Here is a 144,179-nt window from a genome sequence, read left to right on the forward strand (position 1 = left end):
GGGTTCAGTTAAGTAGACATCCTATCACATGTATGTCAATTAGATATCCTATATCACATGTTTGTGTGTAAGATAAAACGTGAGGGTTCAGTTAAGTAGACATCCTATCACATGTATGTCAATTAGATATCCTATATCACATGTTTGTGTGTAAGATAAAACGCTCTGGTTTAGTTAAGTAGACATCCTATCACATGTATGTCAATTAGATATCCTATATCACATGTTTGTGTGTAAGATAAAACGTGAGGGTTCAGTTAAGTAGACATCCTATCACATGTATATCAATTAGATATCCTATATCACATGTTTGTGTGTAAGATAAAACGTGAGGGTTCAGTTAAGTAGACATCCTATCACATGTATGTCAATTAGATATCCTATATTACATGCTTGTGTGTAAGATAAAACGTGAGGGTTCAATTAAGTAGACATCCTATCACATGTATATCAATTAGATATCCTATATCACATGTTTGTGTGTAAGATAAAACGCGAGGGTTCAGTTAAGTAGACATCCTATCACATGTATGTCAATTAGATATCCTATATCACATGTTTGTGTGTAAGATAAAACGTGAGGGTTCAATTAAGTAGACATCCTATCACATGTATGTCAATTAGATATCCTATATTACATGCTTGTGTGTAAGATAAAACGTGCTGGTTCAGTTAAGTAGATATCCTATCACATGTATGTCAATTAGATATCCCATATCACATGTTTGTGTGTAAGATAAAACGCAAGGGTTCAATTAAGTAGACATCCTATCACATGTATGTCAATTAGATATCCTATATTACATGCTTGTGTGTAAGATAAAACGCGAGGGTTCAATTAAGTAGACATCCTATCACATGTATATCAACTAGATATCCTATATCACATGTTTGTGTGTAAGATAAAACGTGAGGGTTCAGTTAAGTAGGTATCCTATCACATGTATATCAATTAGATATCCTATATCACATGTTTGTGTGTAAGATAAAACGTGAGGATTCAGTTAAGTAGACATCCTATCACATGTATGTCAATTAGATATCCTATGTTACATGTTTGTGTGTAAGATAAAACGTGAGGGTTCAGTTAAGTAGACATCCTATCACATGTATGTCAATTAGATATCCTATATCACATGTTTGTGTGTAAGATAAAACGTGAGGGTTGAGTTAAGTAGACATCCTATCACATGTATGTCAATTAGATATCCTATATCACATGTTTGTGTGTAAGATAAAACGTGAGGGTTGAGTTAAGTAGACATCCTATCACATGTATGTCAATTAGATATCCTATACTACATGTTTGTGTGTAAGATAAAACGTGAGGGTTCAGTTAAGTAGATATCCTATCACATGTATGTCAATTAGATATCCTATATCACATGTTTGTGTGTAAGATAAAACGTGAGGGTTCAGTTAAGTAGATATCCTATCACATGTATGTCTATTAGATATCCTATATCACATGTTTGTGTGTAAGATAAAACGTGAGGGTTCAGTTAAGTAGATATCCTATCACATGTATGTCAATTAGATATCCTATATCACATGTTTGTGTGTAAGATAAAACGTGAGGGTTCAGTTAAGTAGACATCCTATCACATGTATGTCAACTAGATATCCTATATCAAATGTTTGTGTGTAAGATAAAACGTGAGGGTTCAGTTAAGTAGGTATCCTATCACATGTATATCAATTAGATATCCTATATCACATGTTTGTGTGTAAGATAAAACGTGAGGGTTCAGTTAAGTAGACATCCTATCACATGTATGTCAATTAGATATCCTATGTTACATGTTTGTGTGTAAGATAAAACGTGAGGGTTCAGTTAAGTAGACATCCTATCACATGTATGTCAATTAGATATCCTATATCACATGTTTGTGTGTAAGATAAAACGTGAGGGTTGAGTTAAGTAGACATCCTATCACATGTATGTCAATTAGATATCCTATATCACATGTTTGTGTGTAAGATAAAACGTGAGGGTTGAGTTAAGTAGACATCCTATCACATGTATGTCAATTAGATATCCTATACTACATGTTTGTGTGTAAGATAAAACGTGAGGGTTCAGTTAAGTAGATATCCTATCACATGTATGTCAATTAGATATCCTATATCACATGTTTGTGTGTAAGATAAAACGTGAGGGTTCAGTTAAGTAGATATCCTATCACATGTATGTCAATTAGATATCCTATATCACATGTTTGTGTGTAAGATAAAACGTGAGGGTTCAGTTAAGTAGATATCCTATCACATGTATGTCAATTAGATATCCTATATCACATGTTTGTGTGTAAGATAAAACGTGAGGGTTCAATTAAGTAGACATCCTATCACATGTATGTCAATTAGATATCCTATACTACATGTTTGTGTGTAAGATAAAACGTGAGGGTTCAGTTAAGTAGATATCCTATCACATGTATGTCAATTAGATATCCTATATCACATGTTTGTGTGTAAGATAAAACGTGAGGGTTCAATTAAGTAGACATCCTATCACATGTATGTCAATTAGATATCCTATACTACATGTTTGTGTGTAAGATAAAACGTGAGGGTTCAATTAAGTAGACATCCTATCACATGTATGTCAATTAGATATCCTATACTACATGTTTGTGTGTAAGATAAAACGTGAGGGTTCAGTTAAGTAGACATCCTATCATATGTATGTCAATTAGATATCCTATACTACATGTTTGTGTGTAAGATAAAACGTGAGGGTTCAGTTAAGTAGACATCCTATCACATGTATGTCAGTTAGATATCCCATATCACATGTTTGTGTGTAAGATAAAACGTGAGGGTTCAGTTAAGTAGACATCCTATCACATGTATGTCAATTAGATATCCCATATCACATGTTTGTGTGTAAGATAAAACGTGAGGGTTCAGTTAAGTAGACATCCTATCACATGTATGTCAATTAGATATCCTATACTACATGTTTGTGTGTAAGATAAAACGTGAGGGTTCAGTTAAGTAGACATCCTATCACATGTATGTCAGTTAGATATCCCATATCACATGTTTGTGTGTAAGATAAAACGTGAGGGTTCAGTTAAGTAGACATCCTATCACATGTATGTCAATTAGATATCCTATACTACATGTTTGTGTGTAAGATAAAACGTGAGGGTTCAATTAAGTAGACATCCTATCACATGTATGTCAATTAGATATCCTATATCACATGTTTGTGTGTAAGATAAAACGTGAGGGTTCAATTAAGTAGACATCCTATCACATGTATGTCAATTAGATATCCTATATCACATGCTTGTGTGTAAGATAAAACGTGAGGGTTCAGTTAAGTAGACATCCTATCACATGTATGTCAATTAGATATCCTATATCACATGTTTGTGTGTAAGATAAAACGTGAGGGTTCAATTAAGTAGACATCCTATCACATGTATGTCAATTAGATATCCTATATTACATGCTTGTGTGTAAGATAAAACGTGAGGGTTCAGTTAAGTAGATATCCTATCACATGTATGTCAATTAGATATCCTATATCACATGTTTGTGTGTAAGATAAAACGTGAGGGTTCAGTTAAGTAGATATCCTATCACATGTATGTCAATTAGATATCCCATATCACATGTTTGTGTGTAAGATAAAACGTGAGGGTTCAATTAAGTAGACATCCTATCACATGTATGTCAATTAGATATCCTATATCACATGTTTGTGTGTAAGATAAAACGTGAGGGTTCAGTTAAGTAGACATCCTATCACATGTATGTCAATTAGATATCCTATATCACATGTTTGTGTGTAAGATAAAACGTGAGGGTTCAGTTAAGTAGACATCCTATCACATGTATGTCAATTAGATATCCTATGTTACATGTTTGTGTGTAAGATAAAACGTGAGGGTTCAGTTAAGTAGACATCCTACCACATGTATGTCAATTAGATATCCTATATCACATGTTTGTGTGTAAGATAAAACGTGAGGGTTCAGTTAAGTAGACATCCTATCACATGTATGTCAATTAGATATCCCATATCACATGTTTGTGTGTAAGATAAAACGTGAGGGTTCAGTTAAGTAGATATCCTTTCACATGTATGTCAATTAGATATCCTATATTACATGTTTGTGTGTAAGATAAAACGTGAGGGTTCAGTTAAGTAGACATCCTATCACATGTATGTCAATTAGACATCCTATATCACATGTTTGTGTGTAAGATAAAACGTGAGGGTTCAGTTAAGTAGACATCCTATCACATGTATGTCAATTAGATATCCTATATCACATGTTTGTGTGTAAGATAAAACGTGAGGGTTCAGTTAAGTAGACATCCTATCACATGTATGTCAATTAGATATCCTATATCACATGTTTGTGTGTAAGATAAAACGTGAGGGTTCAGTTAAGTAGACATCCTATCACATGTATGTCAATTAGATATCCTATATCACATGTTTGTGTGTAAGATAAAACGCTCTGGTTTAGTTAAGTAGACATCCTATCACATGTATGTCAATTAGATATCCTATATCACATGTTTGTGTGTAAGATAAAACGTGAGGGTTCAGTTAAGTAGACATCCTATCACATGTATATCAATTAGATATCCTATATCACATGTTTGTGTGTAAGATAAAACGTGAGGGTTCAGTTAAGTAGACATCCTATCACATGTATGTCAATTAGATATCCTATATTACATGCTTGTGTGTAAGATAAAACGTGAGGGTTCAATTAAGTAGACATCCTATCACATGTATATCAATTAGATATCCTATATCACATGTTTGTGTGTAAGATAAAACGCGAGGGTTCAGTTAAGTAGACATCCTATCACATGTATGTCAATTAGATATCCTATATCACATGTTTGTGTGTAAGATAAAACGTGAGGGTTCAATTAAGTAGACATCCTATCACATGTATGTCAATTAGATATCCTATATTACATGCTTGTGTGTAAGATAAAACGTGCTGGTTCAGTTAAGTAGATATCCTATCACATGTATGTCAATTAGATATCCCATATCACATGTTTGTGTGTAAGATAAAACGCAAGGGTTCAATTAAGTAGACATCCTATCACATGTATGTCAATTAGATATCCTATATTACATGCTTGTGTGTAAGATAAAACGCGAGGGTTCAATTAAGTAGACATCCTATCACATGTATATCAACTAGATATCCTATATCACATGTTTGTGTGTAAGATAAAACGTGAGGGTTCAGTTAAGTAGGTATCCTATCACATGTATATCAATTAGATATCCTATATCACATGTTTGTGTGTAAGATAAAACGTGAGGGTTCAGTTAAGTAGACATCCTATCACATGTATGTCAATTAGATATCCTATGTTACATGTTTGTGTGTAAGATAAAACGTGAGGGTTCAGTTAAGTAGACATCCTATCACATGTATGTCAATTAGATATCCTATATCACATGTTTGTGTGTAAGATAAAACGTGAGGGTTGAGTTAAGTAGACATCCTATCACATGTATGTCAATTAGATATCCTATATCACATGTTTGTGTGTAAGATAAAACGTGAGGGTTGAGTTAAGTAGACATCCTATCACATGTATGTCAATTAGATATCCTATACTACATGTTTGTGTGTAAGATAAAACGTGAGGGTTCAGTTAAGTAGATATCCTATCACATGTATGTCAATTAGATATCCTATATCACATGTTTGTGTGTAAGATAAAACGTGAGGGTTCAGTTAAGTAGATATCCTATCACATGTATGTCAATTAGATATCCTATATCACATGTTTGTGTGTAAGATAAAACGTGAGGGTTCAGTTAAGTAGATATCCTATCACATGTATGTCAATTAGATATCCTATATCACATGTTTGTGTGTAAGATAAAACGTGAGGGTTCAGTTAAGTAGACATCCTATCACATGTATGTCAACTAGATATCCTATATCACATGTTTGTGTGTAAGATAAAACGTGAGGGTTCAGTTAAGTAGGTATCCTATCACATGTATATCAATTAGATATCCTATATCACATGTTTGTGTGTAAGATAAAACGTGAGGGTTCAGTTAAGTAGACATCCTATCACATGTATGTCAATTAGATATCCTATGTTACATGTTTGTGTGTAAGATAAAACGTGAGGGTTCAGTTAAGTAGACATCCTATCACATGTATGTCAATTAGATATCCTATATCACATGTTTGTGTGTAAGATAAAACGTGAGGGTTGAGTTAAGTAGACATCCTATCACATGTATGTCAATTAGATATCCTATATCACATGTTTGTGTGTAAGATAAAACGTGAGGGTTGAGTTAAGTAGACATCCTATCACATGTATGTCAATTAGATATCCTTTACTACATGTTTGTGTGTAAGATAAAACGTGAGGGTTCAGTTAAGTAGATATCCTATCACATGTATGTCAATTAGATATCCTATATCACATGTTTGTGTGTAAGATAAAACGTGAGGGTTCAGTTAAGTAGATATCCTATCACATGTATGTCAATTAGATATCCTATATCACATGTTTGTGTGTAAGATAAAACGTGAGGGTTCAGTTAAGTAGATATCCTATCACATGTATGTCAATTAGATATCCTATATCACATGTTTGTGTGTAAGATAAAACGTGAGGGTTCAATTAAGTAGACATCCTATCACATGTATGTCAATTAGATATCCTATACTACATGTTTGTGTGTAAGATAAAACGTGAGGGTTCAGTTAAGTAGACATCCTATCACATGTATGTCAATTAGATATCCTATACTACATGTTTGTGTGTAAGATAAAACGTGAGGGTTCAGTTAAGTAGACATTCTATGACATGTATGTCAATTAGATATCCCATATCACATGTTTGTGTGTAAGATAAAACGTGAGGGTTCAGTTAAGTAGATATCCTATCACATGTATGTCAATTAGATATCCTATATCACATGTTTGTGTGTAAGATAAAACGTGAGGGTTCAGTTAAGTAGACATCCTATCACATGTATGTCAATTAGATATCCTATACTACATGTTTGTGTGTAAGATAAAACGTGAGGGTTCAGTTAAGTAGACATCCTATCACATGTATGTCAATTAGATATCCTATACTACATGTTTGTGTGTAAGATAAAACGTGAGGGTTCAGTTAAGTAGACATCCTATCATATGTATGTCAATTAGACATCCTATACTACATGTTTGTGTGTAAGATAAAACGTGAGGGTTCAGTTAAGTAGACATCCTATCACATGTATGTCAATTAGATATCCTATACTACATGTTTGTGTGTAAGATAAAACGTGAGGGTTCAGTTAAGTAGATATCCTATCACATGTATGTCAGTTAGATATCCCATATCACATGTTTGTGTGTAAGATAAAACGTGAGGGTTCAGTTAAGTAGACATCCTATCACATGTATGTCAATTAGATATCCTATACTACATGTTTGTGTGTAAGATAAAACGTGAGGGTTCAATTAAGTAGACATCCTATCACATGTATGTCAATTAGATATCCTATATCACATGTTTGTGTGTAAGATAAAACGTGAGGGTTCAATTAAGTAGACATCCTATCACATGTATGTCAATTAGATATCCTATATTACATGCTTGTGTGTAAGATAAAACGTGAGGGTTCAGTTAAGTAGACATCCTATCACATGTATGTCAATTAGATATCCTATATCACATGTTTGTGTGTAAGATAAAACGTGAGGGTTCAATTAAGTAGACATCCTATCACATGTATGTCAATTAGATATCCTATATTACATGCTTGTGTGTAAGATAAAACGTGAGGGTTCAGTTAAGTAGATATCCTATCACATGTATGTCAATTAGATATCCTATATCACATGTTTGTGTGTAAGATAAAACGTGAGGGTTCAGTTAAGTAGGTATCCTATCACATGTATGTCAATTAGATATCCCATATCACATGTTTGTGTGTAAGATAAAACGTGAGGGTTCAATTAAGTAGACATCCTATCACATGTATGTCAATTAGATATCCTATATCACATGTTTGTGTGTAAGATAAAACGTGAGGGTTCAGTTAAGTAGACATCCTATCACATGTATGTCAATTAGATATCCTATATCACTTGTTTGTGTGTAAGATAAAACGTGAGGGTTCAGTTAAGTAGACATCCTATCACATGTATGTCAATTAGATATCCTATGTTACATGTTTGTGTGTAAGATAAAACGTGAGGGTTCAGTTAAGTAGATATCCTACCACATGTATGTCAATTAGATATCCTATATCACATGTTTGTGTGTAAGATAAAACGTGAGGGTTCAGTTAAGTAGACATCCTATCACATGTATGTCAATTAGATATCCCATATCACATGTTTGTGTGTAAGATAAAACGTGAGGGTTCAGTTAAGTAGATATCCTTTCACATGTATGTCAATTAGATATCCTATATTACATGCTTGTGTGTAAGATAAAACGCGAGGGTTCAGTTAAGTAGATATCCTATCACATGTATGTCAATTAGATATCCTATATCACATGTTTGTGTGTAAGATAAAACGTGAGGGTTCAGTTAAGTAGATATCCTATCACATGTATGTCAATTAGATATCCTATATCACATGTTTGTGTGTAAGATAAAACGTGAGGGTTCAGTTAAGTAGACATCCTATCACATGTATGTCAATTAGATATCCCATATCACATGTTTGTGTGTAAGATAAAACGTGAGGGTTCAGTTAAGTAGACATCCTATCACATGTATGTCAATTAGATATCCTATGTTGCATGCTTGTGTGTAAGATAAAACGTGAGGGTTCAATTAAGTAGACATCCTATCACATGTATGTCAATTAGATATCCTATACTACATGTTTGTGTGTAAGATAAAACGCGTAAATGAAGTAGAATGTTTGTGTTCAGTGCTTAACCAATGGATGAAAACAAAATGCAAATATCATAAAATACACATCACAAACGTTTTATGAGAATGTTGTTTTTTCGAGGAATGTAGTTATCAGTATCCGTATGAAAAAACTCAAGAATGTCACACACATATCTGAAGCTAGTGCATGTCATTTAAAATATATTAGTTATCAATACCCATCAAGTGAGTTGCTTTATTTGTAAGTGATTTCCCAAAACAAAATTTCATATTCGAACTCATTATAAAAGACTGTTGAGCATCGTCACAGAGTTCGTCGTCATGCTGTTTTTCAAGAAAAAAGGGGACGAGAGCATGCGCCGAGTTTTCAAGGGAGATAATCAGGACGATACAGACATATTAATGCAGCGTTACATGTTATTAGCTCTGGTTCATATGTTATGCAAGGTACATACATTTGTTTCGAGTTTTGATAGACACCTCTGGCATTGGCATAACATAAATATATTGGTATTTAAATGCAAACAGGGTTTAAACTAACAGAGATAATAACACATCAGAGCTATATCTCAAAGAAGAAGGATAGATTTTACGGCAGCCTTATTGACATTTCGAAGGTTTTCGGTAGAGGTACGAGGGGATGTCAATAAGTTTTGAGCCTTGAGCATTTTTGATACCCAGGTGTCATAGCCTATGGTACGACATTGAACCTTGGGGTGTAGCTGATGTGATATATAAGTTTTATTATCCTACTCTCAGACGTTATTGAACAGCTCACACTGACAGAAAGAGACCCCCCTCACGGCAGTGAAAATGAATAAAATTGAGTATAGACCAGCAATTAAGTTTTTAGTTCTTGAAGGAAACTCGGCGAAGAACATTGAAGAAAGGCTTTCAGCAGTTTATGGGAAGTCATCCCCTTCATCTGCTACCATCAAACGATGGGTCAATGAATTTAAGCATGGTAGAGAGAGTCTTGAAGATGACCCCCGTCCAGGTCGCCCAACAACAAGCACTAGTCAGGAAAACATTGACAGAGTGCATAGACTTGTGCTGGAAAATCATCGAATCACCCTCCACGAGTTAGAGGAGACCACAGGCATTTCACACGGATCCATCGAGACACTTCTTCATGAACATCTCGTCATGTCTAAGGTGTGCGCAAGATGGGTGCCAAGAATGCTTACAGATGAAATGAAGCAAACAAGGGTCACCATAGGCAACTCCATGCTAACCAGATACAACAAGTATCCAGAAGATTTTCACTTTAGGCTAGTAACCTGTGATGATCCACCACTATGATCCTGAGAGCAAACAAGAATCCATGGATTAGAAACATGTCACTCCTCCCAGGACCAAAAAGTTCAAAGCCTCAGTTCAGAAGGTAATGGCGACAGTCTTCTGGGATAGCAAAGGCGTCATCCACATAGATTACTTACCAAAAGGAAGAACAATGAATGGCGAATATTACGCCAACTTGTTGAGGCAAGTGCGACAGTCAACCAAGGAGAAGCGCTGGGGCAAGACCTGACAAGGTATTCTTCTACATCAAGACAATGCTCCAGTACACAACTCTCGCGTTGCAGCCGCTGCTCTCCAACAATGCGGGTACGAAATCTCGCCGCATCCCCCCTACTCTCCAGACCTGGCACCAAGTGATTACCATCTGTTCCCAAATCTCAAGAAACACTTGCGTGGTCGTAGATTTCAGGATGATAATGAGCGTATTGCTGCTACTGAGGCTTGGTTTGAGGACCAAAATGGCGCCTTCTACAGAGATGGCATCAGCGACTGGCAGAAAAGATGGAACAAGTGTCTTGACTCACAAGGGGACTATGTTGAAAAATAAATGTGGTTTATACCAATATTTTGTGTTTTTCTATGCAAGGCTAAAAACTTATTGACATCCCTTCGTAAGCCTAAACATTGCTTTTAAAGTTAAAAGGTTTGAATTGCGTGGTAATAAAGTTAACACTGGAGTTAACTTTCTAAGTTAACTAGACTCGATGTATCCTAATTCATTATATGTTCGAATGAACGATGGGTTTTCTAGTGTGGTTTCACGTGTGTTGTCAAATATGTGTTCCCAACAACAAACCTATTTGGGAGATGTACTCACGGCGATGCTGAAATAATATGGCGAGTCAAGATTGTCTGTTTGCTGAATTTAACACATACCTCTGGTGCAGCAGGGAATATACAGCTACAAAAAATTAAATGTAATTGAAATTGTCTGTGAATCACTTTTAAATATTTTGGTGTTTTTTTGTTTACCACCGCAATGTTCTAGCCATATGGTCTGTAAATAATCGAGTTTGGACCAAACAATCCAATGATCAACGACATGAACATCACTATAAGCATCTGGGATAGGATGTCATGCGTCAACCAGGTCAGCGAGCCTGCACGACCACCTCGTTCTGTTAGTCAGGTCTTACGACGAACATGTGTTTCTGAAGAACAATTCTTACCAGGTTCATCACGGGTCTGGAAGAGATGTACTTGTCATTTTTCGCATCATTCTTTATTAAATACCGTTACTCATATGTGTATTAATTTCCTACCAGATAATACGACATTTTTATGTTTACGCTTTCATCGAATGTTTGAAAGTTCTGATGTGCATATAACTTTAACATATATAACAGTCTAAGTAAACTTAGTCTCAGTGTTATTAGTTACACTTCACCACTGAGTCTAACAAACCCTAGTAGAAGGAGGAGGCTTCCGATGTACATACGTAAACACCTCCAGGGGCATGACTTATGACGCGCTTTTGCATTGACGATCTTTTCCTAGAAAATAATCTGTAGCTCCGACAACACCCCCATACCAAAACGCATTCAACACGGGTGGTCAAAGGTGGATAATCATAACAATTAAAACAGTAGAAACCAAAAACAAAACTCACTGAGAGGGGTGCTCCTTCCAGTGACGCCATGTTTTGATGTGTAAGTTTCGGGACGCGACCGACAAATCAGGGAACTGAGTCGAGAAATCTCCTAAGATAGCCGAGCGTGTTTCAAGTATTACCGACATTGCTTCCGATAGGGGCGTTGTACTTATTACCGCTAAACTACCTATATCGCTGCAATTGTTTCGCCTTTGGGCTGCTTTTGTTTACATTTGAGATGCAATTCCTTCAAACTTGCCGTAATTCCTTCAGTTACTTAGGGGGCCTGAGTTGTGTTCTATCCCAGATTCGAGCCTCTTTCAGAGCAAGGCACTTAATTGCCAGCACACATATTTATTGTACATCCATTTTTGGATGTCAAGAATATTTATTTTATGATTGCTGAAACCGACTCTTAAGTTCACTCACTCTCTCTCTCTCACTCACTCACTCACTCACTCACTCACTCACTCACTCACTCACTCACTCACTCACTCACTCTGACAAGAGGGGGACATATTTCACGTGCACATTTGTAGCATTCCCCAGAACAAACTTATTTGTAAACACGGCGTAAAAAGCGACCACGCTCAGTAGAGAAACAAGTATAATTATATACTGGCAAGCTATGCAAGGTACACGCCCTACAGTACAGAAGGGCTGTATTGTGACGGAGCGTGCTGTCATGTCGACCTTTACCTATATGGGTTATCATTGTAGCTCTTTGGGGTTGCAAGAGGAAACATTCATAACCGATTCTTCCTAATTGAAGGTTTAACGTTTCTAAGTTGGAAAACATTTTTGTGGCATGAATGGTGAGCTGTTGTGGTCGTTACCGCCATTTTGGTCACGACCCTCTTGGAATCGAAGAAGATAAGAGGTATTGGGTTGCTTCTAGCTGTGATGGTGCTGCTGGTGAGGTTCGAGATGGGGTGGTACGACACGCAGAAACAATATATTACACAGTTCCACCGTAATATCACTGTTGTACCTCCGACGTGACTGACCCTTGAAGGAGCCGGGGTAGAATAGGCCTTCAGCAAACCATGCTTGCCATAAAAAGCGACTGCGCTTGCCGTAAGAGGCAACTAACGGCATCGGGTGGTCAGGCTCGCTGACTTGGTTGACACATGTCATTGGTTCCCAATCGCGCAGATCGATGCTGATGTTGTTGATCACTGGATTTCCTGGTCCAGACTGGATTATTTACAGACCGACGCCATATGGCTGTAATATTGCTGAGTGCGGCGTAAAACTAAACTCACTCACTCACTTCAACGTGACTTAAGACGAGCGCTGTAGTTGCCTGTGTAATAATGTCTTTGTGCCCTAACAAGCAATGTATGTAGTTCATCTATATATGTATTTGTGTTTGTTTGTTTTCTACGCAACACTCGTCAATATTAGAGCTGTACAGTAATCGTAGTACATTTCGCTTATATGGCACTCACACCCAGGCACATTGCTTGCTCACGGTGCTATGTAAATTACTACCCCCGATCATAAGACACTATCGTACTGCCCGATACTTCTTCAACTCCCCGGGGATCACAGCCATGCCGCCTGTCAGGCAATGCACGAAACACTCACATTGCCACCACATCCTCCCTGGTACCCATGATACATCTGGGTGAAGTCAGACAATGTGGACCTATATCTTGTCCAAGAATACTTAGCAAATATGCCCAAATGTGATCCAAACCTTGGTGCCTCGAACGCTGTCTTCAGCACGATAGGCAGACGTCTTACCACTGGACTACTGCGCTCCACATATGACATGATATATAATTGCACAATCCAGTGACTGATATCAAGATGGGATACGAAGTGCACCAACCACGTCAGCGAGTCTGACCACCCGGTTACGTATAGGACTATGAGAAACATGGGTTGCTAAAGGAAACTCCGAGCATCTCCTATGCGTTTTGGTGGAAAATTGTTGATCTGATACCATTAAAATCATACCAAAAACCTAACATAATCGCCATGTTCAGTTGTTTCGGATCAGCTGTTACTCAGATGTGCAACAGCTGCAGAGAATGCATGAAATGTGAAAGAAAATATGACATGATATAAATATCAATATTAGGAATCACATCAGCAGACTCTAATGTTTGGAATAGGATGCGTACAAGGAATTCAGACATTACTAATATATAATGAACAAGAAAAGAAAAGCAAGTCATGTGTTTAAATAGAAGACATAAACATGAACGCTTCCATTTTTAAAAGTTCATGTTTTCGAAACTTGCATTTCTTTTTCTGTTTTGTATATAAGATTCGTGTTGCCGAAATACACCTGAAAGAATGCTGATGCATAATCACACATCATTTAATATGACTCGTTAACGTATTCAACCGATGCATCTTCACCAGTTGTCCTTATTCCTATAAACGAAAGTAAAAGCAACCGAACCTAATCAAAACAAGGAGTAAGAGTTATGTCTGAAACATTATGATGTTATACAAACAAAGAAGCCGTTATCCAAAATATCTTCAAGTCGGTGAGGTTTTTGTTAGATTTTATTTTAGCCATACGAACAGAAACTGACAGAATGGTCAACTACCGCTCAACTAAACCACGAGACAACAGATAATGAAGCGTGCGATAGATACGGCATTTGTGACTGTAACGTCACGAGCTGCTACAGACGTCATGCACTACGACTCGAAAAAAGTTCAGAGCGTTTGTGCTAGAAAAGTAACCCTGCATTACTTACAACATATCCGGTTCCCATAAATAAATTTATTAACTCTCCACACAAATATAACGCATGGCCTTATTGACTAGCGCATAGTCTCTGAATATATGAAATTTGAATGGAAACAAATGATTACATTAAAGTTGAAAGGAGCCCCAGTGAAAATCAGAACCTGCTGAAGTCTAGTCCTCCTTCATTTAGGGCTTTAGGGTAGGGGAAAGGGGTAAAATAATATGGTTCATGTTCCGTAAGACAGGCCTATCATCACATAGAAAGTGAGAAAGGTTCAAGATTTACGAGTCAGTCTAAACTATGTTATGCACTCCCAAATTGCACGTGCAGTTTACATAAACACAAGGCTTATGGTCTGGCTCTAACCGGGTTTACGTTTGGCGCCAACATCTGTGTTTCGCCTTCCCAGGATCCCCTGACAACGCTTTACGGACCCCCCTTCAAGAGCCCTTCCCACAAACACGGCAAATTAGTTTGGTTTTCACAGTTCTCGAGACACTAAGCAACAGTGAGGAATCTTCAAGTTAGCAAGTTTTTCTGTATCTCCACGATGAAGGACTTCCTCCTTGTCAGCATCGTCTTGACCGTGTACATTTTATCGGATTCAGTGGGACAATCAGGTAACACAATACTGTTAAATATTTCCTAATACTCAGAACACACTTACCACAGAGTACCTAATGTTCCTGACCTATTTCTGGAGTTGTTGTTTTTCGAAAATTCCTCAGAGGGTTCTCACAGTGGTGATCTACACTGATTTTTGTCAAACTTACTGATTGATTAGTCGAAACGTAGCATGTCGATGAAACTTCAGTATAAGTCTACATTACATTCATTAAATCAATGTTGTTTCATTTCTCGATGACTTTCATTTGAACAGAGACCACTAATTACTATATGGTCTATGATTTGAACAATGGAATTTCAAGCTTTCACAACGCTGTGTTACAGAATACTATTATTTCTTTTAGCAAAACAAACAAATTAGAGGAGAATATTTACTTGTATATTTTTTTCTTCACTGTGTCGTGGCATTGTTTGTAGTTTGATGGTCGCGTGTTTTCTCACTCACTCAAGCTGTGGGCTATTTTACACAGATAAGATGGTTCTGCATTGTTTCAGTAGCTGATAATTTCACATTGTAAGGGATTTATTGTTCTGTCTGTAGAAGTGTTGGCATATTCTGAGATGTTTACCAAACAGTCTCTACTTACAGGCTCGTCTTGTATTTATCGTCCAAGTGTGGGTGGGGGTAACTGGATCTACATTGCGTTATCGTTGCCGGGGGGCTGGGGATAAGAGGTGAAGCCTAGTACTCGAGTGTTTACATTGAGAGGGAGCCGGTGTAGTGTGGTGTTGAATGACGTAGACTTGCATGCAGCCGTGAAGATCGGGACAGATCCGCTGGGGAGAGGCGTTATCAGCTTGGGCAAATTATTGTTGACAACGCCACATCTGTTGTCTCTTTGTGGAATTTCGTGCATGATAGACTATTTTGCTTAGCCTGTGAACATATGTCATTTTGATAGAAACAAATAATTCCTTTAAAACTGAAAAGGAGCCTTAGTGAAATTAGACGTTTGGGCTTTAACCCGAAGAAATCTATTTCTACAAACACATTATTTTCCCTATGCGTTTATTTGTTACAATCAAAATTATACATTCAGAAATTAAGCGTTAGTCTACATTTAGAACTGTAAGATTGTAGGAGGATTTGGGCGGAAATATTGCGGTTCAGGGAATGTTAGCTAGACTCAGTGTTTGATGTAAGCCAACATTTCGTAGGCATGATCATCAAAATAGTTTAAACGGGCATAGCCTTTACAGAAATTCATTGCTGTTCCCTGTATACAGAACAAACATTACATGTCTTGGACTCTTGTGATGGCCATGACGTCAGGTGAGGATCGGGCATACATTGTTGGTAAAGACCTCAGGAACTCCAGTATTGGCCATCACGTCAGGTATTATGTTGTTGGTAAAGACCTCAGGAACTCCAGTACTGGCCATGACGTCAGGTATTATGTTGTAAGTAACGACCTCAAATACTCCAGTGTTGGTCATGACGTCAGGTATTATGTTGTAACTAACGACCTCAGATACCCCAGTGTTGGTCATGACATCAGGTATTATGTTGTTGGTAAAGACCTCAGGAACTCCAGTATTGGCCATCACGTCAGGTATTATGTTGTTGGTAAAGACCTCAGGAACTCCAGTACTGGCCATGACGTCAGGTATTATGTTGTAAGTAACGACCTCAGATACTCCAGTGTTGGTCATGACGTCAGGTATTATGTTGTAACTAACGACCTCAGATACTCCAGTGTTGGTCATGACGTCAGGTATTATGTTGTAACTAACGACCTCAGATACCCCAGTGTTGGTCATGACATCAGGTATTATGTTGTTGGTAAAGACCTCAGATACTCCAGTTTTGGCCATGACGTCAGGTAATATGTTGTTGGTAAAGACCTCAGATACTCCAGTGTTGGCCATGACGTCAGGTAATATGTTGTTGGTAAAGACCTCAGATACTCCAGTGTTGGTCATGACGTCAGGTATTATGTTGTTGGTAAATACCTCAGATACTCCAGTGTTGGTCATGACGTCAGGTAATATGTTGTTGGTAAAGACCTCAGATACTAGAGCGTTGGTCGTGACGTCAGGTATTATGTTGTTGGTAAAGACCTCAGATACTCCAGTGTTGGCCATGCCGTCAGGTATTATGTTGTTGGTAAAGACCTCAGATACTAGAGTGTTGGTCATGACGTCAGGTATTATGTTGTTGGTAAAGACCTCAGATACTCCAGTGTTGGTCATGACCAGAGATACTAGAGAATCGAACATCATCACGGGTATTAGAGTGTGGGCCATGACGAGCACTATTCCAATATAATTTTGATAGGAACAAATACTTCCTTTTACACTGAAAAGTATCCTGAGCCAATCTAATCCAGGGCTTTGACATTGCAAAACGGGCTGCGCGAAAGGAAAAATAATGTAGAAGAATGTGAGAGACCGACTGCCCTTCTCATGACCTAACCCTTTGTGGAGTCACCAATAACAAAATCTTAAACTGGGTACATTTTCGTTTTTAGGAAATTCTTTTGTGAAGAACATGTTTCTTGGTTGTTCCAGACAATGACAATGGTGCGGGGATACAGATGAGCTATACAATAGCCAACGGGGACAGCAACTCAGCGGATCCCCAACCAGCCGTCAACAGATCCTCAGGGGCCTACACGAATGTAGGGGTGTGGAGGGCGAGATACAGAGGGTCTCAACATGGGCGGGATAACACCGGCAGGGGAGACGCAATACGACGTCACCGTCTGCGTGTGCACCGGAGACGACGACCACGACTGAACCTCACGGCGTCAGCACATCCATATAATCACCGAAGCCGTCCACAACGTCTCGGAAACGTCCAAAGACGGGCTGAACAGCTTCGTAGACAGGGTGGAACACAACGTCTTGTGGCAACAGGGTCTCACACTCTGGTGACAGGAACCAGAACAAACACCGGGGGCGTGGACCCCTTCACGGCTCTGCAGAATGGACACAGACAAACTGGACCCTTCCAGAACAGACGGACAGCTTACGACTTCCTGAGCAATGGAGGAAACAGTTTCAGAGTCCGTAACGAGCACCAACGAGAACGCCGCGACGAGAACGCGCGAATGGCTTCCGTCATGTGTGGGGTGTTCGGCAAACAGTTCGTCCCCAGTGCGATTGGTGGCAGATGCGTTGATCCAGCCTAGATATCATGTATTATGAGTGCACACATATGTATATATAATTAGCATGCTGTTAAATGTGTACAGGCGGTGAGAGAACTCAAATAGATGAGGTTGAAGGACGTGACGATAGGAACGAAATATCTACACGCATAATATGTATATTTTGCTCAATACAGACCATGTTATTTAGACTACACGTGTTTATGGACAATAAATTCGCCTGTTGAATGTAACAGCTATTACTGAAGAACACATCTTAGCATCATAAAGTTTATTGGACATGTTGCTCAATTTATGGAGCGATATCTGATTTCCATTGTGTATTACTACATGTCACAGGTGTTAATTTTGTGCCGAAGCGACTCTAATCCAGGATCCTCACCACACTGACCTTGAAAATATGAAAGGAATGACTCTCGAACACAGACGGCTTTCAAACGTTTTATTGTGTGACAAGGTTTTGTCAACAGGCTATGTTGTACTGATGTTTTATGCATTAAGTATCTAATCTACGTTGAGTAAATCTATGTAAATACAAAGTTTAGAACCACCCAGTCGTGACAGATAGACCAGTAATATGAACTTTCTCTAGTGGTATACAAACATGTAATGGTCTGAAGAGAAACTGATCTACGTGTTGTGACGTTAGGGTGCAGTTTGCTCATGGTGGTAGTACTTGCATCTAAATGTTTTAACGTGTAAATAATAACATGTACTCTCCTGCATTGCTGAGTTAGGTAAATTTACTTGTTTTTTATTTCGTCGTTCGGTTGACATAGTTACAACGTATTCATACTAAATATACCTCATTATTAAAACATTTACACTGACCGCCATTTTGCGTTATATGTGTATTGGGATTCTCCTTCATTTAATCTCCACGAAAGAAACAAGCTGGTATATCTGTGATATGTTTGGATGCGTTTGATAAGAAAAATGTTTATGGGAGTGTTGTTTTACGCCGCTTGTAGCAATACTACAGCAATACAGCGGAGTACATCAGAAATGGGCTTCACACATTTCCAATGTAGGAACTCGCACCCCAGTCTTCGTGTATCGAAGCCCCCACAGCCACCACAGCCCCCACAGCCCCCTAAACGAATATGTACAATTGTGTCCCCGAGACTATCGATTGGGAAACGAATAAATGTAAAATTAATTGCGTTCTCCTTGGATTCAGCCATATACTTATTTAGACTTCATGAAGAATGCGTTAGAGCGTAGTGCTTACGAGGGTAACTGTTGTTTCCCATTTGGATTACAGATTCGTTTGAGGATCTGAGTAAATGCGCTATACTTTCCATCATATCCGACATTCTCACGCTGATCTTAATTCGGCGACACAGCGAGAAAAAAAGTAATCAACAGCTACCAAGTTTTCAAGTACACAAGCTGTGACATGGTTGACTGTTAGGGACTTCAGTATACAAGCCCATACAGCCAGTCGGATGCCATATCGACTGGCATAGTTCCAGTAGCTTTTTCAATGACGCCTTGTCACAAGAAAGCAGCAGGAGACAGGATTCCACCAGTTGTTCGTTGATTGCACTTCGTCTGCTCTCTGAAGCAACGCTTCATTTGATTTATAGGTGCTAGTCAAAACGACTTGTGGATAGACATCTTTAACGTAAGAAATAAGCGAGGGAAAGTTTCTTTATCAAATCATAGGGCGTATCAAGTATTTCACTAGGAATGAGACAGTGAGTTTGGTTTTACGCCGACGTTAGTCGGGGATCGCATCCGGGTCTGTGGCCTTCGCTCGTGAAAGTAGTCAAGTTTGATTAAGAGCCACAAATACCCATATCAAACCTCCATCTGATTTTCTCCTCTCTTGCAACATACGTATTGTCGATCTCTTCTTCTGACACACTGAGGTACTGAGACACGGCACTAGACACGTCTTCAACAAGACAAGATTCTCTACTAGCCTTCAGATGGCCAGGTCGCTGAGTAGGTGGATACACGACACAGCTGGATGTGGCCGTGACATACAAGCAAATGAATAAACACTGAGACACTGTGTTTCATGACGCTGATCACAAAGGTAAGTCCACATTTATCCACATAATCATGATAATACAAATAAAGAACCCATAACGAATGGAATCAAACATAAATCTATCCAAGCCATGGTCCCCGATCCACAAACATTCATAGCGCTGCGTCATCCGTAAATCTATGATAAAACATAAAGTTACGACAGGTCGTAAGTTATGAACGCTTTGAGGATCTATACACACTATTTCCCACTGGAGCAGACGTCTGGTACACCACGTTGGATTCCAATCATTCTGAACTGTTACGTGTACCAGTCCATAAATACACGAGACACATTGTCTTCCTTGTATCCTTGGGTGTGGTTTGGGACCAACTTGCACAAAGCATGCTCAGCCAGCTGACCACTGCCTTCCCATACCTACCGCCAAGTGAAGATCTTCAGCAACCCATGCTTGTCGTTGTAGGTGACCAAGAGGATCGGGTAGGTCTGGCTCTTTTACTCGGTTGACACGTCATCACACCGCAATTGTTCAGATCCATGCACACCGATGTTGATCACTGGATTGCCAGGTCCAGACACGATTACTTACAGACCGTCGACATAAAACTAGAATATGGCTGAGTGCGGCCTAAAACAACCAACAAACCTACTTCCAAGTTGGCTGCCCTTGGGCAACTGGCCAAAGGACGGTGGGGGCCGCTATACAAGCAGAACATCATTTCGACAAGTAAAAACAAGCAAAGGTCCTGTTGTCCATCATTTATTTACACTGTACAGTACAAGCAGTGGCAAAGGCATATGGACTTTTGGAGAGGCAGGGAGATATGAACAGAGAAGGAGAACAGCCCCATGTCTGTCACTCTCGGCATACCGTGCAGAATAGTGACCATTCCTAAAACGTGCCAACAAACAGTTGTTCGGATGTTACTTCTTTTAACCCCAGCCTACAGCCTTCGTTATCGTTTCATACTGGGATAAGAAGTGAATCAAACATTTACCCCACATCATGGACACTAAGTCCTTCCATGACATCATGGGTACATCTGTGCAAGTCGATTTAGACTTTTTCTAAAACATTAAGCACAGCCCCTCGCCAGAGAAAAGAATGAAACAAAATACAAGCTATATTAGTGATTGGGAAACAAAAGGAAAACAGCATTAACTTAACAGAATGACCACAGAGGAGGCTGGACGCCATTCCACACAGCGATCATGGTGGTACGACAGTCCTAAGTCTAAATTATGGCGATCTTACCGTTGTGGTAGCTTTGTGGACTGTTGAGTCTGTGTTGCTGTGTAGGACGCTTTGTGAAACAGGGCTCAGGTTATCTTCTCTAGGGGTGGACACAGAATTTTACATTCCCGAGCAGTGACAAAACAAGATCCATCTAGAAAACACTATTGTTATGACCCATCCCACCAGATTTCGAAACATATTCATCTTGTAATATCATCTCTTGTAAAGTAAACTGACTGTCCATTCCCTAAATGTCCCATCTACGCCATCCCCACATAAAATTTCTAGATTATCTCTGAAGATTACACTGATAACCCTCCCCTCAAGATCTCTACACACATTCTTCACCACTCGCTTGTTCCATAACCTACAACAATATACTATTTGGCTTGAAAACAAGAGCTCGTCATGAAAGATGCATAGCCTTTATTAAAGACCACTAGATTGTAGACTGACCTCTGTCAAATCTCATGGTGGCAGTTGACATTACCCAAATACATTCTGGCTATTCAGCTGGGTGATTCGGTACCTTCAAGGGAATGATTGGATAACCAGGCAAAGAAATGTGATCTTGCAATATGAAATTGATTTCTCAGATTGGATTTAATATTTCATTTGAACAAGCATTTGATATACAAAGGTTACAAAGGTAACATTGGCACAATGTATTAGCACTACTTGCACAAAATCTGCACATGAATGCAAGAGGATAAAATATATATTTAAAAAGTGTACTCAGACAAATCCTGAAAACAGTGTGATACTGTCAGTAGTTCACACACACTTTTGATATTTACCAGGACTTTACTAACATAACTATTACATCTTCAAAAGATCTTTACCTGATTATAAAATAATAATCTTTGATTAGTCAACATACTTGTAACCTTCTTGAGATATACATTTTTTTAAAAGACCAATCCTCTGAATTTGATACACAAAACATCAAGAAAATAAAACCCAGAAACTTTAACACGAAAGACATAATTTTGACTAAAAACAAAAATCATGTCCGGCAGGGACTCCTCTCATGAAACAGCCTTTACTAAGGTTAACCTTAACTCTCATTGTTTAGCATTGCACTAAGGTAGTTACATTCATCCTAATGCTTTGTGAAAGGAGACCCTATTTCTAGCTGAGAACAAACTGATGTAATCTTGAAAGCATGCAATTAACACTCCAGAAACCAATCCATACACACTGAATCTTGTTTAAACCAAAGACGTCTACTGACCATCACTTAAAGGACTTCACACAGGTACGCCGATAGCCGTACCATCTTGACTCTGGTCATTCAAACAATACCTGTAACTCATATGTTGATGTGATTTGTTTCATTTGAAAGTCAACATCATATATGTGTACATGGTTTGTGACCGAGGTATTATTTTTTTTGCTTCAGTTGCATTGCATATAATCTATAAACTGTATGTCCTCCTCCAAAGTACTGCAACTGTAATAGAGCCTGACCTCCAAGAAGCACTAACTAGGATGCGGTCTAAATGCGATAGTACTGGGTCTCTTATTATCTCTTGTTAAGTTAGATAGAGATTTTTGATCTCTGGAAAGAATAAAAAGACGGAAACAAAAGGGCCCTGTTATAGACGTGGATGAGAATGGGTATGAATGAAAATAAGCCAAGCTTCTTGGGGGTCCAGGTCTCCTTGCCAGATCCAAGATCAACCATCAAATAACGAATCCATGGAAAATTCTCATCCCTGTTTAGAACTTCAATATGCCATTTGTCATTGACAGTGAGTGGCTAAACAACACTGAAATTCACTGGGTCTCTACTTCCTGACAAGCCTCTACAGCCCACCAGGTGAAAGCCCTGGGGTACATCTTAGTGGAAACATGGTAATGTTTAGTGTAGTGTTAAACATATACAGCTCAGTCTCAGGAACCTTGTGTTATCAGATTGTGAGCTGAGATTCAGAGCACACTTTCCAGCTATGGTATTAGCGATGCACCATTTATCTATCGCTTTATTTATGAGACAGTGATAACCTGATTAAATACTTTAGTCTTTAATCATACACTTTTCACAGATGGTGTAAGATTGCATTGCAAGTTTTCATTTTCATGGTGTAATCTTTCATCATGGTAATAGTATATTCCAAGCATTGTGTAACCATCCTTCATAGTGTATCATTACACAATAAATATGATAGAATATCCCACGGAGTGGTATAAGACACCAATGTAAGCATGGTGTAAGATTACACTGTAAGCATGGTGTAAGATTACACTGTAAGAATGGTGTAACATTAACACATGTGTCTCATCGCGATAAAAAAATAATAATCTCCATAGTCATTACAGCAAGTGATGATCAATATTCCCAACTTAACAAAGAAATTTATTCTATATTTGGTCAATATTTTTAAGTGAAAATGTTAATTTTTGTGTACTTCAGAACTATATCTACGAAACTCTAAAATGTGAACTGCTGTCTCAGTGATGAACCCTTGGGAACAAAAAAAAAACATAATAAAAAAAAAACCCAAAAAAACTTGATGTGTCTAGTGGCTGCAAGGTCCCCAGGGAGTTGAGACTGATAATATGAAGTGGAGTTGACATGCTATGATCACGGGAAAAATGAAATGACTATGAGCAGATTAGCTGGAAATAAATGCTATGTAAATACATAATAATACTAATAATGATTAGTGCCTCCATGTTTCATAATCTCACTCTCATGTAGAAGGACCAGCCCAACAATGGTTGCAAGCTGATGATCTCTTCATCAGTCATGTGATAGCTCTCAGCAAGGTTTGTAAGTTCAGCTGACAACAGTCAGTGAGATTATATGAAGACATGAAGGACAACAAGCTCAATGTTCCTGCATTAATTTGTCCTGCTTACAGGACACTACATACATTTTATACCAGTAAGTGAAGGATCTGTGCAGCACTATGACAAAACATAATCAGCTTTGGGAATAAAATTCTGATGCTGACTACACCTCTTAGTCCAAGACTAAGACTCTCAAAAGGGGAAACAAGCTCTTGGTAAGGGAATACAAATGCTATTCTGAGAACATATAGCTTTTAGCTGCAGAATACCAATCTCAATCATTGACTATTAGCTCTTAGTTGAGGAATGCAGCTCTTATTTGAAAAATACAATCCCATTCACTGAATATAGTTCTTAGTTGGGGAATATCAATCTCATTCAAGGAACACAGCTGTTAGTTGAGGAATGCCTAACATATTCTGAGATTTCAGCTACTAGTCAGGCAAAAAAAGTCTGAACAGAGACAATGAACTGCACTGCAACGTAAGGGTCTTCATGTAAAACACTATACAGGCTTGTGCATAAACATGCTAAGGAATTCATGGAAAAGTATTGAGAGTCATATCAGCACTTATCTGGGAGGCTCATCCTGGTACAACCATGATGCTTATTGCTTTCTATTTACAAATATTCACAAGTCTAAAATCCAACTTATATATTACAGATAGATGAAATATACAGTTTGATTTGTCTATAATATAAATAACAACAACAGCCCATTCCACTTAATTAGGACAGTCAGGAAATGTTAGTATAGCAGGTACACAGACTGGGGGAGAGACACACCACCCTTCCCAACTGACCACCCTTTCTGGGCAGACCGCCCCTACCACATGGAGATTCACCATTCCTGCATGTACTGACTACCCCTACCTACATGGGCTGACCACCGATCCATCCTGCATGGACTGACCATCCCTCCCTCCTGCATGGACTAACCATCCCTCCCTCCTGCATGACTGAACCCCCATCCTGCATGCACTGACTACCTCTACCTACATGGGCTGACCACCCCTCCCTCCAGCATGGACTGACCATCCCTCCCTCCTGCATGGACTGAACCCCCATCCTGCACGGACTGACTAACCTACCTCCATGGGCTGACCACCTCTCCCTCCTGCATTGACTGACCATCCCTTCCCACCCTGACCCCAAATTTTCTGAATTGCCAAAAGACTCTCACTCATAACACTGACCACATTTGATTTCAAATCATGTTATCAGTAATGCTTGTGCTGTCATGCCCTGCAGAGGAAAGTTTGAGTGATGCAACACTGCTTCCCTACACTTGCAACTGAAAGACTTTTACGCGGCATCAAACAACCTTTGGATCCACCGAATGGTCACTGAGCTGTTCTAATGATCATGGTATGTCAGCTAGACGCAGGTGGAAGAACTAGAGTGATTCATGCCAGAGTTGTCACTTTGGTGACATCTATGCGCACATGTCTGGTGCTGCCAACCCAGACACATGATTGGAGAGTAACCGGAATTGGAACTCGTGTCTGCCCAAGGGATGTAACTCAGCACAGACACTTGGGGTACATTAGATGAATGGGCCACCTGAAAGAATTTGCCCCAAACACAGGTCAGTCACAGATGAAAATCCATAAAATGACTGGGTCATCTCAGTTTGCCTTATACCCAAATGAAGCTAACCCTTAAACTCCTTGCACCCTTAATACCCTTTCCTTGGTATGGCTGCCGACAACTCAGAGCAAAATCTGGGTCACCTCAGTCTGCTTTCTACCCATATGAGGCTAAACCTTGATCTCTTTGCACACTTATGACCATTTCTTTGGTTTTGCCACTGACAACTCTGCATTGTCAGATAAACACGACTACACAATGGAAGAAGTGGACAGCGAGAAAGACCCACAATAGATTCCTGATATGTAAACTGCGTCTCCCCCAATCTGTGGCCTATCATCAAATATGTTCTCGAAGACCTTCCTGAGTAACTTACAGTAACAAGGGAATCAACTTTTTGGGATATAACGTGACAATAACTTTCAATAATAATTTTAACAGAATGAGACTAAGTTGAGTAATCCTCAGAGATTCTGCCACTCAATGGCAGTGAAGTTGCTGTTAAACTCCAGGTTGTGTGCGATGGTTTCCGGGATAGCGTGAGAGAACCAGAGCTTCTGCAGGCCTCGGTACTTCTCCTCACACAGGCGTAGAGGGTTCCCACGCCTGTAACACACATGCTTACATGTTACGGTGACGTATGTACAAACTGATTGTTAATACACTCTGCACATTTACTTCTTGGGGTGAAGCAGCCCACTGTTAGCGTGGTATGAATAGAAGTACAAGGCCTTCAGTTGGGTCTGTTTCAGTTCGGTACATGAGATAAGATCATAATGCAGCAACTTGACAAGAACAAAACTTAACATTGTTTAATAAATGGAGAAAATGTAACAATAATCCATGTTATTTTGAATGAACAAAATTGTCATTTTTTTTTATAAGATGGGAGAACCGTACAAAATTCGAAATTACTGAATACTGGGACTGCATCACATTATGGACCGAAGGCAAAATACCGCAGTTCTACTAATACGTCAGTACACCGTTTCACCCCTTCTTATTTCCAATCAAGCACTGTCTTGTGTAGAACTGCTTGAAACAACTGCCAAGTATTATCCATCTACTAGCAATAAACATAGCTTCAACTGCCTCAAATTACAATCTGGATTTGGTATCACAGGTCACAAGACATGGTATCCTTTATTGGTTATGATTCGACAGAAAACAATATCAACAGACTTCACACCAGTCCATAAAGAAGATGCATGTGCATTCACAACAGAATGTTAAATAATGACCCTATCTTTTCTGGTGTCTTTGAAATTTGTTGTTGCTGAGTAGATTGTCATTGTTTGTATGAATAACAACGAAACTGTCTTGTCATAAATTAGTTGCCACTTCATAACAAATACATAAAGATCAGAATGGTTGGCAGCTCTGCTGAATACTATTGACAATGTTGACGAAACCTGACAGAGATACCTTTAACCATGGCAACGTTAAACAATACGCCATCCCATTAAAGCTGTCATCTATTATGACACTTGACACACTGTAGAGTGAAATAACGAGAGATAAAAGTAATATCACAAAGTTTATTAAGAGTCCATATTATGCAAGAGTCTGCATTATTTAGCTGACATGTTTTGTATGCATGAATTATGAAGACTTACCTGAGGCCTTGATCTGTCTCTCCATAGTTGTCCAGATACGGGGGTGCTATGAAGCAGCCTTTGGTTTTACCTGCCAGCAGTAGGATCTGACAGTCTCGCACCCTGTAACAACAATCAGCTGAAATAATACTGTGTATATTATAATTTGTCTTATCCTAAATGTGCTCTTGGTGATGTATTACTGCCCTGGGTCCACTTGCACAAAGGTATCTTAGCGCTATGATCATCTTAAGACCATGTTGGAGAGTGGGAGTTACAATCATTGTGGCGCTAAGATGGCTTTGTGCAAATAGGCCCTGGTGTGGTTTAAACTGTACGGCACTAACAATTATCTTAGCGGTAAGAGAGCTTCGAAAATCTAGACCCTGGGTCCACTTGCACAAAGGTATCTTAGTGCTATGATCATCTTAGGCCTATGTTGGAGAGTGGGAGTTACAATCATTGTGGCGCTAAGATGGCTTTGTGCAAGTGGGCCCTGGTCAGTGGCCCCACAGTGTGGCCAGTGTTTCATTCTCAGCCACCTGGGGAATATACAAACCAAGCTGCTTGGAAAGTGCTAGGTAAACAGTTATTCTACCTCATACTACTGGGTACCCTGTCACTGCTGCACAAAAACAGTGACATTACCACCTCGTACAACTGGGTACCCTGTCACTGCTGCACACAAACAGTCACTTGCTTAAGAGAGATTAATGCTAAAGGGTCTACTAGATCTGTAGTAAATCTGCAGTCCTGGAATTCTCAGAGGGGGCAGAAGGGGTGGGGGTGTGTGTGTGGTTGGGTGGTGCCACCCATACTCTGGTACTGCCCTGAGCCTGTACATATTACAGAAGATCCAGTTATTGACATTGTAGGCAATAAATCATACTGTTAGGGACATTATACACTAAGCCACACTTCTGCCATACATAGAACAGGGCATCTGCTGCAAGATTCAGTGACATGCCTCTTACAATATTCGGGAGTGCTGAGTGAGCAATCCCCACTTTGGGGGTTACTTGTAGACTTACCGCAGGAAGATGCCGATACCGGCTCCACACTTGGCTGCATGCTCTGTGGCAGCTCCGACTGACAGCCCATCCAGATCAGTCTGACAACAGTAGCTCTGTGAACACAGCATCCGACCACATGCCAAGCACATAGTTGGGGCACGGCTGTCATCTCCATCTGACTTGGGGCACCTGTAACCAACAACGTTTTTCTTGTTACTGTCAGACATCAGACATCAACCATACAAATATTATCAAGCTGGTGTATTGTGTAAAACACACAGAATCAGGAGTGCATCGTGAAGCATGATGGGAGAGAAGTGTTACGGTTATAAGGGAGTTAAACAAGCTTTCTGTGGTTTTGGCAGTGGGGTAGCTGAGTGGTTAAAGCCTTTGCTCCTCACCCCGAAGACCTGGGTTTGATTCTCCACATGGTTACAATGTATGAAGCCCATATCTGTCCTTTCAAATATTTCCTGTATGACCAATGTGGCCAAGTGTATTAACAAAATGAGAAACAAATTAATATGTTTCCCAAAACAGGTTCATGGGAACAAGCCATTGAAGTTTCAGCATTATTGGACATGAGTTTTTTTGATATAATGAAGTATACATGTGCTACATTTCACATCAACTTTGAACAATGATCTACAATGGCTACTAACCGCCTTTCAAACAGGTTCATATGTACTCAACCTACAGACAAGAAACACATTGCATAACATCATTTGACTTCATGGAGAGAAGCTTAGGAATGTATTGGGGTAGTGATGTGAGGATGGTCAGCAGTGATGTGAAGATGGTCGATAGTGATGTGAGGATGGTTGGTAGTGATGTGAGGATGGTCAGCAGTGATGTGAAGATGGTTGGTAGTGATGTGAGGATGGTCAGCAGTGATGTGAAGATGGTCGATAGTGATGTGTGGATGGTTGGTAGTGATGTGAGGATGGTCAGCAGTGATGTGAAGATGGTTGGTAGTGATGTGAGGATGGTTGGTAGTGATGTGAGGATGGTCAGTAGTGATGTGAAGATGGTTGGTAGTGATGTGAGGATGGTTGGTAGTGATGTGAGGATGGTCAGCAGTGATGTGAAGATGGTTGGTAGTGATGTGAGGATGGTCAGCAGTGATGTGAAGATGGTCGATAGTGATGTGTGGATGGTTGGTAGTGATGTGAGGATGGTCAGCAGTGATGTGAAGATGGTCAATAGTGATGTGTGGATGGTTGGTAGTGATGTGAGGATGGTCAGCAGTGATGTGAAGATGGTTGGTAGTGATGTGAGGATGGTCAGTACTGATGTGAAGATGGTTGGTAGTGATGTGAAGATGGTTGATAGTGATGTGAATATGGTTTGTAGTGATGTGAGGATGGTCAGCAGTGATGTGAAGATGGTCGATAGTGATGTGTGGATGGTTGGTAGTGATGTGAGGATGGTCAGCAGTGATGTGAAGATGGTCAATAGTGATGTGTGGATGGTTGGTAGTGATGTGAGGATGGTCAGCAGTGATGTGAAGATGGTCGATAGTGATGTGTGGATGGTTGGTAGTGATGTGAGGATGGTCAGCAGTGATGTGAAGATGGTCAATAGTGATGTGTGGATGGTTGGTAGTGATGTGAGGATGGTCAGCAGTGATGTGAAGATGGTTGGTAGTGATGTGAGGATGGTCAGTACTGATGTGAGGATGGTTGGTAGTGATGTGAGGATGGTTGATAGTGATGTGAATATGGTTTGTAGTGATGTGAGGGTGGTCAGCAGTGATGTGAAGATGGTCGATAGTGATGTGAGGATGGTTGGTAGTGATGTGAGGATGGTCAGCAGTGATGTGAAGATGGTTGGTAGTGATGTGAGGATGGTTGGTAATGATGTAAGGATGGTTGGTAATGATGTGAGGATGGTTGGCAATGATGTGAGGATGGTTGGTAGTGATGTGAGGTGGTTGATAGTGATGTGAGTGTGGTTGGTGGTGATGTGAGGATGGTTGGTAGTGATATGAAGATGGTCGGTGGTGATGCAAGGATGGTTGGTAGTGATGTGAGGGTGGTTGGTAGTGATGTCAGGATGGTTGGTAGTGATGTCAGGATGGTTGGTAGTGATATGAAGATGGTCGATGGTGATGCAAGGATGGTTGGTAGTGATGTGAGAGTACTCACGTGAAGGTGGACACCTGGTTGATGAGCTCACTGAAGTCCTGAGGAAGCTCTACCAGGGTGTTCACCTGCAGTGGGTAGTGGACCAGCTTGACACTGCTGGCCGACAGGCGTTCCTTCAACTTCCGACTGCAGCACCAACTGGAGTAAACAAGAGCACCCAACATCATACACCAGTCAAAAATTCGTACTACACTCTGACAATCTTCATCAGAGAATGAACATACTGCAAGTAGGTCTATGAGTCACTGGGCTATCAAATGCTTAATGTTGATTCAAATCATGAAAAGAGATCTTGCCTCTGAATAAGAGTGCTTGTGATTTCGCCTTGCTTCTCAAACAACTCAGACATGCAGACAGGTAGAGCAAGATACCGACACAGAATCTCAAACTCATGGGTCTTCCTTCCTGTAAGATACAAAGATTTTGTTTTGTAAATATTTTATTGCATAATGTAATTTTCTAAATAAAAGTGATATTTTATACTTATCAACTTATTCAACTTAGTCACATGATGTTTGATTGTATCAAAATGTTAGTCATGTTTGCAGGTCAGATTACTATAACTCAGTTACTGAATATATAACAGTAAAGTGAATACATTGAAGTATTAAAGGTCGACGTTGGTCTTTATGTCCATCTTGCAGGGTACAGGATTCCTACACTGTACAGAACTAACCTGGATACTTTTTCAGAAAAAGTCCTCCTTGGGGTACATATAAGTAAATTTTGTGTCCATTTTAAATCCCACGATAGTTGTGACGATATATTTTTCCTTATACTGACTCATGCTTAATCGCTTATCTCCTCTTCCTGGCGAAGGTAGTGGAACAACTGAAATCACTTGAAGTTCACTTCTAAAAGAAGTGGACATAAAATTCACACTCACCCATATATTACCTCCTCTCCCTGTCGCCCAACAAGGGCGGCTGGAGGCCCCCGGGGTCCCGTATACGACGATAAGTCTTATAGAGTTATAGTAATCTGACTTGCAAACATGACTAAAAGTTTGATACAATCAAACATCATGTGACTAAGTTGAAGACAGAGGAGACATGCAAACAAGGCTCTTCTCCTTGTTGGTTGTTAGTTGTTTAATGCCTCTCTCAACAATATACCAGCTTTATGGGAACCTGTAAATAGTCGAGTCTGGACCAGACAATCCAGTGATCAACATCATGAGCATCAATATACACACTTGGGATGTGATGACGTGTGTCAGCCCAAGTTGGCAAGGTTGACCATCTGACCCCGTTAGTCGCCTCTTAACCCCAGTCTAAGTAAACTTAGTCTCAGTGTATTTCGTTACACTGGTTAAATCTATTTAACATATGATTGGACGGTCACTGGTCGCTCAAAGGTTACCTGACGCGACTTTCTACTTGGTTTTGTTAGACTCAGTGGTGGAGTGTAACGAAATACACTGAGACTAAGTTTACTTAGACTGCTCTTAACCCAAAAGCATAGGTTACTGAAGACACTTAGTGTCAGACTGCTTTGGGCTGAAACAGTCCACTGTTACATACAAATATCAGTACTAGATATTGAAGGAGGTGAAGCTGTTGGTGACTCACCCTCAATGTAGAGATCTTCTGGTGCGATGACGCCAGTGACATAGTGGTAGAGGATTGCAGCACAGCGAATGAAGGGGAGAGCAGCATGGTGGAGGTACTGCAGCAGCTGGTGGGGAGATGGGGACTGGTCCATCTTGGTGCTAACACATGACAAAAACATGCACATGACAAGATGTAACGGACAGCGATACAATGCACAAGGAACGTAATACTCACACAAAGTTAAGGACTCCATGAATGTTCACATTACTTTACTTGATGTCATGCCAGATTATACAGTAGGAATGAATAAGAATCCAGTTGTCCTTAAAATCTTCAAAGTAGTATGGTACTATGCACATTTCTGCTGACACTTCTATAAATACAAAATTAGGCCAGGCCAATTCTTTTGCTTGTGTTGTGGAATCTCTGTTTATACATCTTTAAGTATAAGAAAATATTAAAATAAATGAATTTCTCCATTCCCAAAATATAATCCTAATGTTTTCATTGGTTCAAAATGAAAACTTAACCCCCAAATGTTTTAGATTGTTTTTTTTGCCTAGTGCTTCATAAATTTTCAAAAGTAAAACACGTTTAGTACGGTATTTCAAAATGAATATTACATGGACTGGTGATTATTTAAATTTATTTTCTGCCTCCTGCCTTTAGGTTTTTTGAGGACAAAAATCCATAAAACAAGAAACAAAATTGGTTTGGCATTATTACAAAAAACATATTAAAAATTCTCAGAGTTAGTGAATGAACGGAGTTATTTTACTGCCACCTTGAACAGTATTTAAATCAAACAACAGTGTATCAGTTTTACGTGCAACTCAAGCCTAAAACGCTGCATGTCAAAAGATACTTAGCACTTTGGAGAAACTCCTGACCAAGGTTATGGCGCTGGCAAACCAGAAGCTTAATACTGAGCACTATGACATATCTAGGTGTGAAAGCAGAGACAATTTACCCAGCCCACTCTCGTAGCTTGTTGTACACGCGAACCAATGACTGTCCCTCCATCTCTCCTTCCACTTCCATGGAGTCTGAAATGTCCACATGACCTGCGTTATCACATACACCAATCTAGAGGCATATATTCAGCCTCGAGTCTCCAGCAATTCCAAGAAAGTAATCCCGTATCACAATAAAACATTTCCCAGCTCAGGCTGCTAAGGATAAAACTAATGGTATGTCAGAAGAGATGACTTGTTTCAAATGTACAATAGAAGTACAGAGAAACATATTTAATACTTTGTTCCAACATTATTCCATTGAATGAAATGTCAAAATTCATTGCTAAAATGCCTCAGAAGTTCCAAAATAAATGAGAACAAGAAAATTCTAAACAAATTTATAATTCTGGAAAGAAACAAGTGGACTTCTTTTGAAATCCAAGATACACAGGGCAATTTTTGTTACAATATAGAATCCTATGTGTTGTAAAATAAGTCTTCATCATGTAAGTTGTATGATTAAATTTCCTTCCTTTTGTGGCATTTAGCTGGTATTATGAGGAGGAACACTTTTCGTGGATTTACAACTTCTTCCTTGCAGTGGATGTGACATTGTAGTGTAGATCCCAACACCATAATCAAGCAAATGATAAATTGTTTCTGGTAAGGTATCGTCCTTGGCTCGTCTTCAATCAACCTGTCATGACATACCTTGTGGCTGCTCGTCAAATGAAAGCATCAGCTGTGTGATGTGAGCTGTCAGAACCAGCTGCAGAGCATGCTTGTTGTTGAGACCGCCTGTTGGTAGTGTCGAGATTGACTTCAGCTGCTCGGCATACAGGGTTGGCAGGGTCATGGTCAAGGTCACCAGATAGTGGAAGAGGTCAAGGTCAAGCAGACATGGAGATTCCCTGTTCCTCTTCTCCATTTCATTTGGTATCAAGGCTGAACAAAAATGGATTAATCATTTGATCATTGATGTGAATAATCACTTGAAAGTTAGAAGCATAATCCCACGTAAAGAAAATATGGAAACTAACATGTTATAAAACAATTCTCCTTATGCAATACAACACAAAATAATATACTTGAGCTATTGGGTGCCCAACATGTCTTCTAATAATGCAACCAATCATATTAAAAATATGATCTTACTTCTTGCTTCTGCAAAGCAAAGATCTGAGGACATGTAATTAAGACTGAACAACCTTCCATGTGACCAATAAATGCATCACATACCAGATCTAATCATGCAAGCAGCAACCTTCGAAAAGTCAATCCAAAAAGTCATTCTCACATGACAACTAAAGGGATGTCCTCAGATCTTTGTTTAATGTAAACAAGAACTAATGTGAGTGTGGAGTTACACCTCTTTTAGCAATATTCCAGCAATATCATGGATTTTAGAATTGGGCTTTACTCATTGTATCCATGTGGGGAATCGAACTCAGGACTTCAGCGTGACGTGTGGACAGTTTAACCACTTGGCTACCCTACCATGACGTAAACAAGAACTACAATCTCAGTTACCTTGATGAGAATGCACCACCAAGCATATCAAGAGATCTGCTTCCCACATTACACATACTCATCAAGGGATGGGGAAACACACAAATACAAATGTGATGGGAGCTTAACTCAAGTACAGCTACCTACCTGAGAGCAGCCTGACACATTGTTGCCGCACTTGGTCGGGTGACATCACTTGACTCACCACCGCCCCGAATCTCACCAGAGACCCAAGCAAGTCAGACTGCCGAGTAGGCAGTGATCCAAACAGACTCTTGTCTTCCGACTGAAGTACTTGCTCTGAACATACAATTGTGAAAAGTATTTCAGCTGTTTCACACACTATTTCATAAACAGACACACACATACTCATCTATCTATCTAATGTTTGACATTTTCATTGGCTAAAATAGTATGCAAGTAAAGGAATAACAGTCTAACTGTTGTGAGCATTTGATAAGTCAGAAACATGCTTGTGTCCAGGTCTCAGCACCTGCATGTAAGAGTGATAAGCATGTAAGACCAGTATCACTTCAGGAATTTCTCTGTATGACAATGGACTGCCTACCTATAGCTTGTATAGTGAAGGCACATGTGCTCCACGCCATCACAGACACTCGTGGGTTTTCATCATCAGGATCCACGTTCAGTCCAAACTGTAAACAGAAGTCACATTTGAGAACAAGACACCAACTGGCTAACAGAATTGTCCATCTGGGAATTTCAGTCAGCTGAAAAAGACTCCTGGTCAAAATCCAAACTGTTATTTGCAGTTCATTTCTAAGCTGTTTTCATAAAGATAGGGAAACATTTTCAAGAAACATTTGCAAATCAAGGATTTCAGACTGAAGTGATTTCTTATGGCCCAATGCATGACTGTACAACATGGAAGTTAAGAAATTTATTAAAATCTAAATATTTTAGATATTTAAATACTTACCTTACCATAGGTCTTATGCATATTACCTCAAGCTTCGCTAGAAGAGATCAGACAGTCGTTGATTCGCCATTCCCTGGATGGCTACCTCATGCTATCTACGAATGTAGTCACGGAAGTGACGTGATCTCCCCACTCGTGCGATAGCGCAGAATCCAAAATTCACTTTTACCGCCAACCGGAAGGTCCGAAGAGTCCAAAGTGGGGAGGAGCATCCAGGGTTGGGAGGGAGTCACCGCCCTATGGTAAGGTAAGTATTTAAATATCTAAAATATTTAGATTTTAATAAATTTTTAACTTACCTTACCATAGGTCTTATGCATATGGCTTCGACAGATGGATGGTGGTGTGGACTCTGGAGGACCATCCCTCAGCAAACAGTGCACATGCATCAGGAGAACTTGGGAAACCAATGCCAACGGTCTCAGGATAACACCTGGAGCAGGACAAAGAGTAACCCAATAGAACTCCAAAGAAAAACCGACGCACCCTGAGGGTGAGGTTAATCTTAAGACCAATGGTAAGTAACAGCGTTATTACCTAATGGGCGGACGGTCGGGTAAGTTGCTGAGCAACTACCAGTGGACCAAATGACTGTAACCCCTCCACATCTTCAACTGCCAGGTCCCTCAAGTAGTGGGAAGCGAAGACAGTTGATGATTCCCAGAAACAGCCCTCCATGATCTGCGCTACTGTGCAATTTCGATGGAGGGCCATTGTAGACGCCAAAGCCCTGATCTCGTGCGGGTTATTTGCTACCGGATGAGGCAGGAGCTTGTCGTCGTAGGCAGTCAGGATTGTCGATCTGAGCCAAAGGGCAATCGTGTTCCTGTTTACCTCTCCTTTGCAGGTCGACGCAAATGGGATGAATAGTCTTTTGCGGGACCGTCTCCTAGAGGCTGACCTTTTAATGTAACATCTCAGAGCTCTGACCGGACATAGCAGTTCCTCCTCCAAGTCATGATGACCAAGGATCGTAGACAAAGGAGGGATGGAAAATAACCTGTTGGGCTGCCAGGGAAGCGGGTTCTTAACCACAAAGTCCCAGAGCAGACCCAAATGGACTCGTCCGTGCCTTGACTGTTCAAAGTGGATCTGTGTGACGTCAAGAGCATGGATTTCACCGACTCTAACCGCTGTCGCCAATGCTAGTAGGAAAGCCGTCTTCTTGGATAGGTGTTCAAAAGAGGCTTCCTCTAACGGCTCATACGGCGGTCCTCTAAGATGTTGCAGAACGACATTAAGATCGAAGAGGACGAAACTTCCAGCTTGAAAGCTTTGAGAGGCGCAATAAGTTCCGGTACCTTGGAGATCTGTTTATCTGACTTGATCTGTTTATCTGACTTGATCGCAAGGACAGAATTCAATGCTGACACATAGGTGCCTAAGGTACTGCCTCTGAAATGTCAAAAGTTCCGTAGAAAGAGAACTTTGACACAAACTGAGGGGATGCTGCCATAGGATCTTGAGATCTTTGTGAGCAAAAATTCTCGAACGAGCGCCATTTGTCGTCATATAGGGATCGGGTAGAAACTCTATGCGCGCCAGCTATAACGCTCGCCACGCGCATGGAGTAGCCCTTAGCCTTTAACGCCCTCTGCAAATGACCCATGCGTGAAGATGGAATCGCAGTGGATCCGGATGCAGTTGTCGACTGTGTGGATGCCGAAGTAGATGCAACCACTCTGGAAGTTTGTATGGTTCTCCGCTTGCGAGTCGTCGAAGGTCGGGGAACCATGGCCTGGCTGGCCACCAAGGTGCGACCAAAAGCAGTCGCAGGTTCTGAGTCTGCTTGACCTTAGCGACCACTTCTGAGAGAAAGGGCTGGTGGTGGAAACGTGAAAGCGTCCAGACCTTCCCACAACAGGGACATCGCGTCGATCGCTCACGCCTCCAGGTCCATAAAGTGACTGAGTGGAAACCCTGTGCTCCCGTGCAATTAACTTCGCCACTTGAGATGAGTACCCCTTGGCCCTCAAGACTTTCACAGATGGTCCAGGCGCAAAGATGAAACCGCGACGGAACCAGGTGCAGTGTCCGATTGTGTGGATGGTACAACAATTGGTCCCACTCTGGAAACCGATTATTTGAAACGTCTCTCGACACAACATATTCTCCGTTGGTGATAGACGTAGGGGGTGAGATAAGGCGTCTGCCATGAAGATGCAGGCTCCTGGTATGTGAGATACTTTATTTTGGAGGATCAGACTCGACCACGTCGAAGGGTAGAAACGACAAGTGTAGTAGAGGTCGAGGCCTCCTTAACCCTTGTTTACCTAGAAAGCTACTATTGAGTTGACCGTATGGATCATCAGTAGCTTGTCTCTCGGAGCTGTCAACCAATGATAGACATGCATCACCGCTTTCATCTTGAACTGGGTGATGTGAAGAGATTGAGCTCCACTCTTCCAGAATCCTGCTGCAACCTCCTTGACTAGATAGGCACTCAATCCTTGGAAAGAAGTGTCTACCTAAAGATGGTTGTTGAATGACGGCTCTAATATGTAACTTCCTACGCAAATATTGACCAGCGAGCCTACCACATGTGTGGTGTCAAGACGTCCAATGTCGTAAACCTGTCTTGAAATCATGATCAAGAAAACGCTGTCATAGACGTAATAGTAGACGTCTACGTCTGATCATATCCTAAGGTGACATGAGCAAATCGAGTAGACATTATCACTGACATAGTGATAACGGACAGAGTAGAGCTTGCTTTTAAGATCGCCTTGAACTTCGACCCCCGAACCTGGGACGGCGATGTGATGAATCAAATCCCGCGGAGTTAGTTAGTCATCCAAGCTGACTTAACAGCCTGATAATGAAGTCCACCCCTCTCAAGATAATCTTGTATGCCGTAAAGATGCGTCATTCTTCGACTTCAGAATAACCACGCTGTTCATTATGAATGTGTTGACATTTCAAGGAAGTCTATTTATAGCTGGCTGTCTGTCCGATCAGAAACTGCCAAACATCGTTGCACGCCTCCTGATAGGCAGCGTTGAGACTACTGTTAGAGGATCTCTATGCCGACTAGAGAAATCCAATGCCGCTGTAGACTGCTAGTCTAGAGAGTAAACGACATCTTTCCATCGTAAATGACTAAGTCACTGCAGACAACTTCCTTACACTAGAATAATAACAATACATTCTGGGCAGGGCGTTGTCCCTCGATGACCAATCAGATCGTAGATGTAACGTCCCTGGGATCCTTCGCAGGGCGTTGTCTCTCGGGGACCAATCAAAATGTAGACGTGACGTCACCGGTGTAGCAGGTAACTGATCACCATGAAATCTTGTAAACGGTGATACCCTGCTAACCTGTAGGCTTAACAGTAACCATGCTGTTTGGCGAGCACGTGTCTAAAAGAGTAAAGCGCGCGAAAACCCTTCCGCCGCTTGAAACTGACGTAGACAAATTGCTTTCCAAGTATATTTGTTGGAATTTTCCCCGAAGATAAATGCTGCCCTCTCTTGTAATAAGAGGTGTAGTTAGGCGTGGCACTTTGTAGTTGTCTCGAAAAATCTTCGTGACAAATGCGTAAAGCATGTGAAAGAAAACTTTCTCCGCTTGAAGTATATGTAGACAAATTGTAACGTAAGGATCTTCGAGGATGCAGCCAGTCCCTCCAAAGGACACCCAGTCTCACGCCTACCAGCATAGGAATATCTGGTACGGTGATCAAACCTCGAGGCGTTGTCTTCAGACAAGTCCATCGCCGCCGCCGAGCTTACACCAGCGCAGACAACGGCGTAAGCATCCGCTTGAGTTCAGTCTCAATGGTCACCCGCTTAGAATCCTGCACTCTGTAAGAGAGCTGCGAGGAGCCCAATAACCGCTACATAGATTCAACCAAGACAGCCACGCTGACCGCGAAAACCAGGCAGTGTATCTTGTAATCTGACTTCTTGGATTTACACGCTTTGAAATTCGGATTAGATGACAATTTTCAAAGACCGCATCTAATACAGCCACGGCGTCCACCACCATAGGATCATGTGGGAAGAGTAGCTCCGGCGATAAATGAAGTGCTGCAGGGTTGCTGGAATCAGCCGAAGGTGAAGGGCAGTACGGTAACCTGTCAGCAATCCACTCGAAGACGACTGATAAGGGTAGTTAAGTGCCATCACCATCGCCGTCGCCTCCTGCCTCCTCGTCGAAGTCCGGGCCAAAAACCTGTTCTTCCAGGTCCTCACAGGAAACGGAATTCGAATCATGCCGCAGTGTAGGAGACGAAGTCGATGCATGAGCAGCAGATTCCTTGGACGGGATCCAAGGTGGTTCCGGCGACCGCAAACGCCGAGTTCTAGAGGAGCGTCGAGGTGATATGGACTAGGAGCGCAAGCAACGTCTTCACCTGGTAGTAAAGCGAGAGTCCTCATTCAAAGGGCGTCGCGGGGACCGAGAGCACCGACAAAGACTACTGTGGAGGGTACAGGATCGCCGACTCCCAGGGAACCTGGAGTGCGATCTGCGCCGAGAGCGCTCTGCCTCCAAGCGCCGAGCGCGCCCTTCATCCAACTGTCGTTGTAAAACCTCTTCCCTGGACAACGTATGCAACACCCTGGGTATACGGTAAGGTGCAGGCGCTGGCGCTGGCATAGGGTCCGGCGTTGGCATAGGCTCTGGCGTAGGCATGGGCACTAGCGCAAGTACAGCCTCTGGCGCTGGCGAAGGCATAGGCGCTGGCGTAGACATAGGCATAGGCATAGGCACTGGTGCAAGCACAGGCGCTGGCGCTGGCGAAGGCATAGGCGCTGGCGTAGACATAGGTGCTGGCGTAGGCATAGGCGCTGGCGTAGGCATAGGTGTAGGCATAGGCGCTGGTGTAGGCATAGGCATAAGCACTGGCGTAGGCATAGGCGCTGGCGTAAGCAAAAGGCGCTGGTGTCGGCATAGGCGCTGGTGTCGGCATAGGCGCTGGCGTAAGCAAAAGGCGCTGGTGTCGGCATAGGCGCTGGTGTCGGCATAGGCGCTGGTGTCGAGATGCTGGCATCGCAGCAGCACCGGGCGTCAGGAGAGAGCGCAGGAACCTCTGGACTTCCGGATGAGACAAGGCATCTGGATGAAAACAGATCCACGATGGAATCCGAGCGAGGGGGTTCCGGTGACAAACGTACAGGCGTCACAGACGAATGCCCCATCCCAGGCGTCGGCACAGGCGCTGAAGGCGGTTGTAAGTCAGGGTCGTCCGTGCAGAGATCCCAACGACGACGCTGGAGACGACAACCTTCTCTGCAATAAAAGTCTTGAAATCCGCCACCGATAACGCCTCGCAGGACTGGCAGTGTCCGTCAAAAGAGCAGGCTAGAGACACACAATCCGGGCACCATGGGTGGGGATATTCGCCGATTCCTGCCCCTAGCAGATAGTGCAAAACTTGGGAGACATACACAGTTAAGTGCAAGAAACAAACATAACAATGCGTTGAAACCAACGCTAGGAGGTAGAAAAAACACCCCTATACCAGAAATGCAGCACCAACGCACCCCCACTGTAAAGTAGGCACGCCCGTAAGCTCGTGACAGCGAAGGCCAAACAACCAAAATGGCTGCCTGCGTACATCGCAACGTGGCACGAAAAAACATATAAATGCTGTGAAACATGGGCAAAAATACTAATCGACATGGAAAATCACATGGAGGAAGAAAAAACCAGCAAGATATAATACCCCCACGGACGCAATGCCGCACTCACACACGACGCGGGTGAACCCACCCCGAAGTGAGAGAAAAAACAAAAAACAACACGAGGTAGCAAAGTAAGTGCAGTTAAATGATTACTTACCTTAACACGCACACCTAAGGGATACAAACCATACCTACCCGTGAGGAAACAAATTTATTGAACCACAAAGTAGGTAAACTAAGCGAACCAAACACGTCCGAACAGACGAACGCTAGAGGTAAAAGTGAATTTTGGATTCTGCGCTATCGCACGAGTGGGGAGATCACGTCACTTCCGTGACTACATTCGTAGATTGCATGAGGTAGCCATCCAGGGAATGGCGAATCAACGACTGTCTGATCTCTTCTAGCGAAGCTTGAGGTAATATGCATAAGACCTATGGTAAGGTAAGTTAAAAATGTACTTGATGTTATAAGAAAAGATCTGTATCATCATGCTTCAGAAGACTCACTGAGTATACATCCCGTGCAAACTTCTTCAGCATCTCTCGCATCCCCTCAGAGAAGTGGCCGCTGAAACAAGATGAAGATTTTCTCACATTTATTGAGGGTCCATATTTTCGGTGCCATCATTCATTTTCGTTTTGTTAATTCCCCACAACTGAATTGAAAGAAGAACGTAAAAGCAGCATAGTTCTATAGTGTCGTGACAGATATGCTCCCCAGCAATTTAAAACGTTGGGTTGTCACATAGTATATATAACCATGGTGCCACCAAACCAGCACTGACACACATACTTACACCTGTAATCAAGGGGCTACATCTAACAGATGTGTTGACATACCTGGCATCATCGTACACATACTCCCAGAGCAGCTGGAAGTTTTTGGCCACACTCTCTGCCATCATGCGTGTGATGGTGGAGATTGGACACGGCTGGAACAAGGGGAAGTCTTCTACAACAGAAACACTTCATCATACATTCACATCACACAGACAGCCAAGATACATGTACTTGGTGAAGGACATGCTTACTGCTAGTGTGGAAGCGCTCCATATGGAAGTTGTAGAGCATGTTGTATGTGGATGTCAGCAATCTTCAAACATTAACACAACCACATGTTTATAACCTAACATGGGTCAGGATGAATTTGTGTTTGATAAGATAAGCAAATGATAACAGCCTTTGGTGAAAATGACACTGTTTGTTGCTTTAAGCCACATTCTTAAATATTCCATCTGTATGTTGAATGTCAACAAATAATCAAGTCTGGATAACAAGATCTAGTGACTGAGATCATGGATAATGATCTATAAGGTACAGGGAACATTGGTAGCCTGACAACCCGATTCAGTTAGTTCCCTCTTTTGACTAAGCCAGGTCTTAATATGGGGTACTTTTATACAAAGCCATTTCAGCATTTCTTCACCATAACTTCCTTATGTAACTTACAATAGACCAAGCACTAAGGTTTTATAATACAACAGAACCCTGGTCGAACAGTGCAACCATCTCATTCTTATTAACCAGCTAGCACAATAAACATGGGAAGTTGGGGACCAGGCTTGCTATTCTCGAAATGTTCATAGCCAGACAAACTTAAGCCTGTTCTTAATACGTGGGCTACGATGAAATTTCTTAGAGCTAAGGCCATTTCGAGAATAAGGGCCCTGATGTGGGACCATGAGACTTCAGGACCACACAGTATTAAGGAGTAAGGTGACAGCTGTTCTACCTTCTGACTCCTTGTCCTTTGTTTCCTGGATGCTATTCTGTACAGTCTTCTGGATGCCATCCAGCCAGTCATCATACTTCAGGTCTACCTCTTGCTCCCTGCACACAACACATGACGTAAGGATGAACAGTCACTTAAATCAGACCAAATACTCTTCCAGGGGGTACAGTATGTAATCCTAGCGCACCAGCAACATGTCAGCAATACCATGGCAGGGGGTGCTTTGAAACGAATTTAAGAAAATGCAGAAATTGGAACAAGGCTGCTTCACAACAATACATACCAAGCAATGTTGTGACAGGTTAACAATATTCAAGTTGGTGTACAACTCAGTCAAAATACACTTTTGCTTTGCTGGGAATCTAATATTAAGCAGTTATTGTCCTACCTATTTGTTTGTTTGTTTTTGTTGTTGTTGGCAATATTCCAGCTGTATGATGGCATTTCACCAGACAAATAATCAATTCTTGACCAGTCAGTCCAGTGATGAATATAGAGAGCAGACAAAGTCAGTCAGTTTATTCATATGGTCAAATACATGACATAAATCAAGTCATATTTGCCTCTAATAGTGAGAGAACCTGTACAAGGAATTGCTGTAGTTTGAATGTTACAAGGCGTGATAAAAGAACGTACGTGTCTGCCAGCATGGAGCCAAGAGGAGGGACGATGGGTATCACAGTGTTGCTGAGGCCCTCACAGAGGGGACATAAATATTCCATCTTGTCTATGTCATAGCTATAGCTGTGGCGGAAACGTAGAGGTCGCCGCCGCTCCTTGTTCATCACATTGTCAAAGTACCTGGGAAAAGCATCACAAACTGTCAAGCAAACAAGATTTTCAAGTGAGTGTGAGTGTGAGTGTGAGTGTGAGTGTGAGAGTGAGTGAGTGAGTGTGTGTGAGAGAGAGAGAGAGAGAGAGAGAGAGAGAGAGAGAGCCTTTTTGTTTTGGGGAGGTATGGGGATCATCAAATTTGTACACAATTGGACGACAGGGGCCAGCATTTTTATACATATAAAGAAGAGAAAAAATGTCATGCAGTGGGTCACTTACTTTGTGCGTGTGCGTGCGTGCGTGCGTGCGTGAGTGTCAATCACATTGTACGTGCTTCTCCATAAGAATCATAATCACTCCCTAGTCATAGATTATGAACAGTCCCTTATGTACAAAATTGCTGACGTCCCAGTATACATGTGCACAAACTTGATGACCTCACAGAACCAAAAAGGTGATTCCCCTCACCACTCCTCCCCCTTTTAAATCATCATCATCATAAAAAAAACCCAAAACCCACACCATAAATTATGAACACTCCCTTAATAGCTAATGATTTCCAATAATATAGAAACAAGAGAGTATTGTCTTCCTACCTTTGCCAGCAGTCGTGGTGCATCACATGGCCGCAGGAGCTGGTGTAGGTGCCGACAAGGAGGTCAGGGGACATAAACATAGGGTCAAAGTCTTCCTTGTTTTCCACACTCTTGCCCCGACACTGCGACAACACAGTGGATCTGAAACAGTTCATGTGTCATGATACACAAATACACATTACAAAGCTCACATGTACACACCACAACCCCAACATGTAATGAAAGCTCACAAATTACAATTCACCTTTTACATGACTCTCAGACAAAATCAACATCACAATTTCTGAGCATGGTATTGCTAAGCTGGGGGAGGGATAAAAACAGGTAACACCACATAAATTGTTAGGGAAAGAGGCAGCTGTGGAACAAACAGATATACTACAACATCAGTCTTGTCTACACAGAACCCTATTAAAGTGCAAAATAAGTGTGAACAACGTTTGTTGAACATACCTCTGTACAAAAGCTGCAAGGACCATGGCTTTGCCGCTACATGTCACCTCCTGTTCCTCTTGACACAGGATACATGTTGCATGGATGGGTGCCGTGACGACAGCACTGCTGCGACAGCTGCCAAGGGCTACAGGGAAGCCGACAGGAAGACTGTCACTGAAACAGCGAGGACCCATGTGACAACCATGTGTGAGTGACGGAGCTAAAAAATGCATAATGACTGGAGTGAGTGAGTGTGTGATGGTGGTGGGAAGGATGGGTGTGGGTGATGTGGTATGAATGCATTCAAGGGTGGGTTGTGTCAGACGCACTAAGCAATATGTCAGTTATTTGAAAGCTATGAAAACAAGTCATCAGAAGATGAAAGGACAAATCATCTGACTGTTACTCATTGTTCTTTTCGAATGGTTTTTGAGTTCTGCTCCGGAAACGAAGCCCATCCCTCCATTTTGAGACTGAGTCCGAAACGTTTCCATGGGAACCAAGTAAATAAGAAATCACAAAAACCTGTACATAGCAAAAGGCACCACTTCAGCTTCTGACTGATATATCTACCAAGTTTTGCAGAAAAATATTAAATGGTTTTTGAATTGTGCTCCGGAAACGAAGCCCATCGCTCCATTTTGAGAGTATGTCTGAAACATTTTCATGGAAACCGAGAAAATAATAAATCACAAAAAACTGTAAATACCAAAAGGCACCACCATAGGTTCAGATTGATATATCTACCAAGTTCTGAAGAAAAATATTGTATGGTTTTTGAGTTACGCTCCTTCACCTGCAAATATTTACAGTAGGGATGCTGGATAGTAAACTAGGGGTTAGGTTATCAATTTTGTGATCTGCAGTTGGTGCCTATGTTTTAGTGCTAGCCCTGTGAGATACTGTGTTGCAGTTAAGCATTAATACCTCACTCAGACACATGATATTGACTCCCAGCCAACCAGTCCTTGTACTCTTTAATGCCAAGCACCAAGCAGGTATCAACAATTACCATATTTTAATATCGTGAATGTTGAGTTATGCCTTAACAATATTAAAGCATGATCAGGATCAGGAATACAATGTCAAACAGAACAATATTTTAATGTCATCCTTGTAACAATGCACATATCAGATTCATCCAGCAAAACTAGAGATGTCCAAGTTTACTACAGGCACATGAAACTTTTGCCAATATGAAATCCTTATTCTATAGAGCATGTCACACAATGATAAGTATTTAAATCTGTGTGACTGGCTAACTGACACACCTAGGGTGGTTTCCCTCAAAACTCAAAGCCATGACACTTAATGGTGAACATACAATGACACAAATAACTTAATGACATATGATCAAAGTGGTTTAATTCCTGTTTTCCTTTAAATCAATCCACTGACCTCAGATCCATCTCAGAAGTGGCAGCCTTCAGGTCTGTGCTGGTGTTTTCAAACAGATCGGCATTCTCTGCGATAAAGTTCCTCTGCATTTTGGACATCTGGGCCATGACCCTTGCCCTGCGTTTAGCTGCCCGCTCAGCCTTCCTCTTCTTCTCTGCCTCTGTCTTGTGGTCACGGCCACTGGCGATGTTCCCCAGCGTCCCCACATCCACAGAACTGTCCTTTCGGGTGCAGATCTCGGCAAATTGCTGAATAAAACATTCTGGTATAAGTACCTGAACCAGGGCCACATATCAAGTGCCTTAACTTTCACCCCCTGAACACACGCTTACAGCATGTATGGTCAGATTTCTATCGCTGTGAGCGTGCAGCTCATGGATGGATACAGAGCTTTATAAATACTCAGTATTATTATCATATCACTGCTTGAAAACTGGACATGGAAACTATGTTTATCTTTAACAGATGTTATATTTGGGTGTCTAAATCACATTGTGTAATCATAGCTTTCTGCTGTGGGAGCTGTACCAATTTACATTTGTCAGAGGGTACACAAGTCTGCAGTCTAGACTTAATTTTGAGGAAGTGAGGGAGGTTCAGAGGCGGCTGACTGTGTGTGCTGGCTATTAGGTGCCTGACTCTTAGGGTGTGGGTTCAAATCCTGGGCTGCATTGTGTAATTATACATTTACCTGACTTAACCAACACCAATGTCATTCCCCATGAATGGTCAATTTAATTGTGATGAATCTGAGGAAGTTTACTGAACAAAACACTGATCAGTTCGGCATCTTCAACACTTTACAGGCAAGTACTACATGATAAATCTCTTACAGTCACAACAAGCATCCTTTAACACAAATTGTAATAATTTCTATTTCAAGTCATAGTATTTCATCATTTTAAATTCCCTCTAGACATCTTAAACCCCAAAATCAACAGTAAAACACTTGATCACCTTTGTATTCTGGGTCACAGTTCATTACTGATTAAAACTGCTAAAACAACTTGGAGACACCACAAGTGTATCGTTTAACTGAGTGAGTTAAGAATACACTATTACTCTGCCCAAAGAAACATTGCAGCCTATCATAGAAAAGAAAACCAAATGTTCTCGTCACACTTGGTATCCATGTTGTATCTAGTAATCCAATCAGATCCTCTGAGACAATGAATATATAACAGCCAGGAGGACTGCCTGTTAAATAAGGGGGTACTGCATATTACAGATCCTTTCCAATGTGGCTCACCTTCAGCATCCATGTCAGTAAATCTTTCACTGGCTCCTGACTGACATTCTGGTTGCCCACCAGGGACTGCAGGAGTGACAGCAAGCCATTGTCTGTAAACACAACAGTCACGTTAAACCTGTGTCACACAACACAGTCACTATAAAAATGTATCACACAATACAGTGACCACAATCATGATAAGGAAACATGTTGTGATTTTATTACTTAACCTTTTCAACTTTAGGGTATAAACTAATGTAGAGGTTTTTGAGGTCCTTACAGCATCAAACTAACTGCAAAAAAAACCAGGACAGAGTGTTGAAATTACCTTTTACAGCCTTATTGAGGAAATCAAAGCTTGTGTTGTTTGTGTCAATAGCCCTGCGTTGCTCATGGAGAGCTATTCCAATAATATACAGAATCTGCAAACAATAAAACACATGTTAAGATGGCTAACTGTGGCAGGTGTGGTGCATAGAATTTCTCTTAGTGCTAAGATAATCGTACGTTAATGTTAACGTATGGCACTTACGACTATCTTAAAGCTAAGAGAGCTTTAAAAATATGGGCCCAGAAATGTTGGGCGTGGAGAGTCCATGGATGGGTGACCAGCTTGTCTCCTGAGAGTTTCTGTGACTTCAGTCCTGCACTACTATGAACCTCATGTGATACATGAGGTCTCATCTTAAGCAAAAGAGTTTGTTCAAACTTGCCTATGTTCACCCTGCAGAAAATGGGTTACTGTGGGATAAGTCATGTGATTATAACTTTCTAAAGCCTAACAGGTAGCTTTGGTTATCCAGTGGACCATTTCACAAAACACTCGTAAGTGTAAGATCTCGTAGCTTTTCTCGTAGCATTTGTACCTGGTATATTGTAACATAGGAGGTGCAAAGGCTACGAAAAAAGTTATGAGATCTTAGACTTGCGAGAGTTTTGTGAAATGGAGCCCAGGGTAATATGAGCACTCACCTAATTAATGGAGTTTAGAGTATCATAAATGCTCCTATTATTTATCAATAACTGAGGCACATACTACACATGATTCAACAATCAGTTGTCCTGCAAGCATACAGGAATGCTAGCCCAGCATTTGATCCTTACCCTCTCAAACTGAGCTTCTGACCATGACCTTGACCTTGGTGCAGCTGTGCGTGTGAGGACAACTTCCATGATATGCAGCATGACGTCACACTGTAGGATGTTGATCAGAGGCTGGAACTGTGAAGTAAGGGACGGAGGTACTGGAGGGGGAAGAGCTGCAACACAAGATGTCATGCTCACTTTGTTTGTAGTTAAACGCCACACTCAGCCATTTAACAATATGACAGGAGTCTGTAGATAAATGAATCTGGATCAGACAAGCCAGTGAGCATCGACCAAAGCCACTGGAAATAACATATATAAACCAAGTCAGCGAGCCTGACCATTTGACCTTGTGATTCGCCTCGTACAAGAGGGTGAGTGAGTGAGTTTAGTTTTACACCACTTTTAGCAATATTCCAGCATATTACGGCAGGGAACATCAGAAAATGGGCTTCACACATTGTACCCATGTGGGGAATTGAACCTGGGTCTTCAGCGTGATGAGCCAACCCTTTAACCACTAGGCTACCCCACCGCCCTCACCTCTTACAACAATAGGTTTCTAAAGACCAATTCTACCTTGGATTTTCATGGGCATGCTACAGAATGTGAGGCATTACATGTCAGCATTATTTACAGATAGCTGTTATCTAACTGATAATTCAGAATGAATGAAACAGCATAACCAACGATTTTCAAGAAGTTTTAAAAGGACACTTCACAGCATTACTAAGCTTAAATCAGACCTGCACTTGAGAATTCAATCAGTTGATGTTCAAATATGTGCCATTCTGAAACAACTGCATGCATTCTTATTTGAACTCCTCCATTTATATACTTCCATGATTGATCATGTTCAACAAACATTTTAATGTGCCAAGTCAGGTAAATACTTTCTCCATATTATTCATAAAATAAAAGTAAACAGATACTACTAGGTGGGCACTTCTTAAAAACAAACACACATTAGACAAAATGCAGCACTTTAATACTTTACTTCTTGCCAAATTCACTGCTGCTTAGATCTATATCCAAAAGCTGAGACCAAACCTGACAAGTGGACATCTATCACTCACATCTCCCACAGTTGAGGCATCTTGATCTCGACTTATCAAACAATTTAGTGAATTGTGAGACTAGTGACTCATAAGAGTAATTCATGTTATCAGCTGGTGGACACACAACAATCAGTGTTTCTATTAAGCATCAAGATTCTGACCTTGATCCTCATCTTGCTGTTTCTTCCTTTTTCTTTGGGCTTCTTCAGACTGTGGAGGAGAGGAAACAAAAACAATGAGAATTCCTGGAGTATTCTAGACACCCATCAAATAAACCCAAACAATGTGGTTGAAATACTCTCCTCTCATACTCAACAGAATCTCACACTCAGTAGTACCTCACACTCAATAGTATCACACATTCACAGTGTTAACAAATGGTGTTTCACAGTAACAGGATATTGGGTCCTGTAAGCTTCACATGTCTGTCTGACCACTGAAAATTCACAGGACCCACAGAATAAAATTAAACACACATTTCAGATTTAACATCTCTCATTACTGTCTTTGAAATTGGTAGTATCTCACACTCGGTAGTATCTCACCCAGTAGTATCTCACACTCAGTAGTATCTCACACTCAATAGTATCTCATCCTCAATAGTATCTCACACTAAATAGTATCTCACACACTCAATAGTATATCATCCTCAATAATATCTCACATTCAACAGTATCTCACACTCAGTAGTATCTCACACTCAGTAGTATCTCACACTCAGTAGTATCTCACACTCAATAGTATCTCACACTCTATAGTATATCACACTCAGTAGTATCTCACACTCAATAGTATCTCACACTCAAGTCCCGGACTACAACAATTACTTGTAACGTTGTCAATGACACAGCTGAAATTGATGTACTGCTGGCTGACTTCAGTCTTCTCTGTTATTTGAAAAGATTATTGGAAGGAGTCTATTGGGTACAACTGTCAGTTTTCATTAATTGGATGGAATTTAAAAAGACTTAAAATATGAAAATCTACAACATTAAAACCAAGTTGAGCACTTGATTGAATCTGTATGCTTTAGCTACATTTATAAGAGAACGTGGAGAGCATCTTTTCCATGAAAGACCATACCTTGGACTGGTCTGTTTTGGTGTAGTGGTAAAAGTATGGGCAATACTGACAGTAGAACTCATCCTTCAGCTCATACTTCCCTTTGTCAGTAGAGGACGGCTTCCTGTGGAACAATACATTCACAGACTGACCGTGAATAAGGACCTACAAAACTTTGAGTAGTATTGCATTATGAATTGAGATAATGCATCAAACTGACCCAAGGGGCTTTAAAACAAATGGTCTGTAGGGGCAGACCAACAATGTAAAAAGGACAAATTCAGCATAACAGTGTCAACACAACATCTAAAAGTGTTCAAAATCAATATTCTGGTTGTCTCCAAGTGAACCCAACATTTGTACTTTACAAGAAACATGTCTATCTGAATCAGACTGAGACTGTCAGTTCACATTTGTTAAATTTGCCTAACTAACAAGAGTCATCAGAAGATGACATATCCCCCCGGCCCCCACATATTTGAAAGGACAAATCATCCAACAGTTACTTATTGTGTTTTTAGACCAAGTCTGAATTGTTTCCATGGAATTCATGAAAAATACAAATGCCATATATCTGTAATCAGGAAAAGTCACCATTTCAAGATCTGTCTCATATATCTGACAAGATCTGTTGGAAGATATGAAATAGTTTTATCCGGAAAAGAAGCCCATCCCTCCAATTTGAGTCTAAGTCAGAAACGTTTCCATGGAAACTGGGAAAATGATAAATCACAAAAATCTGTAAATGGCGAAAGGCACCACTTCAGCTTCTGACTGGTATATCTACCAAGTTTTGCAGAAAAATAAAGAACGGATTTTGAGTTCTGCTCTGGAAACGAAGCCCATCCCTCCATTTTGAGACTAAGTCTGCAACGTTTCCAATGAATTCGAGAATATAATATAGCACAAAGACCTGTAAGTACCAAAAGGCACCACTTTAGGTTCTCACTGATGTACATAACAAGTTTTGCAGAAAAATATTGAGAGCTTTTTGAGTTCTGCTCCGGAAACGAAGCCCATCACTCCATTTTGAGACAAATTCAGAAACATTTCCATAGAAATCGGGAAAATGATAAATCACAAAAAACTGTAGATACCAAAAGCCATCACTTTGGAATCTGCCACACATATCTACCATGTTTTGCACAAAAATATTTAACGGTTTTTGAGTTCTGCTCTGGAAATGAAGCCCATCCCTCTATTTTGAGACTAAGTCTGAAACGTTTCCATTGAAACCGGGTAAATGATAAATCACAAAAACCTGTACATAGCAAAAGGTACCACTTTGGGGTCTGCCACACATATCTACCAAGTTTTGCAGAAAAATATTGAATGGTTTTTGAGTTCTGCACCAGAAACAAAGACCATCCCTCCATTTTGAGACGAAATATGAAATATTTCCATGGAAACCGAGAAAATAATAAATCACAAAAACCTGTAAAGAGCAAAAGGCACCACTTTGGGATCTGCCACACATATCTACCAGGTTTACTGACAGATATTTAGAAGTTTTTGAGTTCTGCTCTGGAAACAAAACACACCTTCCACTTTTGAGAGTATGTCAGAAACATTTCCATGAAAACCGAGAAAATAATGAATCACAAAAACCTGTAAAAAGCAAATGGCACCACTATAAGTTCAGATTGATATATCTACCAAGTATTGCAGAAAATTATAGAACGCTTTTTTGAGTTCAGCTTCGAAAATGAAACCCACGCCACCACTAGACTAACACCAAAATGTTCCATGGGAAAACAGAAAAAATAAAAATGCCTAAACTGTGTAAATAGCAAAAGGCACAACCATGGGTTGAGATTATTATATCTATCAAGATTGGTCTAAAAATATTGAACGGTTTGTGAGTTATGCTCCGGAAACAAAATGATCAGAGACGGACGGACAGAGAGACAGACAAAACGTCGACCATATCCCCCCGGCATGTAATGCAAAAATGTTAAAGTCATCTCAAAATTCATGAGATTTGTTTGCAGAATTTATAAACATTTCCTGGGTAACACTGATATTCTGCGGAATTCAGCAAGGACAGATATAACAGTGGTCACATTGTTGGCTCAGTGAAGAATCCATGTTTAATCAAGAAATGGAATCTTTGCTGTCTGTTGCTCAAACTGGCAGAAGTCACAAACTAGTAGATGTGTGTAGCAGTGTAAACGAAACAGCCCAGATCCTAATTCCAAACCCAATCACAGCTTACCCACCTACTTCAGTGGTTTAAGAAGCCTGTCAGTTCAAAATACTTTCTAAGCAAACTGCAATGAACACAGTGAATTTGTGAATGACTAAAGGTGCTGCAGACCACTAGTTTAACTTTTGTCATGACTGTATAGTGATTGTCCCATCAGTCTGAGAGAGCGAGTATGGTCTCATGTTGCATATTTGAGATATGTTCCATTAATACCAAGACGCAAGAAACCAGAAATGGGCATCATCTTATGTACCCATATGGGGAATAGAACCCTGGCCTGTGGTGTGATAACTGAACACTTCGACCACTAGACAACCTGATCACTACTGAAACTGAAACAAGACTTGTCCCTTACCTGAAATTTGCAACCTCGCTGACAACATCTTCAACACCTGTCTCATTGTTGTGCTGGCAATATACATCACACATTGATCTAAGATGCAAAATATGACATCAATAAAACCATCTAGACCACAATGGCAAAACATTATACCACAGAGACAATGTAGATCACTGAATATTAGCAATTAAAAGGTTATGCGTCAAATGTTATTTCATCCTACTTGATAAAATCACAATTGAAATTTGGTTCTATAATCCTCCTTGTATTGTTGGTATATTACATGGCCCTATTAAGAAAAGCACCTATCTTTATGGGGGAAATATTCTGACTTACTATGAAACATGAGCATTCATCACATTCATTTCATGTGTTGTAAATGATATTCTTCATAATGGTATTCAGTCAGAAACAGATCAACATGTGCAAGAAATATACACTCACATCTTCTGGTAATGCTTTGACAAGTTCACTATGGGCCATTGGTGCTATACACAACTGATGGATTATCTCCCTTTTCACTACATCCTGCTGAGTTATCTCCCCTATTCCAGGCACATAGCGCTCCTCTGTGGACAGAAAGCAAATTATGTGAGGAATGATTGAGTGAGTTGAGTTTAGTTTGTTATTTTGATGCCGCAATATTAAAGCTATATGGGGACGGTCAGTAAATAATCGAGTCTGGACCAGACAATCCAGTGATTGACAGATGGAGCATCGATCTGCGCAAAAGGGATCTGATGCTGTGTCAACCAAGTCAGCAAGCCTGACCACCTAATCCCGTTAGTCGCCTCTTTCGACAGCCATAGTTGCATTTCACGGCTAGCGTGGGTTGCTGAAGGCATGTTTTACCCCAGATCTTCACGGGTCGAATGTGAGGAATGATGACATGAGGAAAGTAATATCCAACAGGAGGTGTCAGCTTAAAATAAAATAAGGCCTTCCTCCGCTTGGGACTCAGAATTGCCTCCATTACTATCATACACTCAACATGTGGGGTCTGGGCTTGAGCAAACTAGCAAACTATCTAGTCATTTGTAAGTAACCTTATGGATTGGGTGGTCAGTCATGGTGTTTTGGATGAAGGATTGTCATCCTCAATGGACCAGTGCTCATAACATCAGTCACCTGATTGTCTTGTACAGGCCCAGTATTTACGGGATACCATCATACAGCTTGAGTTTAGCTGAGTGTGATGTTAAACAAATACAAACATAAGATGTTGACATTTTGTCTCAACAAGAATTGAGTTGCAACTAAACTATCATTTTCTTTACCACTCATTGTAATGATAATCTAGAACTGAACCTCTGACAGTCAGTAAAAGCTGGAAGCACTATGTCAGCCAGCAGTTGTAGCGACTCACCCAGGACAATGATGAGGAGGTTGAGGAACTCTTCTGCTAGCATGACCGTCTGCCGAACGGAGTCCTCCTGCCCTCCCGGAACATCATACTCGAGTCTAGAACAGGAGCATCTCATGTAAGCACATGACATTCATTTCCAAGTTAAACAATTTCCCTTGAATTAATTGAAGACTTAATCATAATAAGATCATTCAAAATGTCAAATTTCAAGATCATTCAAAATGTCAAATTCCTAGCCTTAGAAAAATGCTGGAATGTCTGGCTGACAGCTCTTTTTTAATATTATGCTAATATTTGTTTAGTGTCTATATCCAGCTCAGCTGTTCAAAGGCGTTTTGTTTTTCCCATGTTCATTGGATGTCAATCTCAATGGCAAGTTGTATATCATTCTCAACTCCCTGGGGAATCATGCAACTTTTATAGTCACTAGGTGCTCAGAGATAATGTTGCTTTCCTATCCTTGTGAAGTACCCATTCACCACTGGGTGCACTGGGACACATAGTCACAGTACTTTGTCAAAGTTAACTACACACTGCAACTTGGTGTTAATTCAAGCGACCATCATCTGGTCAATTGCTAACAGATTCGTGGGGTCTTTAAAGTGCCAGGATTGTGCACTGTACACTTAGGATTGTGACAACACTGAAAGAGTCTGCACACAAAGTTGACTCTAAGGTTTTTACACAAGGTCACAGGTGCCATAATCGCTGGACCTCTTGATGCCTTAGCCAGCTCACCCGCCATGCCCACAAACTTAGCACATCTCCAATGATCTACTAGAAGAATGAAGATTTTTATGGATATCAACTTCTTTATGAGAGAACACAACGTTTCGGAGTTAATGCTTACTCCTTCATCAGGTGATTGAGAAAGTGATACAGAGGTGTATTTATATGTACAGGTAAAAACAATAACAAAGTAACAAGTGGAATGAGTTAACGAAAGCTAGTATAAACAAGCACTGATAGGAAGCCGATAGTTAAGATAACAATGATGGAAGCCAATGGTAATGCATTACAGTTGATTGGATATGTTTACATAACACAGATACGGGGTAAGGACGATGTACATGATTGGGGATAAGGATGGAAGCCAATGGTGATACATTACGCATGATAGGATGATGTACATAACACACGATAGGGGGTGAGCATGTTTACATGAGGGTTGATGATGTACAAACACAAGTAGGTAAGGATGTACTCGGGTAGATTGGCTATACAGGAATTACATAGATAGAATGTACACAGATAGATGAGATAATTTATCAATAAGTCCCAGGCACTTGGTAGGTACACTCCTTGGTCGCGGTTGATGGCTGGTTTCTGTCTCCGGATCTCGATGGCCTCTTGCAGTTTCCTTTGGCGCCAGTTGTTGTTGTTGGTAGATAGTATTCTAGTGTCCTCCCATCGAATTGAGTGTTAAGGGTTCTTGAGAATGTGTTCAGAGATGGCCGATTTCTGGTCGAGTTTCCTGACTGAGGTCTGATGTTCCTTCATTCTGGTGTTGATTGGTCTCAGCGTTTCTCCAATGTATAGGTCGCCACAGTTGCAAGGGATCTGGTAGATGCATCCTCTCGGGTTAGGGTGTTTACAGCTGGGTCCTTTACCGTTGGCTTTTAGGTAGGTTTTGATGGTCTTGCCACTGGAGAAGGTGACATCGATGCTGGCTTTGGTCTTGATGAGGCGTGATATTTGATGACTGATGGGGCCAAGGTAGGGTATGGTTACACTGATGGGTGATGGAGAGGGTTTGGGGCGGGGTTCTCGGTCCTTGAGGGTCTTGTTGATGGTGGCTGTGACGAGCTGGGGAGGGTAACCGTTGAGTGTGGTGAATGTCTTTCTGAGGTGGTCCAGTTCATTGTTTAGGGCATTGGGGTGGCAGAGGGCTTTGGCACGTCTGGTAAGGGTAGTGATGATAGCTTGCTTGATCTGAGGATGGTGGCAGGAGTTGTAGTGGATGTACTGGTCGGTGTGCGTCGGCTTGCGGTAAACTGAGGTTCTAAGTCCATCGTCTGTGGTGTGGAGGGATACATCGAGGAAGGGCAGGTGTTGGTTGGTCTCAGTCTCCATGGTGAACTTATTGATAAATTAATCTCATCTATCTGTGTACATTCTATCTATGTAATTCCTGTATAGCCAATCTACCCGAGTACATCCTTACCTACTTGTGTTTGTACATCATCAACCCTCATGTAAACATGCTCACCCCCTATCGTGTGTTATGTACATCATCCTATCATGCGTAATGTATCACCATTGGCTTCCATCCTTATCCCCAATCATGTACATCGTCCTTACCCCGTATCTGTGTTATGTAAACATATCCAATCAACTGTAATGCATTACCATTGGCTTCCATCATTGTTATCTTAACTATCGGCTTCCTATCAGTGCTTGTTTATACTAGCTTTCGTTAACTCATTCCACTTGTTACTTTGTTATTGTTTTTACCTGTACATATAAATACACCTCTGTATCCCTTTCTCAATCACCTGATGAAGGAGTAAGCATTAACTCCGAAACGTTGTGTTCTCTCATAAAGAAGTTGATATCCATAAAAATCTTCATTCTTATGTATTTTCACTTCTAAATGACATTCAAAGACTTGATCTACTAGAAGTTCAATGATGTCAGATTCTGGCTTCTTAATACTTACATATTAATGTTGCACATGCTCTTCCTCACAAACTGATCTTGTCAGATAAATAAGCTAACATTCTTCGGTTCCCTCTAAACTTGTTCTACTTTTCAACTTTGCTTTTAGTACAATTGATTAAAACTAATGTCATCAGTATTGGTCCTACTGTCAGTGACCTACAAGTACCTCAAAAAAGTCTTAATACTGGACATAATTTTTTTTTAACATGACATTAGACATTTGAGATGCCAGTCTCGAAAATTAGCCCCAAAAAATCATGCGGCTTTACCACAATGTAAGTCAAGAGTTCTCTGCCTGTATTACCTGACCCAATGAAGTAGATTGAACTTATGCAGTAGAGACACAATGAAGTCATCTGGGTTCATCAGCGAAGCACCAATCTACAACAGACACATTGGGACATGTTGGCTTGTAGCAAATAAGTTGTAACTGATCATGGATGAGGACACACATTTCTTTGGTTCTAATACAAACACTGCTATAGAGATCCTCAAAGGATTTTCTGATAAAAAAGATTCACTTTCCTGAAGATGGAGTACACTGTCCAGACTAACGTGATCCAGTGTCCTGCCCTATGAGGTAGTTTTCTAACTAATGCTGCAAAGCCTACTGACTACTACAGTTTGGTTTCCTGAACAACAGGATCCAAATTCCAGACAACCAAGATCTAACTAAGGTTTCAGTATTCAAATGTCAACTAATGTCACTATAGTTGTTTGGTTTATTTCCTTGGCAGATTAACATGTGTGACTTCTCCATTCTCACCTGAAGCATTGCTATATCCCTGTCATACATTTCACCACGACATCGCACATTGTGATAAAAGAAAATCTGGAAGAAAAACATAAGGAAATATCAATGGAATGAACACATTCACCTCGTGGCAATGTTGCTACAACAAGACCCACCAACAGGCTCCTGGCGAGAGTTACGAGTGTGATGTCTGTCAGTGGCCAAGCATGCTCAACCGAATTAGCAGTGTCACTCCAGGTTCATACTCCAGCTAAGTCATGACTTTGCCACAAGACAGTGAGTGAGTGAATTTACGGTGCTTGAGTTTTACACCACACTCAGCAACATTCCAGCTATTTGGTGGCTCTCTGTAATCAAGTCTGGACCGGACAGTCCAGTGATCAAGAGCTTTGATCTGCACAACTGGGAACTGATGACCTGTGTGAACCAAGTCAGAAAGCCTGACCACCTGATCCTGTTAGTTGCCTTTCATGACAAGCATGGATTACTAAATGCCAATATTCCAACCCAGACCTTCACACGGTATTGGCTGAAGTGATTATATCACTGCCACAAGTACATATGCATATCACATGTCCAGATGTTTCTCTGATTGTAAACAAACACACTCACACTGAAATCAGTGTTCTCAGTACATGTAAATGTGCAGACTATTTCACATGGTGGACAATGACACAAATGCACAGTGCACAGTGATCTAGAGGCACTAGGTTGCCTGAGGGACCTCTGGGTAGGAAAGCAATTACCTGGTTCAGTAGAGCGAATCCATTCCTCCTCCACATCCCTGCCTGTGTCTGGGCTATCATCACCTGAGTGCGCAGTGGAGCCTCCATCAGCTCCATCGGCTCCAGACGCTTCTACAAGAGTAGTTCAACATGTCACACAGACACAGAAGCACACACTACTGGGAATACACACATGAAGCGAGACACACTGAACAAATGCCATGGTTCACAATGTGAACAAAACCACAAGTCGTCTTGGGAAGTTTCTTCATTACAGTATACAAAAGAAAAGTCAGCAAATGAAAATATTTTGTTAACCTGCCAAGAACTATTCAGTAGAGTTTTATATGATCTCCACACCCAAAGTGTCATTCACTCCAACATTCCAATCTCTGGTTCACTGTTTTCCTATCATAGTAATTCCATACCTTTGTACTAAACTCTGGAGCATTGAATGAAAGTCCAAACTTTCCAAGGTGTAAGTGCAAAGCTGAAAAATAAAAGATAATTTCTTCTGAAAATGTTTGAGTAAACGTGAGAACTTCAATATTTTTTCTGCCATGTGCCAGGGAACATTTTGTCCTTTCAATCTCCCACCACGTTTCTGGAAAAGGTAAATTGTAGCAAATTATACTGCATGTCATCAACTAAAAGAGTCCGTAAACAAGCACTAACTCAGTGTCAAATAATCAGTGCCTAGATAACATTAGTCAAGCTAAAAGAGTGAAAGTAAACTCTCTGGAGTATCAAACATCAATCTTAAAGTAGGGCTCACTGATACTGACACCTAAACACTGTTTCTTTCAAAATAATAGAACAACCAACAGCATAAAATGCTGAATCACTAAACAAACTAAACATGTATTGATGATCCTACCTGACAGGAGCCTTGTGATGGGTAGGTGTATTGATGATCCTACCTGACAGGAGCCTTGTGAGGGGTAGATGTATTGATGTTTTCTACCTGACAGGAACTTTGTGCAGGGTAGGTGTATTGATGTTACTACCCAGTAAAAGCCTTGTGAGGGGGTACATGCATTGATGATCCTACCTGACAGGAACCTTGTGAGGGGTAGATATTCCTACCTGACAGGAACATTGTGAGGGGCAAATGTATTGATGTTCCCACATGACAGCACCCTTGTGAGGGGTAGATATTCCTACCTGACAGGAATGTTGTGAGGGGTAGATATTCCTACCTGACAGGAATGTTGTGAGGGGTAGATATTCCTACCTGACAGGAACCTTGTGAGGGGTAGATATTCCTACCTGACAGGAACCTTGTGAGGGGTAGATGTATTGACGTGGGCTGACTCGACACATCATACTTGACACACTTGGTGGTGTGGCCAGGAACTGGAAGGACACACAGGTGTTGATACATGGATACAGTCCACACACCAATCTGGAGTCTACCGACATGACTAGATAATTATTCTTACACTGACAGAATTGAAGCTATATCACAGATCTTGTGTAGGCCACACAAACCAACACAGAGGCTCTCCGCTTGGCCATAATGAAATACAAACAGATATTGTGTCAACATCATCCTGGGCTTTTTAACTTTTATCACAAGCACAAGGACATTATCATCTATTCTGTAAATAAATAAATAAACAAGAGTCATCAGAAGATGACATATCCTCCTGGCCCCCACATATTTGAAAGGACAAATCATCTGACAGTTACTAAATGTTTTCTTAGATTAAGTTTGAATCGTTTCCATGGAAGTCATGTAAAAAATATAAATGCCATATATCTGTAAACAGCAAAAAGCACCACTTCAAGATTTGTCTCATATATCTGCCAAGATCTGTTAAAGGATATGAAATGGTTTTCGAGTTGTGCTCTGGAAACAGAGTCCACCCCTCCATTTTGAGACTAAGCCAGAAACGTTTCCATTGAAACCGAGAAAATAATATATCACATAGCAAAAGACACCATTATAGGTTCAGATTGCTATATCTACTAAGTTTTGCAGAAAAATATTGAACAGCTTTTGAGTTCTGCTCCGGAAACGAAGCCCACCCCACCATAACACTAACACCAAAATGTTCCATGGAAAAATAAAAAAAGTAAAAAAGCTAAAAATCTGTAAATAGCAAAAGGCACAACCATAGGCTGAGATTACTATATCTGTCAAGTTTGGTCTAAAAATATTGAACGATTTCTGAGTCATGCTCCGGAAATAAATAATGGAAAAAAATATAAATAAATAAATAGCAGAGATGTCAACCCCAATGTTGCAAACAGGTACTTTGAACAATCAAAATTAGTAGTTTGACCATAAAATTAGTAGTCAACTAAATACTTAAAATCAATACGGACTGAGAAAGATGATATGACATTTATCAAGAGTGAAGCTTAATTTCGCTTACATCCAACAGCTGAGTTCCAAATTTTCAGCATTAAATTTTTTCTTTTCATCTTTTTTGGGTGAAAATGTATTTAATCAATGAAAATGTATGTTTTTGTTTATACATCCGAATCTTAATTAATTTTCTTCAAATTTCATGGATTTCTAAAGCAATTGTATTGGCACAGTTTGAGGATAAACTTTGTTGTGACTGCAATAAAGTCATAGAGATTGGCATCTCTGCAAGTGGGAAAGATGATGTGATCAAGATTTACTGATAGTGTCACAGTTGTGACCTGTTGGACAAACTCATGGTCAGTTCTGCAGGTGCATGGTACTGGTACAAGTACAATCTAATTCCTGGTTTCCTGTCAACACAAAATGTGGGAATCAGTAAACTGATCTTACCCTCACACTTCTCTCGTTTCGCTGAATCCCTACACTGGTACAGAGCCTCTAGTGTTTCCTTGTATGCTACTGTCAGAATATGTTTCTGAAAACAAAGTTATTTCTGTTTGCACTATCAGCAGAACAGGTTGTATTCTCCTATCAACACATTACAGGTATGACAGGACCTGACTTATTTCCTCTAATTCTGCAACAAAGGTCAGTTCTTAAGATAACTGATAATAACTGAAGTATGATTTCAAAATAAAATTGCTCTTACAATTCCGTATAAACATGGTAATGGAATGCATCATGCACTATCAAACATGGAAATTCTTTAGCATGAAGTTACCTGATAAAGAGAGCAGAATGTCACTTCATTTAAACTTCTTTATGAAAGATTCAACTCAAAATATGATATCTATATCTCACTGTCATAGTAAACAGTTATTTTGTTAATGCAGTGCAACACTAATAATGGAATAACATAAACAACTCAGACTGTTTGACAAATGTCCACAAAGTAAACTATGGCCAACAGCATTAAAAATGCTTCAGAAAAATATTTTGATCCACAAAAGAAGTAGGACGACATTTAAGTGTACTAAAAATCTTATGTGCAGAGTTGTGTCCCTTAGCTTTTCCAGGATCTACTTGTGCTGACTTTGATGTGTGACTGGTTTTCCTTCCACAATACACTAACACTCCAAGACTGGACCATCAAACTCAAGGAGGTAAAAAGCAAAAAAGCCAATTTTAGACTTAGGCAGAATGAAAGTAACTAGATGTTGGAGTTCCATCACAGTATACTCACATCTTCAGCGCACCAGCTGGCAAACAGTTTGAGATCATCCTCCAGTTTCAGCTGCAGATTGAAGGCCCCCTCCCACTCTGGCTCAAACTCCAGGTGCTGTCCAGTCTGCCTCGTCACAGCGTCCATCCCCTGTGACACAAAAAAACACATTCAAGTCTTAATGTATCAGGCACCTGGGAATTGTAATTATACTATAACAAGAATCACATGATTGTGCATGGTCAAGTGTTTATTTTCAGCAACAAAAAAGTCAGGATCAAATGCATGTGAATCAGTCAAAGACCATATGTGGAATGTCATAGCACTACAGTCTGCTGCCCCATGACACATTGTTATCGATACAGTATATATTACTTATTACGCAATGGATATTTATATTTCAAAGGGCATTAGGAGTGACTACTGAGGGAGAATCAACTACTGTGATAGCAATAGTCTAGTGCAACATACTACTGCGATAGTGATAGTGTAAAGCAACCAGTTATTGCAAAACTATTGCAATATTTTTTCTCCTTAAAGCGTCTCATATGAAGTCATTTCTCTTATGAATCTACAGCTTATATGAAATTAAAACAAAAGTTGAAGTGGTTTATTCTCTTTCAATAACTGACAACAAACTTGGAACCCAGATAAAATAAACAGTTAAAACATAAACTCAATGAAGCTCCACCACCATACACTTCATTTTGCATTGCGCAATTAGTCTGATTCATCGATAGTCACGCATACTACTGTCGAGATGCAGTGTTTGACCACATGACCCAAAGAGGTTAACCCCATCAGTAAGCTGACAAGGTTGACGCCCTGCTACATACATACATGATCCTCAGTTTTCTTACTTTCGCTGTCTTTTAGTTTCTTCTGTTTTGCTTTTGGTACTGGCTGTGACATGAAATATTCTTTCAAAGGTTCCCACAGTTCTAGAAGTCTCCTAACACAATATTCCAGTGACAGCCATCTAATTGAAACATGATTTATCACACTTGAACTTTCATTCCATATTTCTGCTGCAGTTCTGCCACTACATGTTTTCTTTTAGAGCTTTTGTCAAGATAAAAAGCCCAGTCTATCAAAAACTCTTCTATGTTGCAAGCCAAAGCTTTGGTTCCCTTTTGTGCAGCTGGGTGGATTAAATCACAAGGACTGTGAATATTTGGACTTTTGTCTACAACAAACTTTGACACACCTTTGTGGACTCATATCATGACTGAGGCATCATCTGATCCAAATTATGAAATACATGTACAATTTTCCCAAAGAATGTTTCCCTGACTCAAATCAGTGTCCATCATTCTGAAAATGTTTTCACCACTTGATTTCCCATTGCTGTCAGGCATTGACAAGAAGACAATCACAACTCTGCCAAGCTTACTGTCAAAATGTGTTATTAGAACTGGGCACAACTGACTCCTTGTCCCATCATTGCTACCATCAGTACAATCAGAAAATGAACCCACTTTCAAATGATGTGACAATTTCTCTGTTTTATCTTCTGCTAAAGTATTCCTAACTGCAATAGTTTTACATCTTTCAAATGCGTATTCCTTTGCTATTCATGAATCTGGAAACATGTTTTTGAATAATTTCGTTGCATGGTCAGATGCTGCAATCAGAAGATTGTGTTCAACCAACAACTGTGTCGGAAGCACTTCAGCATTTGTAGCTGAATTCACTTCTGTGGCTGAATCCCAAAACAGAAGTACTGAGATGGAGCTCCTTACTTCGTTATGAGACATGATCTGACTTTAAATATTTAATACAATGTAGGAATCATCTGGAATGCCATGCGATGCAGAGATCGCTTAAGCATTACAGTGATCCAGCATTTTGTTCCCCAGAAGCGGTGCATTAGCAACTTGTTGCCTGTGTTACTTCATGCATAACAAGACTATTGGTGACTTTTTTGTTAAAAATCGTAATTTGTTTAACGTGAAGCGTACAAGCATGAAATGGGCTTGAAAATTGTAACTATTATGCTAAAGGCATATGAGTTGGCATCCCTGCTATTGACACATTAATAGTTTATCATTTTGACATCTATTCATTGCCATCAGAAACCCAACACTTATCCACTGTATGTATGGAATCCGCATGTATCTCTGAATATATTCCCTAGGAAAAATACACTTCACTCACAGTAATTAGTGTTTCAAATGTTAAGATCAGTTTCCTGATTTACCTTTCTGTTGATCATCAACCTGAATTGGATGTTCATCTCTCTATAAACTTCTCACAAAGGTCAATACATTTTACCTGCATAATCTTTAACAAGTCCAGCAAGGCCACCACTCCATTGAGAAAGTTTGTGCGTAGTCCATCTGACCATTCTTCAGGACTGGTTGGCTTCGCAAGGAGTGCATATCTGGACAAACCAATGTTAATGTCATGGAAAGGCCGACTTAGCACTGCCAAATGTAACACAGTGTCAGGACCATAGAGCTATCTGGCAATGCTCCAACTACAACTTGTTGCAGTGTGGTCCTGTCATTTAAACTACTCCCGTTGCCATGGAGAGGCAAAAATTATTTCATTCAGAAATCCAAAACTACTTATTAAAAACCACTAATACACCAGCATAGATATCTATGTGTAAGTTTGGTGAAGAAAAAGTGACCGGTTTTAATGTTCTGCTCTGGCAAATAGTGCCAACATCAATTTCAGTCAGTCAAACTGGTTGCACAAAAATGCAAAAAACAGATTATTCAGAATTCAGTACAAAAGGCACTAGTACACACCAGACCAATCTATGTGCCAAGTTTGGTGAGGATATTCTGAACAGTTTTAAAGTATGTCACCAGGGAAGACAAATGTGCACTAAGGACTGACAGACTTCATTTCAGTACCTCCCGCAAAACAATCCGAACTAGACTGGCACAACTTACTTCAGATCATACAGCATGTACCAAGCCCTCTTATATACTGGATTGCGATCATTCCGGTCAAAACAAAGTTTACCATCTTCTGAAAAGGAGATATAAAAAGACTTTAAGAACACCTTCAGAATAAAATTTCTTGACTTTAATAACACTACACACGCTAAACTATAAAGTTCAATTTTTTCAATATAATAAAACTTGTAGAAAGACTTACTGTTTTTCTTGTTTTCACAAGGCCTGAGAAATGACTTTAGTATGACACTAAGTAGATCATACTCAACAATGAGGGACCGAGCCTGCAACATGGAGATAAATGGTCAATCTCTCACATAAAGACATGCAGCAAGGAACAGTAGAATGTCCATCTCCCCATGGTCAGCTGGGTATATATACTGGACACTGGCTAACAGGAGATTCAGGACAAATGGGTTGCCTCTCAGTGTCACAAATATAGTCTGACATTTAGACTGTGTCAATATTATTATCAAAAATAATTCCAAACTTTTACAAAACTATCAATACATTTCAGATTTCATGTTTTATTATTCATTTCATTTATAATTAAAAACAGGCACCAAATTGTCTTAAAGATAAACTTTTTTCCAAGAGTGATCATGTGTATCTTAACCACTACTTTTCTAAAAATGTACAACATAAAATATTGAAATAAAAAACATAAACCATGGCCATATATTAACAAAATGTACCTTGTACACAAGAATTGATAATAATGAAATATGGCTAGTTTATAAAATGTTGTGCCATAACATTGTTACACTAAGTTACTAGACCTGAAAGGTGAATAGTCATGGTTGTTGCTTTTAACAAGAACATTAACAAACATCATCTTAACAAACATTGAAATGAAGGACAATTCACAATCAAATATTCAAAGTATTAGTACAAATGTAGTCAACGCAAACCTGCAATTAGATTATAGATATCATGTCAAAGGTGATAATAGAGAAATATATGTACAGTGAAACTTGTGAAATCAGCGGTCTTTGGATTACCGAGTTTTCATGGAATATTATAAGAAACATTTTACAATAATGACATTCAGCTATAACACAAACCATATAATGGTGTATCAGTCCTTGTATGATGGGCAGCAAAAACTAGTGGTTACAAATCCTTGCAAATCAGAAGCAGGGTCATCACTCTTGTTGTCTCTTCAACAAGAGGTTTGCAGTCAAAACAGAACATTACTTCCAGTCCTTCACCTTGATTCAAGACAAAAGTCTTATTTTCACCTAAACTCTTTCAGTGCCCCTTCCAAAAGATACATACATACTAAGTTAAATGATACATGCATTGAAATTTAAAGAACACCAAGCTGACCCAACAATTTCATGGGTGTGCAAATAAACTACTCATATTCAAATATAATAAATACATATGAACCTGTATCTGTCTAACCTTTCAAAACTAACGGTCACTCTACTTTTCTCTCCGAAAACACATAAGCCTTTTAAAATTGCATAAGACAAATTGAAGCTCACTGCAAAAGTGACCAAAGTGATGTAGTTATGAATAATGGCTAACTTCCACATCATCTACATACTTCTGAGTGAGTGAGTTTAGTTTATGCTGCTTTTAGCAATTTTACAGCAATATTATGGCAGAATTCTTCAAAGTAACAACATCTGAGTTCACAAGGCTCCACTGTACAATTATCAGGAATATTCTCTGGAATAATTTTGGTGTCAAATTAGATTTTAATTAGGGGTTCACATAATATTTAGGAACAAAGGGGATACAGCTGTTATCTCTCTAGCAATGTACTCCAAAAACACGAAACTACATGTAATGCTACTGCATATAGTTAGCACATTGGTGGTGTAGGCATACTATAGTCACATGACCATATGCTGTGTAACCTACCAAAGTGGGAACTGTGAAAATTTGGACTGAGATACATGTTATGGACACGGATCGGTAATGGTCATCCCGTATAAAGTCCTTCATTACTGTTGCATAGTGCTACAAATATAAAACATCAGTTTAGAAGTCAGAACATGTGCGGCCATTGACAGCTAGATTTTTCTGTTCATCCTTCCCAACCAAAATCTGAAAGAGATTTCCCATGAAATGATGATGACATAAAAATCTAGCAATCAAAATACCATGGCCTTATTTTGAATTAAATTAGAATGATCACAGGCCAGAAATATATCTTGTTAGACTTTCTTCGCTCCTTCTAGTCATTTTGGTGACCAATGACATTATCATATTTTTGTTTTGCATCTTCACACATGTCACACACCTGTGTAGATTGCTTTGATTCTCCACACAAGAAATTATTCTCTTGTCCTGTGATCATTCTCGAAGTGAAGCATATAGAGTTTTGAGATTTTCCATGAAGAAGCATCAAGGTATTATACAGAAAGAAATTAAATGTTGATAAAAAACACCTGACCCCAGATTTGAATTGCTACAACAATCTCAGAACTCTTTGTGCTGTTTCTTCCTCTAAGAAGAAAAGGCGTGTTGTGATGGGAGACATGACAATTACCCGTCACTCTCAACCTACCAGACTGGGCACTGTAAACATTTGAACTGTTAATGACGTAACTGACACGTCGTGATCATGGTCGTCTTTGCAAAAGTCCTGAAGAAGCTGATCATATCGCTGTGGAGAGGCACAAAAGCATGTGACATCATCACAACCACCCTCAGAAGTACCAACCCTCCACCATATACCTCAATCATAAGTGTGTCTCCAACAAAACAGGTATAGTGTATTGCACCTAGAATCCCTTGCAGTCACATGTGAAACATTAGGAGCAGGGGTAGATGTATGATAACCAAGTACAGTGGAACAGTGACATCTGTCCAATACAGCAATTTGTCAACTTCGGGATAAAATCTCAGCCCCACTCATGGCTTGTACATTTACCATCACACTACAATCCAGCACTTTGTCTAATCCGGATTATTTCTTCAGTCCCAATGAGTGCTGGTTTAGAGAGCTTCCACTGTATGTAACTTGGCAAGAACATTTGGAAAATGTTCTGGATGTCTTCATATTTCATTATTTCTTTTAAATATAACTTTCCTAAATTTTGAGCAATCTTGATAACACATGCTTGAACACATCATAAAGTATTAATTTTCTCCCTATTGGTCTAGTGGAGATTTATCCCATCCTCGATAATCTCCAGGGTATATGTTCCGACATATCTGCACTAAGTACCTTGGATGCATCTACAGCTTGGCTTGATAAAAGTATTACCTCCCTTTGCTGGCTCTGCCTTCTCACAGTAAACAGTCCTCTAAGCCGTTACAACCGAAATTTCCAGTGTAAACAAAGATGGTGGCCGCAGCCAGAAAAATTGAGGGGTTACAAAAGATGACACCCCTAGTATGCTCTTTATCTGTCAAGTTCACTCTGCACAGAGAATTTTGACTCCTCAGGTGTCAACTTGATTGTACCTTAACTACAATGAAGTCTGTATATTATAGCAGTAACGAGCCCAAGATATACCACTTGTACATTGGAGGAGTTCTTAAAAATGTTTCTATTCTCACTTCAGGACTGTTCAGGAGCCTGGTGCATACACCACAGGATGGCTGTGTAACCATGGTTACAGTGATCCGATATCCATGAATGTACACATACACATATATGCATGCCTATTACAAAATATTACAAGGAGAAATGTTACACACGTCATATCACATTTACGTGGTTCTGGTTTTATGCCCCTTTAAGCAATATTCCAGACATATTACGGCAGGGGGACACCAAAAAAGGGCATCACACATTGTACATATGTGGGGACTTGAACCTGGGTCCTCAGTGTGATGAGTGGATGTGCTAACCACTAGGCTACCCCATTGCCCCCACATCTTACTTGAACATATTTAAGACATGTAAAGGAGTATGTTGAGTGCATAGCTGCTTCACAATATCTCAGTTACATTGCAGCTTGATATGAGAGGTAAAACAGAACCGATACAGATCCTGACATTTACATCTTTGGTAGGGCCCACTGATACAGTGCTGACAATCCCTGACACATACTGAGGGCAACTAGGACTTGAATCCATGAGCATAGGTTTCTGGGGTGTGTAGGCAGATATCTCTGCACAGAGAATTTTGACTCCTCAGGTGTTTTGGATACAGGTGCCAGTTACAAAAATAAATTTGTTTATGGTTCTGCAATTCATAAATCATGACAATAAATAATTATCTTCAATATGTGGTAGAATTTACCTTGGTGAAAATACCGGCAAACAGTTTCTTGCACTCTTGATCCATGAGAGCACTGAAATAAAGGGTCATAACTCTTGAGTACTCCTTTAATTTGTGTTCTCTGGAGGCAAAACAGCTGCAAAGAACAAAATGTAGGCATACATCTTTTAAGGACTGAATACTAACACATCACTGATTATATGGCATCTGATGCAGACTATCACATGTCTAAGTCTATCTACATCCATGCAAATACTTAGCAATCAATGATCTGAAAGCCTGATATGGATAGCTTAAGCCAAGGCTAATAACCTTATTTAGCTTTAAAATATACGACACTTTCTGCATTAACATCAATCATTTAAATAATATCAAAAAATTGTTCTCATCACATTAAGATTTTCACTGGTTTTTCAGCATGTTCAGATGCCATATTGAAATTAAACAACAAAATAAAGTACCAATGTTTTCTTACAATGACAGCTCCAAATATTAATTGTTTGAAATGCCTACTAATGTAGTAATTATGGAAATGGATCTAAAGATGGTAATTAAATTTTCAACTAAATAACCCATGTATCAAATGTATACTGCACAAAAGATGTTAAGGACAACCGTTCCTTTCATATCAATCTTGATAATGTCATAGTGAAATGAAAGAATTGTGCTCCTTAACTATTTTTGAGTACTAAGAATGTTTTTACTTTTGATTCCAGTGTAAAATGCTAAACAGTACCTCTGATCTCTGGAACCTGCTATGTCATCACAAGCTGGCAAGTTACATCCTTGATAACCTCCAGGGTATATGTTGTGATAAATCTCCAGAAAACTCTGGATGCATCTATGGGCTTGGCCTGATAATTTTGTTATCTCCCTTTGCTGGTTCAGTAGCCAATCAGTAACCATTACAACCAAGTTTGCCAGTGTCAATAAAGATGGCTGCAGTAGCCACGAAGGTTTGTTTACTGTGAGACTCAGATTTAGGGGAAAAATCAAACAGACAAACTGACAGGTCTGAAACTTTAAAAACATACGCAAGAACTCCTTCTGCCTCTAACATTACTATTTACAAAAGAAGTAGAACTGCACTATGATATGAAAACACAAACCCACGATGAGTTATGATAGAAGCCTTGTGATTGGCTGGCTCAACTTCCCACTGTGGACACCTGACTGGAGAAAAAGCCAGCATAGGGAAGTAATACAATTATCAAGACATAGATGCATCTAGGATACGAGTGGAGATTTATAAGAAGGTATACCATGGAGATCACCGAGGATGGCAAGTTACAGATGTCGCATTACTTTTAAGCAATGGTTAGTACATACCCAGCCATAAGCAACTGATGGCTCTGAACTCGAGCAACTGAAAATACAAACACAGATATACTGAGAAACGGTCCATGATCCGGTGCATATGTTAGTAGCTACTGGATATTGTGAACTACATGGAGGCTTAAGATTTAATATTCATATCATACAACGGCCACCAGTATACTGGTTGTTGAATCACAAGAAATACCCACATAAACAGGCACTCATCTTAGACACCTAACTAAGTGTCTTTGGCAGTCAAACTGGGGTCAAAAGTCTATTTTGCACAAAATCAAGTTACCACATTTATGTTTCTGGGGTTATGTCAAAATTTGCACTTTGAAACCAATTTTAGCTCTACACCAAACGTAAACTGCTAAAATTCGAGTCTCAGAGTGAAGAAATGATCAGCATGCCGTTCCACTAACCAATTTTACCCAAGTCAGTCATGAAGTTAAGATCCAAAGTTCATGACCAACTTAGAATTGCTAAAGGAAATCATACAGAAACCAAAATGGCAGTGTTTATTCTGTTTGAAGCCGAATGAGCATTACACTGTGCACCCCATCTTCTGTCCTGAAACTTTATTAAACGACCATTGAAAATGAACTGTGCATACAGCCGCTCCCCCGATTCTGAAGTGTGTGCCCCCTTTCTCAAACAGCTGTATCTGCCACTGTTTCTCCACATTCACACTTGGTTCCAAATCTTTTATCGTCTGCTGTAGTATACAAAGTGAGATAACTTCTGAAACACATTCTATAATCTCTTGCACAAAAGAGTCTCAATCTTACCATGGTTCGGATTGTAAAATCAGGAACAGTTACAATTGGTCTAAGATTGGTTCATGGAACTGGCATAACGTTTAGCTGAGACAATTGTAAAATTGGTGTAACTCGGTAAGATTAATCTTAGATAAGATCGTTTAGTTGAGCGGCACCCTGCATGTGTGACAAGTAAGGGAAGACAGACTAACTGCCTGAGGATCTAACAGAGAGCACTGACCTTTCCACAGCTGTGTGTCTGCCAAGAGAACCCGCTCCATGAGAGACAGTGGAGCATCCTCATCTTCCACCTCCATAGCGCTGGCATTTGACCGTTTTGGCACCTGCATTGACAGCATGCAGAACAACCGTCGTAACCCATCTGAAAGTATATGCAATCCCAGGTCACAGTAGGCCACGTCACATTCTACTCATACAAACAGTCCGACTATATATCCTGCAGACTCATCTTGATGTCTCTAGTTTATGTAATTAGTTCTTGCCAAATTCCTGGCTTACAAGGTCAATTTTTTCTACAATCTGAACTGACATGACATGCAGTCTTAAGTCATATGGAACTCAGAACTCATTTCAATTATTTTTCCAACATCAAATCCTAAAACATGAAATAAGACCTGTGAAACTCAATTGATCGAATTGTCAAAATCAATCGATCATGGAAAATCGATTGGAAAACTTCTCCCAAAAGATATTGTTTAGATGATTTCACAATAGAATCTTGGCATTGTTGGTTGTGACATTTCTTATTTATCCAGGTGTTTTGACTTTGAAAAGATTATGGTCGTAATATGAGAGTTTGAGACTGTGAACATTGTAAGGTATCTAACAACTCGCCACTAATACATATTTCAGAGTTGTCAAACTATTGTCAAGAAATAGATGCGTCTCTATTCTCATCTACTTTTCCATCAAACTCTCAGTGTTCTCAAACTCAAGTCTGACGTGTGAAGTCTTGTTAAATTCAAGTTGTTCAGAAACATCCAATCACAGTCAACAAAATTGTCACATGACTGCAATGATAGAGACATGGGACTGAAATGTCACGAAAGTTTGACAACACATGTCTGACATGTGAAAACGAGTTTGACATCATTTTGACCTGTTGTCAAGTTGAGTTTGCCCTGTGAGGACCATTTAACTATTTACCCCAACATAACAGATTCAGACTATAGTGTTGGGAATTGGATAAAATCTCATAACTGATGATTGGTGCATTACAACCGATCAGTCATCAAAAATAATTGGTTGGTGTCAATTTTCACTTTTTCCTGGTTACGTTTGTTGAAAATTATACAAAATATACAGAACGTACATGTAGCTGTTTCAGGTTTTTTGAAATTGCACAAATTAGTAAAATCTAAATATTTTAGATATTTAAATACTTACCTTACCACAGGGCTTATGCATATTACCTCAAACATCGCTTAAAAGAGTTTAGACAGTCGTTGATTTGCCATTCTACCGAATGGCTACCTCATGTATCGACAAATGTACAGGAACGGAACTGACGTGATCTCCCTATCCGCGCAAGCACGAACAATCTAAAACTTCACTTCTACTGAAAAGCGTCCAAAAAAAAAGTCCAAAGAAGTCCAGAGTGGGGAGGAAACACATCAGACGTTGGGTGGGCGTAATCTCCCAGTGGTAAGGTAAGTATTTAAATATCTAAAATATTTAGATTTTAATAAATTTTTACCTTACCTTACCATAGGGCTTATGCATATGAATTCGACAGACAGGATGGTGGTGTTGGGCTTCGGAAGACCAACCAAGAGGAAACCAAACGTGTCTGAAGAAAACCAAGACCAAGGAAACTAGCTGACACTTGGACAACCATGTAACTGGAACAGGAGAAGACAGTAATCCTCAGTAAAACCGAACTCCGAAAGAGAGCACCAGATCATACACTTCCTTAAAACCCAAGGTAAGACAGAAAAATAATTAAAATTACATAATGGGTGGAAGGTCGGGTGAGTTGTTGGGCCACCACCAACTGAAAGTCTGGAAACATCTGCTACGGTCTGAATCTGCTACGGCCTGAATCTCATGTGGGTTGCTGGTTGACTGGTGCAGTAAGTGTCTCGCATCGTAGGCCGCCAAAATAGTCGGCTGTAACCATAGCGCCACAGTATTTCTAGCCATCTCTCCTTTCATCGATGAAGAAAACGGGATGAAAAGTCTTTCATGGGTCTATTTTCTTGATGCTGACCTGGAGATGTACAATTTCATTGCCTGCACTGGACAAAGAAGAAGCTCGTCGCAGTCCTGAGGGCCTCGAATGGATGACAGCGGAGGGATAGAGAATAATCTGTCTGGTTGTCAAGGGAGCTGGTTTTTGGCGATGAAATCCCTTAACAGACCTAAATAAACCAGGCCATGAGGAGCTTGTTCAAACTTCACACAGGTTACATCCAGAGCATGAATCTCACTGACCCTTGCCGCAGTGGCCAATGCCAAAAGGAAAACCATCCTCTTCAAATGATTCTCGAATGAAGTCTTCTCCAAAGGTTCATAAGGGGCCATGGAGATGGTCTAAAACAACATTTAAATCCCATGCAGGACGACGAAACTTCACCTTTTGATCCTTCAGCTTAAATGTCTTCAACATGGCAAGGAGTTAAGGGCCGATAAGTATGTCACAATGGTACTGCCTCGAGGATGTTTGGACCTTCTCAGGCAGAGGGAAAATTCTGCAAGAAACAGGGGAGAAACTGTCAAAGGATTCTGGTTTCTGAGTGTACAAAACTTCTCAAAAGATGTCCACTTGTTATCATAAAAAGATCTAGTAGATACCCGGTGCGCAAAAGCAATAACCTTTGCCACCCGAGTAGAGTAACCCTTTGCTCTCAAGGCTTTCTGCACATCATCCAAACTTGTAGATGAAACCTTGCTGCATCAGGATGTGGAAGATGAATGTAGATGCGGCCAATCTGGTAGTGGTAACGGGTTTCCGTCAGCAAGGCAGCGCAACTCGTGAACCAAAGTCTGCGCAGCCACCAGGGCGCGACCAAAAGCAGATGAATCTGCCGGGTCTGCTTGATCTTGGCCATGACCGCAGGTAGAAGAACTGGTGGAGGGAACGCATAAGCGACCAGCCCCTCAAACGACAGGGACATGGCATCAATTGCCCAGGCCTGTGGATCCGGTACAGGAGACACATACAAGGGAAACTGACCGTTGAAACATGCCACTTACAGGTTGATGAGTGGCTGGTCATGTTGTTGACACAGTAGATGAAAAGCTTCCCGGTGCAGCATCCACTCTGTCGGCAATGGTATGCCTAGTCTGGAGAGGGCGTCTGCAAGTACATTCTTGCAGCCTGGGATGTGGTGAACTTGAATGTTGGCCAGCTGAAACATCTGGTCCAACAGTTGTTGGGATCTTCTTGTGCCTTGATTCCGAATCAATGCCGTTGTCAATATATGGGTCGAAATCCACATTCCGGAGATGAAGAAACCAGGTGGTGGGCGTAGTGATGTGGGTGAATAGCCACGTGGCCGTAGAAATGCCAAACGAGAGTACCTTCCATTAGTAATGGCAGTTGTTGAACACAAAGCACAGGAACTTCCTGTGCGGCCAGTAAATTGGAACATGTAGATACACGTCCTGCAGGTCTAAACTGGCTAGCCAAGACCTGGGGCAGAGCTTGGCATGAAGTTGTCCCAAGAAGAGCATGCGGAAGTGCGTTAGGTCCTGAAGGTACAGTCTGTTGAAAATCGCCATGTTGTGGATCATTCTCATTTTCCCAGAATTTTTCTTGGGCACAAAGAAAATGAGTGAGTAGAACCCTGGGGACTCCTGGGGATCTAGCACTGTCTCTGAGCATTCTTGTCTAATAGGGTCTGAATGCTGTCGGCTAAGAGCACTCTTTGGGCTGGAGAGTATTCGCGTGACTAGGGCGTCGTTGTCAGATGCGGCGACACGGTAATGGGGAATTTGTAACTGGTCCGAAGTGTGTTGGTAACGAAAGGATCCCCTAGAAAAGTCTAGTTTCTCCCCTAGTCTCCCGCCTACAGGAGTGGGTCGAATTGGGACGACTGGGGGCGGGAGGTCCCAGTCATACAAGACCAAATCTTCAATGGGCTGAGTAAGGGCGCTTGCCTCTGCCCGTACTAGGCATGGCAGGAGGCTCCCAGGTGTGCTCAGGTGCACGGCATTGTCCCTTGGTGTCAGCCCTACCATGGCCGTGTCCTCTGCCGAACGCTGAATGAACTGATTCACGTCTCGGGATGTAGTCACACTTCTCTCGTCCTCTGGTGACTAAACGGCCACAAAACACAGAGTCCAGAGCCTCAAACATTGAGAGCGACACTTCCGTGTTACTCAACTCAGCATGCTGTAAACCTAAGGGGATCAAGTTGTCGAAGAGAAAACGTGATGCAAAAGGAGCTCTAAACAACTTGTGCTTATATTCTTCCTGCCAAGTACAGGGGTCGTGGAAGCCTGAACGCCTAACTGCACTAGTCATAGCTAACGCCGCTCTCAGATGTGCCAACAGGTCATGTAAAAGTACAAAGTCGACAGATGATCCACCCTAGAGGCGTTGTCTTCAGCGAGGTCACAGGTAGCCGCAGACATAGCTGAGGCTAAGGCTGAGATGGGTTCAAGCATGCGCTTTAACTCTGAGTCGATGGCCAACATTTTGGAGTCCTGGACCCCACATGAATTCTGTGGTGAACTAGTCAGGCATTTAAGGGATTCATCATGAGCAGCTCTGTTATCAGCAAAATTCAGACTGTGAATCTTATAGTCACCCTCCTTACACTTCAATGCTTTAATTGTGGAAGAGAGAGAGAGCTTGGCAAAGTCTGCATTGACAGAAGCAATCGCATCCACCACCATCGGATGAGGAGGATTCAGTAACTCTGGCGAAAAACGAACAGCCTTCTGATCATCAGTGCCGGCACATGGGAAGAGACAATCCGGAAGCTTGTCGGCAGTCCAATCATACACCGCAGACGGAGGTAGGTAGGTGCCTACATCATCCGAGTCCTCAAGTGCATTGTAATCAGGTGAGAAGAACCTTACCTCCATGTTGTCCCATGAGACTCTATGAGACGTCGATGGCCAGCGGCAGGGGACCACGATCTGAGACGCCGCAGCAAATGGTGAGATGGCGGTGACCGGTAATGGGAACAACGTACGCGTTTGTAGTAAGTCGGCAATCTGGCACGCCTATCCTTCTCCAACGATCAACGGGGAGAAAACGATCTGGATCGTAAGCAACGTCGAAAACAGCAACATGGACTCCTGGAGCGTCGGCGAGATTTGGGAGTAGTGGAGACCGTAGACCGTCTACCATGCCATGAGTGTTCTGCTTCTAAGCGCCTAGCATGCTTCCATAAGTTGTTGTAACATCTCTTCCCTAGAGAGCGTAGCAGTAGGTGTACGCTTGGAAATTCTGTAAGACCCCATAGAAGCCGGCGTAGGTGGAGGCACTGGCAATGGAGCAGTGGATGGAGGTGACGACGGTGGCGTCGGAACAGGTGTCTGCGTTGCTGTTCTGACGAGACAGCAGAGAGTAAACAACCAAAATGGCTGCCCCACTGAAATGCAGAGCATGAAAAACAAGCAACAAATCGATATCTATAGCAAAATTATGCACTCAGAACACTGGTAAAGAAGACGTACTAGCGTACAAGATTTACCAACATGTGCAAGGGAAAAAGGACAAGCAACATGGAAACTAGGACATATCCCCCGAAGTCGAAGAACACGAGGTAGCCAGGTAAGTCACTAAGTGATGATAAATTACTGTAATCTTCACCACAAACAAGGGAAAAGGTAGAAAAACCATACCTACCAGAACAAAATACAACTTTAATGCAAAGCAAGTAGCAAAATAGCGTAATAAAAAAAACATGTCTGAAAGGTAAGACGCTAGAAGTAAAAGTGAAGTTTTGGATTGTTCGTGCTTGCGCAGATAGGGAGATCATAAAACTTCCAATCATCTACAGTCGTCGATACATGAGGTAGCCATTCGGTAGAATGGCGTATCAATGACTGTCTGATCTCTATTAAGCGATGCTTGAGGTAATATGCATAAGCCCTAAGGTAAGGTAAGTTAAAAATATGGATTTGCAAATTTAACATCTTTACAGGATGAATGGTACATTAGGAACATAAATTTACTGAAGTCTTTCACGATAAATTCAGTCATGACGAGCTTGTACTGCTTAGGAAATGTAAAAGATACAACCAACCTTGTGAAAAATATTGTAAATTCAGTGCTCCAAAAGGGTTTGTGTTTAGTTATGAGAAAACATGATTGAATGCTTTGTTGTTCAGTCACTACAACCAATCTTCAATTATTTCAGTTAATTGGATCATCACTAACTGACCGACTGTGATATTTTCGAGTGAATATATAAGAAGTCTCACCAGACTTGGAGATGATGTTCTGAAGCCAGTGTATCATCTTCATGGCAAAGTTCTGGTGGGCCACCACAGAGTTCTGCATCACCAGCACCTTCAAGGGCTTGCTCCCGTGACGTGAGGTGTTCCGCTGACAACAGACACAGGTTTAACACCAAAGGGACAAACAGAGAGTCGTTAATCCTGACCACAGTCTGTTTGACTACAGAGTGTCCCCATGAATTGCTGAACATATCAGTTTAGAAAGGTCATTTATAAACACAAACATCTTGCCTCGTAATACTTATTCACTACCTTTCCAAACTGATATATTCATCAATTCATAGGGACACTTTCTAGCCAAACAGACTGTGACAATCATTTAGATGACTATGGTACTTTTCCTCTCCCACAATCCACTCAGGGATTATCACCTTCCTAAACAGTAAGTCAGTTGTATTAGGGCATGTTGATGGTGGAAGAAAACCCAGTGTTTACAAGTCTTTCTTAAACCCCACGACCATGAGTATTGTGGTGACTAAATTATAAACATTATCAGACCGAATCAGAAAAATTTCTTTAGAAGCTGCAGTCTCACCTCAATGATTTCTTTGGCTCTATCACATTCTGCCTTGCTTCCAGTCCGTACGTTGCTTCTTCCCTACAAAAATAAATCACTGACACAAACATCTTAAAATTACTTCCATATAGAACGCACTTGAAAGGTGTGCCTCCAACAAGCTACTGAGTTATTTGGATGTTGTTTCACTACTTTCTGATATAAACACTGCTGAAATCAAGCTACCCAGAATTTTGGCCTTATGAGCACCTGAACGACCTTACCTCTCTGTCTACAATGGTAGCAAAGTCGATTGCCTGTCTTGGTGTACAGTCAATGGCTCGCTGAAGGGTTGTGATCACCTGAGAAAGCAAACAGAAGTGTTAAATTAAAATTTCCCATAGAATACTAGCCTAATGAGGACATTTTTAATAAATCCACAATTGGTACAGAAACTTCCTGGCCTAAAAAAATCACATTTCCTGAATATTATTTCTGTTGAACAATTACAGTAGATGACATTAATAATGAACAAGTTGACATCGAACTGACGGCTATAACAAACCACTTATTTAGTCCAGCCCAACCCATGCTTATTTTGTGAAATGTACAGACTGAAATATGTTAGTGGTTGCTTTGGTTTGTTACAACCATAGATTACTTGGTGTCATCGACTGCAACTGAAGTCTATTCACTGTATCAACCTACATAGCTCTGACCAGACATTTTGAACTTAACTAGAAAATCATTATCCCTGCCACAAGAAACCTCTATTCCTTGGACAGTTGGAATACCAGCATCATTTAAATAAATGCATCACTAACAAAGTAACATACATCCGCAGAGTTGACAGATTTAAGATGTACAATCTCACCTGGTCATACGTATGAACCTCATCATTGAACAGCATGCAGTGATAGAGGTTACTGTCCACAGTGTCCTCTGCCTCCAGCCCATCCGGTAGACTGGCTGTCTGCTCCCAGGTCAACATATCCACACAGTAGGTCAGCGTGGCCAGGAACAGGGCACTGCCACGGTCAGTCAGCTCAGCAGGTAGCAGGTCAATTGGATTCTACATAGACCAAAAACTATTACTGGGAAGGTGTTAATAAATTGGCAAGTGTTTGGGTGTATTACAGTGTGATCATGGTTGAAAGGTCTGGTCAGATATCGCTGTTATATGACTTTGTGACACACAATTTTGATTATTCTTATATCAATAAACTACACATAGGCAAAATGTTGACCACAGGTTTTTTCATGTACTTTGGTATGAAATTAAACTGGCAGTTTTTTCTAGCTATCCCATTTTGCAAATATAATGAACAGCGAAAAAAATGAAACTGCCCTTTTGTCAAGTTTTTAACTTGAAGACATAAACGTAAATGCTTACTTTTAAGAGATTTTATTTCTGGAGAGGTGTACTTCTTTTGCTGCTTAGTATATGTGAAAGAAAGTCCTTAAAAAATATGCTGCATGATTTCTGGTCATTTACTAGGACTATGACAGATTATATTTAAAAAGTTACCCAAGTCATTTAAAATATCAAAGGTTGATAAATTCAGGTAAACGTTGTGCATCAATCTCAGGCATAATACGGTTGTAAATAACACATATGACATTAGGCATCACCTGCTGATGGTTCTGGTCTAAAGATGACCGGTGTATACTACAGTAGGGCTCCATCTTCCATGCCTCGACGTCTCCGCAGTCACAGTAGCCGTTACCCCCTGATGTGTGCATCTACAACATCACACAAGATGGTAGTGGATTGCGTGTTATCATGGGTTATACTCACATCTAAAAATTGAACACTTGTTCAAGGCTATGCTTCCTTGTAAAAGAAAAAACCCAAACACCGGACACACAAAACTATATACAGCACAAGTGACACTGCCACAACTTATAGAATTGAACAAACGGAATCTGTGCTTCTTCTGGCACCAATCTGACAATTGACCCATATTAGCATGTATGAGTGCCACCTACTGGCGCTTGTCATTGTGAGCGAAGGGGCCCCTGGTAGTCTGTGATCAAGTGCTACACCGACCATATGAGAGTTTTAGACAAGGCATGGCAGCTACGTGCTTGATCAATTTCATCATCATGCACTGCACATGCACTAGCTTCCATTTGCTCTACCTTTCACAAGTCAAATGGGTTTGCTGAATGAAAAGCATCGCCTACTTCTCATAAATGCATTCTCTGTGCCGATCCAACATCACCTAGTGTGCCAGTATGACTGATGTCTTAAAGTCAGGTTTCCAAGACAGCAACAAGTCAAAGAACTGACACTCGAACATGGACTTACCCTGTATCTGTGCTGCCTGTGGACGCTGTTCTGGAAACAGTCAATACACAGCACACACGTGGGATCATTGGCACAATCCCTGCAAGAAATCATGTGGTGAGTAGAAGCTGATAACTTGGAAATATATGCTCTTTTGCTTGTTCACAAATATTCCTGTCACAAGGGATGATTTTACCATGGACCATAATCACCTACCAGGCTGACCTAGTATTAGGTATTAAGTATCATAATTATATCTTACTGTTCATATCATGCAGAAAAAAGTTCAGATTCATGGCCATCAATAATTCAAAAACTCCATTAAGTCACATGACATGTTAGATCTGCAAGTCTTTGGGTACCCACTGATGGTTACCTTTTTAAGAATCAGATCGTTTGTTGAAAACTTACTGGTTTTGTTTGACACATGTTTTTAGTTGATGAGAAAAGGTAACTAGATGGAAGAAAAACAATATTTTATTCAATTTACTTCATAAAGGTATGAAAACTGGAAAAAAGTTAAAACTCCAGAAAATACAAGCCTAAAAACAAATTGATTTGGGATATTTTGAAAAGGGGGTTATTCTAACTTCCATAGGTGTACTCAACTACAGTTTGAGGATGTATGTGTACAGATAAAGGTTCCTGTGCTGGATCTATCACCTCACATAGTTACACATCCTCGATATCTCCAGGGCATACGTTCCGATAAGTCTCCACTATACCCTGGACGCATCTACGGCTCTGCCCGATAAATTTATTACCTCCCTTGACTGTCTTTTGATCCAGTCAGGTGTCTACGCTGGGAAGTTGAGCGAACCAATCACAACTCACTTTCGTTTTTTGAATTATCTAACCGATTATACTTGGCAACAGAAACCATGCAGAGGTTCTCTGGAAGAGGTAGAAGGCATTCTTGCATATGTTATTTTAAAGTTTCGGACCTGTCAATTTGTTTGTATGATTTCCCTAGAATCTGGGACGCACTGCGAGCAAACCTTTGCAGTTGCGACCGCTACCTTTGTTGACACTGGCAAGATCAGTTATAACGGCGGCCTAGCTGATTGGCTACTGTGAGAAGGCGGAGCCAGCAAAGGGAGGTAATAAATTTATCGGGCAGAGCCGTAGATGCGTCCAGGGTATAGTGGAGACTTATCGGAACGTATACCCTGGAGATATCGAGGATGATAGTTACATGGGTGAGACGGAAACGTACCTGCATGAGTATGTTGGTTCTCCAGATTTAAAGACATGGCCACATATCTGAGAGGGTTGGTTTTTGTCCTTGAGTTGTTGTAAGACACTTTCTGAGTCTGCTGTACCACAAAGGAACTCCTCCATAGGTCTGAACAGGTACTTGTTGGCCATTTGCTCTTCCTTGCTGGAGTCATGGCTGGTGGAGTACACAAGCGGCACATACACACGAAAGTGTTGCTTCAGTCCCTCCAGGAGCACCCCTTTCTCACAACATCGCCACCATGTCTGAAGATAAGAAAAACAGATTACAGTATGCACACATTTAAAAAGGAGAGTGAATGAGTGAATGATTCAGTAAAACCTACAAAGGACCTGGATTCTGGTGTGCCCAAGGGAGGCAACTCTGCATAGTTTACTATGGCACCTCAGACAATAGGGACAACTGTGCTCCCATAGCACTTATAAACAGGTAAAGTGAAAAAAAGAAAAACACCAGATAAATTTCTGCAAAAAAAAACAACAGAGAGTTAGAACAAACTTTACTCATAATAACCGAAACTAGTAGTTATGATGGAATTTATCATGCCATTCATCGTGTAACTGCATCCCAACTGAATAGACCCATGAAGATCTGGGGTAGAACAGGCCTTCAGCCACCCATGCTAGCCACAAGAGGCGACTATGCTTGTCGTAAGAGGCGACTAATGGGATTGCAGGCTCGCCGACTTGGCTGATAAACGCATCAGTTCCCAATTGTGCAGATTGGTGCTCATGCTGTTGATCACTGGACTGTCTGGTCCAGACTTGATTATTTGCAGACTGCTGCCATACAGCTGGAATATTGCTGAGCAGTGTTCATGAGTAATGTCTGACCCTATGACAAATACAGCAGATTCGCCTGCGGTCAGATAGACGTCACCAACCCGCCGGACCCAGAGTCTGACTGAATATTTCACAATGACTTTGTCTGTAGTTGGTAATTGTGTCATGTGACACTTCTTTGCTGTTTATAAAACTTATGTTTCTTGTTATATAATGTTAATAACTTCAAAGCCAAGATTTTAAGTCTGAAATGTGTGTTTAATTTTATTCTGTGGGTCCTGTGAATTTTCAGTGGGTCAGACAGACATCTGAAACTTACAGGACCCAGTGTCCTAATACTCTGAAACAATATTCGCGAACACTGGCTGAGTGTGGTGTACAAGTAAACCCACTCACTCCCAAATGAATAGATCAATACTCATGCTTTTGATTACAGGATTGTCTAGTCCATACTCAATTTTTATCGCAGACTGCTGCCATATTGCTGGAATATTGCTGAGTGCGGCATTAAGCCATAAACCAAACCATATTATGTCCTTGATCACAATAGACCCTTGTTGAGGAAGAGGTTGCAAACCCTTGCACTTTGTTGATTTAGAATGTAGAAGGCATGATGGCAACTAGAAAGCCACACCTCAACATTTATTTAAGGATTAAATATTTACTGACATTAATCAGCTGATGAAGACAGCACCTTCAACAAATAGTTTCTTTGTGTGACATGTTTAGAAGTTGGTGAACTTTATGGACGAATAACGTCTTTATTCAGATCATGCAGCGTGATGCATCATCCAAACAAAGAAGTTGATCATCCATAAAGTTTGTCTTTGTTTTCAAAAATGGTTGTGCATCTCTAGCCTAATTGACAGTGTAATCATGTAACATACCAACATGCATTGGGAAAAAATGAAGTGAGCTTGGTGGTGTTCATACTGGCACGCTTAGTTAACGTTTTCCAGTTAAACATGTTGAAATTAATATGGATTACTTATCAATGTCAAGAAATTCAGCTATTACTTGCAAGGGATTGCTTGACATAAATACCTACATCCCACACATGTAGAAACTGAAAACAGTCATCATCCAACAGGACATCGAAGAGCATGTAAACTATTTATTTATGAATTAGGGTATTTCCAAATTTGGTATCAGTGAACTTTGGTGACAGCAAACTCCAGACTGACCAACTAACATAAATTTATCAACCTTTGTTACAGTCTCTAGAGTTCCCTAAATATATACAAACTACAAAGACCACTTCAGTTGCATGTGTTGTGCACAGAATACCAATATACACAGGATTTGAAATTCAGATTTGTTTGAAGTGCTTCTGTTCATATTTATTATAAAATATCATTAACCCGTCTCATAAAATATGTGTAAAGAGTAGGACAGTAAAGGTAGAATAACATATTAATAGATTTATACAATGTTGAAAGTGCACATGTATATGCATGCATGTGTGCATGAGTGTACATGTGTATGGGGTATCTCAAGACATGATGGGTTATTTGAACCTAAGGATCTGTAACTCTCTGCGACTAATTTCTAAAAACTTCTATACATAACTTTGACCACTAACTATGTACTCAGTAACTCCCTGACGTTAGATTGCAGATTTAACAATCCTACAACACCTTGTTCTAAGCCACCCATAAAACATGCATCTTCATTGATTATGTACCATGTTACATCTCAGATACCACTTTTTCAGTAAAATACAGATTCTAGAATTGATTTTGTGAAGTTGAATCCCATCCAAGTTTCAAACCTACAACCTGAGAGCAGGTATCTAGCTGCCTGCACACAAACTCTGCCATTTAACCCACTCAGCCATGTTGATCAGACTTATGTGTTTGTTAAACGGCATTATGTCATATCCTAAGTTTTTGCATTTTATGACACCACAGCATTGAGGACTTAATTGAATTAATTGAAAATTGAATGACACTGAACTAAATGGTAGATTGTTCTGTACATTCACTCCAGTTATGCTGCACATTGTCCACTATTACAGAAAAAAAATCAGAACAGAAGTTTGTGCAAGAGAGATATAGGCACATTCACGTCAATCCAAAGGTTCCCTTACCCAAAACTGATTATTACCAACATGAGTAATAAATACTAACAGCATGAGCAAGGGCTAGATTTTCGAAGATCTCTTAGCAACAGGATGGATAATGTTCAAAAATGCCCCTTACATCTATCATAACACTAAGAGAGCTTCGAAAATCTAAGCCTAGTTCAACAGGATAGTTTTGATATAGAAATAAAACACATTCTCTCATGTTACACACAACACCTGTGCTCTAACATGTTTGTCTTTTTTTCTTCACAAATTCTTTTGATTCATTTCAGTTCAGCAGGTGTACAGTCGATCATATTTATCGATGTAGTGCAAACAAAATGAAATGCTTGTGAAGTGCTGGACACGTCATGTGAATGGTTACATCTATAATACATTGTTCAAAGGTTTCCATTTGAAATGAAATTTATGCAGACATTGTTCTTATGAGCAAACATTCTTTCTACTACGTACACATCCCTGCATAGTTCATTGTGCTTTATACTTGAAGCATGAATACACTTTATGGCTAGCAGTGTGTTGCCAGTAGACTAAATGAACTGTTGCAAAAGAAAATGTCTTGCTCAGGATTGGGGATATCACAATGTGTAGGATAAATAAAGTTTTCAACCTTCCTGCAAAATTCCTGTACAAGATTACATTTTATGAATAACTTGGAGGCTTTCTAATTCAGATTGACAAGAAGAGCAAATATTTCAATTATCTTCACTTGCATCAACTCTTTTCTAGCATAAATTGCTCTGTTTATAGATCTATACTGAAAATCTAACAGCTTTCACATCCTTTGTTTGTCAAAATAAATCAAGAATTTTCACAGGTGTTTTGAAACTAACCCTAGTTGCCTTCATCCACAGCATAGAGAATATCACAAGTCTTCTCATATGCAAGCAAAGCAAGCAAAGGTTGGCAACATACTTTACTCGCTTCAGATCGAAAATTATTTTTCATGTCAAAATACAATATCGTCACCATCAAAGGTACACTCCCATTTCCTCACTTGGTTGTGCTCTCAGACTTCCTACCTCATGTTTAATAATTACTCACGTGAAATATGTTTTATTCAACATTTTAAGCCCCACTCCTGGTATTCAGATCGTTTTCTGCCTCCATTACCCCTGCCAGCTTCCGCATGAACGGAGTGGCGGTACAAAAATAAGCAGAAATTAAAAAGAAATACTATATTGCCTAACTTTATCATGAACCGGTTGGAATTTATACCTTATCTGTATTGTTAGAATGTTCGTAACATGTATTCTATGTATAAACACTTCTGGTGTACAGACGAACGACACAGGGGAGGTAACTGTAAGCATTTCATATGGAATAATACACTCCTGTTCCTTCACTCTGATGAACCGGAAGCTGGGAGGGGGAATGGAGGCGAAGAACTGTCTGATATACCATGAGTTGCGCTTAAAATATTGAATAAAAAAAATTCACGTCAGTAATTATTCAACATGAGGTTGGAGATGTGAGAGCACAACCCAGTGAAGAAATGGGTGAATACCTTTGACGGTGGCGATATTTTATTCTGACATGAAAAATATTTTTCGAAACTGCAGTGAGGAATGTACGTTGCCAACCATTGCCCGCTTCACTCCCATGTAAGAAGACCGGTCATTTTCTCTATGCTGCGTAACCCATTTGCACTACAGTTTACCTTTGCTTCATCAAACCAACCTTTGAGGGATCTAACTGTGAACATTGTGACATCATTATGAAGTAGCCACACTATGGCTTAAACTGAACTCCAAACACCCAACTGGTCAGATAGGCAAGCTGGGGCTACCTGACCATCCAAATCCATCCTAACACTTGTGTATTCTGAATAAATAAACAACCTGTTATTGTCCTCTGTCCTAAGGCCCGATATGCTTATCAAATAGCAGGTCATTAAATCACCATGCTGTGAACAGCATAATTTTGTGTCACACAAGCGCGTGTGGATGGAATTTGTGTTTTATTGCATGTATACACTGAGTCACAGATGTTAAGATTTAGTAACATAAGAACATACAATCATTCACTTGTGTCCCTGTGACTCAACTCTGAGTGGTGAAGTGTGGCACCTGACAATTAAGACACTGCAGAATTTGGGCTCAACAACATGAAGCTGACCCCATCATTTTTTTGCATACCCTGTTATAAAACGTGAAGTCTGAGTGAGTGAGTGAGTGAGTGAGTGAGTGAGTGAGTGAGTGAGTGAGTGAGTGAGTGAGTGAGTGAGTGAGTGAGTGAGTGAGTGAGTGAGTGAGTGAGTGGTTTTACACTGCTTTTAGCAATATTCCAGCAATATCATCGGGGAACACCCGATAAGGGCTTCACAAACTGTACCCATATGGTGTATTGAACCTATGTCTTTGGTGTGACAAGCACATGCTTTAAGCATTAGGCTACCCCATTTTTCACTGAAGCTAATAGAAGTACATCAAACAATTACATGATTATGTACCAATATGATGCTCACATAATATTTGAGGAATCTTAACTACAAATAATAAAATGACACATAAGCATAAAATCTACTTTGAATTGTTGTTGATTGATTTTTCTAGGCAGCTTTAGGGGCCATTTGGCACAGACTGCCTGAACATCAACATGGACTGGATTTGTACATTCTAATATGATCAATCACTGTAACTTGCTATTGATTATGAGTAAATCTGTCTGTGCTGAGGTGTGTATATATACCGTTAAGAAACAACCCTCAACCAGGTCAACTTGTACTTTCAGTTCTAGAACTCAGATTCAACGGATTATCTAATATAAAAACACATGATTTGTTTGTTTATTCAAATTTTATGTTATTTAGGAATGTTTTAATTTCTTAATATACTGATTACATAAATATTGCTCCTTTGCTGCATTGAAAACAGCCTGTGAAGACTATGCTAGAAAAGAGGACCTGTTTTCAAAAGCTAAAATAATTCAATTTAAGAATGAGATGAAAGGTTAATTGTCATAACGTAGATTTTAAAAACTAGGACTGCACAATATTACTGGTATAAGCTCAAAAATGCTCTGCAATCAATATATATTACAATACATTTTCTGACAACCTGTAAATTAGGTGAATATACAAGTTCCATGACTATCAGTATGGTTTAAGTTGAAATCTACACAGACTTTCATGATCATGATGACTGCTTTAGTAATTCATTTACTAAACAACATACTTTACACAGTGTAAATTGTATAAATAAGAAAACAGAATTCCTAACTATCCAACATAATTTCAACAACGCTGTTTCAAGAACTATTTTAAGAATTTCCAGAGTGTTAGTATGAAAAAATTAGGATCATACATAATCAGTGTCACTCTCTGCTAAACATTTTAGCTTCCGAAGTATCACAATACGTATTGGTACCTGAATTGAAATATACTGCCATACAATTTATTTGCCAATGATCAGAGGTATTTGGGGTTTTCTGAGTCCATTATCTACATTTGAGCATACTGAGTCATGGAAAATCCAGATATTATGCACAGCTAACCTGTATATTTATATGAACTAAAGTGAACTGCCAACAGTGATAACAAGCTTTGAATATAATATGGTGCTTTGTATGATGGTTGATTATTTCTTTCTTGTGCATGCAACAGGTAACTAAACTACGAAACGCGGTGGCTTCGAGGCCATTATACTGCACAACACAAGAAATGACACAACTCTCGGCACTAAAGCGCTCAGTTCATAATTCTTTGTTGTCACCAGAACTTCAAAAACATTCTCCTTATTAGTTTGTATTCAATCAAATTCAATCAAGTTTTCTGCAAAAATTTACACATCATACTTTGTTTGAAGATTTTAATTATTGTTGTTGATTGATCTGTTTCAGTCGGATCTGTCATTATGATTTGAAACTTCTGGTTGTTCATTCAAAATTGTTTATTTTCCAAGTTCACGGCAATATAATTGACATGTGTTTTGACACCACTAATAGAAAAAATATCTTAACACATGATTTTCTTCAAGAATGTGGGGAAATAGTTAATGATTTATGTTTTCATGCTGATCTGATCTCCAGCACAGAACAGTTGTGTTTATGAAGATGGGAGTCACTTCCATACACAATCTTTTATAGTATTATACATTGTACGCTGTTTCAATATCATCTTTGTAGTTTGCACAAAAATAACTTTTGAGAATGTTAAGTCTGCAGTCATGTCTACTATCTCTTGACTCCACATTTGCTAGACCAGAACACATTTTTTCACATGTGATATTGTCCATGAAAATAAGGATATCACACACACAATCAAAATCATGACACTGGGTAAATGTTACAGCAGAGACTATATAATAAATTGTATTATCTGGTCTCCGGTTACAGTAAACCCATACCACAAAGAACATTACATGTGACATCCATGCAGTGAATAGATGGCGTACATAGCATGATGAATAGCCATGTTAGCAATCAATATGCACATATGTATCATCATAATCATGGAGTCTTTTTTCTCTCCCATTATGCAGTGAACAATAGAATCTCAGAATTGTGTTGCTCATGATCACATGATGTAGTGATGCATACAATTTCAAAATAATGTTTCAGAAATATATATAGTGTATATTGAGATATGTGCGTAAAGAGAGTAAAACTTCACTGTCACTGGGTCTCTGAATTTTACACCATATTTCAAGTGCTATGTACATTATTTAGACCTATTATCACATAGAGGGATTTCGGGAAGAGCTTGGCATCTATATAGTGACTGTGACAATTAAGAGTCAAGTTTAATTCTACAGAGTAATTATCTGGTTTGCAGATGACATGACAAACAATTCATGAATGTACAATGATCGGGTATGAAACTGCCTTTTCAATATCTACTACAATCCCATAGTTTGCTAATGCATCTTTCGTTGGGATCGTATGTTTAAGGTCCTCATGTTGATTAGTAATCACAGAGTAATGTCACAAACTGGGTCACTTCCAACTGTCAACTGGTGCCTACAACCAAACCGCACTACTTATTAAAACCGCTCAATATTACAATTAAATAAGAATACGCTTGTTACCTCTTGGACTGTTCTTGCGTTAAATTCGTGTACAACTGTATGTCCACCTGTGATCTGCGCCATCCCTGTTTATTTTGATCAGAGAGTTTTCATTTGTCCTCCATCTGTTTCCCATTCGGTCAGACAACAGTCGCTTGTTTGGCAATCGCGATTGCGGCTACTTTGAATCGATCGTCTGCTGCTACACCGATGTTATATGAACTAATAGTATTATCACTATATGTGTTATATACAACAAATTGCCCATTAATTACATTAAACAGTTACTTCGTCACAAAGCACCATTTTCTGCAGTATTTCAGTTGTGTACGAAACTGCGGCTGAAATGGGTGCATCGAAAATAGGTACTCGAAATAAGAGCGACAAGTGAGAACCAGTAACAGGTTTCTCATAACTTCTTAACTAATATATTGCAATGGATATTATTATCATTATTCAAACACCATAGATGATACAAATAAGTGGGAAAGAGGAATACAGTTACGCAATGTAGCGTTCCTAATAACTTAGTGTCCAGTCTTTAATTAACTGCTTCACAATAACCTATTAATTTTGGGAATTAATCGAAAATAAACCATCCAAATTAATAGCGCTCAACAACCATGAAACTGTGCCCACTATTGTGTTCATGGCTATGTTGCCCAGTGTGGTCAAATTTGTGCCTACCACTTTAGCTCACATGAGAGACCATACGGTCTCTGCTCACATATTATCTTCAAGTAAATATTACAATTCAGTAACGAATCTCGTAAAAATCTCTTCATATGGTTTAGCATTAATAATAGGGTATTAAAAGCATCTTATAATACAAAATCTCATCGAGTTTACATTATATCATATTTACCTGTAATAACTAATATCAAATGTCATGAGTGTACTCATGAAATCCGAAATCCTAAATGAAAAGTATCATTTGTAAATCTAGTTTCTAGTAGCAGGCCAATTTGTCAAAAAATTGTCAGACAATAATCTAATGCCTAAATCAAATTTAAATTTAAAACTATAATATTTCCTCTAATTTCATTAGTTTCCGAAGTCACATTTCCTATGTTACCAAGGGCAGATAATGCTTTCATAATAACAGTTTCATGTTTGCGCGATTTTTGTACGTTCCCGGACACCGTTTCACAACGCACGAGGGGACGAAATCATAACCGAATGGGCACAGAAGAAGAACGATCGTCTGCAACGCCTTCTTGTCGTCGGAAATATATTTCTGTATGAGAATGATTTTCCCCAACTTTGACAAGATCGAAAAGGCACAAAAATGATTTGGGGAAACAGGGCCTAGATTTTCGAAGCTCTCTAAGATAGTCGTAAATTAATGTTAACGTATGACACTTGCGTCTATCTTAGCTCTAAGAGAGCTTAGAAAATCTAGGCCCAGCACCATAAATATTGATATTTATCATCAACATAAAGGAGATTGAATAAATAAATAAATAAATAAATAAATAAATAAATAAATAAATAAATAAATAAATAAATAAATAAATAAATAAATAAATAAATAAATAAATAAATAAATAAATAAATAAATAAATAACCCATTTCTTTCTCATCCATCCTGTATCTGATTAACACAAACATGCATGCATACTACGACTCAGATTTAAACTACAATGTCATTTTGATCCATTATTCTGATATTCGTATACATTTTTATCTCTACCTATTGGCCGCACATAATTAAACGTAGGCTGATGTATTATACAACATTATCACACAATCTACATTCGTTACAAGATTTCCACATACATTCTCTTCGAAAGCAAAGCCCCGATAGACACACCACGACTATATCAACCTATAGGTATCTACTTATATTTGTCAACAATCTACGTTGACCGTTATAAAAATGAATTGTGCCGTTCTTGGGCATACGTATACAACCTGTCGTATGAAAGCTTTCCATTTTGTCTTTCCAAACCGTTCCATGATTTCTCAATTGTATTTCTTTCGGAAACTGTCCAGGATTTCCTACCTGAATTTCTTTCTCAAAACTACCCAATACCTCATTAGATAGGCACTGCCGTTCAGATAGTAGACACATGTAACATTTGTTATATATATGATTACACTTTCTCAGTTAAGTACAGATTCTAGTAGATTGTCGTACAGACCCTGAAGTATATATGTCCAAGAAAGCCACGTAAGTCTAGAAGATATGGCAAGTCTAGATTTCCTTAGCTTCAGGAAGTGAAGAAAGTCTCAACGCTCCATTTAATTATATTATTTTTTTTCTCTATGAACGTTTTTTTTCAGTACAATATGTTCAATTCAGAGACTAGCTGTTAGTCTAAGTTTCTAGCACATTTACTGAGTCCCATTCGGGGACACAGACACCACCAGCACACAAAGCCAGACATCTCAATGAAACGCTGATCATAATCAAAACAACATACCAACTCTGAGGTTTTGCAGAATTTTGGTCCAAATAATAAAAAAAGGTTGTTTAACAAACTATCATTAAAATATTGACACAGTTCAGTATTTGTTACGAGGGGTGTGTGCAGGGAAGGGCACAGCGCGGTGTTCGAGAAAGCATGAAGACTGTTCAGAACAGGTTAATGAATGAATAACTTTCTCGGCACTTGTGGTGCGCCCCCCTCTGCACTCCCCTACCCACACCCACATCACCACCCATTGTATTGCTGGAATATAAAGCTTGTGAGGGAAAATCCTTTACTTCCACCAGTCCCCACCTAAAATATCAAAATGAACAGAATGGGTGGCGGTGGTAGTTTTTGTAGGTTGACACGCTAAACAGCAGCGTTCGAAATGCCTGCCTGCCCGGGACGGGTTATTTTCAACACTGACTGCCAGATTCTCAAATTTTCCTGCCCGACGGTGGAGGTAAAATTTAGACATTTGTATATGTAAAGATATTTATCGGTAGGTAAGTTTTGGTCAGGGCTGGGAAAGTTTTCATCTAACCAGCGCTGTACTCTGGCTAAAATTGTTGAGAGTTTCATACCCAGTGTACAGAATTAAACCCAACATACAGACGTTTTTCAGACTGGTCTCTGTGTAAACAAAAGATCATTAGACTAGAAATAGCCGCCGAAACACAACAATGATTGCTGTATCAAATACTCCTGAAGACAACTAATCGCTATTTCTTGTGTTGTTCAATTTCTTATCTTTTCTGTTAATACAATGATTTGTTCTTTTTTATTTTGAACAACGAAACACACATGATGCCATTATGTGAAATAAGCAAAAACGAACAAACAGACAAACAAATAAAAACAACAAAAAACAACAAACAAACAGACATCAGGGCAGGTAATTGCAAAACGTTACCAACCCTAAAGGATTTAACCAGACCAGATCTGGTGAATTTACCCAGATGAATGGAACATCTAAAATTTAGAAGACCAGTAAATTTAGACCGTCCGTCTGATATCTACCTCATCTCGGGTGGTCGGACGGGTCTTATTATGTTTCCTACACTGATTAATAATGCCGTGTTATGTCATATTCAAGTCATATGATTGACATGTGGCACAATAAATAAGCATTACAATCCGTTTGAGCTGACATTTTAAATGCTGGTAAAAAATAGCAAAGGCAAGATATTTTATGGATGACAGCCTTTTCACTTTGCCATGATGCAGTGTCTCTGTACAGATCCTTACACAGTTGTCAAATGCAAGCGTGATATGTCTCACTGCTCGTTCTCGGCAGTTTATTTTAAAACATTCGCCTGCCACAAAATCTTTCAAACTAGGATAATGTGAATTCTGTTACATGTCTAATGAGCCGAAGGATCAGAAAGAAAATGGTCACTTTATTTCTATTCCCCATCTGTTTGCTTTGCTACTCCCTTCATATTTTACAGATGTTGATGCTAATCTCTCACGTTTGGTATGCAAATGAATTATTGAAACACTAACATGACTCATGGGCATATAAACGCAAAACATAGAAAGACACTTGTTTAAAAAAATCGTAACAGCTTTAATATTGGAGAGTGCCAAGTTATCCCCGAAGCAAACAAAAGAATCTCGACTTCGCAACACGTTTTCTAACCGATGAACTGTGTAGATGGATTTCGAACAGTCGTATAAACACGCCTCGCCTGAATGTATTTGTTTGGGCGATCTGGTTGAGTGAGGAGGGTTTCAGTTCTCATGAAAATGGATGACATCAAGGATGTCAATGTCTGTCCTTGTTCAGAATCTCTCTACATAAAACCAATGAAGATTAACTATAAACAGGTTGACTGTCTTTTCTCCTGAAACGTTTTCCGTTTTGGCAAGGCAAAGTGTTGGCACAGTGCTTCAGAGTGCTTCACGTTTGCAAACTTTTGGTTATGTCACCTCAATATTTAACTGTATAACAGACTTTGTAGATGTTTCTGCATGTATATGGCGATCCCTATGAGACAATATAATCTGTTTGCAGTATGGTGGTTACTAGGGGTTGATAATATCATTATAGCTACAATTTTTATTCTATGAGGAAGTATAAATTCAGAAATTCTTGTATTGTTGAACTCCATTGCAAATTGTTGGACCCTCAAACATACACTTTCTTCTTTGTATACTTCAGAACAATGAGATTCGTTCTCAGGACATTATTAAAGAGCACGACGAGTAAGTTGTAAAAGTGGATTGCCTGAAACTTATTAAAACAAAGTGCAAATTACATGGAATCCATTTCATGTCTTCAGTTAATGTCCCACTACTGCAGATTGAAAGCTCAAACTCAGGACAAATTTTAATCTTTAGCCAATGTGACCTGACATTCAGGATGGCAGATGGAAGTCTTGAATTATTAGTTACCTTAGTGAGGTTGTGATAGAGGAACTGGATAGGAAAGAGAGCCAGTAATGAATTTACACATCTTAAATACCATACTATGTTATGTTTTTAGAATGGAATACAAAAAGCATGGGATGCTATGAAGGTTCATGATAGGTACGTGTTCAAACATTTGTCACTTTACCATGGTGTCCCTACTGTAATATTGCTGGAATATTGCATAAATTGGGATAATAAATCTCAACTCCCTTTACCAAAGTGTAGCATTTTGTTGTTCAGACTTGCATCTTCAGCTTACCAGAAACCAGTGATTCTGGGGTTGAATCTCATTTTGCTGCCATTATGTTACTATGTGTATCAGCACCATGCTGTTGCAGCTAGGTGACATTAAAGTGGTAAAAATCTTTGATAAGCATCACTTTGGAATTTTACCTGTATTGGACAGATGAGTATGGTTTGATGTGTGTTTCATCAATATTCCAGTAACGTCAAGGCAGGGGACACCAAAAATCGGCTTCACACTTGATACCATCACATATTGTGGGGAGTGCCAAACCCTGACCTTTGGGGAGACGAGGGAATGCTGTTGCCATTAGGCTACAATTGGACCTGTCATCCGTATTGATCTGACATCATGTGAAACTGGAACACCGTTCATAGCAGTGTTAAAACCGCACTCTCTTTAGGGTAGGACATGGCCCCAGTTGGTTGTGTACCCATTGCAGTGGTGGTGTATCCGAATGATTAAGGAGTTGACTTGTCTTGGTGAAGACCTGGGTTCGATTCCCCACATGGGTACAATGTGTGAAGCAAATTTCTGGTGTCTTCTACCATGATATTGCTGAAATATTGCTATAGCAGCGTAAAACTAAACTCATTCACTGTATGCCTTCTGCTGTACGACGAAGCTGACGACTGAATGGTTCCTATGTGTAACCTGATGCATGTATCCATACAACTTTCTGTATCGAGGCCACTAATCTATTGCCCTTACCTGAAAGTGCTGATTATTAAAAGTCAGTCTTGATACAGCTGAAGAGCTGCTGTCTGCTACGTTCAGCCTGTCAGTCTCATCAGTTTAAGGCTCATCACTTTTAAGGTGGTTAAAGTGTTTGCTTGCCACATGGGTACTACATGTCACGCCCATTTTTGGTGTCCTCTGTTGTGATAGACCCGTGAAGGTCCGGGGTAGAATAGGCCTTCAGCAGCCCATGCTTGCCATAAAAGGTGACTGCTTGTAGCAAGAGGGTGACTCAAGTGGTCAGGTTCGCTGACTTGGTTGGCACATGTCATCGGTTCCCAATTGTGCAGATTGATACTCATGCTGTTAATCACTGGATTGTCTGGTCCAAACTAGATTATTTACAGAATGTCGCCATATAGCTGGAATGTTGCAGAGTGCGGAGTAAAACTAAACTCATGCATTCACTGTTGTGATAAGTCTGGAACATTGCTTTAACTGGCATAAAACCATGCTATTTCATTTCAACTTTAATATTGTAGATATGAATGTTCTGTTTTACATACACTTCTACTTGCCTGCAACTATTTCCAGGCATTTATGACACTGTGTGTATGTGTGAAGGATATTTGTGACCCACTTAATTAATGCTTACTTTTGCTGTAGAACTCGACAGTCATGTGAAAAACATGCAGTTTTCCTCTGCTGAGTTGTACCCATTCACCAGTCTAGGTAAACTTAGTCTCAGTGGTATTTGTTACATTCCACCACTCAGTCTAACAAACCTTAGCAGAAGATGACCTATGACCATCCAATCAATTAAGAGACATTTAAATAGATTTAACCAATCCGACAAAGGCTACTGCTTAGGGATGGGAGGGACTTACAAAATATTCAGGTCAGTGACACAGATCTCCCCAGAAACAAAAATTTGACCTGCAGTATATACACTTTGGGGTTTCTGTTGACATGGTTACCATTAGCTAATATTTCTGCAAGATGACACCCTTAAATATTGCCAAAAACACTATTTTCAGCAACTGCTTACTCACCGCTGTTATGATTGTAACATGCGCCATGTGCATCACCCGGAAGATATCGTACGCTAAATATGCATTCAGAATCATTCCGGTACGAACATTTTCGAGATAAAAGTTCAAAAGATATTGGCGAATGTCCACTTTCGCGATTTGGTAAGCTTTGTTCTGATTGGTCCATCTCAAAGGTTACCTGACGCAACCTCCCATGAGGTTTTGTTAGACTCAGTAATGGAGTGTAACTAAAAGTGCGGAGGATAAGTTTACTTAGACTGGCACATTCACATTCCAGAAACCTGTCAGTATGTCTGTTGGTTTGAACTGTCATAGAGCTGTAGTACTGCAGAGTGTGGTGTGAGTGAGTGACTTGTGAAAGCAACATTCTAGCAATATCATGGCAGGGGACACTAGAAATGGACTTCACACATTGTACCCATCTGAGGAATCGAACTGAAGCCTTGATCATAACGAGTGAACATCATAATAACCAGACAACCCCACTGCCCTGAGTGTGGCATTAAACAGCAATCAAACAACCACCAATCCAAGATTCACCCTGTTTATATTTTCAGGTGTGTCTGCACCTCAGGTATGGGTTTTCAGTAAAACAGTAAATTCTGAGACCACATCACTTGGATATTCTCCCTCATATCATGTTGATATGCCATGTCATAATATAACTCAAATACTGTTAAAATGTTGAAAGATCTACCTCACCAATATATATCTGGGTCATGTTGGCTAGAGCAGTATTGTTATTGATAGCCTGTTATGTGAATCGAGAGAGAGAGAGTTTATTGCTATGTCAACAATCTCTCAGCCTTTCGTGGTCATTTCTTGATATTGATATACTGTAATTGGAAGCACTGTAAGATGAAATGAATTAATATTGTAAACATGAATTACTATTCTAATAAGGCAAGTAGTAATGTTACTTTTTTTGTGGGATACTATACCAATAGAGGTTGTTGAGAGTTAAAGCATTCACACTGAAGGTCCAAGTTTGATTCCTACATGGGTACAATGCATAAAAGACATTTCTGGTGTTCCCGAGTATATTAAGTAGCAGAATGAAACCACTCTCACACACTCACTGCAAATATTTTTGGTATAGAGATTTATCATCCAAATCTCTGCTCCACAGGCGATATTGCTTGTGTGATATCAAACAATATCTCAGAGGAGATATTGTTTTGACTGAAGATTTGGAACAATGCCCTGACAGTGCTATGATGTCATGACCTTGATGACATCACAACAATATGACATTGTCAAACTGCAAGTCTAATGGCAGGACCGTGTTCAGCGATGAACATTTTTCACAGAAAACTAATAAAGTGTGATTTTGTTATGATAAAAAAAATCTCCTTGTGTCCTCTGATGTCAAGTGTATACACACTCATTCATAAAAGTGAAAATATCCTTAGGAAGTTTCAGATATTTGTAACTTTATCTACTAGTGTTGGTATAATAGATATCAGAAGCCTTTTGGGTGAGAATCTATGTATCCTCTATCATGACAATGAAGATTATGATTTTAGAACAGTTTAGAACACTTTAGAACAGATGTATTAACATATGATGTATGAAAATGGGACTGAATTATGATATTGTGGGTGAAGTGGGAGCTGCTGTTCTTTTTATTAAGTAATTTCTTTCTGAAAATGAGAAAATATGAAAAAGTATTTGGCTAAAGGTCCTTCCTTGATTTTGCCAGTTAGGCAGTAAGACATCATAGTGAAAAGGCTTCAACCAAAGGATGAGTTACTAGTATTCAGCCATGTTTCTGTTTCAGTGTGGTGATTGTGGTGTTCAACAAAACAAGAAACGTCTTCATTTTAGTGAAGCAGTTTCGTCCAGGTAAGTGGATTTTGTTTACTCCCAGTGCTACAGATAAGGGGCGCCCAAAGGTAATGTATGCCTAATGCTCAATGACATATGACAGAATATAAGATTTCAAGTGTATAATGTATGCACTATAATACCTTTGTACATCTAACATACATAAAATTTCATAGCTGAAAAGTTGTTTAATATTATAAATAACAAACAACTTCAATATCACAAAAATATATCAGTACTCCTTCAAAATATCCAGTTCACCCCCTCTCGCAATATGTGGTGTAAGTACACCCACACCCCCCAAGAATATCTGGGGCCCTGTAATCTGAGCCCAGTGACTGAGCTGATCACAGAAGTATAGATAAGTGAGCAGGGGTGCCCAGATGCCTCCCTTGGGTTTGACAGGATCCTGTGATTGTGGTTTTGAATCCTGATTTGCCATGATATTATATATGTCTGCCAGCACCATGCCTGAGTTTGTAGATATTAATTCACTTGTAAACATCTCTGCCCTGCATTAGGGCTGCACTGATTTGGTTTGATTCATCTTAAATCAAATCTGATACTTTAGTTTTGAATTTCGATAACCATTTATCACTATTTCGATACAATATTTGAATACCTACATTGTCGGTTTAAATTATTTCCACACAACTAGAACGTAATTTTGACTCCAGCCAAATGAGCAGTTTCCAGTGCTGAAATGAAGCGAATTGTAATTGTTGACACTGGGCTAATTATCCAGTGAGAATTGTTGTTAGCAGATATCACCAAGTTGATGATGGCTTTCAGGATAAAAAGCTGACACTGTGAGCTAAATGAAATCTGATATTTTTACTTGCATAAGGAATCAATTCGAAAGTGATTGAATTGCCTGTCCTATACAAAAAAAATCTAATCTAATCATGGTCTGGGTGAATCGTTGCAGACCTATTCACATCAACATGGGCATTCTAACCACATTAAACTGACTAGCTGTTATCTGACTGTAATACAGTGAAAAGTGGCTTTAAATCCCAACTGATTGTAATTAAATCTGGCCTGAAAGAATTGCAATAATGCAAATGTATAATTGAATCTCTTATTATATATGTGTAGTTATTTGGTACTGTATGATCCAAAAAGCAAATGTGAAATTCTTACCCACCAGTGAAAGGAGAGTGTCTAGTATTTGATCATTTCAGCTATATACCTCACCTGTGCTGAACCTGAGGAGAAAGATGGCCTAACAGTCATTGACACTACCAAATATCCAGGATCTCTTGGTGTCACTTATGAACTTTGTGCTGGCATCATTGACAAGAACCACAGCACGGAGGAGATAGCCCAGATGGAGATACTTGAGGAGTGTGGCTACAAGGTGCCCCTTGACAGCATAGAGAAGGTGGCTTCATACAGGTGAGTGACATGGTGAAGATAGGTACAGGTGCCCCTTGACAGTATAGAGAAGGTGGCTTCGTACAGGTGAGTGACATGGTGAAGATAGGTACAGTTGCCCCTTGACAGCATAGAGAAGGTGGCTTCCTACAGGTGAGTGACATGGCGAAGATAGGTTCAGGTGCCCCTTGACAGCATGAAGAAGGGTTCTTCCTGCAGGTGAGCGACATGGTGAAGATAGGTACAGGTGCCCCTTGACAGCATAGAGAAGGTGGCTTCATACAGGTGAGTGACATGGTGAAGATAGGTACAGGTGCCCCTTGACAGTATAGAGAAGGTGGCTTCGTACAGGTGAGTGACATGGTGAAGATAGGTACAGTTGCCCCTTGACAGCATAGAGAAGGTGGCTTCCTACAGGTGAGTGACATGGCGAAGATAGGTACAGGTGCCCCTTGACAGCATGAAGGAGGGTTCTTCCTACAGGTGAGCGACATGGTGAAGATAGGTACAGGTGCACCTTGACAGTATAAAGAAGGTAGCTTCCTGCAGGTGAGTAACATGGTGAAGATAGATACAGTTGTCCCTTGACAGTGATTGACTTGATTTGATTTAGGTTAACACAGTGTGTCAATATTGAACAGAAACTTCATTGATTATGTCAGCCTTGATCTTGTCCTGACAGTGTGGACATCTAGTATACCTATGCTGTTTTATCAGCTGCATACTGTAATTGGGTGGCCATGACAAGTCACCCACTGTGTGTGAATTCAGGAGCAGATAAGATCACAGTGGTTTTGATTGGATGTTGTTTTATGACACACTCAGCAATATTCAAAATGACGGCTGTATGTAAATGCTGTCTGAAGCCAAAGACAGTGGTGTTATCACACTGAAATGAATGGACAGCTTTTTATGAAATGGGTACGAAAACAACTGGTACTGGCTTTGCCGTCAAAGAACTTAATTGTCAGGGACAGTGTTCCATATCATAGTGTCTTGGATCCTTATATGAAAGCCCCAACTTCAAATTCAAGGCAGTCCGAGATGATAACATGGTTAGAAAACCATAATGTACCATTTCCACGTAACACAACAAAACCAAAACTTTATGAAATCATTAAAATCAACGAAAGTGTACCTGTGTATAAAATTGACCAGTATCTGAAATCACAGGGTCATGATGTCTTACATTTGCCTCCTTATCATTGCAATTTGAACCGGATTGAACTGATGTGGGATATCATCAAATCTGACATTGTTCAAAATCTAGTCCCACGAATGCATGGCTAAGATTTCATAAGACAGAAATCAGTTGAGAAAGTTGAAAATGCTGTGGATCAGTACTGGCTTCAAAGCAGTTTACAGCAGTCTACAACAGGCACTCTGATGACTTTGACAGCAGCCACTCAGAAGCACATTGTGATGACTTTTGATACCATCCTGTACCGAAAACGTCAACATCACATGTACTTCTGGTTTACCTAGCTATTACCTCAGCTGTTGCTACACCCTTGTCACAAATCTTGCAGTATCGAATGAAAATAATGATGGTTTGTTGAACAACTTTGATATTTAGTTGACAAAAAATTCTAGCAAAATTCTGCAGTCAGTGTGTTTTTCCTATTTACTTTGGCATTAGTTTGAGTCATTTATGATTATGTGTTTTGGAGTTAGAGAGCAATTAATTGGGGAGATTTTGACTCAGATGGACTGTAACCTTGATGATTATGTTGCATGTTAGCTTGTTTGCATCATCCTGGTTTGATTATTTATAGACTGCAAAGATGATGTTGACTGACTCATTTATCACATTGCATCCATCACTCAATCCTTTCACTCAGTTTTCTCACATTTTCTCTCACTGAAGTGCCCATTAGCTTCCCTAAAGGAACTCTTGTTAGGCAATAAACTAGATTACTGATTAGAGATATGTTCTTTTTTATGTTTGTCTATGTTTATTATTAATTTTGTTCAGAAATGGAGTTGGAACAACAGGATCTGTTCAGACAATGTTCTTTGTGGAGGTGACTGATGCAATGAAGGTGGGCGAAGGAGGGGGTGTGGCACAGGAGGGGGAGATGATTGATGTCATAGAAGTCCCAGTGAAGGAAGGAAGAGATTTCGTCAAAAATGAGAAATATAATATTCCATTACCAGTGTTATTTGGCATCAGTTGGTTTTATGAGAATAAATATAGCCTGTATTGTTAATATTCATCTTCAGATCCATGTTTGTCATCTTCTGACATCTGACTGAAGAATCATGTCTGCTTGTCATGGGTCCGAAACGGTGATTTGTATGCTATTGAATAGCGCCACACTCATAAAAATCCATAAATGATGTGGCTGCAGATGATCTAGTGATTGAATCAATGATCAACAAACCAGACAGTTTGGATAGGATGAAATGCTTTTCGCTTTGAGCAAGATATTCATCTTGGAATGGCACTATGTAAGTGTGTGTTATATCTTATAAGTCTGTGACACTGACCAGTCCTGTTGGTTGATCTTAGCACCCACGAAAGGTTCCTTGAGACATGTTCCACAGGGGAATCCCATGTGTTCCAAAGCAAATGCAGCAGGTTCTGATTCATGTCAAACAAGGTTGCAAGATATGAATGCCCAGACGTAAGACTGACATGTATTTAGTACCATAGTGTTATGTCTGACCTTTTTGTAAGGCTTTGTATTTGATGCCATGTATTCTATGCGGAAAAGTGAACATGAATAATAACAGAATAAAGATAATGATTATCTGTAGTTCTTGTTAACTTGCTTAGGACACTGTTAGAGGACTTGTCAGCAGCAAGGGTCAGTAAAGTCTGCCTGTTACATTGGATTCCCAATTTGACAAGCCTGAACCATTGGGATATCCAGGTAGTAACTTTTATTTTATTTATTACTTAGCATTGTTTTTCCCCTCAGTCATTGGATGTGAGTGTCTAACGGGACACTTATCAGTGTCAACTACCTGCGGATCATACAACCCTTGCAGCCACAAGACTTGCATGTGTTTTATGTAAGATATCTATATACCTGAATATGTATTGTCAGTCTACCTTTTCGGACTGGAACCGCAAGTAAGTCACTCAGCATGCAACAGGAGAACAGCTTCTATTCTAACCAACATATACTGTGGGCTGTCATGCCATTGTAAACAGCAATGGGGGAACATGTTGTTTCAGGCCAACCTTCGCTCCTGTCAGTCTGAAATTAAATTATTCAAGGTGAGTGAGTGGGTTTAGTCAGCAATATTCCAGTGGCGGCGGTCTTTAATAACTAATCTGGACCAGACAATCCAGCGATCAACAGCATGAGCATCGACCTGCGCAGCTATGACGTGTCAACCCAGTCAGCGAGCCGACCAGCAGGATCGGGGGGTCAGACTCACTGACTTAAGTGACTAGGTTGACACGTCATCCCATTTGCGTACAACAATGCTCATGCTGTTTATCACTGGATAGTCTGGTCCAGACTCCATTATTTACAGACCGCCATCATGTAGCTGGGATGTTGCCGAGTAGAACAACATCAAACCAAACCAAATACACCAGCAGACAGTGCTGACGAACTTTGTCTTTTTCGTAAACGTAAAATGTATATCTTAATCATACATGACCTGAGCGTGTGTGCGTGCGTATAAATGTGGGAATGTACACGCGGACATATGCTTGTGTACATAAGAGCCCTTAGGCAGAATGGGACGATGTTCAAATTTTAAAAATCTGCTTATTACAATGTGTTTAAACTCTGTCAAGCATTAGTCTCGAGAGAAATATTTCGGAGTGAATCTTCCTTATCAGAAATAAATACCAATGCTCATATTTGACTGTCTGTATTTAAACCCCCCCCCCCCCCCCCCCTAATATGTAGCAAGCAGTCAGCGTATTTTCCTTAACATAGATATAAATAAGGTTTAAAGTCTGTCATAACCACTGACCCACGGATCAAATCAGCTTGTCTTGCAGCTTCTTCAGTTTGACCTGAGCTACTCCGTATAAACGGTTTCCTTGTCTCGGCACCATCACAAGATTCAACCACTTGTAACACGGTCACGCTATGCATTAGTATTCACTTGATCAGGTCAAGCTGAACACAGCAGTCGCAACAGTATCATACTGCTATGCATAGTGACTGACGTGCCATAAGTTTACAATTTGCGATTTGGGATATTTCTCCCCCAAGATGACGTAAATATTTTGTAAAGTGCTTTGGTTGTGACTTGTGTACCTTTTGGATAATGACGTCAAAGTACCGGGTGTGTACTTTCATTTGCACGTGATCTTATGGGTATCTACATCGGAAATATACTATTTGACAGCACGTCTGCAATTTACATCAACATGTCTGTCTATATATAAATGTAAAAAAAGAAAAAAAATTATTTAAAGTATCATTTCTTGATGCAACAAGTGAATTTTATATTTTTTTCAATCTAAAATGATTGTGTCCCTCATTGTTTATCATGAGGTCTTTATACGACTCGGTTTAACTAACGACGAGTTTATGATTCATCTGTATAGGAAATGGTATTATTTTAAATATTAAAGGTCATATAGACTGTGTCGCAATTTTTCTTTGGGCAGAACGTGGCAAAACATTAATTTATCAAGCAGTATATTCTGGAACAATTATGTGGTTTTTTTGGGTTTTTTTGTTTTTTTTTTCAGTCATAAAATTCACTATCTTTCCAAGGTCTGTTACATGTTTGGGGCTAACAGTATCTGTCTATGTCTCTTGGCTGTTCGCTGACATTTGAAGAACATTAGATACACATTCTTTCAAAGTAGCACACAGTGGTTCACGTAGATCATTTCAATTAGATTATTTCCATTGGGATGATATACAGCCTGTCAATAATATCAATTCGTTCATATTAATGAGTCGTGTAATTGTGTACTGAATACATCTCAGCTACGCCAGACTCCAATTCTCATCTCCGTGTCGTATATCCAATCAGTACCTCTTGTTGCCGTTAGCATGTTTTGTTTTAAACTTAATTTAAATACAGTAGTGTGCCATCTGTTTATTGTTCTTAGCTACATTTATCTGTGATCATGCTGAATTCGTTTAACATCGTTGTGTGTTTTTGTCCACTTAAACAATTCATTTTGAACTGGACAACGTATACGTATATAAGTTTCGTATGGGATTGTGTCCAATTCTATCCGCAAAATCAATCAGCAATAGTAGCCGTTTTTAATTTGTATTCGCGTTCATTGCATGATATCATAACGCATCTTATAGTTTCAGGATAGGATTTAACCATTAATTTCCGAAATGGGCCACTGATTCCATCCGGTTTGCTGTTTCTGAAACTGTGTTTGATGCTTTGGAAGGGACATTGAGAATGTATATTAGTATATTATATAAATGCATTATGCATACCATATTTGGTAGTCTCCGTTTAGCGACATACGGTTGTATGTTTAGCCGTTGGAGCTTATTGGTTCATGAGAGAAGTCTAGTCTTTGGACAAGGATAATCGATTGGTTGTTGGTTGGTTTGGTGTGTAACGCCCCACTCTGCGATTTTCACCTATAGGGAATGTTTCAAAGGCGATCGAAGGCAGCAGAAAGTGTCTATGGGATATTCAGAGAGAAAACATACAGTCGATACAGACTCAATCCATGGCTGTATACTAGCCGAAAATGTCAATACAATCTATACCTGATGCATCAACATAAAGGTATCATATATATGTATATCATGCTTGTCGAAAGACATGGTTAGCTCATACCATCGTATCCCCATAGGGGCGGTGGTGTTACCCTGTGGTTAAAGCGTTCGCTCTCACTCACTCACTCACTCACTCACTCACTCACTCACTCACTCACTCACTCATTTACGACTTACCAATGTCACCCACATGACTCCCAGAATATTTATTTGACTGGGTCGAATAGTTGCAAATAAATATAGCTGGAACATTGTTGGGCGCATCGTCAAACAAGAATGAAAACGCCCATTTGTCTTGTATATCTTGTACTGTTATTTTCATCTATAACTGGCTCGACCTGATTGATTAGTTAGTGGTATGTTAGAGAAATCTCTACGATAAACTGTAGTATATAGTTAAATTAAATTTCAGTTGAGTCCGAGTAAAGTTAAGAAATGTCCGACACCATGGTAACGCTCGTGTACGTCTGATGATGAAGATGAACGTCGCTTTTTATTTGTTCATTTGACCTATTAACAGCCGAATGCTGAATAAATGTCTTACGGCTAGGGGCTATTCACAATCAGTGCAATCGGAAACGTATTTTTATTATTTAAGCTCTGGTCAGGTATTATTGGCTCCGAGGACCGTAATGCAATAATAAAAATATATATGCAATAACAGGGTAATGTTTTCTTTTTTTTTAAAAAAATGTACAATATACCCGATATGTCTGGGAGCATTGTCTTTTACTCTTCGATTAAATGAATGCTTTCGAACACCGGTAACAGAAATAATTTGAAGGGTTATGGTGAAATGTTGAGGATAGCTTGAAATATTTATCATAGAATTGTTTCTGTAAGCTATGTATACACAAATAGCACCACCACCTCTTCCGTAGAAATGGGAAAATATTGCAAGTATATATAGTTGATAGCAACTTATGAATTATTTACAAAGACTAAATTTGGACCTTTCTGATGCTTATAGTTTCAAATACGCTCCGAGCCCAATGATTTTATACAGTGATGTTTGATGTCTGCTTAACATGAAATACAGAAGAAGCATACATTCGAGGGTGATGTTTTTGACCAGGCTGACTGACTTGGCACATGTCATCGGTTCCCAATTGCGTAGATGCTGTTGATGCTGTCGATTAATTACAGACGGCCGCCATATAGCTGAAATATTTCTTTACATGTACTCTTTATAACGATATACATGTACGTGTACTGTATTTTATATGAAAGGGTTGACCTAAAATTAATTTTGTTTGGAAACCAAAACTGTTCCTCAATAGTAAATAAAGAGCTTTTAATTTCAGTACACTGGTGTCTAAATTTTACGGGCTGATTTGATCGAGAATAATTTGTTTATATGCCATATTGTTATAGGATAGGAAATAATAAATATCCCATAATACAGTAATAAGAATAATATGACTGTTTACCAATAATATGACATACAGTGTTTACCAATAATGTGACATACACTGTTTACCAATAATATGACATACAGTGTTTACCAATAATATGACATACACTGTTTACCAATGTTTTGCGTTAAGTCTGTTTTAAGAATATTTATGGAACATTCACGTTCATCATGACATTTTTACTCTACCTTCCACTGTATTCCGGAGCGATATTGATATAAGCTCGTGCGTGTTTACCATTGAAAATGTGCTTAGTGCGGCGTAAAACTAAACTCAATCAAACTCATGGGGCAGGTATCATAATGAGCTTCGGACATTAAGTTTTTACAGTATTTCGGCAACCTTTTGCAATGTGGCAACGTTTTGACAACGTTTTACTATTGATGTTTCCGTCAAATCCAGTTGTATAGGTGTTTCCGTACTGTGCTAACTTTTGAAATTTGGGGATTAAGGGGCTTAGGGATGAAGAGGGTAAAGCTGGCGTGGGGTCTGGTGCAGATAAAAAAGGACATAAACCACTTCGCCTGTTTCTGGGTTTTTTCCACCATTTTGCGATATTTATCGACATTTATCAACAACCATGATTGACATCAGACTGACAACCAGGAAAGTAATAAATTGTTCATAGTTGTGGTTTGGTTAGCAGCATGGCTGTGGATTCTGGTGTACTTTTTGTATTTTTTCGTTAACATCAACACAATTTTCCAGTATACGCAGAGTTGTATGCGAGTACACATTTCTGAAACATAAATATATTGAACATATATTGCAAATTACAGCGGTTAACAGTAGTCAGTTTGGATCAAATAATGGGAATAGATGAAAACACTTTTTTGAGACTTTGTCAAAAGGATTCTTTTTTATATATAAATTTTGTAACCATGACTATTTCTTTTAAAATATTTATATAGTTTTCCAAGGTGGGAGTTATGTTTTTTAGAGTTCAAATGAAAGATGTGTCTTTAAGCGGAAAGTATTGTGTGATAAAGTAGCGGGTTAGTACACAGAGAACCAAATCAAACGTATAATTTAGTCATTTGCAAGTCCTGTATGTTTTGATTAATCCAAATCTGGAGTTCATTCCAGATTGTTTTTCTCACATTCCCAATACAATGTGGCACGTTTTTATCAGCTCCTTTACACGAAGTACATATTGAATTGTCAACTAGTTTCATTCTCAAAAGTTTAACATCTTTTATATTTTTTCCATGTAGACAAAGATCAAGGGCCATTCAAAATCGATATCTTTGAATATGTTTTCCCTTTTATGGCATATATGTTATATAACTACGGAAGCGTAAGAGGGCCACGGTGAAAAATGTTTTTAGTCTTATCATTTCCTACGTAGGCCTTGGTATCTCTTACGTAGAACTTGGTATCTGTTACGTAGAACTTGGTATCTCTTACGTAGGCCTTGGTATCTCTTACGTAGAACTTGGTATCTCTTACGTAGAACTTGGTATCTCTTACGTAGAACTTGGTATCTCTTACGTACAGCTTGGTATCTCTTACGTAGGCCTTGGTATCTCTTACGTACAGCTTGGTATCTCTTACGTACAGCTTGGTATCTCTTACGTACAACTTGGTATCTCTTACGTACAGCTTGGTATCTCTTACGTACAACTTGGTATCTCTTACGTACAGCTTGGTATCTCTTACGTACAGCTTGGTATCTCTTACGTACAACTTGGTATCTCTTACGTAGGCCTTGGTATCTCTTACGTAGAACTTGGTATCTCTTACGTAGAACTTGGTATCTCTTACGTACAACTTGGTATCTCTTACGTAGGCCTTGGTATCTCTTACGTACAGCTTGGTATCTCTTACGTACAACTTGGTATCTCTTACGTAGGCCTTGGTATCTCTTACGTACAACTTGGTATTTCTTACGTACAGCTTGGTATCTCTTACGTACAGCTTGGTATCTCTTACGTACAACTTGGTATCTCTTACGTAGGCCTTGGTATCTCTTACGTACAACTTGGTATCTCTTACGTAGAACTTGGTATCCCTTACGTACAACTTGGTATCTCTTACGTAGAACTTGGTATCTCTTACGTAGGCCTTGGTATCTCTTACGTACAGCTTGGTATCTCTTACGTACAACTTGGTATCTCTTACGTAGGCCTTGGTATCTCTTACGTACAACTTGGTATCTCTTACGTACAGCTTGGTATCTCTTACGTACAGCTTGGTATCTCTTACGTACAACTTGGTATCTCTTACGTACAACTTGGTATCTCTTACGTACAACTTGGTATCTCTTACGTAGAACTTGGTATCTCTTACGTAGGCCTTGGTATCTCTTACGTACAGCTTGGTATCTCTTACGTACAGCTTGGTATCTCTTATGTAGAACTTGGTATCTCTTACGTACAACTTGGTATCTCTTATGTAGAACTTGGTATCTCTTATGTAGAACTTGGTATCTGTTACGTACAACTTGGTATCTCTTACGTAGGCCTTGGTATCTCTTACGTACAACTTGGTATCTCTTACGTAGAACTTGGTATCTCTTACGTAGAACTTGGTATCTCTTACGTAGGCCTTGGTATCTCTTACGTAGAACTTGGTATCTCTTACGTAGAACTTGGTATCTCTTACGTAGGCCTTGGTATCTCTTACGTACAGCTTGGTATCTCTTACGTAGAACTTGGTATCTCTTACGTAGGCCTTGGTATCTCTTACGTACAGCTTGGTATCTCTTACGTAGAACTTGGTATCTCTTACGTAGGCCTTGGTATCTCTTACGTACAACTTGGTATCTCTTACGTAGAACTTGGTATCTCTTACGTAGAACTTGGTATCTCTTACGTAGAACTTGGTATCTCTTACGTAGGCCTTGGTATCTCTTACGTACAACTTGGTATCTCTTACGTACAGCTTGGTATCTCTTACGTACAACTTGGTATCTCTTACGTAGAACTTGGTATCTCTTACGTACAACTTGGTATCTCTTACGTACAACTTGGTATCTCTTACGTACAGCTTGGTATCTCTTACGTACAGCTTGGTATCTCTTACGTAGAACTTGGTATCTCTTACGTAGGCCTTGGTATCTCTTACGTAGAACTTGGTATCTCTTACGTAGAACTTGGTATCTCTTACGTAGAACTTGGTATCTCTTATGTACAACTTGGTATCTCTTACGTACAACTTGGTATCTCTTACGTACAACTTGGTATCTCTTACGTAGGCCTTGGTATCTCTTACGTAGAACTTGGTATCTCTTACGTAGAACTTGGTATCTCTTACGTAGGCCTTGGTATCTCTTACGTACAACTTGGTATCTCTTACGTACAACTTGGTATCTCTTACGTAGGCCTTGGTATCTCTTACGTAGAACTTGGTATCTCTTACGTAGAACTTGGTATCTCTTACGTACAACTTGGTATCTCTTACGTAGAACTTGGTATCTCTTACGTAGGCCTTGGTATCTCTTACGTAGAACTTGGTATCTCTTACGTAGAACTTGGTATCTCTTACGTAGGCCTTGGTATCTCTTACGTAGAACTTGGTATCTCTTACGTAGAACTTGGTATCTCTTACGTAGGCCTTGGTATCTCTTACGTAGAACTTGGTATCTCTTACGTAGAACTTGGTATCTCTTACGTAGGCCTTGGTATCTCTTACGTAGAACTTGGTATCTCTTACGTAGAACTTGGTATCTCTTACGTAGGCCTAGGTATCTCTTACGTACAGCTTGGTATCTCTTACGTAGAACTTGGTATCTCTTACGTAGGCCTTGGTATCTTTTACGTACAACTTGGTATCTCTTACGTAGAACTTGGTATCTCTTACGTAGAACTTGGTATCTCTTACGTAGAACTTGGTATCTCTTACGTAGGCCTTGGTATCTCTTACGTACAACTTGGTATCTCTTACGTACAGCTTGGTATCTCTTACGTACAACTTGGTATCTCTTACGTAGAACTTGGTATCTCTTACGTACAGCTTGGTATCTCTTACGTACAACTTGGTATCTCTTACGTACAACTTGGTATCTCTTACGTACAGCTTGGTATCTCTTACGTAGAACTTGGTATCTCTTACGTAGGCCTTGGTATCTCTTACATAGAACTTGGTATCTCTTACGTAGAACTTGGTATCTCTTATGTAGAACTTGGTATCTCTTACGTACAGCTTGGTATCTCTTACGTACAACTTGGTATCTCTTACGTACAACTTGGTATCTCTTACGTACAACTTGGTATCTCTTACGTAGGCCTTGGTATCTCTTACGTACAACTTGGTATCTCTTACGTACAACTTGGTATCTCTTACGTACAGCTTGGTATCTCTTACGTACAGCTTGGTATCTCTTACGTACAACTTGGTATCTCTTACGTAGAACTTGGTATCTCTTACGTAGGCCTTGGTATCTCTTACGTACAGCTTGGTATCTCTTACGTACAGCTTGGTATCTCTTATGTAGAACTTGGTATCTCTTACGTACAGCTTGGTATCTCTTACGTACAGCTTGGTATCTCTTACGTACAACTTGGTATCTCTTACGTAGGCCTTGGTATCTCTTACGTACAGCTTGGTATCTCTTACGTACAGCTTGGTATCTCTTACGTAGAACTTGGTATCTCTTACGTACAACTTGGTATCTCTTACGTACAGCTTGGTGTCTCTTACGTACAACTTGGTATCTCTTACGTACAACTTGGTATCTCTTACGTAGAACTTGGTATCTCTTACGTAGAACTTGGTATCTCTTACGTAGGCCTTGGTATCTCTTACGTACAACTTGGTATCTCTTACGTACAACTTGGTATCTCTTACGTACAACTTGGTATCTCTTATGTAGAACTTGGTATCTCTTACGTAGAACTTGGTATCTCTTACGTACAACTTGGTATCTCTTACGTAGGCCTTGGTATCTCTTACGTACAACTTGGTATCTCTTACGTACAACTTGGTATCTCTTACGTACAACTTGGTATCTCTTACGTAGGCCTTGGTATCTCTTACGTACAGCTTGGTATCTCTTACGTACAACTTGGTATCTCTTACGTACAACTTGGTATCTCTTACGTAGGCCTTGGTATCTCTTACGTAGACCTTGGTATCTCTTACGTACAACTTGGTATCTCTTACGTACAACTTGGTATCTCTTACGTACAACTTGGTATCTCTTACGTACAACTTGGTATCTCTTACGTAGGCCTTGGTATCTCTTACGTACAACTTGGTATCTCTTACGTAGGCCTTGGTATCTCTTACGTAGAACTTGGTATCTCTTACGTAGAACTTGGTATCTCTTACGTAGGCCTTGGTATCTCTTACGTACAACTTGGTATCTCTTACGTACAACTTGGTATCTCTTACGTAGAACTTGGTATCTCTTACGTAGGCCTTGGTATCTCTTACGTACAACTTGGTATCTCTTACGTACAGCTTGGTATCTCTTACGTACAACTTGGTATCTCTTACGTAGAACTTGGTATCTCTTACGTACAACTTGGTATCTCTTACGGAGAACTTGGTATCTCTTACGTACAGCTTGGTATCTCTTACGTACAGCTTGGTATCTCTTACGTACAACTTGGTATCTCTTACGTAGAACTTGGTATCTCTTACGTAGGCCTTGGTATCTCTTACGTACAACTTGGTATCTCTTACGTAGAACTTGGTATCTCTTACGTAGAACTTGGTATCTCTTATGTACAACTTGGTATCTCTTACGTACAACTTGGTATCTCTTACGTACAACTTGGTATCTCTTGTAGGAGATGATCGATAAATGTTAGTATGCATTAATCTGAAATGGTAGACGTAAATTTCCAGACTTGCAAACATGCTTCTGTTTCACTGTTTTAGTCTCTGTTAGAGTCTACAGTCATAGTGTTTTATTCACTTTTAGAGTCTACAGTTATGTGTCACATTTACCATTAGAGTCTACTATCATGTGTTGCATTTACCATTAGTCTACTATCATGTGTTGCATTTACTATAAGAATCTACTGATGAGAGTCACGTGTTCAACAAACTGTTGCACATTACTGTCATGTGTTGAAAGGACTGTTTTACGTTACTCTCTCGCGTTCAGTTTGCTCTGGGGGGGAATAGTCCAAACTCCTTCACTGCAATTAGATCAAGGTCCATACTTCAGAATCCGGACCTTAAAAGGGATACATTAACTCCTACATGGGAGATATTAAGCCCAACGAAGGAGAAATTATGTCCTTCGAAGGAGATAGTAAGTCCTAGGTGGGAGATAGTAAGTCCTATATAGGAGATATTAAGTACTAAGTCCTACGTAGGAGAAATTATGTCCTAAGCAGGAGGTACTAAGTCTTACGTAGGAGATCTACGTAGGACACAATAAGTCCTTCGCACACGAGATATTAAGCCCAAAGTAGGAGACATTAAGTCCAAAGTAGGAGATATTAAGTCCTACGTGGGAGATATTAAGTCCTACGTGGGAGATATCTCAGCGAGGCCCTACTACGCTATCATAAACGTTTCTTGAGCTTTCGGTTAAGGTCGCGAAGTCCTTTCGTTAAAAGTTTACATTAAGGCAATTTATAAAGTATAATTTTACAGTCATGATTGAGATGAATTATATGAAATATATTCAAAAACCTTTATCCTATATGTATTTCGGAAATCTTCAAAAAGACCAAGCCTTGTTCATCATACAAATCCTTGATAGTTCGAAATCCTTTGTTAGCCCAGTGTCTGTTATAGTGGTTCTAAGTTCTAGGTAAGTCAAGTCTTATTTCGTAAGAGGGCCTCCGGCCCACATACAAATATACAAATACAATGTAGTTATTAAAGTGATGAAAGTTGCATGCGTACATTATATATAAACACGCCAAATTTGACGAATGAAATGCAAATATGTTATCTATTAACCAGCCGCTGTCTTAGCTCAGAGCTCAAACATAAATATTTACAAAGATTGTTTAATAACTCAATTGATGTACAAGATAACAATTGATTAAATTTATAGCTACACGGATAATCGTTATGCATTTGAGGTAAATAACAGTTTCATAAATTATTATAGCATTCACATATAAGTTCAAAGTGAAATTCATCTTCTATTCCTTTATTATGATTAAGCTGTATGATAGGAATAGGGTTCCTTTTATGCTATCATCTTCAATTGTTTTCAGTCCAATATGGTCTCCGCGCCTTCAAGGCATTCCTCCAAAAAGGATTTTCAATTTCAACAATATTCTGATATTTTGCGCTAAGCTTTAGTATAATGTGTATTGGAAAATAGCATGGTTTACTTGCATTTGCTTTTCTGACATGGGGTCTATGTAGGTACAATGTTTGAAGTACCACGCCGTCGTGATGTTGTTGGAATATTGCTAACGGCGGCGTGAACCAAATAACCCATTTGTGCGTGGTTGCACAGGAAATATTGGAATTATGGGCGTGAAAGTAGTAGGGAGAGAAGTGCCACCATCCCATCATCAGAACTAAGTGTGTGAAACTTTGCCTGTTCACAATGGAGCAATGAAAGATGATTTAGAAGCAACGGAAGATCTGAGTCTTATGTCACAAGAGTTAACTTCTGAAACCCAGACTGGCATGTATTATTTTTCACTGAACGTTGTGGCACTACTGTGTACCCCAATTACTTTCCAGCATGTTATACTGGTTTGCGAGTATAGTAACACTGAATTGTTAAACATTGCATGTAAGGTGTCGGTTCCCAAGACCAAACAATGGTAACCCAGGAATCTGTTCGTAATAGATTTAGCGTGAAACCGACAGAAATGAATTGAAACAGACACCTAACATGCAATTAATCATTCTTCCATTACAGTGAGTTTGCGCATGCGCTGTTAGTGGTTTAATTTAAACAGATATTTTATACATGAAAGGGTTAACGTAGACTAAACGAGTGAAAAATCCTCGGTATCGGATATTTTACTGATTAATCACATTAATATTTGTGTAACGGATGTGCGACATGTCACCCGCAGATCTGGACACGGGATAATGTTTATTTGAACTGGCTTCTAAATTGATGATTCGAAAGTTCATTTGAAGTATTTCGAGCAGGTTTTAATGTTATAGTCTATATACGTCTACAATGTATAGTTAATTTCACGCCGAAGAAACGGGTTTGATTCCCCCTATGGGTACAGTGTGTGAAACCCTTTTTCCCGCCCGCCGCCGTGATATTGCTGGAATATTAGCGACGTAAAAACTAAACTCACTCTAGTTAATTCATCGTTATGGCTATATAGCGACAATGCCAGAGAGTAACCAGTCTCGATTAGCCTTATTCCGTGTGTGAAACAGCGGTGAAATGAATGTGAATAGGCCACGTTAAACTAGTGGTTGTATGCTTGTAAGCGATCGAGTCAGAACCAGACAAGCCCGAGATTGACATCATGAGCCCCAGTGTACGCAGTCGGAATACAAGGACATGTACCAACCAGGCAGCTATGCTGATTGACAGGCAACATCTTACGGCAAGCATGGCGTTCAGGAGACCAATCCTACACATATAGTCTCAAGATATCGTTTTTGTCTTTTGGGGTAATGACCTCCAGGATTATTTCGGCTTCATTGTCAGTTACTTGACCTGTCGGTGGGTTGTGTATCTCGAAAATCCTATATTCATCAGTAACATATACAAACAGAAGAAAAACACCACCAGAAACATGTTGGATCAGGTTTGTTAACGCTGTTTCTTATTGATTTTAAAAATTATTGAACGAGGAAGTAAAATAGGTTCTTCAGGGTAGGAAGTTCGTTAGAAATTATAGACGATCTCCGAATGTTATGGGGAACACCCACTTAGTGGTTGGGTTTAGCGCAATGTAAATTTTCAGTTTAACTATTTTGTTCAGTATCGTAAACACTGTCGGGGGCATTTGAAGGGTTACCTCCCTTCCCACATCGACCTGCCTTAGAATTCTTCGCTATTTTAGAAACATCTTCACAACACGATTTGTTACACATGTTTAGGTTTATTTGACCTTCAGTCGTAATACTCATGTTGCGAAACACACAGAAACACACAGGGCGCCAAAGCAATGTATGTCACATTCTCTCTATAAACGGAATCGAGACAATTAGTGGTAAATAGTTCAGTTTATCGCCGCCCTCCGAAATATAACAGCTTTATGGCAGCGGCCTGTAAACAATCGAGTCTGAACCAGAAAATCTCATGATTAAAAACATGAGCTTCTTTCTACGCAAGTGGTATACGATTACATGTGGCAACCACGTCAGCGATCCTGACCACCCGATACCGTTATAACCATATCTTACGACTTTAGAGCACGGGTAACTGACGATCAGTTCGAACACCCAGGCAGGAAAGTCATAAGGTGAAAGGTTTGTTCTTCACGTTAATGCCAAAGGTTACCCATTTTCAAGACTGCTAAACTATTACAGCGTGAGGGCAAGTGTAGTTCTTGATCGTCTATATGATCGGAAAGGCAGTCCATACGCACTGCGTAGAAAGGTTTTCTACATGAAGTTTAGATGATCATACTTCATGCTTATTTTGTCATGCTCGAAAGAAGGTTAAACGCCACCGGTTTCTTCACATTACCAGGGATAATTTACAGCCTTCTATTCTCCCAGATATATCTATAGTTACTCCACCCTTAATATGGCTTAAATTGTATAATGTGAGAGTGAGTTTTGTTTTATGCCGCTTGTAGCAATGTATCGTTAGTGAAAACCAGAAATGGGCTTCAAGCATGGCACCCATGTGGAGAATCGAACACGGGTCTGCAGCGTTTTACCCACTAGATTTCCCCACAGCCCCACTTTGCTGAAAGCCGTATCTGCGTTCAAGTGCTTTGTGAAGTGCGCTGCCTGTGAACAAATTATCCAACATAAAACATATTTCTGGAGGAAAACAGAACCAACCATGCGAATTCGATGTCAACGTCAGACGATGCTATCCATTCCGTTGGCAGTAGTCACATGCTTGAGTTCAAGGGAGAGTAGGATCTTAGATCAGGAAGACCTTCGATCGCCACAATTATGATACCATTATGGATGGACACCTTGCCACACGTTATATGCTGTAGACATGTAAATAAAGCTGAGAACATTCAACGGAAGAGTACCTTGCATCACTTAAGTTTTACCAATATGTCCTACAAAACTTTTAACCCAGGTTCATGGTCTTTCGTGTGCTGTTAGATCAGGTTTACTTGAGCTATTTGTAGCCATGGACTACCGCTATCAGCCACAGACAGGGCAACTCTCAAAACAGTGGAATCATTCAAATCTCTTACCCCGAAGAGGGCAACTGTTCTATTAGCCCGGCAGGAGATGGCTTCGGTTTTGACTACCTATCGAAAGACCAAAATGGCCCAAACTATGTTTTTCTTCTCATGTAATTGCGTGACAAAATCATGAGTACAAAACTCACATATAGGGTGTCATTCGTTGAACATCCTCCACGGTTATCAATCTCGGCACCCATAAGGTGTCCTCCTCCTCCAGAGCATAAAGAACTGTCTTACGTGCATTTTGCAAATTCAGACGATGCTGTTGCTGCTGCAGAGATAGTTCATGCCTTGAGGAGGAAGGTTTCAACATTGCCGGTACCATCCGGTACCGGTGAAGCAATCATTTTCAACACTTGTCCACCGTACACCTCAGAAAACACTAGCAGATCCACAGTGCATGTCAGGGAGCACTGATATGCAAAAGACAAATATACAGAACACATACCATTTGCCCACTATAGAATCGAAGCGCACATAGCCATGTCCAAGAAGACGCGTAAAAAGAGGCGGTAAGTTAAATATTATTTCATATCAAATGACATATGAGAAAAAAACAACAATTCCCACGTCTTGGTCTAACAAACGATCATTCATTTTTCACAAACTCCACATGTTCACAATCCAATTATCCAATTTTTCGATATTATTGTTTAAATTATAATTCAAATTCTCAAATCGTGACCATTGTTAATGTGTTTCGTGCGTGCGCCTCCACTGAAAGCGCCCCCATAAGACTGTGGTCTTTTGGCTGTAATTACGCTGTGTGTTAAGCACCCGAGAACTGTTCCCCCTCATTTTGGTCTTTCATCACAGGAAGGCTGATAATTTACCACAGCTTTTGTTCCAATATATCCGCTGGGCAGGAGGAAGGCGTTACATATTGAGAGGGTGTTTTGTTTTGTAGAAGACCATCAGCAGGGGGTTAGGCAAGGCGGGCAAAATCGCAGCTGAGCCGCTGACAATTAGCAGCAAATATGGCTCATTACTCGTTCTCAGTGGCTGACTTGAAGAGATGAACGTGCTCCGAGTACGGTCTGCCCAGAATACATGTATTTATATGCATCCACGCTAGTTAGGTGGGTGGAAGCCCGAATGCTGCATTACATTTGTGGTATTGTTGAAATAATTCGATTACGTCCACCAAGAAACCATTCAGGTTGAAAAATGAAGTTAAACAGACGAGTCATATGTAGTTGATGTAAAATGTTGCCACAATGCAGATCTCACGCTGACTCGCTTGGGGGTTCCCAATATCTTGTCAAGAAGTAATTGGACGTTCACACATGAAGACAAACAACCTCACAAACGGTTTCCCTATCTACTATTTGTAGTGACATTAATTGTGGAGAGATTAATACGTGGTGTGTTTACTTGTGTGTCGGAAAACAGTCAATATCTGTGACAAATTTACTGACAGTTGAGAGGTACTATAAGTATATGCCCTGTAACAGAAAACTATCTCCCATGTACCTGGACATTCCAATGGCGGGTCTTCAGTTACAGCTGAAACAACACGTTGTCGTGACTCAACTGCACATGTACAATATAGAATATTTTTACGAAGTTATTATCTCTATAAAGTGGAGACATGATGCTTAAGAAAGAGGAGGTATTAAGGTTTACGGTAATAAACGTTTTACCCGTCACAACCCTGTACTAAGGACAGGCCAGTGTGGTATGAGCCTGACAGGGAATTGTATCAGATATCATATTTGTCAAATTTGTAAATGTCCTCTGTTTGGCTGCCTTTTGAAAGTTTGATTGCAGTTCCCTGATCAATCGACTATTTATTGGCAAGGCAAACAAGGATAAGTTGGGCGGAGCAGAGAACACACTTACGAGAAGTAGGTGGTGCGCGGCAATGAGCAAACATTGGTTTGTGAAAGTAAGAGAAGATGTAGGCTTGTACACGCGCAGTGTGACGATGATATTGATACCACGCCTTGCTCATACGACTACACTTGATCGTGGACGTCTTGGGACCCCTTCGTTCACGATGGCAAACGCCAGTGGACGACACTCATACATGCAAATAAGGGTCAATTGTGAGGTCGGAACCTTGAATTTTAGATCACGTTGTGAAATGTGAATACCACGCTTCCTGTATTGTTTACGAACCATTCCGAGACTTTGGAAATATTCGTGGAAGCACTGAACGTGAGGCGCAATGCTGCAGGCGAATCACAAAATGGCGACTCAAAAGCATTAATGTCAGTTTCTACATTGCCCTAAGCATAATTTCTCGCCTTTTCGGCACGATCTCAACATCAAAGAGATCGTCATAGATCACAGAGACCACGCATCACCATAGCAACACCCGACCTTCACCTTCGAAACAGGACACTCGCTGCAACCACGCTCTGGGACAGTAATGTTGTTGCATTACGCCAATGCCACAAGCTAATTTTATGCCACGTGACCGGATCTTACTCTTGTAAACAAACGCGTTAATGCTGAAATCGGAGCTCTGAGGATCAATGGAAGACCGACAGTGCTATTTACAATTTGCATCCCTCTACAAAAGAGAGGTCTGGGAAAAACTATATTCAAACATCAGCCCACATGTCTAGGGAGCTGTACAACTACTGGAAAAAGGATAAATGCTAAATTTCATGTTTCATTGTTTGTGATATTTTCTCAATGAAACTAAACAACATGAAGTGAAACTGACTGCAAACAAATATAATTTCCTGAATGGACTTTCTAAGATGCGGTTACAGAGTATACGTCCGCATTGTCTCACGGCACAATACACTGCAGTAGTGTACCCAACGCTGACGTAGAATTTGGTTCACTGACGAATCTCGTGTCCTTGATGGACGGATCCGCGAATATGGGCAACAGAATGAATCGGATGTTGAGTATAGGAAGTAGACAGATTTGATGGAGGAAGTGGTTCACCGTGAAACATCTCTTACTGAGGGGTAACTCATCGTGAGGACGTCAAGGTCACCGGAGCGAAACTGAGCTGAGATCTACCACCAGTATGTTCTAGCATGGGCTGTCATTTCCGACAGTGCCATCCTTAGATTTTTTCTTTCCATAGGAAGTATGTACCGTTGGCACACACAACACACACACACACACACACACACACACACACACACACACACACACACACACACACACAACACACACAACACACACAACACACACACACACACAACACACACACACACACAACACACACACACACACAACACACACACACACACTTCACGACGGCTTACAATGGCACATGCAAAACGCTTGCGTTGTCACTTGATGATCCAAGAGTAACAAAGGCAAGTATTTGCCACAGATAGATGTTAAAGCAGATAGCACACAATAAATCGCTTGATAACATTAATGTGATTCTCTGTCTTGGATGCTTGGGGTTACATATACAAGGGTTGTAGAATTGTAGCTCAAATAATGAGACACGGAGTAGATGGTTGCTGAATAATATGTCGACGCCACCATATCCTCCACGCGATTCTACCACGATGGTGTTTCTTGATTCCACTGATTTTGAAGGATCCTTCAGGTGGTCTACAGCGTCTCCACAGCGGAAATGACGTCATCGACTTTGCTTAAACACTTGCCACACTGTTCTTCAATTTTGGGGAGGATCTTCAAATCCAGCCTCACATTGCAGCCTTGGCAACAAGAAACAATGGCACATTATATTGGAACAAAATGCCTTTAGTGAGTTTTTCATGATCTTCAGCTTTGATCTCTTAAACCTAAACCTGTTGTAATGCATTCTTGACCAACTCGTTGTATTTCGTAACAAGCCGAAAGTCACAGGGACTGGTGACGAATGTTTACAATGCCAACTTTATTTTCCGGACTTTTTTCAACCCTCTCTTAATAAATAGCTATGACAAGTGATGAAGCGTCCCTCATCAACATTCACATCTTATTTGATTAACACACATATTACAGACTGTTGTAGGTCATCCTGATATAACAATACATCAAGCCCCTATCTCCCAGTTGCTCTACGCAACACTGTACGTGACCTTAGGAAAGACACTATAGATCTCACAGACGAGTTTTTGAGATTAGCAGTATTCTGAAGTGAAGATGCTCTAATCGGCATAGATATTAAACGGTACAGTAATCTACCAATAAATGAAAGAATGTTTTATATTAAAACCTGTGCCGAGGACGAACTATACGTTATTGTACATTGTCCAATGTATGACGGTATTGAGTCGGGTTTTATTTGAAAAATGCAGTTCAGATTGTAGTAATCAAAATGACTGTGTTAGGTTTGATTGTTTCAGACACTGATTGTGATGTTTTAAGTGCAAAAGCCTGCATTCAGTTACAGTTTTATATGAAAATTGCTCGTAATTGTATATTTTTATACTTGTATGGCCAACTTTGTTTAACATAAATCATTTATAACCCCTAGGTATTCCACGTATATATGTGCTTTAATGAAATGTAATATATGTATCACATGTGCGGTGAGACTTTAATATATTACTTGTATGTCTGTTTGTCCTGATTTCTGTCGGTGTTTGCCAACAGAATACAACAAAGGTCTGACCATTCGTTTTTTAAACCTCACTTACAAAGAATAAATCGCTGTTACTGTGATGCCTGCAAAAGTTCGGTGATTGTTTAGTACTTGGGTCCACTGCAACCAGTCAAATACAGCAACAAAAATATACATTTAATAAGTGATTTCCGGATTTCTTTATTAAATCAATGCATTTGTATACCTTTCAAACAACCTGAATCATAAGGGTTACCAATGAAATACCTGTGACAATTATGTTTAAAATTGTGGAAACTGTAAAATTCCCCTCCATACTAAAAATATCGGGAAAATTCTGAAATGTATATTGTGATCGTTGATATCCTTCCGTGTCCTGGTCATATTATCACTAAGTACCAGTATGTGCAAAGCGAAGTTTTATAATATTTCTTTTCTCTCTGTCTAATTGCTTCCCTTTTCTCTTTAATTATTCATATGTTCCATTATTTTGAACAAACCCTTGATTCTTGTGTTCTGATTAAAAGAATACACTAAATGCGGAAACATAAAAGTATTAACTTAATAATAGTTATTAAACCTTCATATTACATTAGGACAACCATTTGTTTTGCATCTTACACATACAATGTTATTATATGACCTAAGGTTTTGCAAAACATGCCTACTGATTTGTGTGGTGATTACTCTAAGACGAGCAATCTACCACAAATGGTGTGGATAATGTTTCATTTCGGCATTACATCAACGAGCTGATTTCCAGACAAAATCACTTTTGATGGATGTAATTGGCAATAGCAATGTGTGCAGGCTTCGAGAAGGGTGGCGTTTATCGATGATGTATTAGCGGAAGATGACCTAAAACAAAACTCATTAGCTTTGAATTAGCTTGCTGCCTTCCGACAGGAGGCTTTTTTAATATCTTCAAATGTCAAACAATCCCGGTGTCCAAATCTCCTCACGTTTTAACGATCTTTTACGGAATATTAAAACTCGAAAGAAATGTTTATTAAAATAGCTGATGCTCAGCGAACTCATATGACATCGAAAGACAATAGCCTTTCGTTTGCTTGAATTTCGGTAGTATTCGTTTCGCGCACATTTCCAGAACTAGTCTGTCATTGTCTCACTTTTTATGGCGGATCTCGCGTCATTGAGACCAGATTGGGTTGCTATCCGTTCCAGTGGGATATGCAATAAAGTTGATTGCTACCAGTGACGTATCCTTTAGTTTCTGCTGCTCTAACGCCTACAATCACTCCAAAGAGGAACAATGTTTAGTGGATTAAATATCATACATGTAATACTCGAGGTCCCGTATGATTTTTTTACCAGCAAACAAAATTAGATTTTTTGGTTCTTATACGAAATCATAGTTTTCAGAGAGTTATGCCCTTAAACGTAACATAAGGGGTTCATATGTAATATATGCACGTCTTTAATGTTCATAAAATGTTTGTTGGCGTCGTAAAGATAGATGCATTATTTGTTTATGACTTTAAAATTGATATACAAGTTTTGCTTTTAAGGCTTTAAGGCCCATAAGGAGTTGTGTCTTCAAGATTGCCATGTCAGGAATTGTGTCTTTTGGGTTGATATATCCGGGGTCGATGGGGGTTGTGTCCTTTACTCTGATATATAAGGGCTTGTGTCATTTCGTTTGATATATAGGGAGTTGTGTCTTCGAGGTTTCAAATGTGAGGGGTTGTGTTTTTTTGTCTGATATATAAGTGTTGTGTCTTCATTGTTGGTAATATAAGGGGATATGTCTTCAAGGTTGATATATAAGGTGGGGGGGGGGGAGGGGGGGTCTTCAAGGTTGATATATAAGGGGTTGTGTCTTCAAGGTTAATATATAAGGGGTTGTGTCTTTTTAGGCTGATATTTACGAGATTGCCTCTTCAAGATTGATATATTAGATGTTGCGTCTTTTAGGCTCATATATAAGGGGCTGTGTCTTCAAGGCTGATATATAAGGGGTTATGTTTTTTAGGCTGACATATAAGGAGTTGTGTAGTTTAGGCTAGGGTATGTGCCGTTTAGGTTGATATTTTAGAGGTCTGCGTCTTTCTGACCAATATATAATGGGGTTGTGTTTTAACGGCTTAGAGAAAATGGATTTGGACCTTCAGGGAAAACGTTATGTGGTTTGAGTATTTTAGGCCGATATGTAAATAATACATGTCTTGTTTCGAGAACGGTAACTGTCTTTAAAGAGTTGTTTAATATAGTATTGTCAGTAGGATATGTTACCAGTTAAACTGTGTCTGTTTCAACATGTAACCAGAGGCACTTAGCTCCATTGCCTGTTGATAGTATGTTTTTGGCGTTCGGGTCTCAATAAACACAATATTTACATACACATTGCGTTCATAATTAAATGATGGAAAAGTAACTTCAAGCTATATTAAAGTATACGTGGATCAGTCCCTGTGTTTCCGTAACTGACATTCGAATTTGTCATGTCTACATTTTATACACAAGAGGAAAGCGTTTCATTTTGAAGAACATTTACTGCTTGAAAACAAACAATTACCCACACTTAACGTTAACTGAATACAAGCCGTTGTCACCAATGCGTGGACAGTCACAGTTTCCATACTCTAGTGTTATTACTTTACATCTATAAAAAAACAAAACAAAAGAAACAATGGCACCTTCAGTACAAGAAGTACATGTTTCAAGGAAATAGATGTTTAATAATGACATTACAGGGACACCTGAGCGAAAGGTAAGTCAAATACATGTTGTCCAAAATATGCTGTTAGGTCACGTTTCAAATCAAGTCATGTAACTGAGTAAACAATTAACTCGTGTTTGAAAAATAGTAATGGCACGGTTAAACGTATTCTGGTGCATTGACGTTTGTTCCCTGTGAGTTGCCGATACTGATCGAAGCGTCTTATAATGTTCTTCCATTGGTCACCGCGCAAGTCTTTTTCAGTCGATGTCCTTCATTGTTCTCTTGGATCGATATAACATAGCTCGCCACAGACAGAGAGAACCAGTTCGACAGTGTACAGTAGGTAGGGTTGAGATGGAAAACGAGTGAGTGAGTGAGGGAGCGAGCGATAGTGAGAGAGTAAGAGAGTGAGAGAGAGAGAGACGAGGGAGAGAGATGAGTTGGATAAATAGACTTGCTTGAGAGGCATATTTTAGAAGTCGGAAGTAAATAGAATAAGTGTATATGGATGACAACTTCTTTAATACTGGAACACGACCTTTCGATACAGGTTCTTGTATCGTTTTCAAAGAGTAAAACAACATTTACACTTTGAAAACGATACAAGAACCTGTATCGAAACGTCATGTTCCAGTATTAAAGAAGTTGTCGTCCATATACACTTATTCTATGGATAAATAGAGTGAGAGAGAGAGGGAGAAAAGAGAGAGCGAGAATAAAGAGACAAATATATGTTCTTTAAAGTCAATATTGAATGTACAAATTAAAATAATATGTAAAACTGAAGGCGCGTAGAACGCAATAACTTGACCATCAACAGTATCAGCAGCCAGATTGTGTACAATCATTTCTATCCCAAGGATTCACGAAAACTATTCAATATTTTGTTCTTAAACGGTTCCAGTATTAGTTTTTTCCGGGCATGTTTTGCACTATAGGTCTGCAAAGTGTTGAAATATCTACTTTTATAGCTAATGTGTGATTTGAACGTCACTGGTTGTCTCAGTTTGGGACAAAACGGTTTTATCTTCAATGTTATGAAAAACGTAATCGCGAAAGAGATAAATTGTTGGTAAGTATTAGATAGGGGCGTAATGCCATTGACTGTAATGTCGCAAAATGTGTATTCGGGAACAGGTAAAAAGCTGCCAGTTTCAAAGAGGGACAGAAACGGCTTTACCTTTGTGAGTTGTAAGGAAACGCATTCACGAAAAGATAAAGTGTCGACGTGGTCTTATCAAATCGCTCATGTATGACCGTCATGTCCATTTGGATACAAAATTCTTTGGCTCAATAGCACGGTGCCAAGAGGTAAAACTGTGGACGTTTGCCATAAGGCATGTCAACGTAATGACTATGATCAGATGGGTGTGGCCACGTTCTACAACCCTCCCTGGTCTGACAGCTGACTTGCACCTCCGACAAATACAAGTATGATCACATTAGAATGAGCAAATTTCCGCTACGACGTCACACCAATTTTTCAATTATCCCAGCACGTTTGGTTAAGCCCAGTCTGATTTCTGTGTACGCTTCTCGTGGACAGCCCAGTCTGTTAATTATTGTCGCCACCCTTTGACCTCGCCCACCTGCTCACGCCAGCCCTAAGCTCAGCTGTAATTTAAGGTCAGAGATGAGAGGTCAGACTGGCCTTTCCCACTTCTATGGACAGGGGGGAGGGGATGACCAGAGAGCGACAGAAGTATGGGAGGAGATTTGAAGGGTCAATTAAATGGATACTATGACTTCTTGTTATGGAGGTATCGAGATCACAGTCCATGCTGGGAAGAACACATTTCTTCTGTGGCGTCCATAGTAACATCTAAACACGTCTGACAAGCCTTGTTACATATTCATAAACGATGGATACTTTAATTTTGTACTGAACAGCAAAAGAAACGCAACTCTGTCTTTATGTCAAGTTTTTATTTAACATAGACATAAACAGGAACGCTTACTTAAGATTTCATTTCTTTTGATCTGTTTGATTGGCATTATTAGAAGTTGAAGAGTAAAAAGAAAGTAAGAAAGTACGTCACTCTTGACAACGGTATGTGGATCCATACCGAAACGCATCATATGTAATAAAGAAGTTGTTATCTATAAACAATCTTACTTTCTTATTGCGTTTCTTTTGTTGTTCAGTATATTAAAGACTAAAACGTCGCATTTTATGAATGTGATTTATCAAAATAATAAAATAATACACACACACACACACACACACACACACACACACTAATACACACACACACACATGACGTTCTGAATTTCTCACGTGTAACGTGTAACCGTCTGCTCCACAGTTCATTAAGTGTCTTGCTTGTGTCATCATGTATGGCTTGTGTCATCATGTATGCCTTGTGTGAGAACGAGTAAGTTTTTTTACGCCCCACTCAGCAATGTCCCAGCTATATGGCGGCGATCTGCTGAAAGTCTGTAATCGAGTCTGGACCAGAAAATCCAGTGATCAACAGCAAGTCCCTTTACAATCTGTGTTTGTGTATGTTTTCGCTTGCAAGGAAGACATAAATTAGACCAGTTACTGATTTATTCTCTATCTAGCTTACATAGATTTGTGAATTAAATTTCACTAAAAGGCACCCGTTAGATGAACTTTTACACAAAACTTTTACACAGAGTACTTTGAAACATTATACATTTGATATTTCACTAAATATTTATTTCAGATCATAATAAATCTTAAATGATGTTTTTACCAACATTAGATTAATCCATGTTTCCTGTAATAAAAACATAATTTCGTTTGTAAACAATGGTAAAAAGTTAGATTTGACCGAATAGTCATTGCGTGGCCCATGTTAAGTTCTTGCTTTTGGGTGAAGGATACAGGAAGACATGGGGACATATGAGGGCAGGGGTCATGGCAGATCTGCTGAGATGGGTGGAGCTTACTATGGGGGATGTTTAAGAAACTTCAACCCTCATCCGGGTACCTAACGATAGAAGACTTGTATTAAAAGCAAGCCCGAGGAACATTCGGAATGAGAAACAAGTGGTGATTTAGACCGGCGTTCCGCCGAACGCACAATGAGGTAATTAGCTACCGCGATGGGGGGTTTGGATTGAGTTGGGCGGCAATACACACTTTATAGAGAGCCTATTTACCGCTATATCAGCTCATGCAGGGTGGATTTCAACTCAAAGCTAGATGCGTCCACGTGTTATATCTCCATTGTATGCTCGGTGACGCCGACAGCGGTGGAGCTCCTCCATGTGACCTACATCACCAACAACATCACCCGTCACGTAACTAAGTAAACGAAATCTTCAGAGAGTGACAGTGACAGTTAAGCGTACCTGCTACATGGAGGTAGTTGTAAGAAAATATGTTTTCTTTGACGTTGAGAATGTTGTGATACTGCTGTACACATGGTACACTTAGCTAACACAGTAAACCGATATGTTGACAGGAGTCACTGGAAACACTCACACATACACACACGTGCATACGCTCACACACACTCTGGCATACGCAATCACTCACACCCATTTACCCATCCTTACATGCCCACATGTCAGCATATCTGGACCGGATTAACGAGTCTGTGTTACGTAGAGTCGTACATACATTTATGGCAATAATTGCTATTTGTTCTATGTTATTATTTATTATTTCAGTAACGAAACTTTTGCCGCTACCATTGTTCACCAAAATGTTGGAATGTTTCAGTAAAATCCTGTATTTTTGTAAGTTGCAAACAATACGCTAATATGTTAAAAGAATTACGTGATGTGTCACACAGAGACGTAACCGCTGATAACTACAACAATATTTTATTTTTATGAAGGGAAACTGAAGACATGTCTGAAACATTTAGTGTAATTTAGTTGAAAATGAACAATAACAGTATAGACTGACTATAAAAATATTTCAATAGATATCATTTAAAACGTATATTGCTATATACATTTTATATATTTCTTTCTGTAATAGATCAATAGACAGCATTCGCTAGAGCTTTTGGCACACACATTCCTTGACTTTGAGTATTTGTTAAAAGGTAAAGGGTCAAGATTCAAACACAGATTAGAATAGATAGTGTATACGTAGTTGATTACGACGTGTGATTCATCTTCTGTACAGACATTTTAGCTATTAAAGCAATTTAAGGGTTTCTCGTTCAGGTTTTCCTATTACTCTGCGATATTCCGCGATACATGATGTATCCATGGAGAGACATTATTCCCTTATACAAACATGACAGGTGGTAAAGGAAAGGTTCAAATTTACTTACACCTTCACAACTAAAATGTAATGTACCTTGCAGACGAATGTCACTTGTAGATATTTTTTTATGAAGAAACGATCCTTAAATACACGTTCACGTTTATTGTTCACAGAAACAATAATACCCTATTTCCTCTTTTTTCAACAAAAGAAATTAAACAACCTTAAGCGCTACATCTAACTTTCTGTTTTTTTCATTTCGTTTCCTCAATGTATATCCGTCTTTCCTTAACCACCAATGATGTTTGGACACTGTGAGATATGTGGAAACAAATCTGTTAAAAACATCGCGTAAGATGTGAAGATCCTGAAAAAATGAATACGGTCTCTCTGTTTTTCATCACTTTGCCGTTCAAGCGATGTAATTGTTATGAGAGTTATTCTAGGTATGTATCTGATCTAGATTACCGGAACCGTAAGAAATGTGTCTCAAGATTTGACGACTCATCCACACTCGCACACACAGTGAGAGAGTGCACACTCATTTACGCATACATTCATGCACTCATGCACTCTGCGATTAAGTAAAAACGTATCATGATATGATATGACTGACATATGTTTCTCATGCCAATACATAATTATCGGGGTCTTATTTCAACAGGTAGCAAAACCGATAGAGATCTTTTAAGGTAATGTCCGTCACTTGTTGTCCACGTGGCTGTCCATCTCAAACCAGGAACTTATATCGGGCAGGTCGGTTTGTGATCCAACTCTTACGTCCATCGAGTATCCTCCATGTACTCTTTCAGTGACCGTCAAAGCTGAAAAAAAGAAATATAAACCTGGAACGTACATTAGATTTCATGCAGTAACTATTAATGTAAGGATGAACCAGTTTTTTAGAACTGCACACAACTTTGTACCATGTAAGTAAGGATCACCGAATATGCAGTATGATCTCATATTCAGGTAGACATGGCATTTTGCAAATGATTTATTAAACTGGAATACTGTTATTCAGATGGTTTTATTATAGTACAGTACCGTCCTTGTTACCAGACTTTCGCTGCCTAAAGTAAACCTCAGATAAATTAAAACGTACATTAAATGAAATTCTTAAAAAGAAAACCATACACCCAATGACGCCAAAAATTACTGTTATTGAAAATAAACTGATAATATAACTGATTATAATTAAATTTTGGGTGTTTCACAAAAAATTGGTAGCTGACGGGAAAGCAAACTACCTTCTTGACAAGCGAGCGAGAGAGAGCTTATGGACAAAGGTTTCTACATCCTGGATAATATTTCACACTAATTCCTGCAAGTACGTCCGGATGGTAACCTCGTTATACGCCTTATAAAGGCTAACCAACAGTCGATATATATAATCTCAAACATGTAACCAGTCGCCCTGCCTTGTCAGTCTCGGGTCTGTGAATATAAGGATTCAGCGTGGATGCGGAGCTCCAGATATTCAGGAACATCTCTTTGGGTGCTGATAGTCATCCGGGATAAGAAGTATCTGAGCTACAAGGTTTGGATTTACATCCCCTTCCACATCAGTGATGACCAGCAATGGACGAGGTCTTGCAGTCACTGCCGCCTATACGGACTACATACCAGACATTCACAAAAACACATCACTAGCTATTTGAATGGCGTTAAGAAAAGAAAGAAGAAAGAAAAAACGTTAAAGTAAATTAAAAACCAATTTGAAATGCCAAGGTTATCTCCAACGCACCTTTAAAAAAAGGGAAAAAAAATCAGGGAGATTAATCTGGGAATTATGACTCCGAAACATTTCTGTTATGTGAAATTGCAACATCCAAATGATAACAAAGAGAGTGTGTTTGTACATTTCATAAGGGTGTGTGCAATTTTACATTACGTACAAAAACAGGAAGACAGACAAAACTTAATTAAACGTTTAATGAACAATCGCACCTCCGAATCCGAAGGACACTGATTGGCATTAGTCCTCCTTCCATGTATTATATATTATCCGACTTTTCCATGGCACATTGGAGTATTTCTATTGCTTCAAGACGAAGTTCTTCATGGGACTATTTCTTATGCTAAGAGACAAGCCCTGAAACAGATGCGAATTTGGTCGTACACCCATGGGGCGCTCTATCTTCAACAGTTTGAATAAACTGCCCTGCAAACGAAAACATACACTTGATAATTGATAATAGACTCCCAACGTTCACAACACATAATTTATCTATATAATGGCTGAAACGACTAAGCTTAAGGCCCAAAATGCAACTACTATACCCGTGAGCAAATATCACCATAGAATAGCCTTTCTATGTTTATTTTATTCATCCACTACGAAACACGGGTGACACTTTTATTTCCACGTTTTTTTGTATTTGTGTTAGATATATCTTAATATAGGCAGTTTAAATCCAGTTATTGATTCGATTATAAAACATTGTTTAAACAACCCCATCATACCGGATGTGGTGTCATTTGAAGGGTCATAACTGAAACGATTTGGGATTCGAACCTACTGACAAAATTCCCAGCCGTAATCAATATAGGTAATAAGCATGAAGTTGCTGGAATCAGGAAGGTAATTAGACGTCACACCGAACGGTAGCTATAAAAATTTGTGTCCCATACCTCACACTCGTTCATTCATTACACAGAACAAATTGAAACATGTTTTGACATCAAAGTCTCATATGTGTGTTTATCGCATATCTACCGGGAATGATCTCAGTTGGAACTGTGTTTTGTAAGGTGAACGTGGAGGCTTTAGCTGTCACCACCTCCTCTTTCCTCGTCCGTATGTCTAACACCTGGCCACATATTTCCTCCTGTCCATCAAGTGTGAAAGCATAGAGTCTCTGATATTCGCATGCAGAATTAATTCCATGGACATTGTCCAACAATGGTCATCGCCCTACCTGGACGAGATCCCGTGATTTTGCTAGAGAGGGCTGAGTTTATCTTAAGCACCGACCGTGTCTTACTCTCTACTCTTCAGATAAAAGCCACGCGCTTCAACAATTTTCTATATTATCAAAATCTTTTCATTTTGTGTTTTTGCCCTGACCTCAGAGTTGTATGATACGCGGCGCGATCATCATTTGACAGCGATCGATGCCTCGAGCCGGGAAATGCTGTGTATTTAGTTTCTGTCTTTGAGTCATTTTAATGAAAAAAAATATTTCTATCTACCTGTGAGAAAGACCAAGTATGTACACGGTTGAGTTGCGATCTCGCGCTTGAGGCCAGAAAACATAGTTCTCCTTCACAAAAGGGTTTTCCTGTGATCTTAGTGAGTTCGCCGACATCTTCATGGGCAATTATTTCTCCTAATTATTTTTTTCGGTTGACAATTTACTCTTTATGAATTAAATTCCTTTCAAAGTTAGTGTCTCAAAGAATATGAGAGTTAATTAATTTTCATTTTCTTTGATAAAGGCAGATGAACAGAGGTATCGGAAGAAAACAGGTGACCGGTGGTGGTGGTGGGGGCGGGGTCAAGGATACCTCGGGTGGGGGGGTGGGGTCGGTGAGGGTCAGAGAGGGGAAGAGGTACAGGTGTGGTCGGGTGGGGATCTGGAGTGATATATGTGGTCGTAATGTGCACGGTTTTGGTTGTACAGTTTTCTTTGCCATCGTCATATCTAAGCATCATACGAACGCACGCACGCACACACACATGTATATTATATATAAGGGAGAGAAAACTTAATATAAAAAGACAGAAGGCCGCGACACCTGTATGAAGAAGTACAGAAGGCAGTGACACCTGTATGGAGAAGGAAAGAAGGATGTGGCACCTGTATGAAGAAGGATATTTAAGTCCATGGCACCTGTATGGAGAAAGACAGAAGGATGTGACAAATGTATGAAGAAGGACAGAAGGATGTGACACCTGTACGGAGAGGGACAGAAATGTGTTGGACCTTTATGGAGGACGGAAGGCCCTGGCACCTGTATGGAGAAAGACAGAAGGATGTGGCAAATGTATGAAGGACAGAAGGATGTGACACCTGAACGGAGAAGGACAGAAGGGCGTTGGACCTTTATGGAGGACAGAATGATGTGGCACCTGAATGAAGAAGGACGGAAAGTCATGGCACCTGTATGAAGAAGAACAGAAGGCTGTGACACCTGTATGGATAAGATCGTCCTTTCTATATTGTTTCGTTCATCGGATTATTGGCAAGAAGTGACCATGAACATCGTTACAGACAAAGTAGTTCTTGTCGAAACAAGTGTCCTGTATGTTTTTGTCAACTGTCAGTATATTTACCTACTCTATGATCCGATATTGATGCCACGGTTGTCTCGAACTCCAGTGACACGGATTGTGCAGGAGACTGTGTAATTAACAAGTATTCGCTGTGAGGACAAATTTTGGAGGTTACCCGTTTTCAGAAAACGCGAGTTTGGATCTGCTTGGTAACTAACATCAAACAACCAAAACATACTTTGTTAGAAGGAAAAACGCCTCTTTCATCCAGGCTTCCTGGCGTGTTAAACCATAATGAGATAAGTTGTCAGGAAGGTTGTTTGTTTCCGCTCGACTAATCATACGAAGAGAGGGAGTATGCCCCATTCATGGTGGGTTATGGTGTTTTCAGTATACCCCATTGTGGCTATTTACCACCAGTTTTATGTCAGTTTCTATGCGAATAGTTGCGTATTACGTTTTATCGACTGAGTTTTATTAAAACGTGAATATATAAAATGCAGCGGTGATTTCACGTAGTTAATATAAATCTTTTGAGAGGTTTTACCCGGACGCATGGCTCTCCCTGATTCAGTGTAGGCTCCACTCCCACAAATTCAAATAATTAGCCATTTTCAGCCTGAATAAGATTGTGTTCGGTATAAGTCGTTAGTTACCGGGTAGTTTTAACGAGGGTATTTCACGCAGTGTTGTTTTCGCGAGACATTGCGTGATGTGAGACCACGAGTATATAAATGGACACAGATCATGGAGTTTGGTTTTACGCTCGTTTGAGAGGCATTCCAGCTGCATCACGTACTTTTAACAGATGAAGGAGTGCAGTGGCATGAGTAGAAGTATAGTAAGACTAAGCCTGCAGCTTTGCTCTCTAAGGGATCGAGTGATCAGGCTCGCTGATTTGGTTGACATGTCATCGGTTCCCAATTGTGCGGATCGATGCTCATGCTGTTGATCACTGGATTTTCTGGTCCAGACGTCGTTATTTGACAGAACGACGCCTTAAAGCTGGCATATTACTGAATAGGGCGTAAAAATAACCTCACTCACTCCACCGCACCCCATACTTAATGTATCAGTGAAATGAAATTATCAGCGAAAATGCTTACTCATGTTTTAGGTTTGGAATTAACATAAATTTCCATACAGTGTTCCTTTACCATTCTTTGAAGTCAGGATAAACTTATCTTCGAGCATATTAACTTCAGCTGTGGTTTTCTTTAGTTTATCAAGTTTCCAGTTTGTAATTTTCATTTTTAAAGGTACGTATTGTATTATAAAGCATTGTAAAATAAAACCATTTTTTTCATAAATTTCAAAACTTTGATATCTATTTCTTCCTCTTGCAAGACGAAGAGTGTGGATCTGTAATGATGACTGTTTGCGTCAGAACTACAATACAGGAAATAGTGAGGGCGGGTATTGGATCTAGACATCAGATATTTATCTCTTTAATTTGTTACAGTGACTGACGAGCGCGGGTAGGAGATATTTATCTCTTTGTTGCAGTGACTGACGACCGCGGATGAGAGATATTTATCACTTTGTTGCAGTGACTGGCGAGCGCGGGTAGGAGATATTTATCTCTTTGTTACAGTGACTGACGAGCGCGGGTGAGAGATATTTATCTCTTTGTTACAGTAACTGACGAGCGCGGGTGAGAGATATTTATCTCTTTGTTGCAGTGACTGACGAGCGCGGGTGAGAGATATTTATCTCTTTGTTACAGTGACTGACGAGCGCAGGTGAGAGATATTTATCTCTTTGTTGCAGTGACTGACGAGCGCGGGTAGGAGATATTTATCTCTTTGTTACAGTGACTGACGAGCGCGGGTAGGAGATATTTATCTCTTTGTTGCAGTGACTGACGAGTGCGGGTGAGAGATATTTATCTCTTTGTTACAGTGACTGACGAGCGCAGGTGAGAGATATTTATCACTGTTGCGGTGACTGACGAGTGCAGGTAGGAGATATTTATCTCTTTAATTTGTTACAGTGACTGACGAGCGCGGGTAGGAGATATTTATCTCTTTAATTTGTTACAGTGATTGACGAGCGCAGGTGAGAGATATTTATCACTGTTGCGGTGACTGACGAGTGTGGGTAGGAGATATTTATCTCTTTAATTTGTTACAGTGACTGACGAGCGCGGGTGAGAGATATTTATCTCTTTAATTTGTTACAGTGACTGACGAGCGCGGGTAGGAGATATTTATCTCTTTGTTACAGTGACTGACGAGCGCGGGTAGGAGATATTTATCTCTTTGTTACGGTGACTGACGAGCGCGGGTGAGAGATATTTATCTCTTTGTTACAGTGACTGACGAGCGCGGATAGGATATATATATATATATCACTTTGTTACAGTGACTGACGAGCGCGGATAGGATACATATATCACTTTGTTACAGTGACTGACGAGCGTGGAGGAAACATTTACCACTTTACGGTTACAAAGTATAACTAACAAACAGACTAGGGAGGCTAGGCATTTACCACTTGTGAAATAACACTTATTGAGCATGTACACTTTTTTTAAACATTGAGCGATGGTTGGAACATTTATCTTGTTGGTGACATAACGGGCACGGATAATTTATTTAGACAAACTTAACATAGATGGGATATCAGTAGCACGAGGAATGTAAATCTACTGTAACCAATCTTGTGCCTCAACTAAGCGCAACAGCCATTACCTGTTTAATGCACAGCTTCGCATAAACCGTTTACATACCCGTACGAACCACGGGAGATAACTGCTACGTGATCTGTCCCATGAATCGATCATCTCATTTTCATAACGTAATTGGAGTATAGTTGTGCCAGTACTCGACAAGGCGTTCTGCCATTACGGCTAACAAAGTGGTGGGGGACCCTAGCGTCCCTATCCGGCCCTCCCACTGAGTGGGGATGGAGCTACAACATACACAGATACACGCGCCCTACTGGCATACAACAGCTTCTCAACACACGCTCAAAATCCATGGATATTTAATGGCACCTCCACATGTGTCGGGTCGTTCTCGGCGCTTAGGATAACGTAACAGAACCGAAAAGTATGAAATAACAAAGGCACGCATATTGCCACCATCATTATCATAAGCTAATCCTATCTGAAATCTAAATTAATTCATTTAAATACATTATCGCTGCTTAAATGTTGGAAAAATCTATTTCCTTTAAAAAAAGAGGAAATCGATTTTAAATGATGAATCGTTTAGTCTGGAAAAATACATATTTAAAAGTATTCGGAAACATTCGGGCTTTTTAACACAATCGACGCTAAAATAGCAAAGCTATTAGTTTCCTGAGGAGAATTTATTTTCGACATCGTTTATGAACATAGCATATATTCAGTGATATGTTTCAGAATGTCAGACGTGCGTTCATATTCGTTTAAAAATTCACAAAATTGTAATTCTACTGTAATATGGATTAAAACGAGACATTAAGAATACTCCTTGAGTCAACATTATCTCAATAAGCTTTCCTTTGAAATGCATATCATTGTTAAAGATACTGAAAGTGAAAAAGATTTGAATATCAGAAGACATTTGACAAGACCTACTTTCATTTCAAGTGGAAATAGGAAGGTGTTTAAGCATCATTAGTTTTCGTAGATCCTTAAGTTTATAGTTCGAAATGATATATCAACATGCCTATTTACGCAAGACATTTCTCGACTTATTACCAAGTATAAATACAGCAAGTACGGAGAGTGTCCTTTAATGTCACACTTCATTTGGAAGATATAAGTTTGTTTGTTTGCAAACAACTTCTTTCCGCAACGTGAACGATAATTATTGGTATTTTTCAAGGTCATTCTCTAGCCGTAAGAATGACTCGGGTGTATAAATATTGTGCCGGAATTGATGCACCCGACACGTGCTCAAATTGCTGATATACCCGACATTTGATCACTGTTTATTCAAATTTCATTCTCAACTCCATAAGGAATTCGAATGTACGTGCCAAACAACCGTGTAGGGCACGAAAGGTTATCAGTCACACTATCATCTCATCCTGTCGGATATCCAGTTATATTTCGGTGTGAACAGGGACATATTTCAGCCTAAGATGGACACAGGGCATGTACTACACGTGTTGCAGTAGGGGCTTGTGCCCAGGTCAACCTATTCACCTAACTGCTCTCTCAATACGTCCCTATGAAGCATTTTCGGTCAAACATGAGCATGTGATCTTTTCCATACATCATATGCTCGGGATCTCGGCCTCCGTGGAGGTTAATTATATCTTCTACTTATCTGTGTCTTTTCGCATTTTATGATTAATTAAAACACTAAGACATTTTTCACAAAATACCAGCTATTCACCAAAGTGCTGACTGGTCACAGCTTAAAGTCAAGTCTCTGGTCACTTCTGACCAATTCTGGTAACTGCTTACCAATGCTGATCACTGCTTACCAATACTGATCACTGCTTACTAATGCTGACCACTGCAGACTTCTTCTGGGCAATGCTGATCACTGCTTATCGATTCTCTACACAACACTAGTAACCATTGCCCACAAAGACTGACCACCCCTTGCCAATGTTTGTCTCTGACTCCTGATGCAACACGGTCAGACCACCACTGGCGGCCTAGTGCTGACCATTACATACTACTGGGCTGTTATGGTCACCACTGGTCACGCTGGTCTCCACGCTGGAAACACCACGTGACATCTGCCGCCGGGATGACACCTCGGTGGTCCGGCGATAATGCGAATAAAATGCCCTCTCGACTAATTGTCAATACAGATCAGCTCTATCTACGTTCAGCCTTTCCTCTAATAACGCTGAATAATATTTCGTGAGAGCCAAATGTTTGAGGAGACAAAATAAACACATTTGCAAACTAGTTAGACGCCATCGCGCCATTCTCTTATGTGTTTCTAATTTTCACACTATAGCTTTTTTACAAGGGATTTGTAATTCCCCCCAATAACAAAAACAAGGTGACAATTCCGACCTAGTGATTGTCTTCCCGACATTAATTCCAGACAACGCGTCATGGGGGATGCTACCGCGATGTGAAGAATGTAACAGCTTTCCAATTTGATTTTTATGTAAAAATACGTGATCTGAAATTAATTTTTGCTTTTCTGTAAGCAAGTGCACGTGCCGAAATCTTGTCGGGACAGGTGATTGTGTTTGGATTTCCCCCCTACAAAAATAGAGCACAGACCGAGATATGGGGTGACATTGATTGAGGGAGAACGTGAGGCATTGAGACGAGGGACCGTGGGTGTACAGATCAAGACAGGGCGTGACCGTAGAAGGGTGGGCTGTCTCCCCAACACCATTCTCGGCTCTGCCGACCTGTCGGTGTTATCTTAAACTTTCACAACAACATAGACTCGCAGTAGCAGTTGTTAGGTGTTGTTGATTGGTGTTGTTAGTTGGTATTGTAGGGGTGGATACAATTTGAGAAAGAGGGGTTGAGTGTTGCATACTTCATTTTCACCCGTTCTCACGAGACCTTAAAAAAGTTTCATGACACTAAAATGATGGGGTGGGGTGTGTGTTGCTTGATTCTCTCTCTCTCTCTGCGCGCACGCGTGCGTATGTGTGTGTTTGTATGTGTGTGTATGTTGGCGGTTGGGGTTGGGGGGAGTAGGGGAAGCAAACCTGCTCCCTCTCCGTCTATGGTACTTATAACTCTGTGGTTATCGCCTAGCTGGCAGGCATCCATTAGACAGACAGACGATTGACAGACGCTGATTTAGAATTGATTTCTCAAAATTGTTTTCACTATAAATTACCATCGAATATAAAAACAGGTTTGTCACTCAGAGGTTTGATTGTGTTTTTCATTGAAACACATTTTATTCATTCATAAAAAGGCTTGGGCACCAGTTTTCCAGCTTACAAACGCAATCTCCCATTCAAAGAAGTAATAAAAAATCCCAATCTCACATCCATAGCCACATTGACATGATGCGGCATTTATTAAAAATAAATCACATTTTAGTGTACTCATCACAAATCTTAATCTTGTGTGGAAAACAGTTAATTTCTTTATTCCATGTGAACAATATTTGCGTTCACTATTTTCTTTCCACTAAGGTAAACATTATTCCACACTTTAACCACTGGTGGAATCAATGATGATGTTGAGTCTTGTACGTGGGTGGATACAATTATTGGAGTTTCTGAACTCATAGCTTGCCCGGTTGCCTACTACAGCTGGGAATAAATCCTGAAGAAGAACATGTGTTGTTTGTGACACCCACCCTGTTTATAAACACTTCGGCTTGTTTTGTTCGTTTACTCTCAGTTAGCGGTTTAGACAAGAGGGACAGGCTCCTATATATTTTCAAAGCGCAAAACAAAATAGTATTTCTGTTGTTTAAAAAATGGAATTTAGATTGTAGCAATAATTCTTATTCTTTCAGTAATTAGCCTCCTGAGTAAGGCACTGACATGTGATACTTTGACGGATATTATTTACGGGATGATGATAGTACCGTAATTGGGTAAAGGATTATTGTGAATATTTATTAGGAACTGGAGAAAGATAATTTTGTTTGCTTACTCATGTTATGATATCTCATTGTGAAATATATATCTAGTAATATTTTATGACGTTTGCGGAGTATCTTCAGCCCCGCGGCGTTCTATGAGTCTCATTACTAATCATACCGAAGACATATAAGTGAAGGGAAATGAAACAGGACAGATTATTCTGTGGAGGATATACGAAATATAAAAAAAATATATCATTTCTGAATTGGTTGCACAGAATGGTTTATTTCATTTCACGATGGTATTAGGGAGGCATGTTCTCTTGCTTATCGTGAATATCTCTAACATCTATTCTATCTGATATCAGAATTAAGATTTTTCTTTTGTATTGAAAGTGTACAATTTTATCTACTGTCAGTAGATTACCTCAGTATTTAATTTAATAGCTGGTTTTACAAAGCGATTCATCATTATCACGTTTAATCTGTAACAAGAGTGTAGAGAGCTTTCCCTTTTGCACCACAGACAGGAGGCAAATTACCTGCAATTGATTTAGAGACAGGCTGCAATGTAGTAAAGATGTTTTTGGTTCATTTTTTATTTCGTGCATGTCTGTGATATGCATATGCACACAGTCCATTTACGGTGAGGCAAACAGACCTTAATCGATTATTGAATTTTTAAGTAACTGAATTATTTCGTATGGTGAAGTGGTGAAATCAAATGGAACAGTCATTATGATCAATGGGCATATCGGCACTTCTCTCTGATAAAATGTCAGGAATTAGCTTAAATTAAAAATCAAATAATTCTTTCTAAACAACCAATCAATCTTGAACTGAATCGATTTCCAGTTAACGGTGTTTATTTTTACACGTGAGCATGAAAAAGTTGTGCAAATGTAAGAAAAGAGATAATCTACAATATGCAGCTTTAACGATGTTTCAGTAAATCATATATAACAAGTGCACACACACACACACACACACACACACACACACACACACACACACACACACACACACACACACACACACACACACACACACACACACACACATATGTTTAGCCGTTTGATGTCGCCATGGCGGGCTTCAACATCCAAATGATGTCATGTTTGACAGCATACTGAGAAATGTCTCGCATCATCGACAATTTGAAATATGTCTGTTCTGTCTTTGATTGTTGTGACGGTGACAAAGGACCATGTTTAGATTCGACAAACGTGTAAGAGTTGGATGAAACGAAGAGCTCTCTGATGTGAATGGGTATAGTTTTACGCCGCTTTTAGTAATATTGCAGCACACCTATTCTGAACATTGCACATTGTACCCGTGTGACAAATCAAATCCGGGTCCTCGGTACAAAGAGCGACCGCTTAAATAACTTGGCTATCCCGCCGCCTAGACTAACGGTTAGTCTCTGAAGATATAGAATTTTGAAAACAAAACCCAAACATTTTTTAATTGAAAAGGAGCCTCAAGTGAGAAGGGAGATTCAGAACCTGAACCAGAGAAAATCTAGACTTGCTTCATTTAGAGCTTTTATTCGCAGAATAAGCTGGACAGAAGGGAAATAATGCGATTCAGGGATTGTGAGACATTCATATCTGACTAGCCCACCGAGCTGTCGCATTCCATCCTACTCCGACAGCGCAGATTGTTTTCATCACTTCACTCATTGTTTTGTCTGGTCAAAGCTCGATTGCTGAAAGGCCAAAGTGACGTGGCGGAAACATTGTTCAAAAGTATGCCTTTGAAACAACACGAATGTTTATACCCGTATCTAACAATTCCCGCTACAACACTATTTGTCGTACATATTAGATATAGTCCATTATCTATTTTTGACACTATGCATATCACGTGTGTCTGACACCGATTTCATTCTGTATCTTTGACCATGATGTCTATCATATTTTTCAAGACTAGGTATATATCTTTGATAGCTTTATCTGTCATGTGTCTTTGACAACAGGTGCGTCTGTATCTTTTCATTCTGTATCTTTGACCATGATGTCTATCATATGTTTCACGACTAGGTATATATCTTTGATAGCTTTATCTGTCATGTGTCTTTGACAACAGGTGCGTCTGTATCTTTTCATTCTGTATCTTTGACCATGATGTCCATCATATGTTTCACGACTAGGTATGTATCTTTGATAGCTTTATCTGTCATGTGTCTTTGACAACAGGTGCGTCTGTATCTTTTCATTCTGTATCTTTGACCATGATGTCTATCATATGTTTCACGACTAGGTATATATCTTTGATAGCTTTATCTGTCATGTGTCTTTGACAACAGGTGCGTCTGTATCTTTTCATTCTGTATCTTTGACCATGATGTCTATCATATGTTTCACGACTAGGTAATATCTTTGATAGCTTTATCTGTCATGTGTCTTTGACAACAGGTGCGTCTGTATCTTTTCATTCTGTATCTTTGACCATGATGTCTATCATATGTTTCACGACTAGGTATATATCTTTGATAGCTTTATCTGTCATGTGTCTTTGACAACAGGTGCGTCTGTATCTTTTCATTCTGTATCTTTGACCATGATGTCTATCATGTGTTTCACGACTAGGTATATATCTTTGATAGCTTTATCTGCCATGTGTCTTTGACAACAGGTGCGTCTTTATCTTTTCATTCTGTATCTTTGACCATGATGTCTATCATATGTTTCACGACTAGGTATATATCTTTGATAGCTTTATCTGCCATGTGTCTTTCACAACAGGTGCGTCATATATATTTGATGCTTATCATAATATATTTGCGACCAATATGTAGAAACGTTTGTTGTTTGGCAAGCATGTTTATCAAATATGTTTGATAAAGGGATATATCACGTGTGTTTTAGATGAGTGGGTAAAAATGCTGTCCGTGTATCAATATCTTTGACGACGACAACATATCTTTGACAACGTGTTATATAAGTACGTATATCATATAATGCTATATATAATGCTATGTATAATGATATATATATATATATATATAGCATTATAAAATTGTACTCAAACATATTTCATAAACATTGTTGTCAAAATATTTTATACATATTGATGCCAAACATGTTATGATTACAGGGTAATACTACTAATATCAAACAACTATGACATATTATTGTCATATATATATATATATATGCAATTTTTATCACCTGTGTTTTAGATAAGTGGTGAAAATACTGTCCGGTAACTTTGACAACGACGTTATACAACTGTAAGTATCATATATATTTATTTCACAGTAGTATGTAATTGTAATGTGTTTGGCATCAATCTGTATCAAATATCTTTGACAACAATGTATCAAATGTGTTTGATAACGATATATAACATATATCTTTGACTTCTGGCTGTGAGTCACGTATGTCTCTAATCGCTTGTTTGTAGCGGGAGTGTGCGTTCTGCTCCTTAGGGAGGCGCGTCTCTTACGCTGTCCCCACAGGCACCCGGCTCCAGTTACTGCATTAAACCCTAGTGACACACCAGTCAGCGAGCCCCGTACCATCCTCACAGGATCAAATCTTGGATTACTCGATCGCATTTCGGTCTTTAAACCTCCATACGGCATCTAGTGGAAATCGATACGCCTTTGTAGCAACGAGGCTGTCACCGATTCACATGAGATATGGAAGTTGGCCGTGGACGATTAGCATGAAGTAAGGTGATCTGACGCCTTTGGGGCCAAGCCTTATGCAGAGCCAAGCTGCATCAAGCTAAGGACAAGCATGGGCGTTATGACGGATCTAGACATACATTAACTGGTGACATCCATTATGAAAATTGGAATATACAGCGAAAATAGTACATCTTATTTTCATGAAGAACCCGGGTGATGAGTAAAATGTCCGAAGTTATAATAGTGACAAGATTTTGATGTTAGGGGATGTTTATTGGGGTTTATTTTACATATCGACAGTTCTTTTCTGAAAACGTTTCTCTTCGTGGTCAACAAGATGTTCATTTAGTATTACACGCCTCAGTTGACAGTCACTTAGCCCGCTCGATTATGTGTGGAATTTACAGGCGTGGTAATCAGCCCACTAATACATTTAGGGTTGGGTTGGATGGCCCTGTGGTCGGGTTGCATAGTTGTCTCCCCTACCCGTGTCAGGATCGCGGATCCGTTCTGATTATGATCTCTAGTTTTCAACGGTTAACTCGAGGTCACGGGATTCAACAAAATGGTTATCACAGGAATTATGACAGAATTATTGCTGAGGAAGTCTGAATATTTGCTGATGTTTGGTAGCGATTCGTATTTAGCTTTTCAGTAGTTCGTCTTCAGCTTTTCAGCGGCCTATACTGACCTTTTCAGCAATTCATGTTTAGCATAAAGCGACACATGCGGTCTGCGAAATATATAGTTATATAATTTTGCTATCCTGTCGGGCTAGCATTATCTGAAAGTTACTAGCCCACAAAATAATTCACTAGGCCGAAATGTGAATGTACAAATTATACAAAAGATTTCAGAACGGTAAGCTGCCAATATGATGAACATTCTTATCAGGCCATAATCTTCGTTTCATCTTGATTTCAAAGACCACTAGTACTTGGCAAATGATATACTTAAAAAATAGCCCCATGAAAACTCACCAGCTAGTCTGGACAGTGACTTTGGAGATTTACTGGCCCGACTGGATGTTTACTAGCTACGGACTAGCAGGGCGTTAGCTAGTTCGCATACTGGACACGTGTCAATTGTTTTAGCAATTTTAAATTATAAGTTCATCCCGCCTTGCTAAATTGTGTGAGTGAATGAGCTTGGTTTTACGCCGCTTTTAGCAATAATCCAGCAAAATCTCGACGGGAGACACCAGAAATGGTCTTCACATAGAGAGTGCATATGGGGAATCGAACCCGGATCTTCGGCGAACGCTTGAGCCACTATATTCTGTTTGCAGTGAAAACGTACCGATAAATTTCACTTTAAACCAAAAAAGTAAGTCAGGTAAAGTGAAATTAACATTGCGTTTCCTCGTAATTTTATCCTGCCAATTGAACATTTAAATCTCAGAATTTTGTTCGACTTTGGATAAAAGTTGTTTAACAAACGATCATAGATTCCAATCGCTAATTTGGTCTGCATTACAAGGGGGTAAGCTCAGTAGTTGGAACAGTGAAACAAAT

General features: G+C 39.7%; 3 protein-coding genes across 4 annotated transcripts; 2 read left to right on the forward strand and 1 right to left on the reverse strand.

Annotated features, from left to right (window-relative positions):
* The first annotated feature begins 14,918 nt into the window (after positions 1 to 14,918).
* LOC137293660 (uncharacterized) lies at positions 14,919 to 19,047 on the forward strand. The gene is made up of 2 exons (XM_067824345.1): positions 14,919 to 15,096; positions 17,615 to 19,047. Exons 1-2 carry the CDS (start codon positions 15,027 to 15,029, stop codon positions 18,235 to 18,237), a joined length of 693 nt encoding a protein of 230 aa, XP_067680446.1. The 5' UTR covers positions 14,919 to 15,026; the 3' UTR covers positions 18,238 to 19,047.
* A 1,921-nt stretch (positions 19,048 to 20,968) lies between these two features.
* On the reverse strand, positions 20,969 to 89,999 carry LOC137293639 (E3 ubiquitin-protein ligase UBR2-like). Of its 2 annotated transcripts, none has more exons than XM_067824308.1 (47): positions 89,674 to 89,999; positions 81,758 to 82,023; positions 80,563 to 80,641; positions 79,884 to 79,994; positions 79,126 to 79,323; positions 78,536 to 78,613; positions 78,291 to 78,353; positions 77,720 to 77,843; positions 71,559 to 71,699; positions 70,569 to 70,605; positions 69,261 to 69,312; positions 67,575 to 67,673; positions 65,256 to 65,337; positions 65,048 to 65,126; positions 64,419 to 64,527; positions 62,166 to 62,294; positions 61,373 to 61,457; positions 59,875 to 59,961; positions 59,034 to 59,095; positions 58,627 to 58,737; positions 57,893 to 57,958; positions 57,431 to 57,507; positions 54,466 to 54,560; positions 53,544 to 53,668; positions 53,115 to 53,167; positions 50,575 to 50,677; positions 49,653 to 49,701; positions 48,452 to 48,606; positions 47,676 to 47,769; positions 47,366 to 47,457; positions 46,117 to 46,364; positions 44,737 to 44,892; positions 44,284 to 44,424; positions 43,550 to 43,714; positions 42,914 to 43,011; positions 42,022 to 42,133; positions 41,689 to 41,749; positions 35,180 to 35,267; positions 34,759 to 34,911; positions 33,814 to 34,047; positions 33,117 to 33,192; positions 32,165 to 32,304; positions 30,890 to 30,998; positions 30,594 to 30,731; positions 28,465 to 28,635; positions 27,455 to 27,556; positions 20,969 to 26,444 (listed from the first exon to the last, which is right to left on the reverse strand). In XM_067824308.1, the coding sequence occupies exons 1-47, from the start codon at positions 89,734 to 89,736 to the stop codon at positions 26,303 to 26,305; spliced, it is 5,298 nt and encodes a 1,765-aa protein (XP_067680409.1). In that variant the 5' UTR covers positions 89,737 to 89,999; the 3' UTR covers positions 20,969 to 26,302. The 2 variants fall into 2 exon arrangements, with proteins under 2 accessions (XP_067680409.1, XP_067680410.1); XM_067824309.1 differs by lacking the exon at positions 67,575 to 67,673 and adding an exon at positions 66,926 to 67,024 and having other exon boundaries at positions 89,674 to 89,995.
* Positions 90,000 to 93,736: 3,737 nt separating this feature from the next.
* LOC137293842 (uridine diphosphate glucose pyrophosphatase NUDT14-like) lies at positions 93,737 to 102,414 on the forward strand. Its single transcript, XM_067824614.1, has 5 exons — positions 93,737 to 93,896; positions 94,555 to 94,598; positions 98,236 to 98,300; positions 99,467 to 99,680; positions 101,635 to 102,414. The coding sequence occupies exons 1-5, from the start codon at positions 93,810 to 93,812 to the stop codon at positions 101,867 to 101,869; spliced, it is 645 nt and encodes a 214-aa protein (XP_067680715.1). The 5' UTR covers positions 93,737 to 93,809; the 3' UTR covers positions 101,870 to 102,414.
* Positions 102,415 to 144,179: the final 41,765 nt, after the last annotated feature.

The sequence above is a fragment of the Haliotis asinina genome, chromosome 8, assembly GCF_037392515.1.
Source record: "Haliotis asinina isolate JCU_RB_2024 chromosome 8, JCU_Hal_asi_v2, whole genome shotgun sequence".
Taxonomy (NCBI): Eukaryota; Metazoa; Mollusca; class Gastropoda; order Lepetellida; family Haliotidae; genus Haliotis; species Haliotis asinina.

Coding starts and splice junctions, on each gene's coding strand:
- LOC137293842 (XM_067824614.1), top strand. CDS start 93,810: ATGAAAATGGATGACATCAAGGATGTCAATGTCTGTCCTTGTTCAGAA. Junction 93,897..94,554: donor TGAAGATTAACTATAAACAG/GTTGACTGTCTT, acceptor TTATGTTTTTAG/AATGGAATACAAAAAGCATG. Junction 98,301..99,466: donor AGTGAAGCAGTTTCGTCCAG/GTAAGTGGATTT, acceptor TGATCATTTCAG/CTATATACCTCACCTGTGCT.
- LOC137293639 (XM_067824308.1), bottom strand. CDS start 89,736: ATGGCGCAGATCACAGGTGGACATACAGTTGTACACGAATTTAACGCA. Junction 78,354..78,535: donor CTACCATTGTAGACAGAGAG/GTAAGGTCGTTC, acceptor TTATTTTTGTAG/GGAAGAAGCAACGTACGGAC. Junction 44,893..46,116: donor ACTTCTGAGATGGATCTGAG/GTCAGTGGATTG, acceptor TCGCTGTTTCAG/TGACAGTCTTCCTGTCGGCT.
- LOC137293660 (XM_067824345.1), top strand. CDS start 15,027: ATGAAGGACTTCCTCCTTGTCAGCATCGTCTTGACCGTGTACATTTTA. Junction 15,097..17,614: donor GGATTCAGTGGGACAATCAG/GTAACACAATAC, acceptor TGGTTGTTCCAG/ACAATGACAATGGTGCGGGG.